The 144,179-nt window shown below is 48.1% G+C and overlaps 5 protein-coding genes across 19 annotated transcripts in view; 3 read left to right on the top strand and 2 right to left on the bottom strand.

Annotated features, from left to right (window-relative positions):
* Nucleotides 1-6,370: 6,370 nt before the first annotated feature.
* Nucleotides 6,371-10,759, top strand: TMEM11 (transmembrane protein 11). The gene is made up of 2 exons (XM_075565835.1): nt 6,371-6,526; nt 9,854-10,759. The coding sequence occupies exons 1-2, from the start codon at nt 6,387-6,389 to the stop codon at nt 10,368-10,370; spliced, it is 657 nt and encodes a 218-aa protein (XP_075421950.1). The 5' UTR covers nt 6,371-6,386; the 3' UTR covers nt 10,371-10,759.
* A 5,521-nt stretch (nt 10,760-16,280) lies between these two features.
* Nucleotides 16,281-30,988, bottom strand: DHRS7B (dehydrogenase/reductase 7B). 4 transcript variants are annotated; one of them, XM_075565837.1, is made up of 7 exons: nt 30,862-30,988; nt 22,774-22,949; nt 21,973-22,088; nt 20,330-20,540; nt 19,805-19,897; nt 18,242-18,394; nt 16,281-16,796 (listed from the first exon to the last, which is right to left on the bottom strand). In XM_075565837.1, the coding sequence occupies exons 1-7, from the start codon at nt 30,879-30,881 to the stop codon at nt 16,591-16,593; spliced, it is 975 nt and encodes a 324-aa protein (XP_075421952.1). In that variant the 5' UTR covers nt 30,882-30,988; the 3' UTR covers nt 16,281-16,590. The 4 variants fall into 4 exon arrangements, with proteins under 4 accessions (XP_075421952.1, XP_075421954.1, XP_075421953.1 ...); XM_075565839.1 differs by lacking the exon at nt 30,862-30,988 and adding an exon at nt 24,744-25,028; XM_075565838.1 differs by lacking the exon at nt 30,862-30,988 and adding an exon at nt 24,740-25,027.
* Nucleotides 30,989-52,689: 21,701 nt separating this feature from the next.
* USP22 (ubiquitin specific peptidase 22) lies at nt 52,690-101,339 on the top strand. 5 transcript variants are annotated; one of them, XM_075565842.1, is made up of 15 exons: nt 52,690-52,978; nt 55,410-55,698; nt 72,547-72,679; nt 75,125-75,238; nt 76,141-76,185; nt 80,514-80,615; nt 84,322-84,491; nt 88,774-88,921; nt 90,096-90,201; nt 91,989-92,147; nt 96,112-96,238; nt 98,772-98,863; nt 99,091-99,153; nt 99,783-99,932; nt 100,246-101,339. In XM_075565842.1, the coding sequence occupies exons 2-15, from the start codon at nt 55,579-55,581 to the stop codon at nt 100,286-100,288; spliced, it is 1,572 nt and encodes a 523-aa protein (XP_075421957.1). In that variant the 5' UTR covers nt 52,690-52,978; nt 55,410-55,578; the 3' UTR covers nt 100,289-101,339. The 5 variants fall into 5 exon arrangements, with proteins under 5 accessions (XP_075421957.1, XP_075421956.1, XP_075421955.1 ...); XM_075565841.1 differs by having other exon boundaries at nt 52,690-52,970; XM_075565840.1 differs by having other exon boundaries at nt 52,690-52,963.
* A 5,179-nt stretch (nt 101,340-106,518) lies between these two features.
* TNFRSF13B (TNF receptor superfamily member 13B) lies at nt 106,519-111,715 on the bottom strand. The gene is made up of 4 exons (XM_075565186.1): nt 111,567-111,715; nt 110,790-110,906; nt 108,223-108,429; nt 106,519-107,791 (listed from the first exon to the last, which is right to left on the bottom strand). Exons 1-4 carry the CDS (start codon nt 111,673-111,675, stop codon nt 107,505-107,507), a joined length of 720 nt encoding a protein of 239 aa, XP_075421301.1. The 5' UTR covers nt 111,676-111,715; the 3' UTR covers nt 106,519-107,504.
* Nucleotides 111,716-132,525: 20,810 nt separating this feature from the next.
* The window catches only part of MPRIP (myosin phosphatase Rho interacting protein), a 123,214-nt gene continuing 111,560 nt past the window's right edge, over nt 132,526-144,179 (top strand). For 3 of the 8 annotated variants that reach the window (XM_075565848.1, XM_075565849.1, XM_075565846.1), the window contains exon 1: nt 132,526-133,439. In XM_075565848.1, coding sequence (XP_075421963.1) covers nt 133,320-133,439 — 120 coding nt within the window. In that variant the 5' untranslated portion in view covers nt 132,526-133,319. The remainder of the gene's footprint in view (nt 133,440-144,179) is intronic. The other 5 variants (XM_075565854.1, XM_075565853.1, XM_075565850.1 and 2 more) reach the window with 4 other exon arrangements.

Below are 144,179 nucleotides of genomic sequence, written 5' to 3' on the forward strand. Positions count from 1 at the left end.
AAAATTTAAATATATGCTGGCGCGATTTCAGCCTTTTAAAGGCCTCGCCACAATACTGGTACGCCTGTTGCTTTTTAAAAAATTTTTGCAGGCCATCTTTTTAGTAGGGAAAACAAATTCCCCTGTTGCTCCCCTTGTTTTCCGTTTTGGGGGCTGTTACAGTTACAAATGGGACCATGAAGATTCTGCGGACATGTTTTAACAACTATATAGAAAACCTGTTTGCAATCCTGCACCCGGGATACACAGCTGAGCGTTTACAGTATTGGAGGGGGGGGGGGGGGGAACCTTAGGACTTCCGTCACAATAACCTCCTGATTCTTGGATACGTAACTTTTGCTGCAAAGGACGAGTTTATATGGTCTTGTTATAAGGTGCTATTCTTCCGATCCCGTTTACGATATACGATATACATTGTATCCGTGTTTTATGTCTTGTTTTATTGCTGGGCACTTCCTATCTGCACTGGAAAACTTCAACTTGGGGAGAAGCTGTTACAGTGAACTGGTGTTACACCCTTAGAACAGGGGTGGTCAACGCCAGTGCTCAAGGGCCACCAACAGGTCAGGTTTTCAGGATATCCTTGTTTCAGGAGAGGTGGCTCAATCAGTCCCTGCTTCAGCACATGAGGCTGTCTTTGACTGAGCCACTGATTAGCCACCTGTGCCGAAGCAGGGATATCCTGAAAACCTGACCTGTTGATGGCCCGTGAGGACTGGAGTTGGCCACCCGTGCCTTAGAAAATCCCATTCCTGCATTTGTCGCCCCAAACACTGATCTGTCTCCCAGGAAGAACAGAAGGTCTTTATCACCTTCCCGTTTCTGGTCTTTCATTTTTCACCCACAATCGCGTATGTATGTATGTATGTATGTATGTATGTATGTATGTATGTATGTATGTATGTATGTATGTATGTATGTATGTATGTATGTATGTATGTATGTATGTATGTATGTATGTATGTATGTAGAGTTTCAGGTCTGCTGTTCAATTTCAATAAATCAGAAGTCATTCACCATTGCATAAAATTATAGAAAATACACCCTTCTGAGGTTTTAAACCTATGTTAAATTTGAGTTGGATATGCAAGGTTCCTTTTAATGTGTGTTATACTCTTGCTCCTCCCCCCCTCTTGCTCCCTCCCCACCTCTTGCGCTGCTCCCCCCCCTCTCGCTCCCCCCCCCTCACCTCTTCTCTCGCTAGCCCCCCCTCTCTCTCGCCCGCACCCTCTCTCTCTCTCTCATACAGCGGATACGGATTGCTGGACCATTTTCCTACACACTATAAAACTCTTGGATCCCTGACTTTCTAGGACTCCCCTAATCTCGGAGACTTCCTTGTTCCAGTTGTACTTGTATGTAATTTTTCCTGTGCCTGCCCGCACACCCGCTACTGGGACGCTCTTCCAATGCTGGTTTATTTCAGATGAAGAAAGGTAATGGCACCATGCATCCTTCCAGCTCCCATGACTTGGGGTTTCTGTAGCTGATTCCCGTGCTGTTCTTCTCTGAGAGATCTCATGGTAAACATGTGCCTTTCCTACTCAGGACCTGTTACAGAAAACCTTCCCGCTTGCCCTCACTTTATTCCGTTGGACGTATGGATCTGTTGCATGAGTGCAATAAATGTGTGTGGTTTACCAACATGCCTCTGGTGACTGCTTATGTAGTTGATTGAGACAGGATGCCTCTGTGAACTTGTTTTTTTTCGGGATGCTGATATAACCGAGTCGCTGTAATCCAAGACCAGATGGTGTAATTCAGGGATAGCCAACTCCAGTCCTCAAGACTCTCCACCGGCCCCCAACAGATCAGGATATTCCTGCGTCAGCACAGGAGGCTCAATCAGTGGCTCAGTCTCTGGCTGGAAAATTCCAGTACTCAAGGCCAACCAACAAAGTCTGGTATTAGGTATATGCCTGCTTCAGCACAGGAGGCTAAATCAGTGGCTCAGTTGTTGACCGAGCCACCTGTGCTGAAGCAGGCATATCCTGAAATTGTGACCTGGGGGGGGGGGGTGAGTAGTTGGCCAGCCCTGGTCTAATCCTCCTGCCATCACTTAACCAAAAAAAGGATTCAAAAACACTGGTTTACGCAGACACTGTAGGAGTAGAATAAACTATTGCAATTAATTTCCAAACATTGCCTCTTTTGTTACCACTCCCTGTGAAATGCTCTGTGGACTGAAGTCACAGCCATTATACAGAGTGAAGACAACCGGTTATTGTGCTGAGCTGTGCCCTGGTCGGCCCTGTGTCACAGATCCCCCGGTCGGCCCTGTGTCACAGATCCCCCGGTCGGCCCTGTGTCACAGATCTCCCGGTCGGCCCTGTGTCACAGATCTCCCGGTCGGCCCTGTGTCACAGATCCCCCGGTCGACCCTGTGTCACAGATCTCCCGGTCGGCCCTGTGTCACAGATCTCCCGGTCGGCCCTGTGTCACAGATCTCCCGGTCGGCCCTGTGTCACAGATCCCCCGGTCGGCCCTGTGTCACAGATCCCCCGGTCGGCCCTGTGTCACAGATCTCCCGGTCGGCCCTGTGTCACAGATCTCCCGGTCGGCCCTGTGTCACAGATCCCCCGGTCGGCCCTGTGTCACAGATCCCCCGGTCGGCCCTGTGTCACAGATCTCCCGGTCGGCCCTGTGTCACAGATCTCCCGGTCGGCCCTGTGTCACAGATCTCCCGGTCGGCCCTGTGTCACAGATCTCCCGGTCGGCCCTGTGTCACAGATCTCCCGGTCGGCCCTGTGTCACAGATCTCCCGGTCGGCCCTGTGTCACAGATCTCCCGGTCGGCCCTGTGTCACAGATCTCCCGGTCGGCCCTGTGTCACAGATCTCCCGGTCGGCCCTGTGTCACAGATCTCCCGGTCGGCCCTGTGTCACAGATCCCCCGGTCGGCCCTGTGTCACAGATCTCCCGGTCGGCCCTGTGTCACAGATCTCCCGGTCGGCCCTGTGTCACAGATCTCCCGGTCGGCCCTGTGTCACAGATCTCCCGGTCGGCCCTGTGTCACAGATCTCCCGGTCGGCCCTGTGTCACAGATCCCCCGGTCGGCCCTGTGTCACAGATCTCCCGGTCGGCCCTGTGTCACAGATCTCCCGGTCGGCCCTGTGTCACAGATCTCCCGGTCGGCCCTGTGTCACAGATCTCCCGGTCGGCCCTGTGTCACAGATCTCCCGGTCGGCCGTGTCACAGATCCCCCGGTCGGCCCTGTGTCACAGATCTCCCGGTCGGCCCTGTGTCACAGATCTCCCGGTCGGCCCTGTGTCACAGATCCCCCGGTCGGCCCTGTGTCACAGATCTCCCGGTCGGCCCTCTGTCACAGATCCCCCGGTCGGCCCTGTGTCACAGATCCCCCGGTCGGCCCTGTGTCACAGATCTCCCGGTCGGCCCTGTGTCACAGATCTCCCGGTCGGCCCTGTGTCACAGATCTCCCGGTCGGCCGTGTCACAGATCCCCCGGTCGGCCCTGTGTCACAGATCTCCCGGTCGGCCCTGTGTCACAGATCTCCCGGTCGGCCCTGTGTCACAGATCTCCCGGTCGGCCCTGTGTCACAGATCTCCCGGTCGGCCCTGTGTCACAGATCCCCCGGTCGGCCCTGTGTCACAGATCTCCCGGTCGGCCCTGTGTCACAGATCTCCCGGTCGGCCCTGTGTCACAGATCTCCCGGTCGGCCCTGTGTCACAGATCTCCCGGTCGGCCCTGTGTCACAGATCTCCCGGTCGGCCCTGTGTCACAGATCCCCCGGTCGGCCCTGTGTCACAGATCTCCCGGTCGGCCCTGTGTCACAGATCTCCCGGTCGGCCCTGTGTCACAGATCCCCCGGTCGGCCCTGTGTCACAGATCTCCCGGTCGGCCCTGTGTCACAGATCTCCCGGTCGGCCCTGTGTCACAGATCTCCCGGTCGGCCGTGTCACAGATCCCCCGGTCGGCCCTGTGTCACAGATCTCCCGGTCGGCCCTGTGTCACAGATCTCCCGGTCGGCCCTGTGTCACAGATCCCCCGGTCGGCCCTGTGTCACAGATCTCCCGGTCGGCCCTCTGTCACAGATCCCCCGGTCGGCCCTGTGTCACAGATCCCCCGGTCGGCCCTGTGTCACAGATCTCCCGGTCGGCCCTGTGTCACAGATCTCCCGGTCGGCCCTGTGTCACAGATCTCCCGGTCGGCCGTGTCACAGATCCCCCGGTCGGCCCTGTGTCACAGATCTCCCGGTCGGCCCTGTGTCACAGATCCCCCGGTCGGCCCTGTGTCACAGATCCCCCGGTCGGCCCTGTGTCACAGATCTCCCGGTCGGCCCTGTGTCACAGATCTCCCGGTCGGCCGTGTCACAGATCCCCCGGTCGGCCCTGTGTCACAGATCCCCCGGTCGGCCCTGTGTCACAGATCTCCCGGTCGGCTCTGTGTGCGGAGTGCTCCGTTTTACATCAGTCAGTGCTGGGCTGTTAGATCCCAGTCTGTAAAGAGTCTTATTATGAATGTGAGAGGTCCACTGTGTATAGGGGGCGTCTTACCCCTCAGAGGGGCTGAGAACATAGAAATAATAATATTTCTTATACAGCGTGGGCAGTATTCGCGGTGCTGTTCATAGGATTTGGTAGGCACAGTGAGTCCCTGCCCCGTGGAACTTACAATCTGATTTTGGTGCCTGAGGCACAGGGAGATAATGTGACTTGCTCAAGGTCACAAAGAGATTACACTGCTCAAGGTCACAGAGATGACACAGAGTTTCAAACAACGTCAAAGCCAGTAACATTACCACTGAAGTGCTTATTTACAAGGACTGTGGCCCAGGCTGCTCGAGGACCAAAACAGGGTTTACTTTTGAGCAGGACCCTGACTATCTTGCCTTTATGTTGTAGGATTTTAGCAGCGCTGCAGGTCGGTGATGCTGTAACTGAAGCACTCGGAGATCTAACAGCTTTAGTCAGCGCTTCCAGCATTTCTTTCGCAGCTTCAAATACAGTTGGGAGACTTTCCGCATCACGTTTGAAAGAGAAACTACGGATGTCACTGGACGTACAACACATGCATGGGGTCCTTTGGTGTCTCTGAGGAGCTCAAACATTACAGAAGATAAAACGCTGCGCCCATGCCAAAGATGCGGGGATCAAGGCTGAGCTATGAAGCCTCTCCCTGGTGGAGGAGGTTTTTTTTTTTGGTTTTTTTAAAGGCCGGGTAAAACAGCCTTAGGCCAGTATAGTCCGATAGTGGAAAAGTGCTGCAGGATTTCGTTAGGAAAATGGGGGCAGTGATTCCAAAAGAGTTTGCAGCTCTCAAAAATGAGAGGCGTGGGCACACCGGATTTCATTTCATGGAAATGTATTTAGCCATCTGAAAAAATCGATGTTTCGTCTGCGACATTTCTCAATGATATGGCGGTGGAAGCCGGCATGTTGCAGCCGCAACGTCGGTTCTTCTGATGTATTGCGGGGGCTATCAGCTGGTATTCCCAGGAGCTTGGAGCACCGTGATCGGACACATGTTACTATACATTTAATGGGAGTGTTTCATCACATCTTTCTAGCATTTATATGTCACTGTGTCATAGGGTTGCAAGGTGTCCAGTATTGAACTGGACTGTCCGATAAAAAATGAAGAGGTAATACTGGACATGCATGTGTATACCGGTATTACCTCTCTGGGCGTGTATGTGTATACCGGTATTACCTCTCTGGGTGTGTATGTGTATACCGGTATTACCTCTCTGGGCGTGTATGTGTATATCGGTATTACCTCTCTGGACGTGTATGTGTATACCGGTATTACCTCTCTGGGCGTGTATGTGTATATCGGTATTACCTCTCTGGGCGTGTATGTGTATATCGGTATTACCTCTCTGGACGTGTATGTGAATACGGTATTATCTCTCTGGGTGTGTATGTGTTACCCAGCAGCCAATCAGGAGAGGGTGTCAGGAGCCTGAGGGTGGTGCCAAAGAGAGAAGGAAACGGCATGGAGCGGAGAGCAGTGAGAGGTGTGTGTCTCACACCTTTTACCATTGTGTCCAGTATTTTTGGAGAAGCCACCTGGCCACCCTACTGCGTCACCATGTGAAGGGACCTTCTACAATCACCAGGCTTTTGTATGCTGTCTGCAGTGATTCTCACCTTTACATGTATGCCACAGCTCGCCATGTACTAATTCTTAGCTGTACAGGCAGTGTATGAAATGGCTGCTGTTTCTTCTCCTTGCAGTTAATATGTGTGTGGTATAGTGGCTACAACACGATATTTAAATGTGCTGACATTTTCTGCTGGTAGTGACATTCACTGGCCCCCAACACAGAACTACAACTCCCATGAGGCAGCGCGCGGCACGCACTGACGGAGCCGCGGAGGACTCTGGGACTTGTTGTCTCTCCTGCCCTCCGCCCTACCTATCTCCGATGCCCCGCGTGCCCAGGACGGACTACATTTCCCAGGATTCCCTGCAAGGCGTAACTACACCGGGGGAGACATTTGCCAGCCTAGTCTCCAAGATGGCCACTTGGGGAAGGAGGCGCGCTGGGCCGGGCGGCAGAGAGAGGTGAGCCGGGAGATAGCTGGGTGCCCGGGGACCCGTGAGGGGACAGGATGGAAGCCGGGCTGACGCCGCGCCAGGGGTTGGTGTGTGTCGGGGTGGGTGGAGAGGCTGACTCGCGGTGCGACCTGAGGCCCAGGGAGGAGGCCGCGGCCCGGGCTACTCTGACAGGAGAGGCCCCGGCTTTCTGCCGCGGGGTCAGCAGCGACAGGAGGGGGGACCTGAGCCCGCGGACAGAGGCCTGTCTCCTCCTGGAGGAGAGAGGGTTGGCCATTCACTATAATATATTAGTAGGCTTTGGATCTGCCTCCCAGAGGAGGTGGTTGGGATAAATGAAGGGGGGAGAGCAAGTCTCTTTTAGCTCACTGTGAGGGAGGGACACTGCCAGCAAAATACCTCCCAGCGCTGTGTACACTGTCGGAGATATAGAATACAAATATTATTTGTATTATAGATCAGATGGGGGGGGGGGTGAGAAAGTATGAAGAATAGATGGGGGGGTTGGGGGGCAGTGCCTCACTGTAATGGGGAGAGGTAGTCACTGTGGGTGTAGGGGGCAGTTCCCATTTTTTAGTGTCAATGTGGGTGTAGGGGGCTGTTCTGGGGTTTTCCCCCACCAGGGCATATGGGTGTTACATCAGGGACATGTTTGCTGTCATAATTATGCTAGTACAGCCCTGACCAATTTAAAACCGGCACAGGTTATCCCTGCGTCAGACAGCTTACAATCTAATTTTTGTGTCCGAGTAAAGTGACTTGCCAAGGTCTCAGAGAGCTAACAATGAGATTTAAACTGAGTTCGCCCACTTCAAAGGCTGTGTCTTTAACACTATGTTCCTTCAGCCCAGCCGCTGAAGCAGCTGGAAGCAAGTCACGGTGAGATGTACAGAGGAGGAGTTGTCTGTTTTTGTGCCTGGTGCACTGAGTATTCCGTGCTCGCCGTGATTCGAACCAGGATCCCACAACCTAAACCAATGGCGTTGGCTCGGGGTCACTCCTCTTACGGTCACCTGGTGACCTTACGCCAGAGTTACAAGGCAAAGTCCATACAGGATAGTGTGACATCAGCGTGTCTATCCGTGGGGTGCTCATACAGCGTAGTTCAAAGGAAGTATTAAATATGGATATCGTATAACCTCAATCATCAGACAGGCTCACACTGGCCATGGTATCAGTCTTCTGTCTTGTTGTAGTCAGTGTCATTTTCTTATCTTTGGTACATGTTAGAGATTACTTTTTGCTTGATCGCCTCTGACTAATACTCCTACGTGAATAAGCGGTGCAGTAATCTTATGTTAAAGGCACGCGCCTCTGAAGTGGGAGATCTGAGGTGGAGACTTTCTCAACTGCATTTGGCATTGGAATACTTGCTTTCACTGCCTCGCATATAAACCGGTTTATAGTGTAATTTTTGCAGGGCAGGCATCATCATTGTCGCTTGCCTTGATATTTTGCTGAACATGCATTCGTGCCGGAGATTAGCATCTGCTTTCCATGCAGATAATTGGAACCGAAGTCTCGATTGCTCAGGAAATCTTTGCTCTGATTTTGGAGCTAGTGTTTATTTGCAAATTTATAGGCCAGTTATTTTGCAACATGACTCTGTGGAGCCTTAATGTGCTATTGGCATCGCTTTAACCTTTATGGGTACAAGTACGTTACCAGACAATGTGACCTTGAGATGATATGTACTTTACAGCAATGGCAGGTTAATATTTCAGCAGGAGATTTGAAGGCAAAAAAAAAAATCCTTTTTAAATGTGTATTTTAAAAATGACCAGTTCCTTATGAAATAAAGTTTATTTATAGAATCCCAAAGAGTTTCACATTTGACTTAGGAGTCTTTAAAAATACCCGCCATTTCTTCAAAATCATCATTGAGTTTGCTTTAGATTTTCACTGTCCTTGAATTTGGTGTGATCACAATTCTTATAGTTAGAATATTTTAACTCCATGCACAAACTCCGGGTTGTGTTTAAATAGAATTTTTTTTACATTTCAATGAATTATTTTAAGGACTTATAGGTAACAATATAATGTTTAAGGAATTCAACTAAAAATCAAGTGACTAACAAGGGTCAAACATTTTTGTAGTAAACCGTAAATATATTGCCATTCAGTATAAAGTATTATTTTAACTGGCCTTAAGAAGCCCTTTTTCTGTATTTACTGCTCGTGTAAGTAAGATGAAGTATTTGACACCTGGCACACACATTATACAATGTATACTTGCCAAGTACTTTTATTCTAAACTTTTTAGGAGAGCTTTTCCAGGTGTTGGAAGACATACTGTTTTCGGCACGGGTGCAAGCCGCAAATCTACACCCAAGTGCAGGAGGATTATCGCTGCAGGGGTTCCAATCTGGAAACATGGCTCACATGCAGCACCATCTCCGCAGCCGCGGCTTTAAGTGTTTTCAGCCGCTGCTTGGGGGACAGTAAGGGCTGTTATATACAGCATGCGGCCGTGCGTGCCTATGCGAACGCGCGTGCACGTGCCGCATGTTTTTCATGTTTATAGAGCAGGGAGGTGTGTGTGTGTCCGTCCTAGTGTCCTAGTGTCCTACTGTCCTAAGCAAGATTTTTAAAGAAAATAAAAGTTTAATAAATATTTTTTTTTATTTTGTTCCGCAATCATTGACATACGCATACATACATACATACATACATACATACACATATACACACATATACATACATTTCAGAGCCGGTAGCGGCGCAAATAGATGAATTGCTTCATCTTCGCCGCCGTCTGTCGGCTCCCCGCTCCCTGCCGTGCGCGGCCCTTCTATAGAAAGGCTGACTGACGTCGGCCAACTAAAATTCCGCGCGCGGCACTATAGAACGTGCCTAAGTCTTGCTACATCGTAAGTGGTTGAGCGGTTTATTTTCTACAACATCTACATCGGAAGTGGACAAAATGTTTGTTTTTACTCTTGCGTAAAAATGACACAACGCCACCAGCGTTTTCTTTCATAACCCGCAAACCCTTACTTTCTGTGAGCAGAAACGCCAGCCATCCCAGGTATGCAGGGGAACAGCATGGAAAGCATGCTGCAGCAAGTTCAGTGATGCAGTGATCAGCGCCAGGCCAGAGAATACAGAATGGTGCAAATATTTAATTTACAGATATTTTGCTCCAATATAAAACTACCTGTGTTGTTTTTTTTTTTTTTAATTATTATTATTTTTTATTAACACATGAAAATGTGACTAGGAAAAAAAAGAAACCGTTAAGGCAGTTTGTAAATGTGGGAGGAGGCAGTTGGGCATCAATTTGTACGTTAAATGAGATTTTGGAGGAATTAAGAATAACATGTCTCTGTTTGTCAGGGTGGCCCTTTCATCGGGCGAGTGCTACATCGTGCAAGAGATTTACACCGGGGAGAACACACAGGACCAGTTTGAGTACGAGCTGGAGCAGGCTCTGGAAGCACAGTACAAATACATAATCATCGAGCCCACACGCATCGGAGACGAGACTGCTCGCTGGATCACCGTGGGCAACTGCCTGCACAAGACAGCGGTCCTATCCGGCACGGCCTGCCTCTTCACCCCCCTGGCCCTGCCACCCGAGTATTTCCACTACGTGTGCCTGCCAGCCGGCATGCTCAGCCTGGCCTGCTCCGCCCTGTACGGAATATCCTGGCAGTTCGACCCCTGCTGCAAGTACCAGGTGGAGTACGACGCCTACAAACTGTCGCGGCTGCCGCTGCACACCCTCACGTCGTCCTCCCCCGTGGTGCTGGTAAGGAAGGACGACGTGCACAGAAAGAGACTGCACAACACGATAGCCCTCGCCGCGCTGGCGTACTGCGCCAAGAAGATCTACGAACTGTACGCCGTATGATTGGCCTAGAGAGACACCGACAAAAAGACGCGTGTTACGATCGCAACAGTAACACACTTGTTTCCCCTTTTTGAAAGAAAAGAAAGAAAAACAAATCCCCGGTGGAGACTTGAGGAGGAGTTTGGTTAAACAAAAATATTACAGTGCTGCAGCGCATTATCTTTTCAGCTCTACTTACACTTTGCTGGTGTGGACCTGCAGTGAACTCCCGTGACGCGTGGCGCAAGTTGTAAGCGAACGTTTGAATAAACGCAGAAGAAAAATGGGGTATGAGGGAGTTTAAACTTTTTTTTTTTTGAAACATTTAATTATATTATTCGTTGTACCATACTAAACCAGCCAGAATTCAGCGTGACCATTAAAACGTAAAGACATACAACAACAAAAAAGTTTTCCTTTTACTTGCTTTCCTCTTGTGAATATAAAGCCGGGGCGGCCGACTCCAGTCCTTAACAGCCACCAAGGTCAGGTTTTCAGGATATCCCTGCTTCAGCATAGCTGGCTCAATCCGTGGCTGTCGAAATCTGAGCCACGGATTGAGCCTCCTGTGCTGAGGCAGGGATATCCCTGATAGCTGACCTTATTGGTTGCCCTTGAGGACTGGAATTGGCCAATCAACGAGTGAGGCTCCTGTGATGAAGCAGAGAGATCCTGAAAACATGACCTTGTTGTTGGCCCTTGAGGGCTGGAATTGCCCTCCCCTGAGCTACACAATGTGGCCTCTCAAAGCCGCCCTGCTGCTATAGCTTCCAGTGCAATGAGTCGCTGGTTCCTCGGGCACTGAAAGGGTTAAAGAGGTATGCTGCGCCTGACCTGTCGGAATGTTTGAGACATTCAGAATACAATTCCCATTGTTTGAAGACCAGTTGTGCATGTGAATCTCTCTTCCAATCACTCGGAGCAAGCGAAATAACCAAGTGCAGAACTTTTTTTTTTCACTCCCATTAAAAATGTTTCTAGTATTCGGCTAATGCAGGGGTGGCCAACTCCAGTCCTCAAGCACTACCAACAGGCCAGGTATTGGGGAGATCCCAGCTTCAGCACAGGTGGCTCAATTGACTGATAGGGATATCCCTGCTTCAGCACAGGTGGCTCAATTGACTGATTGAGCCACCTGTGCTGAAGCAGGGATATCCCTAACACTTGGCCTGTTGGTGGCCCTTGAGGACTGGAGTTGGCCACCCCTGAGCTAATGCATTGCACTTCTTTCATCTTCTGTAGCTTTGTAGTAGAGTTGCTTAGAGCAGGTGTGCGCAAACTGGGGGGTGTGAGATTTTCCAAGGGTGGCGCGGCGATTGCAGAGGCCCCGCGCTCTTCCCCAAGGTATTTAAATGCCATGGGATTGCGCGAGGCCTCTGCAACTGGTCTTCGGGCGACGTGTCGCTGTGGCATCACATGACACCACAAGGTCACGTGATGTCGCATTGCCATGGCATTTGACACCGGTGCCAAGGTAGGGGGGGTGGGGCGCAGGCTGAGAAGTTTGCGCACCCCTGACTTAGAGCGATTGTTTCTTCTGGCCAGGCCAGTTTTTGCTCCCTTGGTATATTCGCGGTGGCGATCTTTTCTGGTTAAATAAGGCTAGTTAATATTATATGACTTTGCTTCCATTGCACTCTCCAGAATAAAGGTCTTCTATTTACGTCTTGTCAGCCTGAAACTAATAGCTCTTGCAGCAGAATTTCTTATTAGGATAACTGCCTGTAATACCGTATGTATTCCTCAGGGATTTCACACCGTGTCGCTGAGATTGCATCGGATAACATTACACACTATTATTCCTGTTGCTGTTATGAAATAGGCAGACTCGGCAAGTTTAAAAGAGAATCAGCAGAATCCAGATGTCAGGGTTCAACCAGTATCCTGTCCTGAACCACAGACATGTAGGAGTTGGGTTACCAGCAGAAAGTACTACCCTATGGCTGCGTCCGTAGTGCGAGCGACGTCGCAAACAAAATGCAGCAGCTCTATAGGGCCGGCCATGGTGAGTGCGTGCGCGATAAGTGACCGCGCGGCAGAATTTTGAGCCGGCACCACTTTTTGATTGTCGGGCGACGGCCTGGTCACACGAGTGGTTCAGCCAATGAGGGAACCAGCCTCGTGACATCGCGGCCACGCCTCCCCGTTGCGAGCGATCTGAGTCCACAGATGCGACAGGCGTGCGCGATGTTCCCTATATCCGAGGCCTAAAGGGCATGGGTGACACTGCAGTAATGGCCTTCAACAAGCCGATTTTCCTGCCAGCTGGGTGCATCCCCTATAGGTGTCTCCACTGATTGCAGCACTCTGTCCGTGCACTAATTTTCCTGTTTCAATAGTGCTGTGTTTGGAAAGTTAGGCTCAGTGGTGCTGTGTAAAATGAGTTACAGTATGAATGGGGCCCTGTGTCCTTTGTTCCTCTTAAAGCAGCAAAACCTGTGAACTCTTATGTTTTTTTTTATTATTATTATAATAGAGTTCTGTAGTATTAGAGAATATTTACTGCATTTTTTTATTTATTTTTTTGTAATTCTACTCTTAATGCCATTTTTTGTGCGTGTTCCAGCTGTTTTTATTTATATATATATTTTTTTTACATTCAATATGTGCATCAATACAATCTGCACACTGACACGTAATTAGCTAAGTTAGGCAGCGCTTATAGTGTCGGCGATGCGACCTCGCGGCAAAACAAATGTATTGCCGCTGTCGCGTGCGCTTATAGTAGAGACGGAGCGACGGCCTGGTCGCGATCGCCGCAAGTCAATTTGATTTTTCCTGTGATCACAGCGTGACGTCGCCGGCACTATAAGTGCAGCCTAAGAGAGAGGGCAAAAGGGGTGTGCCAGAGCCTGTCTCACAAGAGGAAGGGGATGTGACTTTGTAAATGGTTGCTATAGAAACAAAAATGCTTGTTACATTAGAATACATTCAAGTCTTTAAAACATTTTTTTTATATGCTACAAGTATTTTCTCATAGTACAGAACTGATTTATTTTAAAAAAAAAACCGCATGTAGAAAACTGCAGCTTTTTAAAGCATCATTTGATTTCTATAGCAGATTTTGGTGCATCTCCCAAACAGCACAACACTTTCCTGTTTGTGATATGTTGCCAATATTCCCAGCCGTTTGAGCTGCAAACTGTAACAATAGATAATGTTACCGTGGTAATATAAGAATGCATTGTAGCTGCTGGCTGACTGAAGCAGCCATTGTTAGGCGCACAATCAGGATTGTTACACATTTATAACAGGAGCACCAAACGATTGCCCGCTTAGGTAAGAACGTAGCATTATATATGTATAATAAGAACGAAAGGAATGTGGTACTGCTCCTTTAAAGCTGTGCTTGTGCCAGTGTGCTCGTTGTACAGTCCTGTAATGTGCAGCTCATAGTGTTCTGAATAGCCTATATACCAGGGGTGACCAACTCCAGTCTTCAAGGGCCACCAACAGGTCAGGTTTTAAGGATATCCCTGCTTCAGTGCAGGTGGCTGAAGAATGAGCCACTTGTGCTGAAGCAGGGATATCCTGAACCTGACCTGTTGGTGGCCCTTGAAGACTGGAGTTAGCCTCCCCGTGTACATATAGATAGTGCAACGCCTCCGTGCTGCAATGAAAGATGCTTCAAGGGCAAACTGCAGGGAGTCTGACTGCAAAACAGTCCCTAAAATAGCACCAGAGCCTACTGCAACTGCGAACAAAATGCAAGCGTTTCTATTCCTAAACAATGGAAGTGTTCCAGGGATTGGCGGCAAATGTCAGCTTACACGCCAGCTGGTTCTTGCTCTGGAAATATTTCCAGTTCCCGGTTACACACTGTCCTCTCCCCAGCCAGTGTTTCCATGTTAACGGTGTCACAGGTGGGCAACACCAACACTCCCTCCAAGCACTCAATCTGTAACACTCCCGCTGGTCCGGTCTGCGGTAACAAAATGACACTCGCTGTGTTTTTTCACCTGGTTCTGGTTTTACCGAGATCTCACTATGGAAACATTTGGTTTAGTCATTTTATGATTGCAATTTAAAGCGGCAATCCCCCACCCTGAATTTACCCCTGCCCCCCTTTTATATATTTTTTAATCTGGATTGGAACCACGGAGTCCGCAAGAGCTGACCCGCTGTTTTCAGTACCGGGACGCCCTGGTTCCTGAGATACTGGAGACGTTGCCGATATTCCTTTCTGGTTTGGAAGCTGCAACCAATTACCGCGGCATCCTATAACCAAGAGATTTGGTTTCCTCTGGAGGGAGATTTAAACCCGGGAACTTCACAGAGAAGTATCTCAGGAACTGGTGTCCGAGCTGAAAATAGTGATTCAGTTCCGGGACCCCTCCCGGTTTCCTTCCTGTAACCTTATCAATGAGGGTAGAAAAAAATTCAATAGGAAGGATAGCGGCTTTTAAATCCAGTGGAGGCAAAAAAAAAACAAGTTACTTTGACAGAATTTAAAAGTGGCAGCACTGTTAAAACCAGCAACTGAAGTGCTACTCTGGTAAAACGAGTCTCTCCACTGGTAGGGTATGCTGCTCTTGGGAAAGTATAATTTCATACAGTAAGGTTAGTCTGACCCATCAGAGGCTTGTTCTACCGATGTAACAGTAAGTGCAGCGATGCTGTGTTTCAGTGGGATATGAAGCGCCTCCTTCACTCGTAAAAAGGGAAAACTACTCGTAGAAACCTGTGGTCCGAAACTATTTGTAGTTTGCTTTATCCAACTCTCTCTGCGGCTGTTGCAGGACTAAAGTTGGCGTCACTGCCCATGTCTGATTCTCTTATCCTGGTGCTGTATCCGTATCCGCACACGTTTGGTGGCTTCTATAGGAACAGAAGGATAAAGGCCACACGTGGTAGTGCAAGAACCCAAGGCCGGAAGATGCATCATCACCATCAACAAACTACATTAAAAAAATCTGAATGTTTTGTTTTGTTTTGAGATGTATAAATGGCTGGTAGTTTTCCATCCAGAAACGGCGATCGGAATTCCATGGTATTTAACACATGTATAACCAGGTAGGTGAAAAGGATATTCACCCGGCGCTCTAATTGTGTAAGTGATCTAAAATAATATAACTATATAGTGAGTGGATAAGTAAATAGAACTTCAGTGAGAATTAAAATAGTGAGAATACGTAAAAATATTCAGTGAAAAAATCATATATGGAAAATGTATGACCAGCTATCGCTGCTGTACCCTCGTTGAACCTTCCTCTGTGGTTCTGGGAATAGTTGTTTGGCAGGAATACGGGGAGTGCGGGTAACCGGAATGATAAAAAAAAACAATGTATAGAGCAATATCGTCTGATACAGGTGACAAGTGAGTCAGCTCTCGCCAAATGCGCCCTCACAATCAGGCATCAACACCCTTAATGCTTTGAATCAATGTGAATCGCACACTGCGAGGTGGAAGGAACATTGATTCAAAGCCTTAAGGGTGTTGATGCCTGATTGTGAGGGCGCATTTGGCGAGAGCCGACTCACTTGTCACCTGTATCAGACGATATTGCTCTATACAGTTGTGTGAAAAGTACACCCTCTTTGAATTCTAAGGTTTCACATATCAGGACATAATAACAATCATCTGTTCCTTAGCAGGTCTTAAAATTAGGTAAATACAACCTCAGATGAACAACAACACATGACATATTACACTGTGCCATGATCTAACAAAAAGCTAAATAAATTAAAGTACTTTTCTTTTTCACAAAACTGTATACTGTTTATCTTTCCGGTTACCTGCACTCCCCGTATTCCTACAAATAACTGGGTAGGTACCTGGCCTGCTATCCTATGACTGGAACGTGTGTGCAGGATGATGTCATACCATATCTGTACACCTACTAATGTAAGTAGAATGTAGTGGCCAAGCTTTCTAGGGCCAGAGGACCCTGCCCTCGCACCCACCCCCGTCACTGAGCCAACAAACCAGTCTACTGTTAACCCACATTTTATTTCTGTTTTGGTATAAATTGCCTCTTCAGCCCCAAACAGAGTTGGGGCTAAATGGAACATACTAACAGTTGAGTGGGCGGGCAGTGTATCAGAACAGCTGCAGCCAATCACATCTCTAAAAATCCTTTGCATGGGACAAGTAGATGATTTTTGCTGAACACAGCATTCCGATTGGCTGATCTCCCGTCCCTCTTACTGCGCGGAACGTGTTTAATTGAAGTAACATTGTTACAGCTTCTGTCTTTTCTTCCCACGTGATCTCAGAGCAAGTGATTCACCAGGCCGGGCTCTACGAGTCCTTCACCTTCCTCTCCTTCCTGGCTCTCGCTGCCATGATGGTGAAGAAGATTTTAGGGGCAAGAGTTCTCAGGTACACTGCCAGCGTGGGAACAACCCCAGCCACCATCACCTCCTTCCTCCTCTCGCCCACTGCGTTCAGAATGATGTGCGCGACGTCTGCCGCTGTTCGGCCCTCTGCCGTGTTCTTATCCATCACTAAACACAGCAAAAGGGGGAAAGAGAGGACTCAACACACAATGCCAAAGAATGCCCATTTTAACTTTGTGTTGCTTCGCACAGTTTCAAATTCAATGGTCTGGTTACCTTTTATGCAGAGGTGCTGAACTCCAGTCCTCAAGACCCTTCCAACAGGTCTTCAGGATAGCTCAGCTTCAGCACAGGTGGCTCAATTAGAAGCCCAGTCTTTGACTGAGCCACCTGTGCTGAAGCAGGGATATCCAGAAAACCTGACCTGTTGTTTGGGAGGTGTGTGAGGGGAGGAGAAGAGAACCCCTGCCTTTATGGATTGACACTAGCAGCTTCAGTTATAAATGGGTTTAGGAAAGTCTCAGCAGGACACAGCCCCACTCGGTGTACAAGAGATGCACAAATCTTGCAGGTATGCAGCAAATACTAGGGCATAGATCCACAGGAGTGACTCTTACACTAATTACAGGGCTGCAAAGAAAACCAGCAGCTCCATTACTGTGCAGGTCAAATATATTATTTGTATATTAATTTTCAAGCTCCCATAACTTCTATTTGTCAAGCTAAGAGTACCTTTCTCACTAACTGTCCCACACCTCTGGAATGCCCCTCCCCTCAATATCCAACTAGCAGCCTCTCTATCCACCTTCAAGACCCATCTTAAAACACACCTGCTTAATGAAGCATATGAGTAGCTCCGTGGCTGATATTTTACACCTCATACATCGGCTGTGGCCCCCTGCAGATGCACTTACCCGAACACCCTCCTACTGTCTCTGTACGTTCTTCCTACCTACCAATTAGATTGTAAGCTCTTCGGGGCAGGGACTCCTTTTCCTAAATGTTACTTTTGTGTCTGAAGCGCTTATTCCCATTATGTGTTATTTATGATTGTCACGTGTATTACTGCTGTGAAGCGCTGTGTACATTAATGGCGCTATATAAAGATATACATAAATCTCGCTTATAAAAATGGTTGTCAACCTTTCTGTAGGATATCCTACAGATTACCCAGTGATCATTTCTCTAACCTCTTCGCTGGCATAGGGGCCTGCACACATTACTTGGCATATGAATTATAATGCTCAGAAATGCACTGCAGTATCTTCTGGCAGGAAAGTGGTTACGGCAATAACACCAGACAGGTCACGTAACTTACTGTAAATCCCTGGCATCCTAAGGAGGCAGCTGGGAACCAGTGTCTGTCACTGTTTAACTTCTTCTGGTTAAGGAACGCTATAATTATATTGTGAAATTCTGCAGAACCCCGACCCTCTCTAATAGCGCGTCTGAGATCGGATGCATTGTAAATTCTTCCGGATGAGCAGAAAATTGCAGGGAACCCTTTACGGGAACCCCGTCTGAAAACCACTGGTCTAAGTAAATGCTTTTCCCTCCTTTGCACGGGTTCGGGGAGACTTGTTACTGAAGCATGAGAGAAATTGGATCCCCACCGCCGTATTTGGATCCATCTTCGGTGACTGCGTTCAGCGATAGGTTTGTCTGGATGTATCCGGGGCTCACTACAGTCACGTCAATCTCGTACGGCTCTATCTCTGCTCGGAGGCAGTCGAAGAATGCCTGTGTGGCGTGTTTAGAGGCCGCATCTGCCAAAAAAACATGCGGGTTTGGTTAAAAATGGCACTTATCGGATCAAGTGCACAGAACAGATACCTTTAAAGCTGCAGACCAAGCAATATCCTACGTGTTTTTTTTTAAAATAAATTAGTTCTGTACTATGAGAAAATACTTGCAGCATTTTTTTTAATCTTATGTAAATCATTTTGTTCCCATAGCAACCATTTACAAAGTCACATCCCCCTTCCTCTTCTGAAAAAGGCTCTGGCACACCCCTTTTTGAGCCCTGCCCTCTCTAGCAGTGCACCAATTGTACCTAATGACTGCCTGGTCACATGATCTTCCCCCCAGCACTTTGCATCTTTGGTCCTCCTCTGCTGCACTGACAGCCATTTAGTAAACCCCTCAGACAAATCGATCACAGGAGAACAGATCAATTGGCAACGTAGCTAATTACTATCATTGTATTGATGCACATATAAAAAGGGGGGGGGGAATAGCACCTTGGGCCGCTCCGTTAAATGCTCAATACCAAATCCAGGCTAAATTATAAAAGGATCAGAACAGTGCCGGTCAGTGCCTGATTATCTCAGGACAGGGAAATGAACATCACCGCTATCATTATTAAAACAGGTTGAGGTGCACTAACCGCTTTGCAGCCAAAACGTGGCCTACCACGTATTGCAAAGCAGCATAACATGCAATGCGGGGGAAGGCCCCTATGGAAGGGAAGGTGTGTGTACGTACGTATGTACGTATACCTTCACTTCCACAGGGGCCATCCCCCACCTTGCGTTGCATGTTATGCTGCTTCACAATACATACAGTAAAATCTGCTTTTGGAACTAATCAATGTTTATACTTTGAGAATAAGGACGACGGATGCTTTTCAAAACTAGTCATAAAGGGCCTTGTTTCCTATGATTCAGGTTAGAAGATTTAAAAATAAAGCTGTAACACCGAGGATTTTGTTTTGGTACAGTGACTATATAATAATAATAGCATGTTCTTGTATAGCGCTGCTAGTTATACGTAGCGCTTTACAGAGACATTTTGCAGGCACAGGTCCCTGCCCCGTGGAGCTTACTATCTATGTTTTTGGTGCCTGAGGCACAGGCAGATGAAGTGACTTGCCCAAGGTCACAAGGAGCCGACACCGGGAATTGAACCAGGTTCCCCTGCTTCAAACTCTCAGTGCCAGTCAGTGTCTTTACTCACTGACCCACTCCCTATGCAGAGCCTCTTCTGCACCTTTGGAATCGCTGCAGCGAACCTTCTAATTATGCAGTCTCAAACTAACCTATCGGCTGTATTTCTGACTAATTAGGAGCCAAACAATGATTGTAGGGAAGATGTTGCATGTGAATAAAGATTGGATACATTCTGCACACTGGAAATGCGTTGTAATATCGGAGACAGCCCTGTTACGGTGTACTCACAAGCTGATCTGAAAGGGATGCTTATTTTGCCTTGAACGCTGCTGATGGCAACAATGTGTCCGCGTCTGTTCTTGATCATGGCGGGAAGGAGAGCTTGAAAATAAAAAAAGAAATAAATGCAAGGAGTGTCTATTAAACTATAATAACGGGAAGATCTAAGGCATGCATGGCCAACTCCAGTCCTCAAGAGCCACCAACAGGTCAGGTTTTCAGGATATCCCTGTTTCAACATAGGTGGCTCAGGCTTTTGCTGAGCCACTGCTTGAGCTACCTGTGGTGAAGCAGAGATATCCTTAACCTGACCTGTTAGTGGCCCTTGAGGACTGGAGTTGGCCACTCCTCATCTAAGGGATCTCAAGGAGAGAAACAACAAACACCACCCAAAAATCCCAGAGCAAAATACACACACACACACACGGAGAGGCAGGGTTGCAGACCTGTCAGACGTGCGAATGTGCTCACAAGTGGAATTTATGTGCTGTACAAATATAAAAGTAACCTTTGGGAGAAGTGTAGTGTAACCACCTTTAGTTAAAGCCACGGGTCCGAAGTAGTTGGTGTCCATTACGATCCTGTCCACGCTGACCGCAGTGTCCAGTATCGTGCCGCGGTAACTTATCCCAGCGTTGTTGATGAGAATGTCCACCCTCCCCACGAGACGTAGGATCTGCTCCCCCGCGCTGGTGACGGCATCGACGTCGGACAGGTCAAAGATCACCGTGTGAGGCTTGTGTGTCTGCGGGACGAAAGAGCGATGGGATTATCTACTCGCCAAGTACTGACGCAGGGCTGCCGTTTCCCTTCCTTACTGCCAGGGGGCGCTGTGTCTTTATAGAGCTACATTAGTATAGTACCGTATTTCCTCGATTTGTAAGACGCACCATCGATTTGGCCATTACAATCAAGGAAAATGACTTTTTCACTTAACATGTTTCAGGAGAGGTCCCATGTCAGTAGAGGATGAAGCGGGCAGCGGCGGCAGAAGAGGTCCCACGTCTGCAGATGGTTGAAGATGCACAGCGGGCGAGAGTGCGGCGGGACAGGTCCCAAGTCTGCAGGTGAATGAAGATAAGAAGACAGTGGGCGGGTGGTGGCGGTGGCGGAAGGAGATCATAATAGCAGGAGAGCTGAGCAGGAGCAGAGCGGCATAGGGGAACGGCTGGGAAGGAGCACACTAACACCGGAAGTTGACCAGTGTCGGACTTCCGGTTACAGTGTGCACCTCTCAAGCCATTCCCCTATGCTCCTGCTCAGCTCTCCTGCTATTATGATCTCCTTCCGCCCCCACCGCACGCCCGCCATCATCTTATCTTCATTCACCTGCAGACTTGACCTGTCCTGCCGTACTCCCGCCACAAACTGGGCACACTCCCGCCGCCCGCTTCATCCTCCGCTGACAAGGGACCTCTCCTGAAACATGGTAAGTGAAAAGATGGGGTTAGTACTGTAGACACTTTATAATAAAACAGTTTTTAATACATCGATTCTAAGACGCACTGCGATTTAAGACATGTGAAAATCAGAAAAAAGGTGCGTCTTAGAATTGCATTGCAGGACACACTGGCAGCAAAAGGGTTAAAATGGCAAACAATAATAATCTAACTAAATGTTATTAAAAAATAAACTTTCAGCTTCTCGTGGCATTCCCGGTTGTAGCTTTATTCCGGAAGCGAAGGTCAGTTGCAGGTGTTACTAGCTGGTTTAATTAAAAATATTCATGTTCTTCGAAGAGCAAAATTCGCTGCCTTATTCAGGGCCTACTTTTGTAAATACTTTGGCTGAATTTCTTATGTCTATGCCGTAAATATAAACGCCACTAGTGAGCACATTCACGTCTCGGACAGGACTGCAATCCTGTCATCCCCCATTATCTCTGATCATACAGTGCTTCCACTGCAGCAAAGAATTCTGGGCAATGACATGCAAATTAGCACAGTGTGTCACCCTTTTACTTCATGTAACATGTATATGCAGAATTATACATACTTTTAATGTACTCATTTATTTTAATGCAATGTAACGACATTCTCTCACATTGCTTTGTGCGGATACATTTGTGTTAATAACTTGTGAGACTCGGGAAGAGAGTGGCCGTGTGCGTGGCACCCGGGAGGCTGCTTGTTTTGCCCGTGTTCGGAAGCTCCTCTGCCAGTACACCATAAACATACCTGCGTGGATCTGCCCCGGATCCGTCCGAGCTCCCTCACCAGATCTTCCAGCCTCTCCTCGCTGCGCCCACACAACACCAGCCGGGCGCCAGCTGCGTGGAACACCTTGGCACATTCTGAACGGGACAAGATAACCAGCAGAATAATAAGGAAACGAGGGAGACGTTCCATACACAGAAAGGCACATGCAACATACTTAGATCATATGAATGGGAGTAAAGGTGTGCTGAAGCTTGTGGATCTAGGCCTTAATTTGCACCTTTTTAAAGGAAGCCTATCTGGCATACCCCTAACATTCAACACCCTCCCCCCCCACCCCCAACCCTCGGCTACCGACTGCACATTTTAACTCCTGCTCCAAGTTACCGCTCCCAGATCAGGGGTGCGCAAAGTGGGGGCGCGGCTGTTACAGAGGCCCCCGGCAGTGAAGGGTGGTGCAAGCAGGAGGGGAGAGGAAACAGGGGGGCGCATGTAGGAATCTTTGCGCACCCCTGCCCCAGATCATTATCAGATACACACAGACACAGCAGGGATTATTGTACTCACTGGCCTTTATGGTGGGACATTGTGTATCCATCCTACATAAAAATCAGAGCTATTCCGCATTATGAGCGAGCGCATTAATCCTGGCTCCCTTTCTATTTAGATGCGTTTTCTACCTTTGCTCTTCCACATACTACTAACGCTCAGTTTGATGTATAGAAGTGTGGCAGTGGGTAGTGATTATTCATGCTGTCCTGTTGCAGAACTATACTCCGGTGTGTGGGCTATAATATATGGCCGGTTCTTAGCATCGTCCACCTTTGCCCAGCCCGGATGTGGCTCCTGTAATCACCACCACAGCATCCTGGATGTAAGCTCTGCTGCGCAGCCTCTGCAGGAGCTTGTACAGACCAAAGACCCCGAAACTGCCCAGCAGGAGAGGGGCAATGACCCACGATGTCAGGTCCATCAGCTTCACTCGGGAAGGACACCTTCTGCAGGGGAGAGAAACAAGAGTACACAGACTATTTATCAGACACCGTTCCAATCCACCTGTCACAACATGCCACATGGTTTAATGACACGGATGTACCCACACTGCAGGGGTGACCAACTCCAGTCCTCAAGTGCCATCAACAGGTCAGGTTCAGGATATCGCTGCTTCAGCACAGCTGGCTCAGTCAGAATGAAAGTTACCTCCCTTACTTTTTGGTAACCATTACTTTAAAGCAGTTTTTTTGGATTGTTATTTCAATTAATTGTATATTTTGTGGGTGGATCAAGGGTGAAGGGAGCAGTCTCAATCAGAGCTGGGAGATTTCAAAGGCCAGGATTGTCTGAATCTTTCCTAGGAGACTTGGCCAGATCATGGATTGTCAGAACTCCCAAACTGATCTATAAACCAGCAAAAGCTGCTCCTTTTAATCCTGAGTCTGCCAGGGAAGCAGCAATGCTTTTATACCTGGGCTCTACAACAAATTCAGCCAGCGAAAGGGCCTCCAACTTTCTGCCCCTGTTCATTTCAATGCAGTTGCTCAGTCGCAAGGACAGAGATATATTGATCCAAACACCAGCACGACACTGGGGTAGAAAAAAACTAATGAGAGTCTATTATGTTCAACATGCAGATATTAGCCCGATGTGTCAGTCCCCTGAAGGACCTTCCAATTTGTGTTATACACACACACACACACTATTACAACTCCATTTGTTTTCTGATCTGTACCCTTTAGAATAGGAGTTAAGGAGCACAGCTTCTATACAGACTTCTCTATACACTCTCACTCCCTATAGAGATCCTTCAACTTAGACCGAATAAGTATGCCATGACTGGTCAATTGTGTGTACAGGAAATCAATGCACCCGCTGCCCTGTAACCCACACAAATAAGCAAGAGAATGGTCATTCCGTACTGCAGGGATAGACAGCAGGGGGAGGCTCAGAGTTGTATTGTTTAATCCTGTCGCCTCAGATCAGGAGTGGCCAACTCCTGTTGGTGGCCATTGAGAACTTGTCAAGTTTTAAAAGGATATCCCTGCTTCAGCACAGGTGGCTCAATCACAGACTGAGGCACCTGGGCAGAAGCAGAGATATCCCAAATACCTGACCTGTTGGTGGCCCTTGAGGACTGGAGTTGCCTGCCCCTGCCTCAGATTAACATGTCGGGTTCCCATCTAGAAACAAAGCATGGTCACTTTAGTATATTGTTGCATTCTAAAATTTCAAATAACGGAACAATAAAGGATTGACATATATTAACGGCGTCATTGTTATAGGTCATTAGTGTGCTTAATGCCAATGTAACATTTTGTAGTAATTAGATATGCCGTTTGCGTTGCAGAATTTGTAAATGAATCCCTTGCATGCCTGAGGGTTGAGCAGTGCATTGCTTTGCATGGTGTTACCACCACATACATCTTTGCACTGCATTGCAGACCCCTCTGACACAAGGATTTCTCTCCATAGTAGAACCCCAACAACTAGAACATATAATTGGGGTTTCTTGCGGAGAATAAAAGCAGAGGAAGCCTTGGGTTAGTGATTACACAGTTATGTTCCCTCGAGTATTTCTGATCCCAGCAGCATTCACTGCACATGCAGTTACAGCCTTTTCATACATTAATTAGCATGTTGATGCTTGCAACCAAATTTGACGCTGGTGTTACCTCCTCTGGCAGAGAAGGGGGTGAAATAATCCAGTTACTTCTGCTGCAGAGCACAATAGGAGTCTCACAGGCTGAGGACCAGATGCAAAGAAAACCATGCCCATCCCACACATACACACCCACACTTTGCAAACTTTCGGGGTGACACTGCAGTGGCCAGGAGGCGGTTTCCAGAAGGCACGGGGGTGCAGACTACAGGGCAAAGGCAACGGGATCCCAGGTGCGGTGAAGAGGACACCTCAAGCAGAATAATGCGTTCAAGGTCCCTTCTTCAGGGCTGAGGCAAGCTTGTTCCCCTCCTCGGAGACCAGCTGAGCAGACAGTGTCCAGGTCTGTGATCTTCCAACAAGGGCAGCCTAATTTAAACTGGAAAGTGGCTGCGTGCCAACCAGACGCTCAGTATCCCACACGCGCCTCCAACTGTACAGTACTGGGAAGGACTCCTGGCTCATATCTCTGACCTTTAGATTCCAGAGGAGGAGGAGGGTAAAGGGGGGTAATTAAACTATTTAAATAATTGGCGCTTGTCAGTGAAACTAGAGTTTTGTCTGGGAGCCCTCCCTGCTATTCCCAGTTTTATGATTACAGTTATGCGATTTGTGTTTTACTCCTCCCCAGAACTGGTGTTAATGTCACCTCTCGCTCACATGGGACCTGACGCGAACAGGGTTGAACCTTTCCTCGCTGGAATGATCTGCAATTGCTGTCCATGTCAGAGGTGGCTAACTCCAGTCCTCAAGAGCTACCAACAGGACAGGTTTTCAGGCTATCCCTGCTTCAGCACAGGTGCTGCAATCTTATTGTCTGTACCGCACCCGCTCCCTTGTAACCCCACACCAATAAGCAAGAGAACGGGTCATTCCCTACTGCAGGGATACCCGGGGGAGGGGGAAGCTCAGGGTTGTATTTTTTAACCCTGTTGCCTCAGATCAGGAGTCGCCAACTCCAAACCTCAAGGGCCACCAACAGGTCAAGTTACGGATACCCCTGCTTCAGCACAGGTGGCTCAGTCTCCTGTGCTGAAGCAGGGATATCCCGAACACCTGACCTGTGTGTAGCCATTGAGGATTGGAGTTGGCCACCCTTGATCTACAATATACTCCCTAGACATTGCATTAAAGCCGGAGGGATTCACAAGCCTCTCGAGTGACCATCTCCACTGGATCAGCAATGGGGAGAGAAGCCGTGGAATCAAGCAGTAGGAGTGGGGTTATTTCATTTGGACTAGCGTGGTCCTTCCCAGTACTGTACAGTTGGAGGCGCGTGTGGGATACTGAGCGTCTGGTTGGCACGCAGCTACTTTCCAGTTTAATAGAATAAGACTTTGGGTCTTATTTGGAGTTCCATCATGTCCGACCTTTCTCACAACAGAAATGCAACATCTCCAGCAATTCCACGTTACATACTTGAACATCTTCGAATGGCAGCTGCTGCGCACCGGATCTTCTGAGCTCACCTTTTTAGGCGCCTAGTTACAATGATGTAAATAATTACTGGATCAGATGAAGATTTAAAGTCTCTGGATCACAGGCAGCATTAGCTGGACATAAAAGTAACAGAAGTGATTCAAGTCATTCCCCCAAGACCATGTGGATTAGCAGGAAGTCACTTTGAAGCTCAGGACGACATTTACTTAAACATGTAACAACTGTGAGGTTTCAGCATCGGGCTCTGATGAGATTCCACTGTCTGACGTTCTTCTAATCATCTTCTGAACATGCTGCTTTCCAGGGTTGCAGGAAAGCTTCCCCAATGTAATTGCTTCAATTTGAAAGAAAATAATTATATTATATACACATACCACCTCAGCTGGACCCCCGACATCCAATTAGTTTTTCATCCCGGGGGTTTCGCGATTCCGCAGTTTTCACGGCCACTGGATTTATTGTACAATATTGCAGCTGAAAATCGCCATGCAGCACATGGATCATTTTAACTCCTTGCCTGCCAGAGGCGCAAGTGACGCTGTTATGTTCTTTTTCACTAGATGAGCTGCACAGCTGAGTTCCCAGGTCCCTGGTGTTCTGAATGCAGTACTCCCTCCGCTGGGCACTGTATCCAACAGCAGCACATGGACAACAGCTAATCACTATATTCTCTGCAGAGACTGGCGTCCATTCACACGATGCTGTGCTCACAGCGTTACCAGCAAGGGTCAATGTGCAAAACCACAAGTCAGAGATAAGTGTATATATCTCCTGCTTGTCCCTGGATGAGTGAAACAGGATTCCCATGAGGCAGCACACACAGAACGTCCCTCACTGGTGTGACTCTGGATTAAGGTTGATGTACTGTAGATGCTCCTGTGAAGGCAGCTTCATGTTCCCAGGTCAAAATCCTCTGTATCTCAGCAACACACAGGGATTGCTTAGCACCAGTACAATAAAAAGGAACATGAAATGTTCAACCACTTCTCTGCCAGAAACTCCTTCATCAGGACTAGGGTCAGTGACACGTAACAGGGTGTCTCACTGCCAAAGGTCCTCAATCTGTGCCCAGAGCCTTGGTTTAACCACTGCCACCAGAGCCCTTGAGGGTGGACAACCCAGTTCTAGCCCCTCAGTGCTGCACAAGACCCAGGATACAACTAGCCAGACTTTGGTGCAAATAAACGTTGGGTTAATTGTAATGGAGTAGAGCACAGGTAATACATAAATCCAAAACTCAGTGGAAGATACATAAAAGGGGCAAAACTATTCGTGGAACAGAGCTTTGCTCACAGTCTTCTGTGAGGGCTCCAATAGAGCCTAAAAACAGTCCATGAAATAGCCCCAGTCCTTGGAGACTCTCCCAGAAGTTCAACAGAACAAAGTACTGGGAAGGGCTGGTAGCCTCCAGACTACTCCTGGCCTTTAGAGAAGGGGGCCTCTATCCACCGTTCATATAACGTGGAATTGCTGGAGATGTTGGATTTCTGCGGTCAGAAAGGTTAGACATGCTGGAACTCCAAATAAGACTGAGTCTTATTCAATAAAAGTGTGACCATGCTAATTGGAAGTCCAATGGCCTTTTAGTGTAGTTGCACGGAATTGGCACTATCGGACTTTGTAAAGTAAGTCCCAATGCATGTCTGTTAGTCCAAATGAAATAACCCCAATCCTACTGCTTGATTCCACGGCTTCTCTCCCCATTGCTGATCCAGTGGAGATGGTCACCTGAGGGGCTTGTGAATCACTCAGGCTTTAACGCAATTTCTAGTAGTATGTAGACTAGGGGTGGTCAACTCCAGTCCTCAAGAACTACTAACATGTCAGGTTTTCAGGATATCCCTGCTTCAGCACAAGTGGCTCTGTCATTCTGACTGAGCCACTGATCCCAAAGAGGGTCCCTTGCAAGGACAAAAGGGCACATGGGTCTGATAGATGCTAGCCCATGGGCTACTTGCCTTGGAAGATGGGGCCTTTATCCACAGACTAGATAGGCCCCAGCACGCCCTGTATCCCTCACATAGGTCCCTGTTGCCTCCTCCTATAGGGGATCTCTCAGCAGCTCCCCACCTCCTCACCCTTCAGCTACTAGTCCTCTTCTGCTGACTCCCTGTAAGCTCCTTCTTTACAGGGGCTCCGCCAGGTCCCTGTCAGCACACACTGTTCCATCAGAACTGGCCTGCGTAAATAGCCTACGTTCTCATTCACAAAATGGGACCAGCAAGGGTGGCTATGGGTGGAGTCCGCCCTCTCTCTATTTGAGTAGCAAAATGCTTCAGCCATTAGTAAGTGTTTTCCCAGCAGGTGAGGACGTATCACCCCAACTACCATAACACCCCATCTGGCCCTCAAAAAAAAAGGCACATAATAAGTACATTGGAAACACACCTAAGGTACATAACTTTGGGCTTCCCCTCCCCAGGCATGCAATGTCTGATAATTACAGTGATTCAAAATCAAGTTTCAGGGAAATGCCAGGTTAGCCCCTAAGGTTCCACAATCTCCTGACAGTATCACTGCTTTCATATGATATTATCTACATTACAATGCAATACAAGGTACATTTGAAATATACAGACAAGCAGTACCACTACTTTAAAATGTAATAAAAAGGTCACATTTGTACATGCATTTTGGGAAACACATACATAGGCAATCTGAGTGTCTTACCATAACCCCTGGGGTCATAGACAGTGACCTTCCCGAAAAGGGACAGCAGGACCAGACTTCACCTTTTTTAGACAATGCCCATTTCGTCACTGTTAGTAATCAAGAAGGATGTACAATCAGCCAAATGTACCTCTTGCTACCGGAGAAGACTGCAATGCATTGCAGAGCAATCACACGGTCACTGTATATAGGAGGACCCCAACATGTGTGGGCAGCACTTCTCATCTTGGATTGCTTACAGAGTGGTGAAGAAAACCAGGTGCGTCTGGAGATGCTAATCACCCCCAGTATCCGGAACAAATACAGTAACAATGCATTAGATGGAATCCACAACGCTCCTTAGGTTCAAAATTACACCTTTATCACAAAAACATGTGCATGAGAACAGAGGTGACGTTTTGGGACAGTGACCCGTTGTCGCGCTGAATATGCGGCATATCAAGATACTAACTATGGTAACCAGATGTGCAAAAAGAAAAATATAGACATGTTTCCCGTGGTGGTCAACCCTGCTGCCAAGCTACCGGACACTCGTGTAGGTATCAATATACTATATACTACACTCCTATTAGGTCAGATTCAGTGTCTATTCATATGAGCAGAGATATAAAACGTATTTTTAACCTCTATGTTTAGGTGAAGGCAACAAATAATTAATAAACGAATAATATTAATACAGTAAAGGATATCGTGTATATTGCACCGACAAAAATAATTATAAAGAATTTCATCTTCAGCCCTTGTTGACCCACTGCTGGATAAAGTCCTCCCAATGGCCTTCCAGGCGCCACGGTGGTAAGCTGCTCTTCTCCACGTTGCTCCAACAAATGTCCTAATCTCATCCTCCTATCTTACTTTTGGTCGCCGTCTTGGACTTTTGATAACTCATGGAATCCAGTTGAGTACCATCCCTCTACAACAATAATTTCTTCTAGCGATATGTTCGGCCCAGCCCATCGCCATTTTAATTTCTTTACCATTGGTGATGATGTCACAGACTTTGGTTTGTATATATACACATTATATCTCCTTATATATATATATGAGAAGGAGTGGCTCAGTGAGTAAAGACACTGACAGACACTGAGATTACTGCAGGGGAGCCTGGTTCAATTCCTGGTGTTGACTCCTTGTGACCTTGGGCAAGTCACTTTATCTCCCTGTGCCTCAGGCACCAAAAACATAGATTGTAAGCGCCACGGGGCAGGGACTGTGCCTGCAAAATGTCTCTGTAACACGCCGCGTATAACTAGCAGAGCTATACAAGAACATGCTATTATATATATATACATATACACACACACAAACCAAAGTATATATTGTGAGCACATTCACATGTCTTAGGCAGGTCTGAAACCCCACCCTTCACCATTATCCCAAGCATACAGTGCTTCCACTGCAGCAAGGGATTCTGGGAAATGACATGCAAATGAGCACACAATGTGTCACCTTGTCTGAAACCATCGTTGGCGACACGGCGGGTGACGTCACCTGTCGCTACCGGTGAAAGTTATGTTTTGCCGGGCGGCGAGGTCGCGGGATTCCGGCATTTTGATTTGTTCAAGGGCCGTCACGTGACGCGACGGCCCTTGAAAAATCAAATTTTGCCAGCTTCAGGTTTTCGCGGCGTCGCTTGTCACCGTCGCGTGCACTATAATCGCACGCGGCAGCGGCAATGTATTTGTTTTTGGGCGACGTTGCGTCAACGTCGCCGGCACTATAAGCGCGGCCTTACATGGAGCCCATATAAGCTAATGCTTGCTGTTAACACAGCTTTAAAGCACAGCATGGGAATCAGATGCAAAGCCAGAGAAACCATTCACAGACATGTTTCAACCTTAATGGGTCTCATCGGTGTGAAGTTGGTTGTACTGCTGGCGTTGCATTTTCAAGGCTGTAGGGTTTACCATCACGTTTTAAGGGCACACGTTGTGTGCTCATTTGCATGTAATTTCCCAGAATCCCTTGCTGCAGTGGAAACACTGTATGCTGGGGATGATGGTGAAAGACAGGGTTGCAGACCTGCCTAAGACAAGTGATCTTTTCATTTGCTATATGCAATACGGTGGAGATTTCTTGTTGCCTTTTTCACCCACCATAAGGATATATAGCTGTATATAAGAGGCCCCAGTCCTATCACTCACCTGGTTGCCAGGGAGATCATCCCTCCATCTCCATTTACCAGCCCGGAAGCTGCCTGAGCTGACACAGACTGACATCTTTTCCATCCAATCAGCTCCGGCTATATCCTTCCCTCCGGCTATACTCATTGGATAAAATTGAGTTCAAAGTACCCAACCACGAGTCCCGAGATAACGTGACCAAAGAGGGGAGGTGGGAGGAGCGGCCATCTTTGGTAAGGGCAAAAAGGGTTCCCTGGTAAACACTCATTGGGATTTTTTTTTCCCATGAGCTATATTTCCCCGTGTCATTTCTCAGCACAGACACTGGGCAGATAGCTATCACCCCCATGTTGAGTTTCGTGATGTTAATTTGGACATTTCTTGCTCTTTCATTAAAAAAAGAATATAAACTTTTCCTGAAACAAAGATGGCCGCCGAGTACTTCCTGTTTGCGCTTTTCTGACGGAAGCGCAAATTTAGGAAGCTATCGGAATCGCCCCCCTGTTGCCTTGGAGACCGCAAAGACCCTGTTGCCGGAAGTGTCCTTTGTTTCTCCTTTGGTAGTGTAGCCGTGACGTCACTTCCTGCTTCTCAGAGGCGACCATTTGCGTTTGTAGGGGGAGGGAATCCCTATAATAACCTCACTTCCTGTATATATCTACTTGACATGGATATATCCCACAGCACAATGCGGTCATAAAGAAACAGGGAATATTCCATTATTACTATATACTGCTATAACAGGCCTGCATATTCAGAGGGTTACAATAAATCCCTCTCCCAAAGAGCTGACAGTCTAATATCTGGGGCCTTACAATATTAAAAAAAAAAAAGGTAACTTCAGCATCTTCTGACCGTGAATCAGCTTTTCCCACTTCAGAGACAGCACTGTTACAACATGGACACACCTTAGAGTGAAAAAAAACAGTGTTTGGACCTGCGCTCCTAGTGTGAACGTGAAAGTGCAAATGTGATAAAATAAGTGCAAATGAGTCAATATAAAGTGAATACGGTGCAAAATTTCATAAACATTGATACAAAGTGTGAATATAAAACGAGCAATTAAAGATATATATATATTATATTATATCTACTATATATTTGTGAAAGCACTGTATGTTTGTCTGCATGGCCTGTGTCCCTAGCGGCAATCTCATTGGTCCCTTGGGCCGCCCCCGCACACCTCATTGGCCTGAGGCGGAGTGACGGGCCAAAGGACACAGTGTCACACACACACACACACACACACACACACACACACACACACACACACACAGTGTCACACACACACACCTCACCCCCCCACCCCAAGCTCACCCCCCCCCAAGCTCACACCCCGGCGCCGCTACAGTCAGCGGGGGGACCACAACACGCTGCCTCCCATCCACGTGGGAGCGGCCGGATGGGTGAGGCAGCGGCGGATGGGTGAGGCAGCATACCCACGGGCCTCGCCGCACGCTCCTCGGCACCGCCTCACCTCTCCCACCCCCCTTACAGCAAAGCCCAGCCTACCCGGCGCCGCCTGCAACGCTCCTCGGCACCGCCTTACCTCGAGGCGGGGGGGCTCCCGCCAGCCTTGCAGGAGGGACCCCACACATGCCCCGTGCTGCTCACCCCCCCTCCACATGCCCCGTGCTGCTCACCCCCCCTCCACATGCCCGTGCTGCTCACCCCCCCTCCATATGCCCCGTGCTGCTCTCCCCCCCTCCACATGCCCCGTGCTGCTCTCCCCCCCTCCACATGCCCCGTGCTGCTCACCCCCCCTCCCCCCTCCACATGCCCTGTGCTGCTCTCCCCCCTCCCCCCTCCACATGCCCCATGCTGCTCACTCCCCCTCCACATGCCCCGTGCTGCTCACTCCCCCTCTCCCCTCCACATGCCCCGTGCTGCTCACCCCCCCACCCCCTCCACATGCCCCGTGCTGCTCTCCCCCCTCCCCCCTCCACATGGCCCGTGCTGCTCTCCCCCCTCCACATGCCCAGTGCTGCTCTCCCTGCAGCTTCCCCCCCCTCCACATGCCCTCTGTCCGGCTCCCGTCCGATCCCCGCCCCTCCATACCAGATGACTGCAGGGTCCGTCTCCCGGCCTGCACGAGGAAGATGCTGCCGACTGTAAGGTAAGCAGCTCCCCCCCCCCCCCCCACACACATTCCTTCATCTCCAGCCTGATCCCTCTGTACACACACACACACACACTATATATATCTCTATACATAAGACACACACACACACACACATGTAGACACACACACATGTAGACACACACACATGTAGGCACACACACACACACGTAGACATACACAGACACACACACGTACACAGACACACACACACGTAGACACACACACACACGTAGACACACACACACACCTATACAGACACACGTATACATACACACACACACGTATACACACGTATACACACAGACACACGTATACACACAGACACACGTATACACACAGACACACGTATACACACAGACACACGTATACACACAGACACACGTATACACACAGACACACGTATACACACAGACACACGTATACACACAGACACACGTATACACATGTATACACACACACGTATATACACACACACGTATATACACACACGTATACACACACGTATACACACGTACACACACACGTATACACACGTACACACACGTAGGCACACGTATACACACACACATATACACACACATGTAGACACACACACGTAGACACACACGTACACACGTGTACACACACGTATACACACACACGTACACACACACGTGTACACACACGTGTACACACACGTATACATACACACGTATACACACAGGCACACGTTGACACACGTATACACACAGACACATGTATACACGCAGACACCCGTATACACGCAGCCACACGTATACACGCAGGCACACGTAGACACGCAGGCACACACACGTACACACGCACACACACGTAGACACGCACACACACGTAGACACGCACACACACACACGTAGACACACACACGTAGACACACACACGCACGTAGACACACGTACACGTAGATATATCTCTATACATAAGACACACACACACACACACATGTAGACACACACACATGTAGGCACACACACACACACACGTAGACATACACAGACACACACGTACACAGACACACACACACACGTAGACACACACACACACGTAGACACACACACACACCTATACAGACACACGTATACACACAGACACACGTATACACACAGACACACGTATACACACACACACACGTATACACACACACACACACACGTATACACACAGACACACGTATACACACAGACACACGTATACACACAGACACACGTATACACACAGACACACGTATACACATGTATACACACACACGTATATACACACACACACGTATATACACACACGTATACACACACGTATACACACGTACACACACACGTATACACACGTACACACACACGTATACACACGTACACACACGTAGGCACACGTATACACACACACACGTAGGCACACGTATACACACACACGTATATACACACACATGTAGACACACACGCGTAGACACACGTATACACACACACGTATACACACACACGTACACACACGTATACATACACACGTAGACACACGTATACACACAGGCACACGTTGACACACGTATACACGCAGACACATGTATACACGCAGACACCCGTATACACGCAGGCACACGTATACACGCAGGCACACATAGACACGCAGGCACACGTAGACACGCAGGCACACGTAGACACGCACACACACGCAGACACACGTAGACATGCAGACACACGTAGACACGCAGACACACGTAGACACGCAGACACACGTAGGCACACACACGTAGACACGCACACACACGTAGACACGCACACACACGTACACACGCACACACACACGTAGACACACACACGTAGACACACACACGCACGTAGACACACGTACACGTAGACACGTACACACACACACATGTACACGTACACACACACACATGGAGTCATACACACTCACACATGTAGACATACACACACACACGTATACACACACACGTATACATACACATCATGTATACACACACATGTATACACACACACATACATGTATACACACACATGTATACACACACATGTATACACACACACAAATGTATACACACACAATGTATACACACACAATGTATACACACACATGTGTATACACACACGTGTATACACACACACACATGTATACACACACAAACATGTATACACACACATGTATACACACACAAATGTACACACACACGTAGACATACACACACACACGTACACATACACACACACACATGTATACACACACACACTTATACACACACACATACAATGTATACACACAAACATGTATACACACATGTATACACACACACACACTATCCCCAGCACCACCACATCAGCACACCGGTATCCCATGCCCCCCCAGCACACTGGCATTCTCGGCTCCCCACCATTCCCAGCCCCCATCAACACCATCAGCACCCACACATTGGCACCTTCGCACCTCCCCCATCGGCACACCCACATCCGCACCCCCACATCAGCAACAAACCCTCCCAAATCAGCACACCGATACAATCACCATCAGTACAGCCACAGCAGCAGTACCACCGCACACCGCCATGGGCCGCGTGGACCACTCCCCACCCAAATGCCACCCCCACACCACAAACATCCCGGGCAACACTGGGGCTCTCAGCTAGTATATATATATTGATGTAGAGGTATCTGTACTGTTAGCCGAGCTTAATAATAAAAAATGAATAGACGGTACCGTTCTGTGGCTAACAAAATGCTTTTATTTGTGCAAGATTTCGAGATACACTGATCTCTTCTTCCGGCGATGTTACAATGAATAAAGCAAGCAAAGGTTTTTACTTAAAAATAGTGTCTCTTGGAATGTTATTTGTGCTTATCCCTCCCTCGTGTGTAGATGTGATTTATGACTAGGTGTTAAATAGTCCCTGAATGTTAGTGATGTAAGAGTGTGTGTGTGCATATATATAAATGAATGAAGAGCCCACAGTGTATACAGCGCTTTAAAAAAGGTGTGTGGAGTGGGAGTGTATATCAATGGTGTGGGTAGGTGTGGAAATGTGAGAGTGTTGCATTACTAAAAGTGTGTGCAGATACTATGTGGTCCCTATTGGTATATAGGGATGGAATTACATAGAGTATATGTATGTGTAAGATATAGCTGTGTGCATATATATAGGGGGGCTGCTACTACATAGGTGAGACGGGACAGGGGCTAAACAAGAGAATTAATCTACATCGCCACAGCATCACACGCGGAACAAGAGACAGTCCCGTCGGCGAACATTTCTCGGACTCTGGCCATAATATGAACGATCTGAAGGTGGCCATACTCAAAGGTAATCTTAGAACACCGAAAGAGAGACGGTTGCATGAATACAAATTTGTGCAACTGTTCGGGACACTTAGCAGTGGCCTAAATCGAGACAGAAGGTTTATGAATCATTATTGACACAAGTGAACTCTCTTTTCATGAGTGCTAAAGGCCATGTCTATACATACTGTGCTATATGTATGCCCCCTCCCCCCCCCCCCCAGGAAGATGATCCCTCTGGGGATCGAAACGTCAGATTTTTGTGTCTGTTTCAATACATTATTTTGCTGACTTACCTCTGAGTGCTGTCTCTCTTTGCTGTTCTGCTATCCTGCTGGATGGTAACGTACTATATATATATATATATATATATACACAGTGGAAGTGCTGTGTGCTGGGTGATAATGGTGAAAGGCGGGGTTGCAGACCTGCCTAAGACATGCAGATGAGCATACCGTTGTATTTACATTTGTATATATATATATATATATATACACACACACACACATATGACCTCCACTCAACCCCCTAAGTTAGGGACAGTTTCCCAAGTCCATTGATGCATTAAGGGGTCTTCCAAAGTCAAAGGAGTGAAGGGCAGCTTTGGCACAGAGGGAGGCCTCCGCTCAGCTAATATGGTAGTATAAATAACAACGTACAAGAGGAGTGCTCCAGGGAATGTGCACTATTTTCCCATTGAAAAGGAAATAGTTGTGGGTCAAGACATATTGTAGGAGATCTATGACAAATTCATTATGGTTACTAAGGTCAACGCTTCTAGCCCTTAAGAAATGTCTGATGTTATCCCTGTCTTATGTTGTATACTCGTATACAAAGACTCAACATCTAATGATACTAGTAGAGTGGTTGGTGACACATATATTCCAACTAATTTTTTGAGAATATCGGTAGAGTCCTTTATATATGAGGGGAGATTAGTCACAAATGGTCTAAGTATTGAGTCCAAGTAAGTGCTAGCATGCTCACTGAGTGACCCAATACCAGACACTATAGGTCTACCAGGTGGTTGTTTTAGGATTTTTGTGTCATTTTGGTATTGAATAGAACGTTGCTACCTTAGGGTGTTTGACCATAATATATTCATATTCTTTTTGTGACATCACTTTATTATTAAGGCCTTGTTGTAATATTGACCGAAAGATTTTGCAATATGCAATAGTGGGGTCAGTTGGTAATACCTCATAACAATCTTTGTCCCCTAGGAGTCTTAAATTTTTTTGTACATGCGTTTTTTCATCAAGGGTTTTATTATCACTCCCTGTAAATCTGATAATTCCCTTAGCGCCTGTCTTTCCCATAAGTCATGTTGCTACAACCACCTCTATTAGGAAGGGACTCGAGATCTTTAGTGACCAGTTTAAGAAACATAGCAATATTGGCACTAGAGCCCATGTATGGGGTAAAGTTACTCTTTGGCCGAAGGGAAGAGAAGGGGCCATGTCCTGGTTCTCTTTTGCTGTCTTCCAACAGTGAGATAAGATCTTGGAGGTTTTCTAGATCTAAATCACTAGCAGAGGGCGACTAGGAGGAGATAATAGTATCTCTTTACGTTTATACAGGGCTAGTTTGCGTCCGAAAAGGTTTATGTCCTTTATCCATTCGAATAAATTCAAACCACATGACGGTGTAAAGGACAAACCCTTCTTGAGAACGCTTAACTGATTAGATGTTAAAATCTTTGTGGTTAAATTAACCACTTGTAATGTATTGGTGGTAGTTAATATTGATTCCACCTCCTGCCTCTGCGTCTCTCTCTGTACCCCCATATCTCTCTGTCTCTTAGTTTTGGCCAGGGCCCCTTCTTGTCATATGTCTCTTTCCCTGGGGTTTTCCCCTCTTCCAATCCTGGGTAATTCTAAAAAAAGGAGAGGAGCGATTGTCTTGAGAATGGGTAGGAACCCCCTCGCTGCCACGTCGCTCTCCCCCACCTCTTTCTGTGTCTGAATTTTCCCATTCGGGGGAGGAATCGGGTGGTTCATGATAACTACGTTTAGTGTTAGTTCTATCAATCTTAGCTATTTTATAATCGTTCGCATCCCTACGAAATTTCTTTTGTTTCCTCTCTTTTATTTAGTTTGTAAACTTATCAATATTCCTTTTTAACTTAGCTTCAAATTCCTGAAACTCTGAGTTCTCTTCCCATTGTTCTGTTTGTTTTAGTTCTGTGTCCAAATCAGTTGTTGCTGACTCTAATTTCCTGGACTCATGTTCTATCAGAAGTACCATCAATTCCTTGGAACAATTTGATCAAATATCTTCCCACTTCTGAGTAAATGCCTCGTTATCTATCCCATCCGAGGGGAAGGTATTAATCCTTAACCCTCTGGGTAAAAGGCTAATTTTACATAGTTTTTGAAGCCGGACGTCTCCCACCACAGCTTTATTTTTATTTATTTTTTGTAACTTTTTTCTATATTGAGAAAAAAAGAGTTTTCATGTCAGTGGGAGGGACCAGTGGTCCTACAGTGGGGTATATAGAGAACAATAACTCCGCTTCTTGTACTCTTACGTTGAGAATCAACTTTACTAGACAGGTAACCTGCCATGTTAGCAAAAAGGTGTGAGCTGGAGGGGAGGGCATGCTTCAACTCCCCATTGAGTTCAATATGGTAACGATATACAATCGCAGCTCATAACATGTTTATTATATCAGTGTTTATTCATTGTAGATATCCCTAGCCTAACCCCCAGGCAATTTGTAGGTAGCCTTACTTAATTGCACTATTTGCACACACCTTATTCTGAGGTGTGTTGTATATATGTTATATAGCATAAGGACTATGCAGTCTCTTACACACTTGGGTTTGCTTTTGTTTCCCTTATTCTTGCACCTTTAATACTGGCGCCTATTTGCTAGTGTAGCTACCTACTATCAATTTACACGTCAAGTGTACGATTCGACTGACTATATAGAGCATAGCCCTTCCATATATAGTAATATTTATGTATCACCATTACCAATACAGACACATTTCTGAGAATTAGAAATCTGTCTCGCATATAGGGACCACCATTGGGACCCAGTCCGGTACTTAACGTCCTCTAGATTTTTTTAATTAGTATATTTCTTATATGATTTTTCTCTGTGTGGATAAATATTTGATTAATAAACTTGATATTATTATTTAATTAGTAGGGGTTGAGTGCTCACATTAGGGCTTCTTTTCTCAGTTGTAAATACTCAGAGCGAAGGACGGCTTCATAGAAAAAAAGAAGAACATACACAAAAATAGTGCAAAATTGTATGGAACCGTGGTTTGAGTAATTCAGCAGCTCGCAGAGTGCCTACTCCCAAGTTCCAAATCATATACAGGCGTATAGAATCAGGATTTCTTCATGATAGCATATCCCAATGAACAGAGGTAATCTCAGAGACGAAAAAGGCACAATACTGTAGGGATACACATTTCTTTTTATAAAACCCTTAGATTTTGTGCTTACAAGATGCACATTCTTTACGCGCATAGATAAAACGAGTTTAATCTCCTTCATGATCAGACTCTCGCAAGCCTCGGCATCACGCACTCTGGTTCCTTGCGTCACTTCTGGTTTCTACTGCCCGGGAACACGAAACTCGCGTCTTTGCGTTCCCCGCTCTCTGGACTCCAGGACTCTACGCGTTTCGCTGGTGATCAGCTTCCTCGGGAGTCAGTCCACAGAAGCCAAGACTGTCAGTGAGTGAGACTCGCTGCCAGTGAGGGAGACCTTGCCTGGAAATGGGATATATCTGATTACCCTAAACCAGGGTTTCAGGATATCCCTGCTTCAGCACAGGTGGCTCAAACAGTGGCTGTCGAAGACTGTACCCACCTGTGCTGAAGCAGGGATATCCTGAAAAACCTGGCCTGTTGGTAGCCCTTGAGGACAGGAGTTGGCCACCCCTGCCCTAAAAACCTGACACAGGACGCACAATAATTAAATATGGTGAACGCAATGATGCCGTTTGTTATATTTCATAACATTAAATTAGGAAAGATTCTACATTATTTATCGTAAATGAGGAATATGTTATTGGGGCATTGTTATACAAATAGGAAGAACTGTAGGTTCAATAGCACCCAAAACTGACAGCCCGTGTGACGAGCAGGAGAAGGAATTCTAATTAGATGGGATTTATTAGGCAAATGTAACATTTAGCTCACAGAAATACCTCACTTCTGCCTGTGACAGGTGGTGTGCTGTAGGACTGTATCTTTGGAATTGGGAGATAATATTGAAACATACTGTTTAGTTTCTGGTGTTTTGTTTGTCACTTGTGGTGCAGAGATACATTGGATCACTTCACCAATCATTGTATCTAAAAAAACAACTATCCAGTTCCTAAACCTTCTGGAAAACTGGGAATCACCGACTTGTGTGCCTGGCAGGCCTCAGCATGCCTGGCAGGCCTCAGCCCCTCACACTCATCCTGTGCGAGGGGAAAGCACCTAAAGTTCAAACTTTGTTTGAAATATGATTGCAAAACATTGTCATTCGTATCATTGGCCTTCTTGCTATGATTTAAAGGGGCCGCCCAACCTAGGACGAAAGTGGCCCCAGGACAGTGACAAGTTAGGCTGCGCTTAGAGTGACGGCGGCAGTGACGTCAGGCGACGGTCGCTGGAAATATCAAATTGAGATGACTTCCAGCGATCGCGACCAAGCCGTCGCTCCGTCGCGCCGTGGCGTCACGCTTACTATATGCGCACGCGACCGCGGAAATGCATTTGCTTTGACGCGATGTCGCCGGCACTATAAGCGCAGCCTTAAATAGAGCTAAAACCTTAAAAATAAAAAATTAAATAACGGACAAGTATTTTTTCTTTAAATAATAGTAAAACGTTTAATATTTCCATTGTGATCATGGTTTTATGATGTTTTGCAAAGCGGATTGGTTTTGATATCAGTGTTCCCGACAAGAAGTGATCCATACAAATTTTACTCACGGTAGAAATATGTCACACAGTTACTTTAAGGGGATTGAATCTTTCTAATGACGCTAATTGCACTGATTAGTTATTTAAAAAAAAATGTTTGAGCAGTTAGCTTGAACTGGCCCTTTAAATGAAAAACAATGGTCACCTATAGAAAGCTTCTTCTCTGGCCGTGCAGATGCAGCGCACAGGTCCGTCACTAGAGAGCGCTCAAGCACAAAGGTTCTCACTGAGCAGCCCTTTGTGCTATTCTGCCTCGTGCGGCCCTGCTGCAGGAAGCAGGATGGAGGCTGAGCCTGTGGCAGCCCATGTGCTTCTGTGGGAGATGCGTGCTGCACGGTGCAGGGCGCACATCCAGGACCAGGGGTCACCTATCAATAGTTGCTACTATGTCTGTAAATGTGTTACAAGAGGGGGGGGGGGGGAATAGCATGAATGGCTCCTGGGCTCTCCCCCTTCATACAGTCTGCGGCCCAATGAGCTGCCAATGAAGTATAAGGACATGTAAGGAGACCTGGTCGGTTTGCTGTAATTGAAACATGTATGTAACTGAGCAGCCTGCAATGTGTCCCCTTCACGGGATTATTGCGCGTGGAGCCGGGACTGTTAGTCCGTGGAATAAAAACATTAACCCTTGCCTGACTCTGAAATCTTCCTATTTTTTTTTGTAACATCCATTACTTATTAAACAGTGTTTTCTTTTTTTTTTTTATGAGTAAATACAAATCCCACGTGAGCGCATTCACATGTCAGGTCTGCAACACCGCCTTTCTCCATTATCTGTGATCATACAGTGCTTCCAGTGCAGCCAAGGATTCTGGGTAATGACATGCAAATGAGCACTCAGTGTCACCTTTTGCTTCTTGTCCACCTTCACATGGATCCCTATATATATATATGTATGTATGTATGTATGTATGTATGTATGTATGTATGTATGTGTGTGTATATATATGAGCATACAGCTATATTTGCATATTTGCTTTCCTGTGGAGGGTTTTTGTCACTTTTTTTACTCACCATAACTTAACTCAGTTTTATATATATATATATATATATATATATATATATATATATATATATTCCCGCTGCTCATTGCAAAGTGAAATTAAAGCCTTCCCCTGTCGTTTGATATAGATGAATGTGGGTAATTCGAGGAGCATCTTAACTGAAGCAGTGTTTGCGCAGAAGGGGGTAAGTAGGAAGAAGAAAAGACGAGGAGAGAGGAATGTGATAAACCCTCAAATAGCTCAATGGTGCAAAGAAGGGACAGGAAGAGAGGGGTTTCCATCCCGCAACTTATTTACTACAGCTAAACAATGGGGATGGGGGGTGGAGTGGTAACAGGAAAAACTCTTCCCTGAAAAAGTATTGGATGCATGGAAGGGCTTCCCAGGAGAGTGAGGTAGGGATAGGACAACGTTTTAGATCCTCTAGTATGGGGGGAGGGGGGGGACAACTCCAGTCCTCAAGGGCCACCAACAGATCAAGTATTTAGGACATCCCTGCTTCAGCCCAAGTGGCTCAGTCATTATGATGCACCACCTGTACTGAAGCAGGCAGATCCTGAAAACCTGATCTCATTGGTGGCCCTTGAGGACTGGAGTTTGCCGCCCCGGGGTAGAAGATACGTTGAGATTTGCATGCGGATTTCCAGCAGGAGCTGTTCCCAGAAATACTGCAAGAAGCAAATGAAGTGTGAGGCTGCGCGTATAGTGCTCCCGACGGGTGACGTCACAGCGAAAGTTATGTTGCGCTTTGCGGCGGCGGCGGCACCGCGGGCTTCCGGGCATTTGATTTGTTCAGGGGCTGTCACATGAGGCGACATCCCTTGAAAAATCAAATATTCCCGGCTTCCAAAGTCCGCGACGCGCCGTCGCTCCGTCGCATTGCCGCCGTCGCGCTTACTATAAGCGCACGCGGCGGCGGCAATGTATTTGTTTTTGGGCGGCGTCGCGTCGCCCGTCGCGGGCACTATACGCACGGCCTATGCATTCAAAGTTGACGGACAGAGGGGCCAGCAACGCATTGCAAGGCATCGTCTCCCAGCACTTAAAGGGACACGTTCCCTGCTGTGTTCACATGCGCAGATTATTTGCTCAAATATATATATATATATATATATATATATACATATATACACACACACTAATGTATATATCTGACATTGATCTGGGGAGCTGTAACTTGGAGCAGGAGTTAAATGTGCAGTTAGTAGCAGATCGTTACAGCTATATTAAGGCTATATTAAGGCAGGGGTTCTCAACTCCAGTCCTCAAGCCAACCCCCGACAACCGGTCAAGTTTTCAGGATATCCCTGCTTCAGCACAGGTGGCGCAATCAGTCCCTGCTGCAGCTGGCTCAATCAGAGCTCAGTTTTAGGCCTGGGATATAGCGACGAAACGCATGGCCGGCCGAGCGATCTGTGGATTGAGATCCACGGCGACAGGGAGGCGCGGCCGTGACGGCACGAGGCTGGTTCGCCCTCATTGGCTGAACCGCTCCCGTGACCCGCCCGTCGCGCGACAAACACAAATTCTCTTGTCTGCTGAAAACGGCGTCGCGCTTCATCGCCTGCCTCATAGAGCTGTGGCCTGTTGTTCGCGCGTGCGTGGTCGCTCGCACTATGGGCGTGGCCGCTCGCACTATGGGCGTGGCCGCTCGCACTATGGGCGTGGCCTTAGACTGAGCCTCTGATTGAGCCACCTGGGCTGAAGCTGAGAAATCCTGAAACCCTGACCTGTTTGGGGGGGGGGAGGGGGCTTGAGGACTGGAGATGAGCCCCCCTGTATTAAGGAATAAAAGAAATCGGAGCCGGAACAATGGGCGGGTATCAAAAGGTTTAATTAATGAGAAATAAAACATGCATGTGACTTTGAACGAGGCGTGTTTATTAGAGGCTGGAGTCAGATGCATGCATACAAGGCTCGGGAGTACATTCCTCCTGTGTGTTCAGTATGTGCCTCCGTGACATTTGACCCTGCAGCACACAATGCAGCCTGGCTGGGTTTAAGTGAACCACTTAAATTCACCCCATCACTTTCCTTTGTACTGTACAATTAATAAGATGCTAAGCACTGAAGCAATCACATATGTGTCTTCCCATTTGCAGTTCGTGATCAAGAACAATAGGGTCAGCTCAGACCAGCCTTGCGATGGGGCGTCGGAGGCTGCTGAGAAGGGCTCCCCGCCGCTCGGGTTTTTATTCTCCTAATGAACCCTACTGGCATTCCGTTTTTGGGGGAGCATCTTGCGTCTGTAAACACAGCCTTCGGTTGCAGGGGAAGAGCAGATGGGCCATTTCACTCTGCCCGTTTTCGCTTCTCACGCTGAAGATGCTAGAGAAGGGGGTGCCCGCTCCCGTCCTCAAGGGCCACCACCCGGTCTGCTTTTGAGGATAGCCCTGCTTCAGCACAGGTGGCCCAATCAGAGGCTCAGTCACAGACTGCTTCAGCACAGGTGGCTCAATCAGAGGCTCAGTCTTTGACCTGAAGCAGGGACTGATTAAGCCACCTGTGCTGAAGCTGGGATATCCTGAAAACCTAACTTGTTGGGGGGGTTAGGGGGGGTCTTGAAGACGGGAGTGGGCCACTCCTGTTTAACACAAACAAATAGGTATCAGAGAGCACCAGACCCCTCCCCACACACACAAAGATTATGCACCCCCAACATATAAACAAAGCAAGTGGCATGGTGTAACCACAGGGCCCAGGGGCTCAATCTCCCTCCTCCTGTCGCCATCCAAGCCCCTTATTGTTCCCGATATCCCACTCTCCCTGGGGCCCAGAGCTGCTTTGTGCCTTGATTTCAAAGTGCACATTAGCCAGCTCCCTAATAGGCCCGATTGTGGAGCTCAGTGTCTGTTATTACAGCCTGAAATGTGTTGTTTGCAGACATTTGTGCAGCTAATTATTTCAAACGCGGGCGTCGGTACCAGAAACAGATTATTACCGCCCCCCACCCCTTTCTCCCTAAGGGTGTCACAGGTGAGAATTAAATAATGAAATAAAAACGTAGCACCTTTTAGTGAATCTGGGCCTTTGTGCTTGAAGTCTTTGAAGTGGGAGACCTCAATTTGGGGCAGTGACAGCTTTGTGTGACCAGTCAAGTTATTTGTGCCCCGTTAGATCGTAAGCTCTTCAGGGCAGGTTTTTGTCGCCCGTATTTTTCATGTGGCATAGTGCATTGTACACGATCAGTGCTATAAAGGAGCAAATTGTTATTTATACCACCCCCTGCCCTGTGCGCTGTGGAATATATTGACATCTTCTGAATAAGTGCTCATTACGTATAAACCTTTTACTTTACTTTAAAGTTTTACTTTCATAACAGTTATCTTCATATAGCGCTTGAACGTCAACATTACTGACATCAAATTAAAACCAACGGTCCTACGTTGATGAGGAAAGGTGACGTTTTGGGGACCCAGGGACTAAACAATGTTAAAAAAATATATTGTAATAATTCAGATTTTGGTGAATATATTATTTTTACGAGGCTCCTGGTGCTGTGAAATAGTGGTGCGACCCTCTGCTAAGTGAGTTTTCAAATGAATGGAAATGCCTGAAATTTATTAAAGCAATGATTCCTGCCAGTAAGATGAGACGACACGGCAGTCTTCATACTTTAGCTGTATACCAGGGGTGGGCAGGGATATCCTTAAAACCTGACATGCTGGTAGGTGGCCTTTGAGGATGGGAGTTGGTCAGCACTGCTGTATATGGAAACTTGTATCAAATATGCACCCAAATAGAACATACTGTACTGCTTTTGCCAGAGACTCAATTTATACAAATTTAAATATTTTTTTTGGAAAACCTGCCAATTCCTTTTTACTTAGACGTCCTGTCTTATAGTAGAGACTGACCGCCAGCGAAGACCTCACCTTTCACCTAAGGTGTCCTCTGCCACCGTACACTCACATTCACCTATGGATTGCACTCACTTTTTCCCAAACGCCCCCTCCCCCCAATATTTTGGGGGAATGCTTTTATTATATTTGCCCCCCTGTTCTGGGGGTTTTGCCCCGTGTATCAGCCACTGAAGGACAACGGCGTTCCCGAGTCGTCCGCAGCATATGAGCAACAATCACAGTTTCCAAGGAGACGCAGATTTGAACCAGAGGACCTATTGATCTGCATTGAAATACTACTCTACCACTGGTCCCTCGTCCGTGTAGTATATCAAGGAAGAACAGAGAGAAATACCTGAAAGATGTTGTTAAAGCACCATTGGGGACCCGAGAAGTGACCTGAATTCTGGGGGAAACTTCTTTAGATGTCTAATGAAGCAAGATGTGTCTGAGAGAAAGTCTGAAATACAATTATTTGTTCACGTTGGCTTCATATCAAGGAACATATCTGAAGAGTTTACAATGAGTGTCTCCATGGCAAAGCCAGCAGTAAGTGTTCTACAGGGTTTTATTTATTTATTTATTTATAAAATATTTTACCAGGAAGTAATACATTGAGAGTTACCTCTCGTTTTCAAGTATGTCCTGGGCACAGAGTTAGGACAAATAATACATGGTTACAAATACAGTTACATAAATGAAAAGGGTATACATTATATACAAGACATTGCATGCACAGTTAAAGAAAATATATATTATGGGCGAATGAAACAGTTACAGACCAGATTAAAATGTGAGACAGCATTAGATTTGAAAGAACTTAAACTGGTGGTGGATGTGAGAGTCTCTGGTAGGTTGTTCCAGTTTTGGGGTGCACAGTAAGAGAAGGAGGAGCGGCCGGATACTTTGTTGAGCCTTGGGACCATGAACAGTCTTTTGGAGTCTGATCTCAGGTGATAGGTGCTGCATGTGGTAGGGGTGAGGAGCTTGTTCAGATAGCTGGGTAGCTTTGGCCTAGAGCGGCGGAGAGCTGTGTTGGTCCTTTCTTCCAAGCAGTAACACAGGAGGGAGAGGGAGTAGGGGGTATGATACCTTTTATTGGACCAACAAGTAGTTGATATGTTACATTCTTTCCAATCTCTCAGGGTTCATCGGTCTATACGGAAGGTTTGGGATTCATGGTTCTTCAATGAAAACATGAATAAGCAAATAGATCATAAATAAATAACGGGAAACCAGCGAGGATGTTCAAAAATACAAAAATGTATTTAATCTAAATAACACATTGTATGTATGTATGTATGTATGTATGTATGTATGTATGTATGTATAAACTCCAACAATGTAAGCAGCACTTATCAAATTGACAATAATGCTGCGTCCATGGTCGGGCAGACCGTGCGGAGACGTGCGCACGCTGACCAATCAAACTGCCCAAGGCAGTGATCGCTTCCGTGCGGTGGGCGGAAGCGGGAGGGGGCGCGCGTTGCCCAAGAAATCAGTTCAAACTGATTTCACGGCGCGATGGGCCAGTCACGTGAGCGGTTCGCCCAATGAGGGCGAACCAGCTCTGTGATGTCACTGGCCCGCCCCCAGACATGCCCACAGACGGGCACGTACCATGGCCAGGGAAAGCACCCGCTTTCCCTCAGCCTCCGTAGGCTCAAATTACTATGGACGCAGCCCAAGGGGAAAATAGAGTTAAATCAATGAGAATAAGAACAGCACGTAAATTATAACATTAGGAAAAGGAGATCCTGCCATGAAGAGTTTACACTCTAGGTGTAGAAGTAGATTGGAAAATCAATTTATCAACAAAACATTATATAAAAAAATATCTGCACTATGTATACACATAATAGTATATGTTAAGGTATATGTTAAAGTACTTTTAAATATAAATTAAGAGTTTGGCTACATTATGCCAAATGTGTGTGTGTGTGTGTGTGTGTGTGTGTGTGTGTATGTATGTATACATATTTATTTCTAAAACCTGTTGCTTTTTCCTCTGCAATATAACAAAGATACGCCCTTTCCTCTGTTGCTCGACTGCTAAAACTCTGACTCAGGCCCTCATTCTCTCCCGTCTTGATTACTGTAACCTCCTGCTGTCCGGCCTTCCTGCCTCTCACCTGTCTCCCCTACAATCTATCCTTAACGCTGCTGCCAGAATCACTCTACTCTTTCCTAGATCTGTCTCAGCATCTCCCCTCATGAAATCCCTCTCCTGGCTTCCGATCAAATCCCGCATCTCACACTCCATTCTTCTCCTCACTTTTAAAGCTTTACACTCTTCTGCCCCTCCTTACATCTCAGCCCTAATTTCTCGTTATGCACCATCCAGACTCTTGCGTTCTTCTCAAGGATGTCTTCTTTCTACCCCCTTTGTATCTAAAGCCCTCTCCCGCCTTAAACCTTTTTCATTGACTGCCCCTCTCCTCTGGAATGCCCTTCCCCTCAGTACCCGACTAGCACCCTCTCTATCCACCTTTAAGACCCACCTTAAGACACACTTGCTTAAAGCATATGAATAGCACTGTGGCTATCTGAACACATGGCACATAAAGCTTGGCCCCCTGCAGATGCACTTACCAGAACTCCCTCCTACTGTCTCTGTACGTTCTCCCTACCTACCAATTAGACTGTAAGCTCCTCGGAGCAGGGACTCCTCTTCCTTAATGTCTAAAGCATTTATTCCCATGATCTGTTATTTATATTATCTGTTATTTATTGGATTACCACATGTATTACTGCTGTGAAGCGCTATGTACATTAATGGCGCTATATAAATAAAGACATACAATACAATACAATGTGTATATATATATATATATGTATATATATATATATATATATGTAGAGGTATCAGTACCGTGTTAGCCGAGCTTCAATAATCAAAAAATAAATAGATGATACCGTTCTGTGGCTAACGAAATGCTATATATATGCTATATATATATATATATAGCATACTACAACACACATCACTGCGAAATGCTCAAAGAACTAGATTGGTCATCACTAGAGTCTAGGCGCAAAGTTCACCTTTCCTGTCTCACCCTCAAATACTTTCTGGGCAAGCTACCCAGCTACCTGAACAAGCTCCTCACCCCTACCACATGCAGTACCTATCACCTGAGATCAGACTCCAAAAGACTATTCATGGTCCCAAGACTCAACAAAGTATCCGGACGTTCCTCCTTCTCCTTCCGTGCACCCCAAAACTGGAACAACCTACCAGAGACTCTCATATCCACCACCAGCTTAAGTTCTTTCAAATCTAAGGCTGTCTCACACTTTAATCTGGTCTGTAACTGTTTCATACGCTCATAATATATATTTTCTTTAACTGTGCATGCAATGTCTTGTATATAAATGTATACCTTGTTCATTTATGTAACTGTATTTGTAACCATGTATTATTTGTTTTACTCTGTGCCCAGGACATACTTGAAAACGAGAGGTAACTCTCAATGTATTACTTCCTGGTAAAATATTTTATAAATAAATAAATAAATAAATAAATAAATAAATATATATATATATATATATATATATATATATATATATATATATATCTGCCTTAGATCCTGTGATTGAATGGCAAAGTGTGAAAAGTTGTGGTAACAATAAATTAATGTTCCAAATGAAATGAAAGCTTCAAATAAGGGGGGTTCTGCTCAGCATGACTGTGACTCAGACAATGAGTCTCTGATACAAAGGCAGCTCCTGATGGATGCTGAGGATGGAAGGATACAATGAGCTGATACAATCACTTGCTTTGATTGTGGTTTCCTGTTCTTTAACACTTAGAGAGGATTGCATCATATTGCAGAGCAGTAGTGTGAATATATATATATATATATATATATATATATATATATATATATTTATATATATAATTCTTGGACATACGTAATAATATACACATTTATTCACATTTCAAGATCGTTTCGGATCTGTTATTATTTTTGTAAATAATGATTACATTCTCATTGTTTTATAAAACATCTAAAAGTTTTTTTTTAGGGTATCACAATAATGCTATAAAATGTACCACATGGGCTATGAAAAAAGGTACAGAAACTATGTTCTCCCTGAAAAAAAAATGTGCGTGTGCCTTAAGGCAGTCTGTACGCTCAGCGTCCGCATGGTCTGCGGCACCATGTCCGAGGTCTTAGACAGGTCTTCAACCATTATCACCTAGCATACAGTGCTCCCACTGCAGCAAAGGATTCTGGGAAATGACTTGCAAATGAGCACACAATGTGTCACCTTTTGCCTGGAATATCCATTCACATGGAGTATATATATATATATACAGTGTTCGACAAACCTATACATTTGCTCGCCCCGGGCGAGTGGATTTAACCCCCGGGCGAGTAAATATTGGCCCAAGCAGCACACGTTTGGTACTAGGTGGCGAGTAGATTTTTTGGTGTGGCGAGTAGATTTTTTGGTGATTTGTCAACCACTGTATATATATATTGTGACATAGTCGCAGGATAATGGGCAGCTTTCTGTCTAAGTTTATAGAAGAAAGTGCAGATTTAGGCCTCGGACATGGTCAAAAAGACCTTGCTGAGGCACGCTGAGGGGAAACATTATCCCTATCAGCGCGGCTTTAGACGGCGCTTCCGCACGCTTCCGCAGCCACAGAACGGTATCATCTATTTATTTTTTGATTATTGAAGCTCGGCTAACACGGTACTGATACCTCTACATATATATATATATATATACATATATATATATATATATATATATATACACATTGTATTGTATTGTATGTCTTTATTTATATAGCGCCATTAATGTACATAGCGCTTCACAGCAGTAATACATGTGGTAATCCAATAAATAACAGATAATATAAATAACAGATCATGGGAATAAATGATTTAGACATTAAGGAAGAGGAGTCCCTGCTCCGAGGAGCTTACAGTCTAATTGGTAGGTAGGCAAGTTTAAATTTTGTCGCTCATGCAAGCGCAGGGCCGGTCACGTGACTGCCAGAAGCCAATGGCAGTCCGTGAAGTCGGCGCCTTGACGTGGCGCGCTAGACCCGCCTCCCGAAAGCCTCCCACCCGGCACACAAGCGTGCTCGCTGACGCTCATGCAGGGACAAGAAAAATCTCCTGCTTGAGCAGGAGAGCATTAGCGTCAGCGCTGCTCCCTGCACCATGTCCCAGGCCTTAGTATGGAAGTGATCCATTCCAGTTTCTGAGACTGTGGGATAGAAACCCCAGGAAAGAGATTGGTGGTTCTGGCTTTTCTCTCACCGCTCTCCCAATCACTAGAACAGGTATTTAGAGCAGAGAGGATTACTTTTTCAGTCTCTCACCTAGAGCCTGGGGCACGCTGCTCCCCTGTATCCAGTTCGGGGAGGATGCCCCCTTCATGACCTGCGGAGTCCGGAAGCATTGCCTGGACTCTGGGGACGCTGTCCCGCATCCATCAGTTAAACTGTGTCTAAAAACTGTGGATATTATTATGCTGTATCTAGTGACCCTAAATGAGAGGGTATTGTTTAAACTGGGGAACCAGGTTAGTTGGCCCAGCAACAGTTAGAGAGGCATATTCTGCGGTGCAGTTAGATCCCTGAAAGGGATAGGATTTATTTATATGATTTCTTTGGTTTCTAAATATATGATATGAGTAAACCGCTGAAGGTTAATAACGGAGTGCCTCCTGCTATAACCTGTTAAAGCTGCAGTCCCTTAGTGGGATACAAATAAAGCAGACAGAAGCCTGAGTTAAGCAACATAATGCTTTGTGTTATCCTGTTATTTCTCTAATTAACCCTATAGAAGACTGTGTCGTGAAGAGCCCAGACAGACGTCAGCGCTACAAAAGAGGAGCGTTTGTCACCCCACACACTCTGGCTTTGCATCTGATTCCCATGTTGTGCTTTAAAGCTGTGTTAACAGCGAGCATTAGTATATGGTTTTTCAGGCAAAAGGTGACATGGTGTGCTCATTTGCATGTCACTTCCCAGAATCCCTTGCTGCAGTGGAAACACTGTATGACTTAAGGTGTTAAATGGTGTGAGTGGAAATATAAATTTATAATGCAGCTGGAACAGACTGTAGGTAAGGAGGTGCAGGTGTGTGAGGTGGTTTAGAGGGGCAGATGTTGGGGGTGGGTCAGTTAGAGGGGCAGATGGGGGTGGTGGTAGGGCAAATTTTGGGGGTGGGGCAGACGGGAGTGTAGATGTTGGTGGTGGGGTAAGAGGGGCTGATGGGGTGGAGCAGATGGTTGCCCCTCACATGCAGGAACTCACTGGGGTAACTGAGACAAGCTGCTTTGAGAAGCGGATGTGACAGGCCATGCTGGGGGCAGCACACGGCAGCCCCCACCGCTGCAGCCGATTGGCTGCCCATCTCTGCCAATCACCCCGGGCCCCTCCCTCTCACTCAGGTATGCAGGCGGGCTGGAGCCACGGCCCCTCCCCCCCCGAATGACGTCTGTATCCACCAACCACGAGGCAGGGGCGGCCGTTGGCCTTTTTCAAATGTGGGTGGGGCCTGCTTCCTGCGCGCTTTGATTGACGGGGCAGCCCCTCCCTCTCAGTGCGCAAAGAAAGGAATGGAAGTAGCGGCGAAGGGGCGGGGCCAGGGCGCTGAGTGGCAGCGGGTTCAGCCAATCAGATCCCAGGCTCGGCTCGCAGGCCGCCCCCGCCTCGTCGTGTGGCGCGGCCGGCGGGATAGGTGGGTTTCCCGGACAGCATCTCCTCCGGAGCCCGCGGGTAAGAGGGACAACCGGAGCCAGGGGCGGCATCACAGGGCCAGAGGAGGATCCCCCGGAGCGCCCGGGCCCAAGCCAGGGGAGCGGAGCCGCCTTCTCCCGCTGCGCAGCGCGGACCTGCACGGCGCTTTGTGTGTAGCCCGGAGACAGGAGGCGGCGAGGAGGACAGAGGTGCGGGGTACGGAGGTGCGGTGTACGGGGGGGGGTCAGAGGGAGAGCGCAGTAGCCGTGTGCGCCTATATACATACATGCGCCTATATACATACATACATTACATGCACACAGCGGGGTATATACCTCCTCTATAAATCACTTTGCAGATACACGGGAGTATATTCACCTCCACTATATATCACTCTGCAGATACACGGGGGTATGTACACCTCCACTATGTATCACTCTGCAGATATACGGGAGTATATACACCTCCACTATATATCACTCTGCAGATACACGGGAGTATATACACCGCCACTATATATCACTCTGCAGATACACGGGGGTATATACACTTCCACTATATATCACTCTGCAGATACACGGGGGTATATACACCTCCACTATATATCACTCTGCAGATACACGGGAGTACATACACCTCCACTATATATCACTCTGCAGATACACGGGGGTACATACACCTCCACTATATATCACTCTGCAGATACACGGGGGTATATACACCTCCACTATATATCACTCTGCAGATACACGGGGGTATACACACCTCCACTATATATCACTGCAGATACACGGGGGTATATACACCTCCACTATATATCATTCTCCAGATACACGGGGGTATATACACCTCCACTATATATCACTCTGCAGATACACAGGGTTATATACCTCCCCTATCTATCACACTGCAGATACACGGGGTTATATACCTCCCCTATCAATCACACTGCAGGTACAGTGGGGTATATACCTCCCCTATTTATCACACTGCAGGTACAGCGGGGTATATACCTCACTATATATCACACTGCAGATACAGAGGGGGTATATACCTCACCATTATATATCACACTGCAGATTCAGCGGGGGTCTATACCTAACCTAGATATCACACTGCAGATACAGCGGGGGTATATACACCTCACCGTTATATATCACACAGCAGATACAAGGGGTATATACCTCCCCTGTATATCACACTGCAGATACAGGGGTGTATATACCTCCCATGTATGTCACACTGTAGATACAGGGGGTGTATATACCTCACTATATAGACTATAGCCTACTGCAGTTACACAGGGTATATACCTCCCCTATATATTACACTGCTGATACATGAGCTATATACTTCAATATATATCTATATAGATATAGATATATATCTCACACTGCAGATACAGGGGGTATATACCTCCCCAATATATCACACTCCAGATATACGGGTTATAGCCCTCACTATCTCTAGCTATATCACACTGCAGATGCAGGGGGTACATACCTCACTATATAACACGCACACGCACACGCACACGCACACACACACACACACACACACACACACACACACACACACACACACACACACACACACACACACACACACACACACACACACACACACACACTGGCTATATAATGCACTATAACATCACACACAGGATATGGGTAGGTACATACCTCACTATATACATCACACACATGACTGGTATATACTCCTCTATATACACCGCACAGCAGATATAGGTGTGTATATATCTTGCAATTTACATTGCACAGCAGATATTGGGAGGTGTACTGTATAGAGCTTGCATTATATGCTGCATAGCAGATACAGGGTGGAATATATAGCCCGCTATATACCTCACAGATCTAGTACACAGTGCGTGTTAGAGAAAGTGAGGAGGGGAATCGGTGTTATGCAAGTATAAATATACATGTTCTTATTTTGTGTACCTGGGCCAGACATGGAAAGTACTGACATACACCCCTGCTTGATCATCAGAAAAAACAAGTTGTTTTTATATCTCAAGAGGAGTTATCCCACTTCTAGGCTCCCAGCACCTTGAATACGTGGGATGCAGCCCATTAAACGCCTTATGGGTACATGGGTGTGAAAAAGGGACAGAGATACACCCCATTATTTATCAAATGTGTGCAGTGGTGGCTACCTATACAAAAATACACCCATGTAGTTTACCTTCAGTACTAAGGGGGGTTTCATAGAGGGCGCAGTTCTCCTGTATAATGATGGGTTAGGGAGAACACAAAATATAAATAAACACCCTGTTTATTCAATGTATGGCTTTCTCTGCCCCAGTGACTGAATTGCTTCACTAACTGTTCCCTCAGACAGGAACGAGGGCTGATATAGGACCACAGAAGTGTGTAAGAGTAGAAATGTCCCCATTTCTTGGCTATTCCCACGAGTGGGGTGTTTAAAAGAGGCACACAAACTAAGTAACCACAAGACTTGGGGGTACAGATAGCAATGTCATTAGTTCACCATAGAAGTAAACCCAGACACAGACCTGCCCATCAACCCCCCTGGCTGGACAGTATTGTGAATGTATTGGATACCACCTTCTGTAGCACATGGCGGAGGTACTTTGTAAAGAGGACACCCAGACATCTCCTCATTCTCCTCCCTCAGGCCTGCAAGATAGCACTTGGGTCCATGTCTCAGCCCTGGGCCCTTCCGGAGCAGGTTTGAAGAGACCAAGCAGGGAGGGGGAGGCTCCCAGCCCTGTCCTCCTCCTCCCCGGGGAGCGGCCCCTTGTGTCCCCGGACCCCCGGACCCGGAGAGTGGATGTGGGTTTGTCATGAGTCCGGCCGGCTGCTCCCATGTGAACAGCTTTAAGGTGGACAACTGGAAACAGAACCTGCGAGTCATTTATCAGTGCTTTGTGTGGAGCGGGACGCCTGAGACGAGAAAGAGAAAGGTGCGTGTATATCGTCTGTAGATCAGGAGACGTGTGCGTTATTGAAATCTTCCCTCTGAAGGAATACTGTAGGTGTCTCACGGATATAGCTGCAGTACTAATCACCAATTATATCTTGGCCTGCTCTAGAATACTTTATCTGGTTCTAAGCCACAGGTGGGCAAAGTGAGTCCCCAAAGGCCACCAACAGGTCACGTTTTCAGGATATGCCTGCTTCAGCACAGTTGGCTCAGTAGAAGACAGACACTGATTGAGCTACCTGTGCTGAAGCAGAGGGATCCTGAAAACGTGACCTATTGATGGCCCTTGTGGACTGGAGTTGCTCACACCTGTTCTAATCTCACGAATCTGAGATGTTATAAAGTATCCATTTGAATCATAAGTTATATTATTTAGTCTTTTTTTAGCAATAAACTCGTAAGGGGACAGCGTTTATAATTCAGAGGCCTATTAATCTACAACTCTAGACTTTACTAATATAGGCCAGGGATCTGTGACCTTGCTTATCATAATGAACGACTTTTTTAATTCTACAAATGAGAAAGAAGCCAAAAAGTCTGTTTCTGCAGAAGCAAATTGGGCGCCTATTGAAATCCCATAATAGCTTTATATTCCAATGGAATGGTGATCCTGTGGTCACATTTGCTATAGTCTTTGCGTGTGTGATGCTGTCTCTTCCATCCTCTCCTATAATGGTGCAGTCCAATTCTCCCTGGAATCCCGAAGGCCTGGAGATGAGATATTCTATATGCGCGCACACACTTGTCGATCTTCACTAATTACCCCCTCCCATGTCTCTACCTCTCATCCAGTGATGACGTGCGGACACCTCACGTTCTCCGCAGGCATCCCACTTCTAAATATACACGTTCGTTTGTCCTCCTGCGTTCCGACTCCCCTGCAGCTCTTTGCATGTACCTGCTCTTTGTATATAGAGGCTTCTCTCCCCAGATACGCCCAACAGTATTTTCCTTTTCATCATCTCCATTTATCCCTCAATCCTATAATGTTCCATATATACCTTCGTGTGTAATATTTCTCACTAGAATTATATAATAATTCTTTATAGGCCTGAGCTATACAGTACATAGAAGTTTAGGGGTGCAGGGGGATAAAGTGACTGAATACCCAGGTTCACCTGCTTTATAGGCACAGAGATTACCACTGCACTGGTCTCTGTCTGATATGTATAGACAAACTGTGTGTTTCTGTATATCCCCACCTCATTCAGATATTCCTGTTCCAGATACTGTCACAGTTCTGTGGACCTGCTAATAAATGCAGAATCTAGTTATACATCTGATCACCAATAAGTGCTCAGTGGCTCATTCCCTGTGATTATGGGTTAATCTGTTTGTGAATAGCCCCATTTGTTCTCTTCCGTTGCTGCATAGTTGGTGGGGACAGGAGAAGTTGCCAATCCCCAAAACGCTGGGCAGCGCCCCCCCCATCCCTTCTTTCCTTGAATGGGAAGAGATCAGGTGTGTCTGGTAGTCCTGGAGGAAGAATGGCTGAGGTCACCCTCCCCCTACTGCAGAGCCTCAGGGCCCCAGAGATGTACACCATAGGAAAGAAATGGCTATGGGAAGGAAGCGAATCTATTCAAGAGTGGACGAAGCACCCAGCTAACCAGGCAAAAAGGGAAGGACCAGCCAAGGCTGGAGATGAATGGCTGTTAGAATAAGGAAGTCACAAAGGGAAAATGTGTCCATCCCTAAACAGAGAAGGAAGCAGCCGGCCCTTTCATTACCATGCAGAGTGTGATTCTGGAGGCTGCAGAAGGTGACGCTTCTCTGCCCTGTGCTAATAGCTAGAGCTTTGCAGTAAGGAGCGAAATCAGATCAGTGCATACAGGATGCAAGGGAGGATCTCTGCGGCTGCGTAGTGAGGGGCCACCAGGTTCCACTTTTAGTGACTGGGTGCATTTTTAACCCCTTAAGGCAGGGGGGCGCAACTCCAGTCCTCAACAACCTCCCCCCCTCCCCAACAGGTCAGGTTTTCAGGATATCCCAGCTTCAGCACAGCTGGCTCAGAGGCACAGTCTGAAGCAGGGACTGCAGGAGTATCCTGAAAACCTGACCGGTTGGGGGGAGGAGGGGCACTGCAGTCATGGTGACCAGCCATACATTGCTTTTCAACGTGTTTGACACCATCCTGACAGCACAGGGGTTAATAGACTGGATTGGTGACCTTTGTTTATCAGCTTGTGTGTAGTTAAGGTATTATACATGGTTGTATAGCACAAGACATTTGCGATTCTAGTGTCCAGTCAGCGCGTGCTCCCACCTGCAGGGAGGTGGTGCCTTCTGATCTCCTCCATTCTGTTTATGCAGCAAAGGCTAAAGATGCAGCTGACACGGACCCTCCTAATGCAGTCCGCAGTGTAAATGGTTGGTTCACGGATAGCGAGAGGCGAGAGCTGAAGTGTTTCTGGAAACTGAGCATCCACCACTCTTGAGTGCAACTGAATGGTGGGGACAGAGGAGATGGGTTGGGCTTGATGCCTTGCAGCTCACATGGGTCACAGAGTGTAGTGCTGGCACTGCGTGTCTGTATTGCCTAGATGTCTAGCTCGATGAAAATGGGACGGCTGAAGAGTAGTTATTCCTTTGTGTGCAAAATCATCCCCGCTAATGACCTTTTATCAGAACGCGTATACTATCTTCACCGAGCACTTGCCTCTCTGCTAGCAGAATATTGCATCGGTTTCATGCGGTGGCAGAAGCAGACGCTTCCATTTTCCGGAAGCTCACAGACTACCTCATTGAGGCTGATGGTTTTTTTTTTCCCCTTCTGACATCTTGCTTCATTTCTATTGTTTTTGTCTTCGGCCTCATCTGGTAAATTTAAACTGCAGAGCCCTATATTCTAAAGACCAGAAATGCTTTTTTTTGTTCATTTGATAAGTTGCCGTCAGTGATATTTTGCTACCTGATTGCATTCAGCTTCCAATATTAGATGTGCGGCAGTGTATTTGTAACAATGTTCAATGCTTTTCCACCCACTATTATTCCATTGAATATCACAATAGACTCAACTCTAAAGGGGTCTCTGACTGTTCCTAAAGCATCATTGTATCCATCGTTCTGACGCACCTCGCCCATTACAGCCCTGCATATATTTGTGAGAGTACCTCTGCATTTTATTTTGTGCTTGAACTCCCCTTTAAATTTATTTTCACTCAATTGGAATAAACTTGTTCTACATGTAGCAAATAATCCCGATCTATTTAGGGCTTGGTCTGTATCCGACAAAGCACAGGTCGAGCTGTTTTCAGACACTTTTTTTTTTCCCCATTGAAGTCAATGGGGTATGTCACCCGAACATGGCTCGATCGCTGCTTCAGAGGATATGGAATTTGTGCTGGAAACACAGAATTCTTTCGCTTAACAAATGTATATAGTTTAATGACCTGCAAAGCTTCCATGTCATATTAAAATGTGTGGATGTATGTTTCCTTTTGGAATCTAACTCCAGTTTCCTGCGTCGTCTCCTCCCCTCTAATCCACGCCTGTCTTGTGCTTACATTTAAAGTGTTATTGTCTAGCCTGGGTGATCTGTTATCAGCCATTGAATGGGTAAACTACTATAGCACCATGGCTTCACACACAGATTTTCAGCTGTATATGTACCATGGTGTTGGCGGGATGAGTCAAGTGAGCAATGATGGGTTATATATCTTTCTCCTCTACTTTCACACTTTCTCCTCCCTTCACACGTGGTTATTCATGATCTCCATTTGCTGCACCCTCTTCTCATTCCATGCACTGCCATTCATCCTCTGTCAAGGGTGCTCAACTCCTGTCGTCAAGCCCCCCCCCCCATCAGGATATCCCTGCTTCACCACGGCTCCATCAGTCCCTGCTTCAGCACAGGTGCCTCCATTAGTGGCTCTGTCTTTTACTGAGCCTCTGACCCACCTGTGTTGAAGCTGGGATATATTCTGAGATGTTGTGGGGGGGCCGGGGACTTGAGGACTGGAATTGAGCACCTCTGCCTAAGTTCATGCAACTGGTCTTCCTCTTCTTTCATCTCCCCTCCCTTTTGTGCCCCATTTCCCCCCTGCCTTTCCATTCCATTTGTGGCGAGCATGTCTCTGCGGACTGTTGGGTGCACCGTTTTTCTGAAATTAGCAATGAATTGGCTACAGCCGCCCGCGGTGGAACTAGACTCCCTCTTTCTACCTGCCTCCCCATTCCCTCAGGGCCCTACCTGTGCAGTGATTGTTGTGACAGTGGAAGCCCGCCCGGGCAGTGATTATGGAAGTTGGTTCCGACTTCCAGTGGAGCCTAACTTCCATGTTGGGACCTCCTAGATATGCTCCCGGGAGCCCACCCAGTTAGGCTCCACAGCACAGGTGAGGAGGGGGCCATGCAGAGAGGGGGGGGGGCTTTAGAAGTGCCGGAACACTGTTAAAATAAGTGCAGGAACAGTCTTCCAGCATGTGGAGGATGAGCCCCTAAAGGTGGTAGGCCTTGGGCTGCGCTTATAGTCGGCAATGCAACGTTGAGTCAAAACAAATGTATTGCCGCCGTCGCGTGCGCTTATAGTAGAAGCGACGCGACAGCTTGGTCGCGATCGGTGGAAGTCAAGTAAATTTGATTGTTCCAGCAATTTACAGCGTGACGTCGCTGTTGCCGGCGACGGCATTATGGCAGCGTTAAGTTGCACATATTGCAGTTCCGCCACTGGCAGCTGCCATGTTTGGTGCTAGAAAGCACCTCACATATCTACATAGTATTTATTGTACTCTTTATCACACTGGGCCCAGTAACCCATGGGTGACCAACACTGCCTCCTTTTTTTAATTTTTATTACACTCTTGTCACCTTTACCGTGCCGATGATTCATTTTGTTATAATTGCGTATGTCACAGTCCTCGCCCGCAGTACATTGTCGATCATGGCTCATAAACGCGACACATGTTTACACCTTTTCATCCAAGATTATAACACATTTGCAGCGTAGTTACATTGTAACGAAGACAGACTGATGCCCACCAAGCTAAGGTGCATTTTATCATATTGGTCAAGGACCAGCACATCATACGCAGCCAGTATCTGAATAATATGTAACCCCGGTCAGAGGCAAGGCACACGAAAGTTCAGTTTGACAGTTGTCCCTGGAGCATAGCTTGGCTTAAATTAGTTAGCGGTGTTAAATATCATCATGGCTGAAGCTCAAACGAAGATTGCCCCCAAACACTGCCTGCTAACCTTCTGCAAAAGGAAGCCCCCACATTTCTCCGTATCTGGAAATGTATATACACACACTTGTCGTGTGTTTTTATTTTAATTTTTTTAATTCCACACCTTGAAATACTAATTGGGCGCCACTTCTGAAAATGTTGTTTAGGGATGGCTGGAAGAAGAGATCAGTATCTCGAAAGCACGCACAAAAAAGATTTTGTTAGTGTGTGTGTCCATTTATTATGATAAACGGGGTACAAATATAAATTCCCATTTGATTTGTGACGAATTATACTGGCTAATTGTTTAGCGTGAACCTAACTGGGCTGTTTTAAATGTGCCTGCGTTCTAAAACAATAATTAATAAACAACCATAAATGTTGGCTGTTTGTGCAGGGGGCAAACTAGGAGTAAAAAAAGCCATATGAAAATTGTTCATACACAATAAGTTGTAGAGTTTTATAACGTTGTTGTCTTTCAGGGTGACAGATGGTTATGCAAATCAAACGGTTCTTCCCTGTAACTGTTTCCAGATATTTATTATTAACATCCAATTTGATGGACATGTTTGTTTTTCAGCCACCTTCACTTGAGCATACGTGTAACGTACCTGATCAACTTTGTTCCTCCAGCTCCCAGGAATTCGTGGCAAAGGGAAATGGAACATTTTATTTGTTGGACCAGGGCAGGGGACGCCAACTCCAGTCCTCAAGGGCCACCAACAGGTCAGGTTTTCAGGATAACCCTGCTTTAGCACAGGTGGCTCAATCAGTGGCTCAGACTTTGACTGAGCCACTGATTGAGCAATCTGTGCTGAAGCAGGGTTATGCTGAACCCCTGACTTGTTGGTGGCTTTTGAGTGTTTGAGTTGGTCACCCTTGGACTAAGGCTTCCTACTACAAAAAAGTGTAAGTAGCTAGAAATATAGAACATGTGCAAACTACTGGATTGTCTGTCACACATTACATGAGTGGTCATGTCTGCTAACAGTATATGGATTTGATTGCCTATTCCTCTAGTCATCTCTTGTTTCAGGTCATTATATGGCTTCTTATTGTGATGCTCTGAGCAAATCCTGTGTTTTTCCAGCCAGCGGGCACCACTTTACCTGCTGTGCCATATCTTCTTGTTAATATGTTGCTACCACGGGTTACTCCAGCTGTGGTCCTGTAATCATTCGTACATTATTCTGACCTGGTACGTGGTTGCAATACTTTTTGTACGACAGGAGATATTGGAGACCATTGGTGCATACAATGTAATTAAAAACCAATTACCCACCTGTGCAGTTACCATTTCTAATGGCCCTGCAAATACGCTGCTACTGCTGTTGCTTATTGGACCCCTTGATTGCCATTTAACTGAACGTGCGATATGGACGCTTGTAATTAGGTGATTAGGTCGTTAGATACAAACATTTGTTTTTAATTTCTGTACACAGTCACAAACCTGTGAGACTTTGTTTGGCTGATCAGTGTAGACCTGGTAAGGAGTATTTCCTAATAGAAGCCAGTATAACCAGCACTGATGAGACCCAAAATCTCGAAACAGCTGTCTGTTAGTAGGGTAAGGCAGCGGCCAGGCAGGGAGCTGGCGCTCGTGTGCTGCGCCTTGCTCGGCTGGGCGATTTTGTGGCTGGCTAGGTGCGTGTTCACTTGGGGGCGTGGCCACGACGTCACAAAGCTGGTTCGCCCTCATTGGGCGAACCACTCATGTGACATGCTTGCGAGCGGCAAATTCAAATGTGCTTGCTCTGCAAGCATCTTAGTGCCGCGCTTGCTCACGCTAGCCACACACATTGCCGCAATGTGTTTCATCGCAGCCAGCGTGAGCCCACCCGCTCAGCGCCACCCTGGACGAGGCCTTACTGGCTATGCACTTTAAGGCTGTGCTGAAAAAGCGGTGTAATGCGGCAGGCATAAGCTTATAGGGGTCCATGTCAAAATGGATTTGAATCAAAAGGTGACGGTTGCCTCCTTCATGTAATTTCCCAAGATCCCTTGCTGCAGTGGAAGAACTGTGCTAGGAGATAATGGTGAAAAGCAGGGTTGGAGACATGTTTTGAGACCTGTGAATGCTCACAACTTATATTTTCAATTGCTATCTAGTATTCTTAGTGAGGTTTCCGATACCTGATGAGCAGCATTCAGTAAAATCTCGTTTATATTAATGTTCTGTGCCTGTAATAAGCAGATGGGCCTCTGTCTGTTTTGTGTGTTCTCTAAGGATTGAATCCACACAGTCCTCTCTTTATATGTATTCCTCTGCTGTCCTTCAATATGTTGAAGGAAACCAAAAAGAGAAGTGCTATTTGGTTTTTACATACTTTGTTCATCAATCATGGGGCAAAAAGCACAACCTCAGCGCTATACCCCTAAAATGTGCTACAAATGTGCAAATAATATAATAGTGGTATTAAATAGACCCATATATAAATGTCAATGTTATCTATGATCACCTCTTGGATTTGGAAATACTGCAGCCAGGAGGTAACGAGGATTGTCCAGATCCTATGTTGGTCCTAAAGAAAAAAACACGTGGATCCAGTATTTGATTTCTTTAAGCAGCTTTGCGCCAGTTTCTGTTTCAAATTTTGGAGCTCTCCTAAAAATGATCTGTGGGTGCACTGGTAAGATAGTTGTAATTTGTCATCCCTCATGAGAATATTCCAATGTTTAACAATCCCTTTTTTTTAAATTTTTTTTATTTCTGGGGCCATGAGATTAAAGTCCGTAATAAGTGGAATTTTGGCGTTCAAATTTTCAATATCATTAGTTCCCCTTTCTGTTTGTTTTTGTCTATTGACTTTTTCTACTTTTTCACGTACACTAGATAGAAGTTCTTTCTTTTACTTCCTATCCATAAATGTAGTTGATAATTAGTTTGCCAGTTCTTGAAATACCTCTTTTTGTGACCAGTTCCTCTTAATACGCAGAAATTGCCCTTGCGGTATGTTGTGACTCCAACTAGGGTCGCGGTGGCTTGTTGCCGAGAGATAGTTGTTCGCATCAATATCTTTACAGTATGTTTTCGTAGGAACAACATTTCCTTCTATAAAGATATTAAGATCTAGAAAATTGTCTGATCTAGCATCACTCAGGTGAACTGTAAATGTAGGGGATTCAAATTTTATATACTCAATGAACCTCGATAGATCCTCTGTCGTGCCATCCCAGATGAATAACACATCGACTATGAAACGGCGCCAGAGCACCAGGCTCGCAACAAAGGGATTGCGGGACCAGATAATATCTTCCCCCCCCCCCCCCCTACAATCCAATAAAGATGTTGGCATAACTTGGTGCGAACCTGGTTCCCATTGCCGTTCCACAGACCTGTAGGAAATAGCTTCCTTCAAAACAAAAATAATTGTGCTCCAAGATGTAGAGGATGGCATCTAGAAGGAAGTCTATCAATTCCCTTGGTAAATCCTGCTCTTGATCCAGCATTCTCTGGATGGCTGCACGACCACGGCTGCATTGGTGTTCAATGACCGTATATAAGAATGTTACATCACAAGTCCCCCAGATGTATTGGGGTTGCCATTGGATGTCTTTGATAATTTCTAGCTCATGAGTTGTATCTCCAAGATATGATGGTATCCTAGTGTCCTACTTTTTAAAATAAGTGTCTATATATTGCAAGAGATTTGAAGTAAATGATTTAATCCCTGAAACTATGGGTGTACCCGGAGGATGTGTAATGTTTCTATGGACCTTTTGCTATAAAGTAGAATATTGGCACTATAGGGTCTCTAGAATCCAAAAACTCATATTCCCTATCTGTCAATACTCCTGTCCAGACCCCTTTTCAAAAGATTTCTTAACTCTACCAGGAAATCACCTGTAGGATTCTTTCTCCATTTACAGTAAGTTCTTTCATCTCCCCAAAGTCTCTCTGCTTCTGTGATGTAATAGGAACGGTCCATCACGACATTTCCTCCCCCTTGTCTGCTGACTTAATTACAATTTCTTTGTTGAACGCTGCATTAGGAAATTAATCTTTTTCTTGTTTCAAAATGTTACTCATTTTATCTATTATTCACACTAAAGGTGATTTTCCCTGAAATCGTATACTCTATATGCTTCTCTCCTGTTTGGTGCCTTTTTAAAGAATTGTGGTTTAAGATATATGGTATCTGTCTACCGTTGCTTTCAAGTACAATTTGGTGGGGTATTTACCCAAGGCAATACTGATTAAGTACACAGTCTACTACTATACACTGTTTTTTTTTTTTTTCTCTCCTGTTTTTTCCCCTCTTGTTTAAAACACAGAGCACAGATTGAGGAAGAACAGCGCAGAGGAGGACACATTCCGCCCCCCCCCCCCATCAATCATGTTGACTTTAGTGGTGGTTTTGGTGATGTTAATATGGTGCTGTACATGTTAATTACTGTGTTATAGCTTGGCATTTTTGGACGACTAAAGTGTGAATTGTATTATGTTACACTCAAAGGGCAATACGTTTTGGTGAATAGGTAAACACCAATCACAATCGACATGTAAACTTTATTTTGTATCCCTTCCTGTTTAACTGATGCTCATGAGTTTGAACACCCAAAAAGGAAATGCAAAGATCCAATATACTTGGTCACATATGTGCCAGCCATGTAGTTCTTTTGAGACTTGGTTGGGCAATAAGGGCCCCAGCTCCAGTCCTGGCAGCCACTATGCTGCTTCAAATCTCTGTGCAATGGAGATCTTCATTTTACAAAAACATTAAATATCTACTCAGTGAATCGGAAATACATCAATCGGGCTGGAAAGAAAGTGACAGTTGAGTACAAGTGCTATTTACTCCCGATAGGATATATTGCGATACCATCACTGTCTCTGTCCTCTGGGCTTGGTGTTAATCTTAACCCATTGGTGGCCAACTCCCTGTCGACAAGGGCCACCTACAGGTCCGGTATTGGGGATATCCCTGCTTCAGCTCAGTCATTATTTTGTGTTCTTCGCCTGCGGTAGATTGTGAATGATGGATCTAAAGCGCGGGATGTGATTTCCACGCATGTTGACGAGGATCACTTCTTAGGGTTGGAAAGAAACAATTTCTGGGGAGTGAGATGCTACACGCCAAATTCTGAGTTCTCCACACTGGTTTTTGATGTGGATATAATTTAAGTCAGCAATATGATAATGCTGCTTTGACCTTGGATAGGTTTTGGGCCTAAAGGTTTTTCTGCTCCAATCCTGCTAGACATACACAAGTGAATCATGATCTTTTCAGGCTCCTTGTTCATGTTTTCATGCACCTTATTTATATGTTGGTCTTAAATACATTAAAGCATGGTATTGATCCAATGATTTTACTAGATATCAGGATAAAATGATACTCCTAGTGGAAGCACTTGGCAATGTGCAACATGGTGGACTGTAATAAAAGAATAAACCTAATTTTCCCATGGGTGCTGTGTAGAACAAAAGACAAAGTCCCAATGATACATCAGATATGACAAATTCTTAAGTTAAATACGGTCTGTTTTTCTTCTTGTAAGTAAGGGTAATTTAGTTGAATCCTTTGGCCGAAGCATTACAGACCTGCAACCTCGTCAAGGTAAAGCCTTTACTGCAGGCCTTGTACTACCTGTAAATGTTCTCTTCACCGCTCTCCTGGAGGAAGCAATAGACTGGTCATTCACAAGTCTATACCAGGACCTGCTACTTAAACATGGGCTGGGTGAGCTTAAAACCAAGGAAACCTCCCAGCAATTGTTACCAATTGAGTGTGTTCGACAAATCCATTAAAATACTGGCCCGTGGCGACTGGATTTTACCCCGTGGCGACCTCCTCATGGCCGACACCAAGCAGGGCGGGATTGGAAGCGGGACTAGGTGACGAGTAGATTTTTTTTGGTTCGGCGAGTAGATTTTTGGGTGATTTGTCAACCACTGCCAATTGACATTTTAAAATACATTCCCAGCGAGCTCCAAACCCCACTGCATATATACAGTATATTTGTGTTAATAGGAGTGCTGCGGGGGAGTGACCACATGTTTACAACAAAAGACCAAAAAGCCCCAATGCTACATCCAGTATGACAAATTCTTAAGTTAAATACGATCTGTTTTTTTTCCCCCTCATAAGTAAGGGTCGTTTAGTTCTTTAGCCAAAGCATTAGTTTATCCTCTTTGCTCACCGGTTGCCTCTGACCAGCGGCTCAAGTGAGTTGTACCCAACCTGTGAAGCAGCGTCCCAAGGCTGGAGAAGAGACCGGTTCTATTCAGATGAGTAGGATTTCAATCTTCCCTGGCACTGGGAAGCGGATTTACAGTATATTGAGCACGGGCCTGGGTCGTTGCGACACAGATGCATTTGCTAAATGACAGACCTAGTATTCCTACCCGATTAGCAGCTCAAGATGTCCAAAACCAAACCTTTGCAGAGAGACCACTGATGTTACTATGCTTCCTGGCCAGGATAATCATGGTCTCGTTTTTCTGAAGTGCTACCCTGATTTTTGGCTGTGTTACGCTGACTTGCGCCGCCTCATCTACTGATATGTTTTAAAATTGGCACAATGTTAGTTTTTAAGCTAATATTATAAAATGAATTTTATTTGTTTTTAACCCAGAATTGAAGTGGGTGCTCTCCAGGGCTGAACCCCATTAATCAGCTCTCTATACTGGTGTGTGTGCCTAGTGTGCAATCTGTACATAAGCACATGCATATATACTGGTGTGTGTGCCTAGTGTGCAATCTGTACGTAAGCACATGCACGTGCATATTGTACGTAAGCACATGCACGTGCATATATACTGGTGGGGGTCTTGTGTGTCATGTGAGCATATGAGTTAAATACAACAAAAGACAGGGGTGCCCAATGCTACATCAAATGACAAAACGTATAAAGTTTAAGTACTTCAATAATAATATTTATTTGGTTATTTAGTTAAACCCTTTGGCCAAAGCGTCATAAGCCTGCATACCACGTCAAGGTATAACCAAAATTAACGCAGGTCTTACACTACGCTGTGAACCCTTTGCAACCATAGTAGATCCTATTCAGGATCTACTATGGTTCTTTCCCCTCATACAGAGGTAAAGGGAAGGGTTCACAGTGTAGTGTAGAACCTGCATTAATTTTGGTTATACCTTGATGTGGTATGCAGGCTTATGACGCTTTGGCCAAAGAGTTTAACTAAATAACCAAGTTATTATTAAAGATTTTAAACTTTATACTTATTACTTTATGTTTTGTCAATTGGATGTAGCATTGGGTGCCCCTGTCTTTTGTTGTATACATTTGCCACGCCCAGTAGCACTCTTATTGACATAAATATATATTCATGATGTGGTGGGTGTGGGAGTTTGAGCTTGCTGGGAATGTGTAAGAAAATGAGTTAAATATAACAAAATAAAATCTTCTGTGGTGTTTTGAGCAGTTGAAAGTGTTAATTTCGGATATGTTACAAAACATGTTTACAGCAGGGCTTGGTTCTGGGAAAATGGGATGTTACTGTCCAGTAGGAGAGGCTTTAATCACTGTTCTGGTTTCTTATCAGTTCTGAGACATTTCGCGTGGGTACAGAAACTGCCGGGATGACTTATTATTTTTCTCTGTACTGTTGTAGGGGTTGGTTAACACGTGGTTTATTTTTCTTGGTGTTATGTCTTTCAGTAACTCTTCATTTGGCACTGTAAATAATTTTTTAATCTCAACTAAATGTTCAAAAAATCCTTCCAATTTGTATTTATTTTTGGTTGACACCATTTCACATTTAGACGTCCTGTACTTGTTTTTAGAGCGGGTCAGGGCAGTTGATGCATTTGACGCTCTTAATGCAGAGGATTTATCTTTCATATTACAACCCTGTCCGACTCCGCTAATAACCCAGGTGTCTGGGATACTGTTAGTGCTGAGCTTGCTTCAGTCATTGATATTGCATCATTTTGATTCTTGCAAAGATGTTTTTTCAAAGACAATAACACACCTCCAGTGGCTGCCATCTTCTGATCTACAGCTGCAAGTGTCCAGGTTTATTGGCACATGCTTTCGTTTTTAGTTATATATTCTAGATATAATATAGGTGTCGCACGCTTATCACGCTCACTCTCAGCATGTTGAATTTGTAGCACCAACGTTCTGAATAGTGTTCCATTTAATGGTATAGTGGCACTTAAACTGAAGGAGGGTTTGTTCTTGTGGATCTCGCGTTTGGAAAGCCTGAATGCCCACTGAGGATATAACAATCTGTTGGGCCCTATTCACTGCATCTTTGCAATTGCTCCTACTCTCTACCCTCAGAACAGACGTGGACCATTAACAAGAGCGGTATATGTAGTGTATTCTGTGATATGTATTGCACTTTTTGTAGTGGAGGTTTCAGGCCTAAATTCAAGTCTGTTCATACTTGACATTTTTAAACAAATGTTACAAGTGATGGGGGATGTTACATGGCAGGACGCTGTGACTTTTAAACCCCAATGTACAGCATATTACACCATTGGCTGGATTTACCTATCCAAAGTATACTTTCTGCTGAAGACTACATATTTGTGCTGTTGTAAGACTATAGACCTTTATCCTTCTTATACATTGTAACCAGCAGAGCATTTCACTTCCGATGCTATGAAATTGCAGTGTTCCTACAGCAGGGGTGCACAAACTTTCTGCACTGCACCCCTGTGCCTGCTCTCCCCCAGTGTCATGCCCCCCTTACCTTTAATGCAGTGTCAGTTGACACTACTAGATCATGTGACACCGCAACGTCATTTGATGCTGTGTTGCCATGGTGACATGTCACCCGAAGCCGACAGAATTCGGGTGTTGGAGGCCTCGTGCTGAAGAGGTCGGGGCCTCTGTAATTGCCGTGCTCCCCCCAAAACAATCACGTGCATACAGGACTATAATAATATTTCTATACAAGCATACCCCGCATTAACACAATGGGTCCAGAGCATGTATGTGAAGCGAAAATGTACTTAAAGTGAAGCACTACCCTTTCCCCACCTATCGATGCTTCGGTACAGGTAGGGAGCCGTTCTTGCTGTTCAGGACGTGCTGACAGGCGCATGCGCGAGCTGCCGTTTGTCTATTGGCCGAGGGGAATCAGCGCGTCACTACTACTGCTGTCTGTAGGGCAGAATAAGTGTAAGTACTCGTGAACGCGAGCGTATGGACACAGGGGTATGGGGCTATTGAAAATATGTCCTTACTCGCGAGTGTAGTTAAAGTGAGTGTCCTTAAACCGGGGTATGCCTGTATTGTGCTAGCACCAGGATTGGTGACCAACTCCTGGACCTAGAGACCTGACACAGCATTTGGAATGGCCAGCATGATGATACTCTGGGTATATGCCACATCAGGGGGCGGGAGCTCCACTCTCTGTCTCTCTCTGTCTCTCTCTGTCTCTGTCTCTCTCTGTCTCTCTCTCTCTCTCTCTCTGTCTGTCTCTCTGTCTGTCTCTCTGTCTGTCTCTCTCTCTCTGTCTCTCTCTGTCTGTCTGTCTCTGTCTCTGTCTCTCTCTCTCTCTCTCTCTCTCTCTCTGTCTCTCTCTCTGTCTCTCTCTCTCTCTGTCTCTCTCTCCCTCTCTCCCTCTCTCCCTCTCTCCCTCTCTCCCTCTCTCTCCCTCTTCCTCTTCAGGGTCTCTGTAAACTGCGGGGCCCCAGCTCTCAGCTGTGCGTCCCTCTCACCCCCCTCCCACCCCGTCAGGCCCAACTTCCGCGCATCTGCCCACAAGGCCCCAGCTCTCATCTGTGTGACCGGAGCCCCCCCCCCCCTCACCCCCCAAGGTAACATTCTTAGAAGTGGGATCAAGTGAGTGGAGGGGGTGGGAATTCAGATATGGGTGGGGGGGAGGGGGGGTTGCAGTAGGACAGTGGGCTACCAAAAAGTGTGCCCAGTTATTGGCACTCCTGCGGAAAAAAGTTGGCCAACCCTGTGCTAGCATTTGCTCATTTTGATTGAACCATGTATCCTTGCATGAAGAATAAAATCGAATGTCCTGAGATATTGAAACAACCGGGGGAGAGGTCATCTCTCTCACCGTCATGGAGAACGTTTGTCTGCCTCGCTTGCCTGCAGTATTCCTTCCAAGTCATGTGTTGAGATCAATACATTACCTAATAGGACATTAAAAACATTTGCACGATTTGCTGACACGGGGGAATGGGGAGGTATAAGGTAATAGATTTTATACTCGATCTTAGAACACTGCTGCGGAATTGGCAATCACGATGTTTCTCATGGAATTGGCTGCTGCAGTGGTGCATTGCAGGAAATGGCTTGTGTATATGTGCTCGGGATAGATCTGCATGGATAGATATAGGTATATTACACACACACGCAGTGATTTCTGTTATTACTTTACCAGTGTAAATTTTATTAGCAACATGACAACTAAATACTTTGCTGTTCATTGTTGTCAAAATTTCCCACCTGGCGTAACCCCCTTTTTTTTTTTTTTTTTTTTTTTTTTTTTTGATGGTTGGTGTACTGCTTCAAGCAGTTTCCTTTTCCTCTATACTCTGTTTTATTTGCAGGGGTCACTAGTAGATTTACATTTATTGGTAACCTGCTAGCCCATGTCTTTTTGATGTGGTTTGGGGGCAGGGCCCAGTAGGCTCACTGTTCACTGTATGGCAAGCAATATAGTCTCGGGATATTCCAAGCTAACGTTTTCTTTTTTTCTGTTGGTCTATTCTTTCTCCTGCTTTTGTGGGGCATTTCCATCAGTCGGCGTGACGCTGGTCTCGGCGGAGGGCACTGCGGCTGTGGGATGTAATAATGCCTAATGATTTCCACCTCCATGAATACATAAGTTGAAGCTGCAGGAGAACTTTTGTAGGCGCTCTGACGGACACATTACAAGCTTCAGCAGCAGATGTGAGCAGCACTTTCTAATACAAAATAAATCATGAACAATCCCCCCCCCACCTCTTTCTGTTTGGAAGTACAAACATTTGGAAGAAGGGTGGCTGCATATTTTGGGTATATATATATTTTTCTTCTCTAAGCAGATGCTTCGTTTTGGCGTTGGTCATTCTCGTGATATTTTTGGTTTCCTAACGTGATACGTATATGTTTGACTCTCGCTGTCCGTGTCTGGCAGGTGCTGGGAAGAAGTATAGATGAATGAAAAGTGGTGATGTCTGTTTCTTGCACAATGTGGCCAACTTCCTGCGGCTCTGTACGCACAGCGGCACCCTGCAAAGATCATGAGCAAATTAGCATGCCTTACCCATCCCTTCGTTTTAATTAACGTCAGGCAACTGCATCTAATTGGTGTATTAGTAGTGTGCACTTTATTTGTATTATACAGATGGTTAGGATGGCTTCTCGTCAGACGTGAGCCTGGTTGTCAGATGTCATTGCCAATGCTTTCCTTTGTGTCTGTAGTATTTAGGTTGGAACAGGGGGTAGCCAACTTTATTCCTCGAGCTACCCACAGGTCAGTTATTCAGGATACCCCTGCTTCAGCACAGGTGGGTCAGTCTTCAACTGAGCCACTGATTGAGCAGGGATATCCTGAATACCTGACCTGTGGGAAGCTCTTTACTGGAGTTGGCAACCCCGGGGTTGGAACTGGGATGAGTATTTGTTTTATACCGTTCACATTAATTCCTGCAAAAACGCTGTCCGGCACAAGCCTTTAGCACACAACAATCGAAGGAAATAACATGTTGCTGTAATGCTCTTTATCTGTTTACTTTCAGGCTAAGTCTTGTATCTGCCACATGTGCGGTGCCCACCTGAACAGACTCCACTCTTGCCTCTACTGTGTGTTCTTTGGCTGTTTTACGAAGAAGCACATTCACGAGCACGCAAAGAGTAAAAGACACAACCTAGGTAAGCTGGTTACCCAAGGTGTTAGTGAGGGGGTCAAGACCAGGTTATATTGGTAACCAAGATGTGATACTAGTCATTAGTCTGGATACAGAACTGTGACATTCCCACAAGTTTGCTTCTAAATGTAATACTTACATTGTTGAGTGGTTTAAATGTACTGGTACCATTCGGTTTGCTGTCTTCATGACTGAAGGAAGATGGTGGTTGCAGCTGACACAATGTTGCGGTTTCCACTGTTCTGTGAGAACGCCCAGGGTAGTAAGTGTGTGTGGTACCTTCCTCCCATCTTTACCCACCCACCACCAGCCCTGTTTTGGGTGGAAGACCAGGAGAATGCTTGCAGCTCACCCCTAATACACTGTGTGCTCAGGGACAACATTTGTCCATTTTTTCCAAAGCCACCAGCTTTTTGGAGTTGGAACTTTGTGATGCAGCTGAAGTCTTTAATACCAACACACGGTGCAGTCTGCGGGATATTCCTGAGCACAGGTTATTGGCGCAGTCTGCGGGATATTGCTGAGCGCAGGTTTTTGGCGCAGTCTGAAGAATATTCCTGAGCACAGGTTATTGGCGCAGTCTGAAGAATATTCCTGAGCACAGGTTATTGGCGCAGTCTGAAGAATATTCCTGAGCACAGGTTATTGGCGCAGTCTGCGGGATATTGCTGAGTGCAGGTTATTGGCGCAGTCTGCTCTTTTTCTGATGCAGGGACTTGGTCTTGAATATAACAAACGGATCGATGCTGGCACATCTGTTTATGGAACAGTTACTCCTGGAAAAAGAGCAATACGTGCTTTTACCAACCCCTTTCACACAGAACTAGATCAATTAGTAATTTAAATAAAGCAAATAAATCGCTAAACGTAAGAGCAGAGCTGGTACAGAAACCAAAGGAGTTTTCAGAAAAATGCTTTGAACACCATGATTTAGGCTTCTTCTTCTTTGTAGCAAACGCAGAAATACAATGGCAAGTACTGCCTTGAACTTAAAATAAACCTGACCTTCATCAGTAGTGGGTCAGTGCTACCGACAGCTGGAAAATCATAATGACACACTGCCTCCCATTAGACTGCGTTCTACCTTGCATGTGTCTGCTTTTTCTTTACCCGCAGATAAAAATGTACATTTGCACAGAATATTACAGCTTTCTCTGAATTGTTTTTGTAGCTGCTTGTTGATGTGTATAAAATTGACACACACACACACACACACACACACACACACACACACACACACACACACACACACACACACACACACACACACACACACACACACACACACACACACACACACACACACACACACACACTTTCTCTTTACGGGCCCTTTAAGACGGCTGAAGTGCATGCCGCTGCTGGTGCTGAGGCAGAACTGAGCGTTGCCATGGCAATTATGAGTGGGAGTTTCTCTGCAGCCAGAGAAACCCATGTAGAAGATTTTTAGCTGGTTCTGATTTATGATGGTGAATAGATTTTGTTTATTCACTGAAATAAAAAAAAAAGCTGTATGCTGGCAGCCCCAAAGTGATTTCCATAAGCTGTACTATTATTGCACAGTGACGTGTCTCAATGAAGGGATACCTAAACGGGTCACAATTTCTGTGGATGAATAAATCCTGCGATGCTCTTTATTTGAAATGGTCACCAACGTGAATGTCGCACTAAACTCAAGCATCTGTTTAGTTTCAGGGCTTAAACTAAGAATATGCCCCCATGATATTACCTGGGGCGTGGTGTGGTGGGTTACCAGGGTATGTTGTGCTTGGAGCGTAAACATTTCGATCTGATAAAGCTTTGAATCGACGTAGAAATATGCCTCTGAAGTGCAATGAATCGGGAGCCCGTGTTTCTATTGTGGCCTCATAGTTTTAAGATTTGTAAAATGTCAAAAAGCACAATAACCAATATATCACAACGGCAAAAAAGAATACAAACTGCTATGGCGCATACCTGAGGGGAGACTGTGCATACAAATAACATTTACACCCATCTTCGTCGGTTGTGCTGGGTTTTGGCTAAAGTAAGAGAATAATTCATGTTGAGAACTGTTGCATCCAGTGAAGGGATTAAGACGCGCATTCTCAACTCCAGTCCTCAAGAACCAACGGTGGGTTTTCAGGATATCCCTGCTTCAGCACAGTTGGCTCAGTCAAAGACTGCTCCTCTGAGCCTCCAGGTGCTGAACCAGGGACTGATTGAGCCATCTGTGCTGAAGCAAGGATAGCCTAAAACATGACCCTTTTTTGGGGGGAGGGGAGGCCTTGAGGTCTGGAGTCGAACCCCTGGATGAAGACATCTGTGTCCTGTGACAAATTGGTAGGACAATATTGTCCCTGTAGTTGGAAAAGGCCATGCTCTTAAAGTACTAGGTTTTTATTTATTTTTTACCTAACATGATATTTCTATTTGTGTAACCTTGGTTTAATACTATCTTTCTATCCAGCCATAGATCTCTTGTATGGGGGTATATACTGCTTTATGTGTCAAGATTACATATACGACAAAGATATCGAGCAAATTGCCAAAGAAGAACAAAGGAAGACTTGGAAATTGCAAGGTTTGGTCTCACTTTTATCTCTGGGAAGAAATTAGTTCAAATTTATAATTGTTTTTTTTTTTTTTCTTAAATAGTTTTTCATCCATCAAGTAACCAAAGCTAAAGCGTCTGTATGGGCCTTAAAATAAAAGATCACTGTGCGTTCCATACAGGTCGCTATTTATTGCAAGTAATTTAGGTCCTTGTGTTTATTTTTATTTTATTTTTATGTAACATTTTAGTACAGAATTGAAGGCCTCAAAAAAAAAAAGGACTTTTTTTGTTTTTTAAAGAACATTGCATATAGCATGTTTCCTGTCACTTTAGAGATTTGATGTGTATTTCAGACTGAGTTGTGCCATTTTTTCCAACCAATGGGGAAGAGGGCAAACAAATCATATATGGAAAAACCATAATGCTGCTTTTCTACCCTCCATGTGAATGAGAAAGCTAATTAGTAGTGAGATTGGTATCTCCTTTTTGAGAGCTGTTTGTCCTTTTTGTAATCTGCTGCTGCGGCGTAAATTCAGATGGAAGTTGTACACGAGCTGTACCGTTTATATCTGGAAAGGCACTGCAGTAGTGTGGTTACCATCGGATAACCTCTTTAGCAAGCAGCGGAATGTTCCCCAAGAGACTCCTAACTGACCTCGTCCAGAGGACTCGGCAATGCAGTCCCCACTGACAGCGAGAGGGTTAATGTAGTAGGCCGTAAAATGACCCCATTGGGAGGAAGTTGTAAGGGGAGTAACCAGATTCTCCGTGGGGTGTGGGGTGTGTGGTGTGTGGGGTGTGTGTGTGTGTGTGGTGTGTGTGTGGTGTGTTTCGCCTCTTGCACACATGTAGGTAGAATCTTGATATATGCACACGTGGTGTTCAGTTTAATTTTTCATAATTTTCTTTCTTTCTTTTTTTTTTTTTAGCTTTCACCCCAAACATGGTTTCTCCTTACCAGTATACAATGACAGGTAAGAGGCCTGCGCTGGGACCGCTGCTCACATACACACCTGCCCGCAGTAATGTCTCGTCAGTGTTAAGCAACATGAATGGTTAGGGATTTTAAGCTCTGTGTTAAGAAAAAAAATATATAAATGTTTAATACATGTCAAGGATTCGGATGCGCGTTAAAAAAAGTTATGATGGGTAAAAAAGTGACACCCATCACCGTACAGTGTACAGCACATACAAATATCACGTGTGAGCACATCGACATGTCAGACAGGTCTGTATCCCTGTGTCTCCCCATTATCTCTTGGCATACAATGCTTCCACTGCAGCCAGGGATTCTGGGAAATGACATGCCACCTATCCCAGCTTCAAATTGCGAGGCTAGTGCACTGAGACCCCTCAGCTCACGCTGAGACCCAAAAGGTTGAAACGGCTGTCTGTGAATAGCCAGTAAAGCTATGCACTTCTCTAACCCAGGATGCTGAAAAGCTGTGTAATGCGGCAGGCATAAGTTTATAGGGCTCCATGTTAAAATGGATTTGAAGCAATAGGTGACACTGCTCATTTGCATGTCATTACCCAGAATCCCTGGCTGCAGTGGAAGTACTGTATGTCAAGGATGTTATGAATTCTTTTTTTATCCCCCATCCCCTGCTCATGTGGGTGAGGGGTGTGGGAGGGGGTTAGGGAATGGGATAAAATCCCCAGGAACTACAATAGGATCAGATGACAATTGGGGTCGTGATGATGAAATCACGAGTTTGAGGGTTCAATGGTTTCCTCCGCTATCGGTAACCTTCAGCCTGTTACTGGGATTGGTTTAATGTTGGTAGAAAACTAAAAGCTTGGGACCCAGAGTATTTCCCAATAAATGGTGGCTGCATAAATCCTAAAGAAGCCAATAGTCAAGCAAACCAAAAAGAAAGTCAATTGAAAGTAATTTTAATGACTTGAAGTGCTGGCCGCATCCTGATGGATGTCCACATGCTTTTATTAATACTTCTGACTGTATCAAGGCTGGAGAGTTGCATTACGTGTGCTGGCCTTCCCAACGCACCCTATTTCATGAAGCACTAACGTGATCTACAATCAGTTGCCCCTCTTAACCCCGCCACTGCCATTGATGCATGCTAGATTGCTGAGCAATGTGTTGGCTGCCTCTCTCGGTGAAGGAGTAGATGAGGCCCTATGGAAATCTAAGATGGCGTAAGCGAGCTGTGCATGTCTGCGCTTCCTGGTTTACGGTGGCTGCGTGTAATGCCAGCATGCACCTCCTCTTCTGGATGAAGGAGCACATTTCTGTTTTGCACCCTCCTGACATCCGCTGCAGGCTGTTCTCTCGAGTTGGCATGGGGCAAGGTTTGTGGGCCTCAGAATCTGCACTGACCCAAATGGCTTCATGAGATGATCTGCATGACCAAGTCCTGCGTTCCTGACCATGCTATTTGGTGATCCACTATTTCTAACAATGGTTCTATGCACATGTGGCTTCAGTTTGCATTATTTTCTCCTTTTAGCCAATTTTGAGTTTTTTCTCTCTAGCTGAAGACTTGGGGGCAAAGTATAAGAGCGTGTTTAAGCCAGACCCGGCTGTTGTAGGTATAGAGTAGTGCAATTTAGTAATGTCACAGAATAATAGTTTTTTTTTTATTCTGGGACATGCTGCTACTACTCCAATAAAGATGATTTTAGTTCATTTCCTGTAGCCTCTTCACTTTTTTTTGCTGCTGTGTTCTGTTCTCTTCGCCCTTTGATGTCACAGAACAAGTTCCAAATGGCAGAGAACACATGAGCAGTATTTAATCTGTAACCTATTCTTTCCATCAAATCTGCTTTTTTAAATCAGTTCTGTACTGTGAGAATACTTGTAGCCTTTTTTTGTTCATTTTTAAAGACATTTGCAATGTATTCTAATGTAGCAAGCATTTTTGTTTCTATAGAAACCATTTACAAAGTCACATCCCCTCCCTCTTCTGAGACGGGGTAGGGCTCAAGAGCCAGAGCCTCTCTAGCTGTACTACACCAATTGTATCTAGTGACTGCCTGGTCACATGATCTTCCACACACAACTTTGCATCGTGGGTACTGTTTTGCAGCAATAATGGAATTAAATAACAGAGCAAAGTGATTACAGGAGAACGGATCGAGCTGCAAGTTAGCGAATCACTTGTTAGTGTGAAGATTGTATTGATGCACATAGTGAATGGGGGAAAAAAATTATGTATTATATTTATTTTATATTTATATAAATAGGAGATATATCAGCAGCTTGAGCTGCAGCTTTAATATAGAAGTAAGCATTTGCATTTCCATTTAACAAACGCTTCACTACCACAGGCCTATTTACAGTTTTGGTATGGATAGTTGCAGACCTGTTTCAACACATTTTGCAATATGTTAGAAATAAGTGTGTGTTTGCTCAAGGTGCAGTCTTCAGTAGTGACTAGCTGTGCAGTGTGATATACAGATCTATATAGTATATGTATCCTTGACACAACTCTGCAGTTGCTTTCGATGTGCTTGACACCTAAACCGTGTCGGTGGCAATGCGGACAGATGGCTTGTGCAATACAGAACCCAAAGGGGAAATACAGCACGGCCGCTTGCGGGGCGTTAACTGCCATTCAGGTTCATGGCAGTAATCGCCAGATCAGGTGTGTTACCCTCGCAACAGGCCTCCCTGAATCTCCCCCCCGCTAACTCTAGAGGTTATTTAGTCAGTTTGCATATGTATTTTCTTCTGCTCTATACCCCATGAAATATAAATGATGCCTCAAGGATGCTGCCGCCCACGCCTCTATCTCCTCTTAACCACGCTCCACACCAGAGCCACGCTCTGCAGAAGTGTAGGATAATGCAGTTTTGCCTAGATGTCCACTTTTATAACCATCAAATGTGTAATCATTTCTTGGAACTGGTGACTGTGACACTGCTTCTCCCCCCCATCCCTTCCCATGAGCCAGTATTCAGGATTATTCTGTTTCTGGGAATCTGTTGGGCTCGTAGCTGTGAATTATTTAGTTTGGGGGACTTCCTAGCAGAGGCCTTTCTTAAAAATGAAGATCAAAGGCCTATTAAAATGTAACTTGTGGTATGCAGAATGCGTATAAACCCTACGGCAATACAGTTTGTATTCCCCCTTTTTCACTGCGTATGTATAATTTATTTTTCTCCAGCACAATGCTATTTCTGCGCTGTATACACCCAGCACCGAGGAAGTCTGAGCTCTGTTTAATCCTTTCCACATTACGATACAGGCAATCTGTTCTAAGGAATTAAAAGGCTTTTCTAAGATACTACAACTGTTTCGTGGTACCTGTCCCCTTGCATCTGCCCATAATCCTGCAGCAAAGACCTGTGTTTCAGACTATACCAGAGGTGGCCAACTCCAGTCCTCAAGGGCCACCAACGGATCAGGTGTTGCGGATATCCTTGCTCCAGCACAAGTGGCTCAGTCAGTGGCGGTCATTCTGATTGAGAACCTGTGCTGAAGCAGGGATATCATTAACCTGACCTGTTGGTGGCCCTTGAGGACACGAGTTGGCCACTCCTGTAGTAGGGGTTACCTGATCCTGATAATGCAGCTTCCTAAATGCATTTGATACCTCTGTGCTCCGTGTAAGCATGAGTCTTGTAGTTGTTACCTGCATGTATATAGAGGACTGCTCACATTGTAGACCTGCAGTCCAATCTAACCGCAGTAGAATGGTCTGGTCGAGCCAGGCCTGACGATAGTTGTTCTCCGCATCCTTCTGTGTGCAAACCGGTGACCTTTTTCTTTTTTGTTTACCTGCTGCTTTCAGTGCTCTTTGCAAACAGCATGGCAATACAAGAGGGTGCTTTAAACAAATGAGTGGGTGCTTATTATTAATATGGCAAAGGGAGAAAGAAAATGGTCTCTTGCTAATCCTTCTGTGAAGTAAATGTCTGCCCATGAAACCGGATTCAGTTGCTGCTTCAATATATTCATGCAGGGAGGTTATTCGTAGCCGGTGCGCAATCTGCTGTATCTGGGTATTTAGCTGGAGCAGCACTGTAACTGCTTCCACCTCTGGAACACCACTTGCAAGTAAGCAGTGTACGCCCGAGTCTTATCAGTTATTCCAATCTCCGCATTCAGGTTTCCTAGTAACAGGCGAGCTCTGAAGCTGCCTTCTCCTAGCAGTGTTTATGCGACAGATTGTCAAGGTCAGCGGGCGCTGTTCTGAACAACAATAAAAACAATGTATTCGCACATCCAAAACCTGAATCCAAGTTGATGGACAGAACATGTTGATACCAACTTAGCTGCAATGAAATGACAATTAAGTGTTTGCCGCACCCAAATTCTGTTGTCTAACCTGTTCAGGAGTCGGAGAGAAGTATTCAACGTGGGAGCCAACAAAACGAGAGCTGGAGCTGCTACGGCACAACCCCAAGCGGAGGAAAATAACCACAAACTGCACCATAGGTAAGGAGGGATAAGTAACACACTGATTCACCCAGGTGAGACACTGATCCTTCTCTCTCTCCAGTGCAGTCTGTGATCTGGTGCCAAGCGCAAACCCCTCACCTCCCTCCCCATTCTAAACCCCTCACCTCCCTCCCCATTCTAAACCCCTCACCTCCTCTCCCATTCCAAACCCCTCCCCCATTCCAAACCCCTCCCCTCCCCCATTCCAAACCCTTCACCACCCTTCCCCCATTCCAAACCCCTCACCTCCCCTTCCCTCCCCCATTCCATTTCTAGTTGGTGCAGTGGGGGGAATGTCTGTATTTGCATTCACAACTGATTTACTGACTCCTTGCCCATTCAGTGGAAATCTTGCATGTTTTGCGGCTTAGGGTTTGGAGCAGGGGGGTTATTGTATTTAACTAGTAAGTAATAATTTTTGGTTGTGTCTAAGATTAAGTACACAACCATGAATTGAACTAGGCCCTCTTAACCATTCTGCTGCCAGAAGTACATGCAATGTACTGCTTTGCAATGTGTTGCAGATCTCTGGCAGTGAACTGGTTAAAAACAAAGGTTTTCATTTTTACTGTTCTAATTTTACCCAAATGAGTTGCGTGTGTTCCCTGGCACTCCCTTCTCACCATTGCACAACCAGCCATTGAATGTGTTCTTAAAACGATTTCATCGGAGGTGACGTCACGCTGCCCTCACTGATTCGTCCTGCGAGTCTGTGCTGCGCGCTCGTGCAGTGGGAGAATACTGCAGTCTCTCTGCGTCCTTCCCCCTCTGCTCCGTGCTGAGACGCCAGGTCTCGCCATCGATCCGGCCATAAACCTCCAGACAAAAGCACATCTGCTCAGCCTTCAGAACAGATGAATGATATAGTGGGTGTTGGTCAGTTGGCTTCGCTTAATTTTGTTTAACTCCTGAGGTCATCCGTTCAGGACACAGACTTGCAGTGTTATTTACAATATGGTATATTCAGGACACCTGCATTTTTGCAGTTATGAAGCCCTGCTTAATCCCTTCAGTGCAGTGTAAAAGGTCCCCAATTTTAACCCGTTCAATCTGAGGGTCGGCACCGTGCTGAATCACTAAGCCTTGATCATTGTCTGTTTCTATTATTGTCACTTTGCGCATATTGTGATATTTTATTTTTAATGGGCTCATGACAACCTCGCACGCAGTAATTGACATAGCAGCTTTTGACATTTTAAACTGGGATACTACCTTGTTTTAGTTGGAAAGTGTTAGGCCCGTAATATAGTGCGCGTGCCTGTGCCAACGCGCGTGCATGTGACGCACGCTTTTTGTGTGTATGCTGTGAGCGACAGTCTTGGAAGGAATTGTATGTGTCACTGGGTAACTGTGTGTGTTTTTTTACTTTATCAAACCTTTCTAAACACAATACATGCATTACTGCGGCGGTAGCGGGGCGAAACTTTTATTTTCCCAATCTCCCCCCCTCCACCGCCCTGTCGGCCGGTTCCATGCTCACTGCCGTGTGTGCGCGGTCCTATTCTAGAAAGGCTGACTAACCACAGCCAACTATTACTGCCGCGCGCACACGCACTATAGAACAGCCCTAAGTGATTTCTGCTCTAAGCTGATTAGCTATTCCTAATGGCCTTTCGTGGAATGCATATAGAGTCACCAGTAAGTCAGAGATGCTCAGAGCGAACCTTATGGAAGCCGACAACACACATACTCCGCACCAAGGTTGCAAATGGCTCTAAGTGCATGCAGAAACCAGTGCCTTAGTATTTTCATTGTTCTTTCTTGGCAGTATAGATTTGATGGTGTACATGATGGAGAATAACTCCTGCATGAGAAGCAGGTTACTGCGCAATGTTTGTGTAGCACACAAATCGTACACCACCATGTCAAGTAAAGCAGAAACAGTCGGTGTATAATCCTACTGGAGAGGTCGTCTTGAATCCAGTACAGGAACTAACAGTGTCGCATAGCCATATTTCCATACTTCTGCGCTACACTCTTCTGATGGAGGATTCCACCCCTTTATATTAGGTTCAATGGCTGTTTTCTTAGAGCTAGTTTAGCTTCACTGACTGTGTTTAGGGTAAAGGGTCACATCTCATGCTTTGTTGCTTGCTGTAGGAAGCTGTCTTTGAATGTGTTTTGCAGTGCATTTCCCTGTAAGCTGCAGTGAATAGCAGAGCTGCGTTGATGGGCTATTTCTGTCTTGCTCAGGCACAGTAATGCTGATTACATTTCCTTCAGATCACTTTATGCCCCTTCCTCAGAATAAACATTTTTGGGGTTTGAGTTGCCACAGACAGGGCTTCCGTGTGTCTACGTGAAGCATACATCAATCTGTGCCGAGATCTGTGCGCAGCATTAGCCATGGATCAGCCTGCCACTGATTAGCATTTGAAGTGACTTTGTGACTGAGCCCTCTGCTGGCTTAGCGGCTGTAAACAATGGGAATTTTCAATGCATCTGGATAATTAGCCCGTGCGGCCTGGGGATTCCCATTCGGGGCACAGCAAAGATGAGAGGAGGAGGCGAGTGAAGCTTTTGGAACAAAGATGGGCAAATCCTTCCTAGAAAGAAAGGATGACGTTGGGGGAGGGGCATGACCAAAACAGGATTACACAGCTGCAGAAGCCACCTGCCACCGTGCTGTGGTGTGGGGCGGGGAATACATTCAGAGCTGTGCTTTAGGGGATGAGTGAGCTAGGAAGAAACCTAAACACACACCACACACCACACATACACACACACCACACACACACACACACACTTTGAAAAGATTGTAGACTAAAGGCTGTTACGGACCAGTCTGTGGCAAATACAGGATTCAGCTGTCAAAAATACAACCTTGTTTGCTTGAAACACTTTTCTCCCTAGTGTTCTTGTATGTTGTGACTTCACTGGATCCACAAGATAGTACAGTTTTACAATTAAATCTCTGAAGAGCTCTCACGGTCCATAAAAATGTATCTCAACCGATGGCGAATCTACACTTCTCCAGTAAGGCTACTGGAATGGTAAGGGTGCTTGGGGGTGTAACAGCCCAATGAGGACACTGCTTGAAAGGCTCCGCTTGCTCAGTTCCTCTCCCCTGTTTCCATGCACTTCGTGTAGCTTTGCAGTCTGTCCATTTCTGTTTTGATCCGTTGGACTTTATATTAAGCCGGACTCTGCATCTGTTGGGAAGAAATGCAAACGGCGTTCCATGGTTTAGACTTGGAGGCTGACGTGTGATCCTGTTTGGTTGCACTGAGTATTAACCTTGTTTACCAAACTGTATAAGCTATTCTAACTTGGGCTTTCTACCTTAAACCAGCGGTGCTCAACTCCAGCCCTCATGCCCCCCCCCCCTCCAACAGGTCAGTTTTTAAGGATATCTGTGCTTCAGCACAGGTGGCTCAATCTGTCCCTGCTTCAGCACAGGTGGCTCAGTCTTCGACTGTGCCACTGATTGAGCCACCTGTGCTGAAGCTGGGCTATCCTGAAAACCTTACCTGTTGGAGAGGGGTGGGGGGGGGTCTTGATTGACTGACTGGAGTTGAGTGCCCCTGGTTTAAACAATAGTATTCAAATAACTTGGCTTCCATTTTGAAATGCTTGTTCTCCAGCCCTGTTTGGGTAAAATCCGAGACACCGTCCGGAGAGAACCCTTCTCCATTATTCCTACTGTGTACTGTGTATAAAGGTAAGGAAAGATTAACACACTGCTCCTCTTGTTTTCCCCCAGGTCTACGAGGGTTAATCAATCTCGGGAACACATGTTTTATGAACTGTATTGTCCAGGCACTTACCCACACTCCACTACTGCGAGATTTCTTCCTCTCCGACAGACACAAATGTGAGATGCAAAGCCCCAGCTCCTGCCTGGTCTGTGAAATGTCTACTCTCTTTCAGGAGGTCAGTCTCTTCTAGTCAAGCTCTGCCGTCTCTTCATTTTCAGTATAATGGTGACACGCAGCACCCACACATTCTGTCACCGGGTATGTTTTTGTGTTCTATTGAATCAGGGGTGCTAAACTCCAGTCCCCTTCAAACACACCTTCTCCCCCCACACCTTCTTTCTCCCCCCCCCCTCCCCACACCTTCTTTCCCCCCCCCTCCCCACACCTTCTTTCCCCCCCCTCCCCACACCTTCTTTCCCCCCCTCCCCACACCTTCTTTCCCCCCCTCCCCACACCTTCTTTCCCCCCCTCCCCACACCTTCCCCCCCCCCTCCCCACACCTTCCCCCCCCCCCTCCCCACACCTTCCCCCCCCCCTCCCCACACCTTCCCCCCCACACCTATTACACCTCCCCAACAGGGCAGGTTTTCAGGATATCCCAGTTTCAGCACAGGTGGCTCAATCGGAGGCTCAGTCGAATCTGATTGAGCCACCTGTGCTAAAGCAGGGGCTGATTGAGCCACCTGTGCTGAAGCTGGGATATCCTTAAAACCTGACCTGTTGGGGGTGGATGGGTGTGTCATGAGGATTGGAGTTGAGCCCCCCTGTATTAACTAAACTGCATGGGAATGCTCCTTCAGGGAATCTTTGAGGGGGGCGTCAAGTTAAATTAATGGGATATATCTTTAAAATAAGATACATGTATTGGGAACAATGATGGTAGCAGGTCTTGATATTTAAATATGTGATGGTCCTCCCATTCATAGAGCTGTATCATGTATGTTTTGCTTGACACAATCGTTCATACTGATTTTACTTGTAATAAGGCACACACTTCTGCAGTATACGCTGTACTTGGATACCCTGTCTCTTAGAATAGGGGCGCTCCACTCCAATCCTCAAGGCCTCTTTAATAGATCAGGTTTTAAGGCTATCCCAGCTTCAGCACAGGTGGCTCAGTCTGTCTGAGCCACCTGTGCTGAAGCTGGGACAGACTGAACCACTTTTGCTGAAGTTGAATTATCCTTTAAAACCTGCCCTGTTGGGGGGATGTGGGGGGGGGGAGGGTTGAGGACTAGAATTGAGCCCCCCTGCTTTAGAACACAAAATCAATTAACTTTGGTGTTCGAGGCACCGTGGGACTTGGCTAAAATGGCGAAGTTGGCATTGGGATTCCAACAGGCTTTCCCCACAGAGGACTAGCAGAATTTCCTGTAGGTTGCTCCATCTCCCCTGTTGCCCACATGGCTTGTGTATGGCGCACTGTTTGTGGTTTATATAGCGACAGCTGAGAGGTGGGGAAGATTCCATCCCATGGTACATCCTGGTATACGAGGCTACAGTCTCACAACATGGCTGTTTGCATTAATAAACGGAGCCGGAGGGTCGGCATATTTCTCATTCAGAAGATGAAGATGGCTATTTATTATTTTCTCGCGTTGAGCCCCGGTCTTCATCTCCTTGCCCTTTTTATTGTAAGTGAGCGATTCTTCGTTCTGTGATAGAAGGGCGCAGAATTACCAGGGATGTCCTACTTGTAACCAGAAGTGAAGCCCATAACGCGTCCATCCGCTTTCTCATTACATGCGTAATTAATTTCTACAACCTCGTCTAATGTTCTGAGATGTTTGAGATGTAATCATAATTCAGAGCACTGTTGATTTATGGAAGCCGTTAAATACAGGTTGTTGGCTCACTTTCATGCTGCTCACTACTATGCCTTCTGGCCCCTCCCCTTGCGTTCTTTTAACCTGTAGCTGAATCTCTCTTAAAGCGGTAATCTATGCATGGTTTTTTTTTTTTTCTCTCTCATTGGATTGAAGCAGGGGGTCTCTGTAGCTGAACCCCATTAATTTCAGCTCCGGGGACCCCGTGCTTCCCGAGTTACCTCTGTAAGGGGTGCCCGTAGCCGCTCCGCTACCAGCGTTCACGTACTGGCGGAGTTTCAAAGCGCCCGCGCCCTGCGGGCCAATAGGAAGCTGTGAGGTCATCGGGTTCAGCTTCCTATGGTCTCGCGTGATGCGGGAGCTTTACATTTTAAACCCCTGCTAGCTCAGCCGGAGCGGCTACCGGCACCTACCACGGAGGTAAGTGTCTCCGGAAGCAGGGGGTCCCCCGAGCTGAAATTAACGGGGTTCCGCTTCGGAGACCCCCTGCTTCAATCCTGTTAAATTACAACATTTAAAATTGCATGAATTGCTCCTTTATGTTGCCATTTTTTTCAAATATATTTTTCTCTTCCTGTGGGAAATGTAATGAGCCTGGTTTATTAAAATGATGAAGCCTTTCCCTTTTGTGGCATAAAGATTTATATCCTTGTTGGTGCTCACAACCTGCAACACATTGCAGGGGGATGTACACAGGAGGGGTCCCGAGCTTCGCTGTGATTGGGAGTCTCTCTCGTCTCCGGCACCAAATGTTAAATATTTGTACCTATTAAATTTGGCGCAATGGTATAAGATTACAAGAAAACCAGACGAGCACAGTCTGTATAAATGTGTATTAAACACCAATATAAAATAATCACTACTCGCTTGCATGCTGCGAAGCAGCATACCGTCCGGGCTCCACCAATTGAGTCTTACTCGCATGTAAGTGAGCAGTGATTGTTTTATGTTGGTGTTTAATACACATACTTATACACACTGCTTGTCTGTTTTTTTTCTTTTCATTTCCTAAGCTTCCCCCATGGCTGGGGGTTACTGGACATTGGGCTGCGATACCCTAGTAGATTAACACTACATATAAGAAGCACAATGTAGACAATCAACTGATGTTGACATAATAACAGTGACCTCAATGTATTTAATAAGTACCAGATGCACTGCAGTAGGTTCATGTTCATTAAACAAGAGTTTTTCCTTCGTGGCTCATAAATGTGTTAAACTGTTGTAATCTAATCTGAAACACTAAGATTATTATAAAATTTGAGTTGAAAGTATGGTTCAAAATGTCCTGCTGCTGTAACGCGCGGCCAGAGACGATAACGCCACTGGCTGATTGCATAATCAATAACCACATTGATCCAGCTGCTCCCACTCTTGGACGATACGAATGATCTTTTTCAGTCTTCCTGGCGACCATCCTTTATCAGGAAACCTTTAATGTGAGCGTTTTGGACCGTAATTCTTGCTCTCTCTCGCACGTTATAACGTGCTTAACTTCGCTAAACACCATTTTGGAACTCTGCACTTGATGAGGTCATCACGCCAATTCCAAAGAATATATATTAGATTATCAAATAATTAAATGTAGTAATCTCCCAATCAGTTCCCGGGGGGCAAAAACACTAGATTGTAAACTATGGTACAGGAATTAATTGTGCCACTAAAATTGTGTATTTAAGAAAATATAATTGTATAAAATGACACTATTTGTGAAATAGACTTTTTAATGTTTCTTTTTGGAGTAGGAGGCCCTGAATGGTCGGCAAGACTTGCATGTGTTTTTGGAAAGCCATCCCTGCCCCACTCGTGGTTTTCATTTGTCTTTAGTACATGCCTTTCTTCCAAGACGGTATACATCTGTAATATTGTGTGACAGGTTTAGTGCTAAAGTAAGTGTGTGATGATAGTATAAATAAACTATACTGTTCAGATTTCTCTCTGAAAATTGTAATACTGGTTAGTGGATGCGAAGCACAGACAGGTAAGTGCATAACCACGATTAAAAAACTCTGTACCAGGCACTCTGCGCTCTCAGCAGTGTACAGGATGAGACGCCAGGGTTGGGAATTGCTGACACGGCAGTGAACACTTGTGCTCAGTGGGAGCTGCACGGTGATAATGAGTAACATTTTGCAATGCTTTTATTAGGTGAAATCCTGAATGGAGTGTGTTACTGCTATATTTTGTATTCATATCTGGAGGGAGCATTAAAGGAAAAGGTTTTAGATGAGCGAGAGCAGGGAAACCGTGAGAAGGGCAGCCAGGCCCTTGTGCGCTGACGGGAGGCAGAGTTGAAAATCAGATGCACAGGTGGGACAGGTTTAATCCAGTCCCTGCTCTGCATTATGGCAATGAGGGGTGTTTCAGCTTGGCATGGGGAGGTTATAGGGTGTTGTATACAGACTGCATAACATAGGAAGGACAGGATGGGAGGTGATGCCCAAGAGGGGTGATTCCTTCTTGAAGTGTCCTTGAGCTGTGTCCAGCAGCCGGGCAGCCCGAATCCCTGCACTGTGCTCCTCTGCATTGGCTCCCAGTAAACGGCTCTGTATTTTAGACTCCGGTTATTTACAGAAGAACACTAGTTTCTGAGATTGTGCTTTTGTCTTTTCCCCTCTGTGCGGTTTCCAGTTTTACTCCGGACACCGATCTCCTCACATTCCGTATAGGTTATTGCACCTTGTATGGACGCATGCACGGCATTTAGCAGGGTACGAGCAACAGGACGCACACGAGTTCCTCATTGCTGCATTAGATGTTCTACACAGACACTGCAAAGGTGAGTAACTGGGACCTTAACCGTGCCCAGAACACAGGCCCGGTTACATCTAACACTTGGCTAGTCACGTCCTACTTTGGGGCAAGAAGCTAATACTTCAGTAGTAACGAGTATGTTTAGTTGAACAGAATGGATTTTGAGTGTATACTCTGCTAGCCCAAATTAAAAGGCATCCCCTATTCTTCGGGTGTACTTGCTGATATTTACCCATGTTAACATGGTTACCACAATGGTCCACATTTGGCAAATTGTATTTATTCTTCCTTTTATTTGCCCCTCTGCCTTGCAATTAGTTTTTTTTTTTTTTCCCTATTGACAGAAAAAGGGGTTACACTTGTCTCACCCACATTTTATAGGCTAGAACCATTTACATTGTTCCCCCGGCCTCTTGGCATAGGAAGAGCTTTGCAGTCCGTGTTCCCTGCAACTCTTCCGACACGGTGAATGGAGCTTTATTTTAATTGTCGCGTGCGGATTAGGGAAGGGGGGTCTGTGGGCTTTACATTAAAAAAATTTCACTTCTGTTTAATGCAAGGCTGGCAAACTGGAGTCCTCAAGGGCCACCAACAGGTCAGGTTTTCAGGATATCCCTACATCGGCACAAGTGGCTGTCGTTGATTGAGCCATCTGTGCTGAAGCAGGGATATCCTGACAACCTGACGTGTTGGTGGCTCTTGTTGACTGGCATTGGTCACCCCTGGTTTAATGCTTCGTCTTCACAGGTATGCTTTTCTCTTAACCCAAAGAGCCCTGTGCTCTGCCAGGTTGTCCCTTACATTTGCAGTAGCTGCTCTCACAAAGCATTAAGCTTGGGTTATCCGGGGGGGTGATAGAAATGTGTACGTTTTTATAACGAGCGCAAGACCTGATCAGGGCAGAAGCCAATGAAAGAGAGTAGCAATCATCCATCTTTCTGCATTAATATTTCAAAGTCGCAGAGTTCTTTTGGACACGTTTTCACTCGGCTGAGCTTTTGCGCACTGATGCAGAACTGGGCCTTGTAATTTCTAAACCTTTCCACTGCTAACACGAGCAAGACTAGTCCCTGGGAGCTCGGGGAATAAGCCTGTTTCTATTGGCAACAGGAAGCAGCACACGCGAGGGAGGGGGGGCGGGAATGCAGGGGTGCACCTCGTCTGATTTGCTCTGTCTTGTCATCTCTGTTCTTTGCTAGGTGATGATAATGGGAAGAAGGCCAACAATCCCAACCACTGTAACTGCATCATAGACCAAATCTTCACAGGAGGCCTGCAGTCCGACGTCACCTGTCAAGTCTGCCAGTGAGTTCCCACCGCCTCCTGCGCTCTGCGCGTATCGCATGACGAGGGAGCGCGCTGGTAACCCTGCGAAGCACCACCAGGCGGGTCCGAAAATAAAAGGGCAGGTTCGGGAGGTTTCACACGCGGCAGATGTGGAATGAGGCGCCATCTACCAAACCTGCCTGGCAACAATCCAGAAATTATAAAGGGATTAAACCACAAAATGCTAAATTCTGCCTGCGTTCCCCTAAATTATCAACAATTTACTAACTAAAATTTGAGGGTCTTAATAGAGAAGTAGCCCCCATGCATTTCTCGCCCTCTCCTGCCAGCGACTCATTGGAATGTTACTTTGCGCTTTCTGCCGTTGGGGTGGTATAGGTTAGGCCTGGTGCCCTGTAAGCTTGGCCTCTCCCCAGCCATCAGCAAAAGGCTTTGGAAGCCTCTTCCACCAGTCATAGCCCCCCGGGCCGGAGTGTAAGTAGGAGAGTTACCTCCTTGTTGCTGCAATGGATTACTCCGTATGAGCAGTGAGACGGGCAGAGCCATTATATCACTCCTGGTCCATTAGCTGCAGACGGCTTCGAAATCTGTTCAGCACGTTTGTGCGAATATGCGGTTACCGTCTGTATTCTGAAAGCAACATTTGGCTGAGATTTGATTTTCTCAAGACTCATAAATCACAAAGCTCTCTGCTTTGCACACCCTGCGTGTGACTGCCCTCTAGTGGATACATGTGGGAATATTTCCTGCATTACTCGCACAAACCATCAATTTTACACTATGGATGTCGTTTTCAATTAAAAAATAAATACATTTTAAAAATGAAATGAGATTATTTTATTGAAGATTTCAGTGTTCACACACAACATTGACATTTAAATGTGGTGTTAATAGTGCATCTTTTTTCCCCGTTCTGCCGTTGTCCTGTTGTGGTGTTTGTCGTGCATGTGGCTGGGCTGCTACAATGGGTCTAATTCCATAGAAAATTATGCGTAATTTCCGGTTAAAACAGATAAAAACCCGGACGTGCGAGATCAGTTGGTGCTTTTCTGATTAAAGCCAGATTCCCTATCTAATTCACCAGTGTGTCTGTCTACTCCAGGGGTGGGCAACTCCAGTCCTCAAAGGCCACCAACAGGTCAGGTTTTCAGGATATCCCTGCTTCAGCACAGTTGGCTCAATCAGACGCTTCGTCAAAGACTGAGCCACCTGTACTGAAGCTGGGACTCATTGAGCCAGCTGACCTGTTGAGGGCCCTTGAGGACTGGAGTTGGCCTTCTCCATCTCCTACAACCTCTTTGCTCCGGGCTCATGTTACAATCGATTGAAGCGGCCTAGGAAAGTAAAACCGTTTTTGAATTTCCTCAATTTTGACAAAAAACCTTGCAGCCTCCCATCGCTGCCTGCTAATTCCCCTTCTCCTGCCCATCGCTGCCTGCTCATTCCCCTTCTCCTGCCCATCGCTGCCTGCTCATTCCCCTTCTCCTGCCCATCGCTGCCTGCTCATTCCCCTTCTCCTGCCCATCGCTGCCTGCTCATTCCCCTTCTCCTGCCCATCGCTGCCTGCTCATTCCCCTTCTCCTGCCCATCGCTGCCTGCTCATTCCCCTTCTCCTGCCCATCGCTGCCTGCTCATTCCCCTTCTCCTGCCCATCGCTGCCTGCTCATTCCCCTTCTCCTGCCCATCACAAGTCTTGGAGCGGACCTGGCACACCTTGCTGCTTTGCGTTACGTCCCGTGCATGTGACCCTGACCGTGCTGCTGTGATGTTAATGTCTCTCTGTTGTACGTTTCCTCCCCATCCAGCGGCGTCTCAACGACGATAGACCCGTTCTGGGACATCAGTTTGGACCTGCCGGGCTCCTCCACCCCGTTCTGGCCGCTGAGCCCCGGGAGCGACGGCGGGGTGGTGAACGGAGAAAGCCACGTGTCGGGAACGACCACACTCACAGACTGTCTGCGAAGGTAGCGTTCGGTCACAGGAGAGCTGGAGTCCCAGCCACGGCCAGATGAACTAATGCCAGAGACATGTTTAAAGGGTTCAATCTAGGTGGTTGGTGTCCATTAACGTAGAGGTGGCCAACTCCAGCCTACAGGGGCCACCAACCCATCAGGTTTTCAGGATATCCCTGCTTCAGCACAGGTGCCTCAGTCTTTGACTGAGCCACCTGTGTTGAAGTAGTCATATTCTGAAAACCTGACTGGTGGTTGCACCTGTAAACTGGAGTTGCCCCCCCCCTGTGTTAACCCCTTTGCTGCCGGAAGTGCCTGCAACGTGTTGCTGGGCGGGTTAGGTCCCTCTGGTAACGAAGGATTTGGAAAACTAAGACCTGTGTAAATGTGCTTTTTGTTTTCTTTTCTCTCAAAATGAAAAGTGGCACAAATAAAATAAGTGGAGTAAATATACCATCTACATCAAAACAACCATAGTCTCAGATTAATTACATTTATAATAGTAATAACTGATTCGATATGCATGCACAAACATACCAAGAACACATCTGTTTACTGGCTCTGCGCTTCTTTAACCCTAGCTGTGTTGTAGAGCTGCGATGTGCGGCAGGCATATATTTATAGGGTTCCATGTTAAAATGGATTAGAACCAAAATGTGACACTGCTCATTTGCATGACAATACCCAGAATCCCTGGCTGCAGCAGAAGCACTGTATGCTACGGGATAATGGGGAAAGGTAGGGGTTGTAGACCTGTCTGAGACATGAATGTGCTCACGTGGGATTTTTATTTGGTGTAAGATATAGTAAATGTTATTTATTTTTTACCTTGATTTCCTGGCACTGAATTGCTTTGAAGGTTTTTTGATTTTTTTACTTTATCCACCTCCTTTCTCTCGTGTGGAACGTGTCCGCTGCTAAGCGTCAGCACTTCTCATCGCCTGCAGATTCCCTGTTTTTGTTTTGCTAATGAGCATTCTAATCATATTGAGCAGTTTAGCTAATGAAAGGCAGCAAGTGTCTGATTTTGATGCAATTGATGATTAGATAGGAGCTGGGACTATTGCAGGCGTGTGCAAGCTTTCTGCACTGCGCCCCCCTGCCTTCTCAGCCTGGGGACAGGGACTGTTGCAGATCACCCCAGGAGACAGAGACGCCTATTACAGCAGAGGATTTGTATACTGCAGTTTTTCTTCATTTTGCCTATCTCTAGCTGCCTGATGCCTGGGCTCTCACTACCTCTAGCTGCCTGATGCTTGGGCTCTCACTACCTCTAGCTGCCTGATGCTTGGGCTCCCACTATCTCTAGCTGTCTGGTGCTTGGGCTCTCACTACCTCTAGCTGCCTGATGCTTGGGCTCTCACTATCTCTAGCTGTCTGGTGCTTGGGCTCTCACTACCTCTAGCTGCCTGATGCTTGGGCTCTCACTACCTCTAGCTGCCTGATGCTTGGGCTCTCACTATCTCTAGCTGTCTGATGCTTGGGCTCTCACTACCTCTAGCTGCCTGATGCCTGGGCTCTCACTACCTCTAGCTGCCTGATGCCTGGGCTCTCACTACCTCTAGCTGTCTGATGCTTGGGCTTTCACTACCTCTAGCTGTCTGATGCTTGGGCTCTCACTACCTCTAGCTGTCTGATGCTTGGGCTCTCACTACCTCTAGCTGTCTGATGCTTGGGCTCTCACTACCTCTAGCTGCCTGATGCTTGGGCTCTCACTACCTCTAGCTGCCTGATGCTTGGGCTCTCACTACCTCTAGCTGCCTGATGCCTGGGCTCTCACTACCTCTAGCTGCCTGATGCCTGGGCTCTCACTACCTCTAGCTGTCTGGTGCTTGGGCTCTCACTACCTCTAGCTGCCTGGTGCTTGGGCTCTCACTACCTCTAGCTGCCTGATGCTTGGGCTCTCACTACCTCTAGCTGCCTGATGCTTGGCTCTCACTACCTCTAGCTGTCTGATGCTTGGGCTCTCACTACCTCTAGCTGTCTGATGCTTGGGCTCTCACTACGTTTGTCTGATGCTTGGGCTCTCACTACCTCTAGCTGCCTGATGCCTGGGCTCTCACTAACTCTAGCTGTCTGATGCTTGGGCTCTCACTACCTCTAGCTGCCTGATGCTTGGGCTCTCACTACCTCTAGCTGCCTGATGCCTGGGCTCTCACTACCTCTAGCTGTCTGATGCTTGGGCTCTCACTACCTCTAGCTGTCTGATGCTTGGGCTCTCACTACGTCTGTCTGATGCTTGGGCTGTCACTACCTCTAGCTGCCTGATGCCTGGGCTCTCACTACCTCTAGCTGTCTGATGCTTGGGCTCTCACTACCTCTAGCTGTCTGATGCTTGGGCTCTCACTACCTCTAGCTGTCTGATGCTTGGGCTCTCACTACCTCTAGCTGCCTGATGCTTGGGCTCTCACTACCTCTAGCTGCCTGATGCTTGGGCTCTCACTACCTCTAGCAGCCTGATGCCTGGGCTCTCACTACCTCTAGCTGCCTGATGCTTGGGCTCTCACTACCTCTAGCTGCCTGATGCTTGGGCTCTCACTACCTCTAGCTGCCTGATGCTTGGGCTTTCACTACCTCTAGCTGTCTGATGCTTGGGCTCTCACTACCTCTAGCTGCCTGATGCTTGGGCTCTCACTACCTCTAGCTGCCTGATGCTTGGGCTCTCACTACCTCTAGCTGCCTGATGCTTGGGCTCTCACTACCTCTAGCTGCCTGATGCTTGGGCTTTCACTACCTCTAGCTGTCTGATGCTTGGGCTCTCACTACCTCTAGCTGTCTGATGCTTGGGCTCTCACTATCTCTAGCTGTCTGATGCTTGGGCTTTCACTACCTCTAGCTGTCTGATGCTTGGGCTCTCACTACCTCTAGCTGCCTGATGCTTGGGCTCTCACTACCTCTAGCTGCCTGATGCTTGGGCTCTCACTACCTCTAGCTGCCTGATGCTTGGGCTCTCACTATCTCTAGCTGTCTGATGCTTGGGCTCTCACTATCTCTAGTTGTTTGATGCTTGGGCTCTCACTACCTCTAGCTGTCTGATGCTTGGGCTCTCACTACCTCTAGCTGCCTGATGCTTGGGCTCTCACTATCTCTAGCTGTCTGATGCTTGGGCTTTCACTACCTCTAGCTGTCTGATGCTTGGGCTCTCACTACCTCTAGCTGCCTGATGCTTGGGCTCTCACTACCTCTAGCTGCCTGATGCTTGGGCTCTCACTACCTCTAGCTGCCTGATGCTTGGGCTGTCACTACCTCTAGCTGCCTGATGCCTGGGCTCTCACTACGTCTATCTGCCTGATGCCTGGGCTCTCACTACCTTTAGCTGCCTGTTGCCAGGGCTCTCACTACCTCTATCTGCCTGATGCCAGGGCTGTCACTAGCTATAGTTTGGGTTATGCTAATAGGTGGCTTGCCGGTGATCTCTAAGAAAGGGCTGGCTTTAGGTGCTTAGAACCATTCTCTCTCTTGTATTAGCATAGTGTGCTCTTCCTGGGCTGTTTCCATTGAGATATATTTGAGGGGAGGGAAGTACCACAGAAATATTACATCTGTGGGAACGGGCTTGAAGAAGGGGTGTCTATGCCCCCGAAACATTAATGTTGCCCCCCTATTATTTTATTACCCCCATCCATTACGTGTTTTGTACGTATATATTGTTTTCTCCCCCTTTTTGTGTTTTTATTCTTTTCCCCTTGTTTCCCCCCCCCCCCCCTCTCTCTCTCCTTGGTGGGGTTGTCTCCATACCCTGCTATTGGGTTCCATGTATAGCTACTTAAATAATTTTTCAAATACACTTTTGACTTATGCCAATTGATTATTGTTCATTGCTTCTATGTTGCGTGCTGGGGCCATATGTATATATCGCGCTGCTTTTTTCACCATTTGCTTTGTCTCTACTTCCCCCTTTAGGAGACTGCAGCTTGACCTGTTCTATGGCTAAACATACACGTTATTTCCTGTGTTTCTTTGTCTTTGCCCTCAGGTTTACGAGGCCGGAGCATTTAGGAAGCGGTGCCAAAATCAAATGCAGTGGCTGCCACAGCTACCAGGAATCCACCAAACAGCTCACTATGAAGAAGTTGCCTATCGTGGCCTGTTTTCATCTCAAAGTAAGGCAGCGCGGCTGCAGTTAGGCCGTCACTAGCGGGCGAGCTGCTCATGCCTTGAATTCCATGTGAATAGAACGTGGGTTGTCGTAAGTGCAGGGGCTCTCCAGTCCAGTCCTCAAGGACCCCCCCCCCCTCAAACAGGTCAGGTTTTCAGGGTATCCCTGCTTCAGGACAGGTGGCTCAAACAGAGGCTCAGTCGAAGACCAAGCCTCTGAGTCCGCTGTGCTGAAGCAGGGACCGATTGAGCCACCTGTGCTGAAGCGGGGATATCATGAAAATCTGACTTGTTGGAGCTTGTGGACTGGACTTGAGCACCGCTGTTGTAAATCCCACCTTATACTAAATCCCACCAGGTTCTGATGTAAACTCAGGCAGGCAGGTACCCTGCAGCCCTTTGCATTGCATCTTACACCAGTTTATTGCATTACTATTACTCCCCAGTGCATTGTATAATGATGCAGAGTATCTTTATACACCTTAGTTAAAAAACATTCAAATAGGCCACACTCTGCAGAGCCTGAAGCGGCATGATGATGACGTGTGTTTGCCTTATTCCCCTCATTGGGTTTCCTTGGTAATTGACCCCCTTGCAGCCTTGTGTGTTTCAGAGGAGCAGGATGTCTGGGTGGAACCTGCTTTGTGCGTCTCATATTGTTTATAAAATACGGGCCCAGCATTTCTCTGTGCCACAGGAGTGGCCGAGCCCCCTTTGTGTTAGACTGCTTTACATTGTCTTTCAGACCCCCTGGCACTATAGGAGTCAGGGCATCAGCCTGCAAGTTACTTGCTAGCCATTAATGACCCCACCTCTCTCTCTTCCCCCTCCCCCCCCTCCACCTCTCTTCTCTTCCCCCCCCCTCCACCTCTCTCTTCCGTCCCCACTGCACCTCTCTCTTCCGTCCCCACTCCACCTCTCTCTTCCGTCCCCACTCCACCTCTCTCTTCTCCCCCCCCCACTCCACCTCTCTCTTCTCCCCCCCCCCCACTCAACCTCTCTTCTCCCCCACCCACTCCACCTCTCTTCTCCCCCCCCACTCCACCTCTCTTCTCCCCCACCCACTCCACCTCTCTTCTCCCCCCCCCACTCCACCTCTCTTCTCCCCCCCACTCCACCTCTCTTCTCCCCCCCACTCCACCTCTCTTCTCCCCCCCACTCCACCTCTCTTCTCCCCCCCACTCCACCTCTCTTCCCCCCCCCCACTCCACCTCTCTTCCCCCCCCCCCCCACTCCACCTCTCTTCCCCCCCCCCCCCACTCCACCTCTCTTCCCCCCCCCCCACTCCACCTCTCTTCCCCCCCCACTCCACCTCTCTTCCCCCCCCCACTCCACCTCTCTTCCCCCCCCCACTCCACCTCTCTTCCCCCCCCACTCCACCTCTCTTCCCCCCCCCACTCCACCTCTCTTCCCCCCCCACTCCACCTCTCTTCCCCCCCCACTCCACCTCTCTTCCCCCCCCACTCCACCTCTCTTCCCCCCCCACTCCACCTCTCTTCCCCCCCCACTCCACCTCTCTTCCCCCCCCACTCCACCTCTCTTCCCCCCCCCACTCCACCTCTCTTCCCCCCCCCCCACTCCACCTCTCTTCCCCCCCCCACTCCACCTCTCTTCCCCCCCCACTCCACCTCTCCCCGCCCCCACTCCACCTCTCTCCCCGCCCCCACTCCACCTCTCTCTCCCCGCCCCCACTCCAGTCCACCTCTCTCTTCCCGCCCCCACTCCAGTCCACCTCTCTCCCCGCCCCCCACTCCACTCCACCACTCTCTCTTCCTGTCCCCACTCTTCTCCACCTCTCTCTCTCTTCCCGCCCCACTCCACCTCTCTCTCTCTTCCCGCCCCACTCCACCTCTCTCTCTCTTCCCGCCCCACTCCACTCCACCTCTCTCTTCCCGCCCCACTCCACTCCACCTCTCTCTCTCTTCCCGCCCCCACTCCACTCCACCTCTCTCTCTTCCCGCCCCCACTCCACTCCACCTCTCTCTCTTCCCGCCCCCACTCCACTCCACCTCTCTCTCTCTTCCCGCCCCCACTCCACTCCACCTCTCTCTCTCTTCCCGCCCCCACTCCACTCCACCTCTCTCTCTCTTCCCGCCCCCACTCCACTCCACCTCTCTCTCTTCCCGCCCCCACTCCACTCCACCTCTCTCTCTTCCCGCCCCCACTCCACTCCACCTCTCTCTCTCTTCCCGCCCCCACTCCACTCCACCTCTCTCTCTTCCCGCCCCCACTCCACTCCACCTCTCTCTCTCTTCCCGCCCCCACTCCACTCCACCTCTCTCTCTCTTCCCGCCCCCACTCCACTCCACCTCTCTCTCTCTTCCCGCCCCCACTCCACTCCACCTCTCTCTCTCTCTCTCTCTTCCCGCCCCCACTCCACTCCACCTCTCTCTCTCTCTCTCTTCCCGCCCCCACTCCACTCCACCTCTCTCTCTCTCTCTCTCTCTCTCTCTCTCTCTCTCTTCCCCCCCTTCCCCCCCCCCTCTGTGTTGCAGAAATTCACCGCCATGTGATTACAATTTATTTTTCTACCTTCAGCGGTTTGAACATTCGGCAAAACTGAGGCGAAAGATCACGACGTATGTGTCTTTCCCCTTGGAGTTGGACATGACGCCATTCATGGCCTCCAGGTAAGGCGCACAGACGAGGCAAAAAATACGTCTCCATTTTCTATAGTGTGGGGGGGAAGAGGAACTACAAATATGCAGCAAAAGCTCGTGTGCGCGTGTTCTGCAATGTGCAGCCTGCCCCCAGTAATACCTGTGGGGAGTGTAGGAGAGGACAGAGCCCCACTGCTGTATTACTGTGTACAGCGCACATGCAAAGTGTTTCTAATCTCCTGTCACTTCTGTTGCAGTAAAGAGAGCCGAATGAATGGGCAGTATCCGCAGCCGACAGATAGTTTAAACAATGACAATAAGTAAGTATCTCGTGACCCCCGCCTGGTCCCTGCCGTGTGTGTAATCTTCTTCCTTTTTTTCCCCCCTTTTGATAGTGAAATCTGCATCACTGGTTCAGGACTCCGCAAGGTCCCCAGTTCCAGAAATTGTATTTGTTAATCTCTGCCGTGTCCGCCTGGCAACGTTATTGCTTGTGAGCACTGAGAAACCCTTTAACGCAGGGGTGGCCAACTCCAGTCCTCAAGAGCCACCAACAGGTCAGGTATTGTGGATATCCCTGCTTCAGCACAGGTGGCTTTTGAAGACTGAGCCACCTGTGCTGAAGCTTGGATATCCCCAATACCTGGCCTGTTGGCACTTGAGGACTGGAGTTGGCCACTCCTGCTTTAAGGGCAGTGTGTGTGTGTGGGCGTCCTTCCCAGCACAGGCCAATACTGTAATGGAATTTAAGAAACAAGCGATTTCACTGCCAGAGAGGAAGGAAGCTTACTGCGTGATAATGTTTTAGGCCACTTAAAGAACCAAATGAGTAGACCGCATGGGATGAGTATGAGACACTTGTGCATGTAAGGGTTGGGGAAGGCCTGGGTTCAGGAGGTGGGTGGGGGGGATGTTAGCCCCCTGTTTAACTCCGCTCTCCCCCCGGCAGGTATTCCTTGTTCGCAGTAGTTAATCACCAGGGAACCTTGGAGAGTGGGCATTACACAAGCTTCATCCGGCAACACAAGGACCAGTGGTTCAAATGTGACGATGCCATCATCACCAAGGCTAGCATTAAAGATGTACTAGACAGCGAAGGGTGAGTTGGGTTAGGCAAGACCCGCTGCATGTGCCCGAGCTTCAGCTTCTTCTCCAGTGATCGGCTTTAACCTCTTTATTGCCAGGGTAATGCATTGATGGAGGTTATACCTCCTACCTGACCCTCCTTTGCTACCGCGGTCAGGCTGCAGCTGTGAGGTTTGACTTCACAACCAGCTTTTCTTATCCAAAAATGATCCTGTTCAGTTTGTCAGAGCTGCGTTCGTTTTGTTTGCACCATTCCTTGCTGTGTTCTGCCTCCTGGTCTGCGTACGTTTTTGTGTATTTTTACTGATCGGTTTCCTCTCTTTCAGGTATTTGCTTTTCTATCACAAGCAGTTCCTGGAGTACGAGTAAGCCTTATCCACGTATGTCTGAAAATGTGTAACACAAACAAAACAAAAAAAGCCTTCTGAGACGACACACAAACCTACCTGAAATGTACACACACAGCAGACATTGGATCACCGAGCGCTGAGCTGATATCACACCTGCCTGATGTCAGCTCTCGGCCTGGCGAAGGAATCGTTCGTGTCACGGCGCAGGAAAGTGAGCGGCGCAAAGTGAAGAGGGATTGAGCGAACAAAACAGGTGGGGCAGAGGGGAACCGCCGTAACTCCAGCAGTAAACCTCTCCCATTGTGCTCCCGGGGAACGTGCGAGAAGCCGGAGAGGGGCAGGATCAGATCTTCAAAACCGATTTTAAAAACAAAATAAAAAGCATCTTCTCCGTTGGCCAGTCGCCTAACTGTTCTAATTATGATCAAGGAATCCCTCGGCCTCCCCTTTCCCCGCACGGATCTGACTGCTGTTTGCGAGGCGGAGTTGGTATTGCCAATCAAGGATTAAAAAGATAAAGGAGAGAGAAAAAACGAGGACTTTGCAAGTATCTCTTTATTTGTGATTTTTAGTTATGAAATAAATACAGTATGAAACAATTGAGCTATCTGTGTTTCTCGGCCAGCGTTAAAGGAGTCCTGGATCGTGGAACCGAAGCTGCGAAAATACTGAGACGGGTTTTCAGTATAAACGTTAATTGGACTGTCCTGATACCCAGGGCTTTTATAGTTTTTTTTGTTTTTGTTTTTTGTATTTTTTTCAGAGACTTTTTTTTGTTTTTGTTTTTTTTGTCTGTCGATGGATAGCCATTTCTTCTTTTTTCATGAAAAAAATGAGTTTCATTTAATGCAGTCATGAGTTAAAAAAAAAAAAAAGACAAATGAATTGGCATGATATACTGTGCACTTGGTCTGGTTATTTTTTATTTTCTTTCTCCCCCCCCCCCCTACCACCCCCCCTGTCTGCGATCGTCTTCTGAAAATCACAGGTTTTCCGTGACACATAAGTTATTTTTATTACAACCTCCGCTGTGGAGATTATATACTATTAAAGCCCTGATTGTGTATTCAGCAGTTTACAGGTGTGTGTGTGTGTGTGTGTGTGTGTGTGTGTGTGCATGCGTGTGCGCGTGTGTGTGTCAGTAATATGTTCGTGGGTTTCATCCTGGTGACGGATACCCTTTTAAAGCAGACCGTATCCACCCCAATTAAGCTGGGAACGCTGCGGTTCCTGGTGAAATCTACTTCTAGGTGTGGAGGGAAATCAAAATTGCCAGCAAGCCAATCTGGGACAGGGATTTTGCTGACACACTTTCTCCTCCCTTATTGGCTGACCCTTCCCATCACTGGAGATGTGAGGCTAAAAAGGGTGCATCAGTTCTGCCGATGGGAACATTGGGTTAGTTAAAGGGGCAGACGGGTGGCTCTGGTCTGTCAAATTCTGTTTCTGTGGTTGATTTAAGATTTAAAAAAATAAATATATACACACACACTTTTCATTCAGCATGACACTGCCATTAGTTCACTAGTCTTACATACCCCTGTCCATACACTCTCAGGCTGCTTTTTATTTTGTGGGGCGGTTGGCACCGTGGCTATATGCTGGCATATCCCTTCCCCGTGTTGGGGGGACCATGCTTAGGCCTTCAGTGTGGTATCCTCTTGATATGTTGGCATTGGGGGATGACGACACAATGCATAAACAAACAAAGTTGGTACTAAGCTTGTGCCCACCCACACGCACAGACCTGTAATCGCTGGTATAGGTTCTTATTTATGCAACAGGACTGGTACCAATGAGGAAGCTTAATCTGGTCCCGTTCTGTACCGATCACAAACCTACCATTTAATACTCAGCAATGTGGAATGCAGTCGGTGAAACCCTGCTCTGAAGATTGCATTGGCTGTTCTATAAAATAAATAGTGTGTGTGTGTGTGTGTGTCACAATGCAACACTTGCTTTCTGTACATATTGGTCTGAGCGATGCAGAAGTATTGCTGCAAATGTAACGCCTTTTCTATCTGATGTGCAGGGACCGAGAAATGGGAGATTTCCCTTTTCTGCTGTAAGCGAATCAGAAACCAATATAATCTGTTTCTGCTAACTGCACATGCTGCGGTTACCCCTGAAATGACATGGAACGCATTAATGTACTGCCCTTGTGAAAGACCCGTAAGTATGCTTCTTCCTTCTGTTTCTGGCAGCACCCTCGCCCCCATATTCTGGGTTTCACAATGAAACGATAACGCGGCACGTGCCGTGAACCTGTGCCGCCAATGAATACTTTGCGTATCGCAGGCTATTTGCTGTACGGATGTGGAGCGTAAATATACAAAGTTATTGATTTCTCGGCTATGACTCTCGTGGTGGGGAAAGCGTCACCTGGCTGACGTTTCTGTATACGGTAGCTAAGCAAGCATCAGGGAATATCGGGGGGAGGGGGGTTGCTGGTCTTTTATGATTATTATTGGGGGGGGGGGGGGTGAAGATCAAGGCAGCGATGCTGTATTTCAGGTTATGGTATGTTTTGTAGCTGTGTGTGTGTGTGTGTGTGTGTGTGTGTGTGTGTGTGTGTGTGTGTGTGTGTGTGTGTGTGTGTGTGTGTGCGCCACAAAATAACCCCAGAGGAGTTGGGTTACCTAACATAAGACCCAGTAACTCTGTTTTAGTGAGCAAGATGTGTGGGTCACATTTCATGTAACTTCTTTCTGTCAACATCTGTCACAAAGTGGAACCTCTGGGAAGGTGACAACTGAAATGTATGGGGTTAATCCTGTTGAACGTAGCAAGCTCTTGTGCCCAGTGGAGCGCATGCTAATTGTTCTGGACATCTCCGCGTACACGTGGTGTTATTCGGCTGGAGTCATTCGGTAACATTTGTTGAAATGTGTCTTTTTTTGTTGTTGTTGTGTGTGACGAGTAGCCTGTGATTAAATATAAGCTTTTCACACCTTCAGTTCACGGAGACAGGGAAGCAGATCTGAGCGCACTGCGGGCTTAGTATTCCCAAGCTCAGAACTGAGCCATTTGCGTTCTGCTTCGTTGTGTAATTCCTGAATGTGAAGGATGCTCCCATTGGAACTGGAGGACATTTGCCCAAATCGCAAGCACCTGTCACCATGCGTGCTTCAGTAGCCTCAAACCCTTGAATAATGTATAGAGAGTCTCTAGGCTGCCAAGATTAGGTATAGTTTGTCCTCGTACTTCCTGCAGTTCTAGTAACCGTAGTGAGAGTCCTATATGCCTCGGGTACCATTCAGTTAATTCTTAACCTATTCTGTGGCCTGCAGCGCCAATTCATACAAGATACGGGCAGCGCTGCTGCACTGGTTGCTTAGCAACAGGATGGAGACCGAGCAGAGAGCGAGGGATGACTTTAATGAAAACGCCAGCCTTGGATTCACACGTCCTTTCTCTGATCACTTCCCTCTGCTCTCAGCTGGCAAGAACATGTCCCTGTGCCCCCTTAGCTCATGCTGCTGTCACTCACAGCGAGAGGATCATCTTGGCCTCCTTGACACCCAGAGAAATTGAAAAACCTTTCATTTTCAACCCTTCCCATCGCTGCCTGAACAGCTGCTAATCTCAGTGTGACGCATCTCTGCAGGGGGAGTGAGGGATGCAGAGTGCTTGGTACACAGGCAGGTGTATGTACGTACATACTGCACAATATAGGGAGTCTTTTCTATAGTGCCACACTGGAGCACAGGGAAGGAGAGTGCAGATATCAGAGATGCTTCACCCTGACGTGTATAAACATCCTATCAATCAGTGTTCCCTCTCTGTCCATGCTCCTTTTCACAGAGACATCTCCTTCCTGCTCCAAAAGTGAGGCATCAACGCTACATTTTTCTAAGTGCCCCGTCTACATAAGAAGAGCTCTGTGAGGTTTGGAAAGCTCTGTAAACATGAAGAGAAGACCTGTGAGGTTTGGAAAGCTCTGTAAACACGAAGAGAAGACCTGTGAGGTTTGGAAAGCTCTGAAAAACATGAAGAGAAGACCCGTGAGGTTTGGAAAGCTTAGAAAACTATAATTTCATCTCCAAAATACTTTGTGTGCAGGTGCATCGAAAGGTATTAAACTATAACAATTCCATAAAGCAGAGTAATTTTGTTAAGAGGCCATTGCTAAAAAGATTTCTTATGTTATTACACACATTATAATTCACTAAACCTTGGAACAAAGATCCATTTATCGCTATCCCCTACCGCAGTGGTTTTCAACTTTTTTTTTTTTTGGTTGGTTGGTTGTTTGGGGAACCCCAGAATTTGATTTTGAAACCCCCTCACTCTCCCCCTTACGCACACGCATACACACACTCCCACTTACACTCTTCCACTTACACATACTCTCCCGCTTATTCATACACTCTCTCCCGCTTACACACACACACACACTCTCCCGCTTACACACACACACACTCTCCCGCTTACACACACACACACTCTCCCACTTACACACACACTCTCCCGCTAACACACACACTCACCCGCTTACACACACACTCCTCCCCCTCTCTCTTCCCCCTCCCCTCCTCTGCCCCCTCTTTTTTCCTCCCCCTCTTTTGTCCCTCCCCCCCCTCTTCCTCCACCATCTTTTCTTTTTTTTTTTTTTTCCTTTTCTCCTCTCCCCCCTTTTTTCCCTTTTTTTTTCCCTCTTTTTTTTTTTTTTCCTCCTGCTTTTTTCCTATTTATTTATTTTCCTTCCCCCCCCCCCCTATTTTTATTTTTTTTATATTTAAATATTAAAAAAAAATCCCCCCCCCCCCCCCACTGTCCTCTCTTTGTTCTGAGCATCTACCAGTGGGGATTAGCAGGACAGACTTTTAGGGATCAACAGCTGTTCTGTGCAGCACCTCCATTCCAGCAGGACCCATCATAGATAGGTGCAGTCCCAGGCAGGAGTATACCAACATGTACACTCTCTTGGTTCCCTGCACTCTAAGGCTTGAGGCCCCAAAAGTTTATCCTTTGTTGCTCATGCCCCTTGGTTGAGTATGGGATAGTTTTTCCACTTTCTGCTGAAGAGAAGGCTTGGCACCAGGTCCCTGGCCCAGGGAAGAATGCATCCCACTTCCCCCTCAGGTGTAATGTTCAGTATGGGTAAAAATACATTTGTATGGGAGACAGAGTGGCTACTCCGCCCTCTAAGCTTCAAAGGCAATCCAGGATATGGAGGTGTTAAACCATTTGTTTAGCAAGGAGGGTTATAGGAAGAAAAATAAGCCATCCTGGCAAGATGTCACCCAGCCCAGACTGAGCAGCACCAGGTAAGAGGGGCAGGGTCTCCTATGCTAAGCAGCAAAGGTGCAAAGTTCGCACGTGCACATAGCAGAATGAGAACCCCCTCTGCCAGGTTTGCAAAGTATTGGCAACTCCGCAATAGGGGGACGAAAATATTCCCACAGAGAGAGAGGCTGCACTAGTTAGGTATATGACTTAACCCTATAAGAACCCGTGCAGCCCATCAGGAAAGAGTCATCATGCTGTAAGAGATTCGTAACATCGTAACAAAGATTCAGCTAAGCTTCATGAGTTCGTAAGAACTAGGGTTCCAAGATCCAGTACTATGGGAACAGAACAAAAGAAGTAGCTCTGGCGGAGTAAATAGCAGTGGCAAGTTGCGCTACTGACCGAGGACTGTTTCAGGCTCTTTTCGCGAGCAACTCCCGCTCCTGGGGAATTGCTCCTGGAAACTTTGTTTTGCACCTTCTTGTTTTGGAAACAAGATATTTCGTTTTACCCCGTTCCAGGAAGTGTATTTTCGTTGTAATTGTAAACCAAGCTATGTGTGTTCATTCTGTAAATAAATCACAATTTATTTTTTCTCTTGCTTTGCTCAATTAAAGGATCCGGGTATTTTGGTGTTGAAAGTTCTGGTCTACCGTGACCATCTCAATTTGATTTTTCCAGGAACCGCAGCCTGACGTCACCATCACTATAAGCGTAGCCTTAGGCTGGGGCCATGGTAACTTTTATGCGGAGGCTGAGGGAAAGCGGGGCCATGGGAGGGGGGGCGTTCCTGGGGATGTCACGGAGCTGGTTCGCCCTCATAGGGTGAACTGCTCACGTCACCTGTCTGTCGTGCTGAGAAATCAATTTAACTGATCTCACGCAACGCTCGCCCCCTCCTGCCTCCGCGCGCCGCATGGACGCGAACATGCCTTAAGGCAGTCTGTTCACTCAGCGTGCGGACGCCTATGCACGGTCTGCAGTACCATGGCCCCAGCCTTAGAAGGGAGAGGCAGAAGACACACTAAATTTGGCAACAACTCCCTTTTTGTGAGCCGGGGTGGGTCCCAGATCGCTGTCCCTATTATGGGCAGTACCTCGGCCTTGGACCACCCCCCTCTCACTTCTAGGGAGTTGTTTACTGCAAGATGGCCGAGATTAACCCTAACACGGCCTGCGCTGGTTCCAGGGCTTGTGTTAGGCAGGGAAGTTTAGTAGCCCGGGGGGGTACCTGGCTATATAGATCTAGATTTATATCTCCCCATGCAAGAGACAACACCATGTGGGAGAAGGTTCCCATGGAAGTGGTTTTAATGAAGAATCTATGCTGCACAGGTGCTGATATTCAAGGGTCAGCAGTAACATCACCAGTCCTAGGTGCAAGAAGCGGTGCAACCATTCGATAAAACAGAAGTCCAGCTAGGGCCCCTTGCAGGCTCATTCCCATCTGTCAGGTTTCCAGGGACATAGGGTACATGTCCGGAGGCCACAAGGGGCCCTCCCCCCCCCCCCCAGCTCTGTGCACCATGGGCATGTTCCTACTTTTCTTTTCTTTTTTCCTGGGACAGAATTGGGAGCTTCTCTCCCTGTGGCTCGTCATAAGATTGGGGAGGAGGCCTCTGTCATGTTATGCTGCGTGTCCTTTTGTGTCACCGTATGTATACTGGATGCATATGTTGTGTAAGAGTTTGTGTTGTCTGCTTCATGTGGAATAAAAGTATTTGAGACCGCTTGTTCTGGACCTGTTCACATCAGAGGGGCGCGTGCCTTGCTGTTTTCTCATCGGGTTGTGATGTTAACTTTGACGATGTCGGAAGTATGGGAAGGATCCGAGTGTCTACACCCCCAGCCCCATTTGCCCACCAGTGATATGTATGGAAGTGGAGGGGTTCCACTTTGTTTCAGTAGAGTTCACCGCTTTACCCCATGAAAATGAGTAACAATAGCATGATATTCCCGGCACTGCACAGAGTCCATGTTGTGTCTGTGCCGTACCGGGAATATCATAGAGGCAGGGAAAAGGTTAACGTTTTCTCCTGTGAGGGGGAGCATATCATCTTGAAGGGTCTGTCCTCCTGTTCCATGGCTGGCAGTGTCCCGGGGCCGCGGGAGCTATACGGTCCAGTGGGTACAGCGGTGGCAGTGTATGAATGGGCCGAGTTCTGATACACTGCAGACTCCACCTCCAAGGTGGGTTGTTGCGGAAAGCAGAATCTGCAGGTCTCCACGGGCTCTGGGGTTTGACTTTCTAGGGATCCCCGTCCGACATTCCCAGCATCCACCAAGTCATCTGTAACCAGAGAGAAAGCACAGAAGTTCAGACTGAAAGGGCCTGAATTATAGTCTCTGATCTATCCGGAGTCTCCTTGTAAAGGGGCGCTCGTGCAGGATGCACATCTGTTTGAGTCAAAACAGTATAAATTAAGACCTGTAAGGTCTGGAAAGCGCTGTATAGGTGAAGAAGAGACCTGTGAGGTTTGGAAAAGCGCTATACACTTGGAAAACTATACGTGGTTATTTAATCTATGAATGTTACACTTCTCCAGGACCAATACAGCAACTAGAACTTTGAACTACTTCAAAGATCAATTCAGCTTGTCACCCACCCACATTGTCAAGGAAAATGACAGTGCGACACGCAAGTTGTTACATCTCAGTAACACAACACAAGACATTCCTCAGCTAGCTCCTAGCATTTTGTAAAACCACTTTCTAACTCACCTTTGGACGAGTCCTGGTTGCTGAGCCCGTGTGTGTGGGGTTTACAGGACAGGCGCTGCTCCCGTCTCCTGCTGATATGCCACAAGATGAGCACAGAGACACTGAGGGCGGTGAATAAGCAGAGACCCAGCAGGGAGTAGATCAGTAGCACGTGGTCCGCGGGCATCCTCAGCTTGCTCCCGCTGGCATCACTCGGCTTCCAGGCGTCTAACACCAAACAGGGAGGACACGGAGATCAGACCGGGCTGCCACAGGGTGCCCACGTGGGGAGCACCCCCTCCCATAACAGAGGAAGCCCCTTTACAGAGAAACGCCTGCTTATTTTGTTCATATTGTTTCTGGTTCTCATTCAGTTAACCCCTTGAATCCCTTTGACTGCAGAGATGTTATTTTGTACGAAAGTGCTTTTTATTTACACGTCGATAATTCCTTTCTGTGATATTTCTCGCTGGGACGTTACAGCAGAAAAGAAATTGTAGGAATCCCTAAAAAAAAGGCTTGTTTACATAGATATAACAAAAAGGCATTTTTCGGGGGCGTTTTAGCGACTGCCCCATTCTATAAATATTTTGGAGCCTTTTTGTAATATGGTTTTAATTTTTTCATGTTTACTAGGGGCCTGCGAAGTATTTGCCGACTTCGCTGCCGATGTGGCGGTCCCAGGCAGGAGCGGATATTCGCGACTGATCGGCACAGTCACCAATAATTGTAAAACCTTTTTGCGAGTGTCTGCACGTGCGCAAACGAAATGAATATTTGCTTCGGGAGGAGGATAAATCAGGGTGTAGCCTCAGGGCTAAGCTGTTGGGTTTGGCTTGGTGTAAGCAGTGCCGTCTTAACGCATGGGCACGCTGGGCAGTTGCCCGGGGGGCCCACGAGCATAGGGGCCCCCATGCTAATCTATGCACAGACCAGAATGTAACACTCATTTTCCGATCACCCACCTCAACATTCAAATCTCCCGCTAACTCGGTAGAAGGAGAAAAATGACGACTTGTAGCGGAGAGTTGGCGGGGCCCAGTGCACTGCTTTGCCCGGGGGCCTATAATGCTGTTAAGACGGCCCTGGGTGTAAGGGGCAGGGTGGCTACTGTCCGCTCAAATATTTACAGGCTGGCTAGCAGTGGGGTCCTGGGGCACGGACACAAGTACAGGGGGTGTAGCCACAGTGCTACTCTACTGCTGCCCTTACAGTTCCACCTGCACTGCTAGCTGAACCTGCTGACAAACCCCTCCCCCGTCCCACAGGAGGGGCACCTGCAGACCCGTGCCCCCTGCCACCACCCGCCATAACTAATCGGAAATGTAAACGAAAACGTCCCTGTCCCGCCGGAGTGAAACCATTGTATAAACATCCGTTGGCGGCAAAGCGAAAATTATAAGGGTGGTTTTAGGAGCATTCGTCCTGGATTTTTTTTTCACTCTCGCCTCCGCCTGGTAAGACGAGGGCCACAAATCGATTGTTGTGCAAAACACAGCGCAGAATTTGGGGCTCGAATTTTTGACACGCTCGCTCAAATCCTAATTTTGACCCATATAATTTTTGTTCTGTTTAATGCATTAAATCCACCACAGGGGGGCGCTGGAGTAACAGTTACTCTGTATCCTGCAGAGACACTTCTGCCAATAACAGAACAGAGGGAGGAGGGAGCAGGATAGCTTATATTGGACTAATAAGTAGTGGATATGTTGCAGGCTTTCCAACCTCGCGGGGTCCTTCATCGGGTTACCCTGAGAGGTTGGAAAGCTTGTAACATATCCACTACTTGTTGGTCCAATGAAAGGCATCTCATCCCCCCTTCTCCCTCTCCCTCCTGTGTTAGTGCATGGAAGAAAGGACCAACACAGCTGCCCCCCCCAAAAAAATTCTTTGCCTAATAAGGCTATGTCCATAGTGCAGGATACGGAGTGAGAAACAAACTATAGGACGCCAATTAATTTGTGTATAGTGCGTGCGCACATGCGCTACGGGGAGACCGGCGCTTTGCGCTACACAGTTTGTATTTCCCGTGCGACGGCCTGGTCGGTCACGTGAGCCCCAATTAGGGCGAACCAGCTCCGTGATGTCACAGCCGGACCCCCGCCACGCCGCCCTGTCGCAGACTAAGGGAACGGGAAATGCACAGCGAAGATTTCTATAAAAGGCTGTGGAGTCGCACGAAAATCTTTCTCGAGCTGGATTTTAATATAGGAGAGGAGAGGTGGGATCAGGCACAGATCCTATTCGGAAAAACATGCTCTGGCAAAGGGTTAAAGGAAAAGCAGAATGAATGTCAAACGTGTGCTTTATGGGAGAGGTGGGCACATTTCCTGCCCAACTCAGTGCAGGGGAAGCAGACCCCTCCCAATCTTTAGTTTGCCAAGTGTAGAAATTATTGGAAATAGTCATCGGTGTCAGATTTGTTTAAAGGAATCAAACCCCCAGATTTAACCCTACAAACAAGCCCCTGGCCGCTGTATGCCGTGAATCCCCTCACTAATCACGTAGATAGAACTCATAGCAGACTTATACTTGGCATTGGTGAGCCTGAGCACAGCTGCGGTGATGAGGAGGGCACAGACCCTTACCCTGGCAGTAGTGGGCACACTGAAGGGGGTGCTGCCCGCACACATCCTGGCACAACACACATCGCTGCAGGAGCTTGTCATAGTAAAATCCTGGCTGCTGGATGCACCGCTGAGCATCTGAGGGAGGAAGAGAGGGGGGAAGAGTGTGTGTGTGAGAGGTGGGGGGGGAGGAGGGGATGTGGGTGTGAGGAGGGGGGAGAGTGGGTGTGAGGAGGAGAGGGAGGGAGTGTGAGGAGGGGGGCAGAGTGAGAGAGGAGGGTGGTGGGGGGGTTATATGTGGGGAGAGTGGGTGTGAGGAGGAGGGGGGAGGGGAGAGTGGGTGAGGAGGGGGGGAGGGTGTGAGGAGAAGGGACGGAGAGTGGGTGTGAAGAGGAGGGGGGTAGAGTGAGTGTGAGTCAGAGGAGGGGGGAGGGTGTGTGAGAGGAGGTGTGTGTGTGTGTGTGTGTGTGTAGAGTGAGTGTGTAGAGTGAGTGTGTGTGTAGAGTGAGTGTTGTGAGGTAGCACACCTTTTTAAAAATGCCCAAAGCAGATATGGGCAGGTACACGGATCATATATAGAACATATACTCCACCAGAATCCTTAGGGGCCCTTACTAATTATACATATTTTTATGCCTTCCCTGATGAAGGGGTCCTGAGTTGACTCCTAAACATTGGATCTCTTTACGTTAAAGTGTGTTACAGTATCTAACGGTATTTCTGTATCTGTGCGTGTGTGCACATATGTAGAGGTATATCTTTGTATATTCCTGTGCCCACGCATGTGTGGTCACTCACCGCAGACTGCGGTACATTTCAGGTGCACACGTTGACTGCATATATCACTGCACGGGACACATTTGTCTAGCAGGCTGTCCCGGTAATATTCCTCTGAGCAGATTCTCATGATTCAGCTCTGCAGGAGACACAAACCGCACACAGTAGATTGTCAGCTCTGCAGAACACACAGAAAGAAGAAAAAATTGGGGGCGCGAATTAAGAAATTAACTTTATATAGCAAGTACGTAATCAATAAAAAGTGCAATGACACTGAACAAAAAGTAATTGTGCACTCACACAAACAATAAAAAGGATATATTCGCCTGTAAGGCACTCCCAAGCTTCTCTCCTGCTGCATTCACTGTCAGAACACAAACCGCACCTGTTAGATTGTCAGCTCTGCGGAACACAAACCGCATCCACTTGACTAGATTGTCAGCTCTGCAGAACACAAACCGCCTCATTAGATTGTCAGCTCTGCAGAACACAAACCGCACCTATTAGACTGTGAGCTCTGCAGATTATTTTTCATACATTTTAATATTCATTTATTTTTTTCATGTATATTTTATCTCCATGACTTTGGGGCAGAATTTCTCTCTAGGTTTATATTTGCTGCTCTCATATTATTTAACGTGTAAAGTCATATTTTGCAGACACCACGTGGGTATCCTTTGTATCCCACTTCAGAGGACAACGCCTTAGCGGCAAGGGCTGCCCTCCTCCCTTTACTACCCCAACAGAAATCCTTCCCACTTCTACAGGAGCTCCTTGGAGATTACAATCGCGTAAAGAGCTGTGCGCATGGTCAGCAAAATGTAACCATCAGACACTGCTGCATTTACCGTTGCTGGAGATGTCGTTTCTGACGCGTGATTATGGCAGTGGCGCTGTCACAGGCTTTGCACAGCGTTCCTGTATCTGCGTGAGAGATAGAGAGACGTGTTTCAGTCTGATCTCTCCGTGGCGAGAACCAAACCCCCCCCCCGCAAAGTTTCTAACATTTTGAATTGCATAAAGATGCAAGCGAATAATTGTTAGGGAGGGTAACATGATTTCCTTCTCACGGCAAACTGAGGCCATGTTTGAAGCTTCCCCCCTAAAAATAACAAGTGGGGGATCTCCTAAAGAGCAAGAAAAAAGAAAGCTTAGGATCACTGCGGACAGCATAAAAAGTTTGGTACAAGGCCGAAGGTTTTCATAAATGAAGTCCACAAAAGCAAAAGGGAAGCGGCTTCTGTAAGGTCAATCGCAGATCATTTTGATATTTATATTTCATTGGATATACTCACATTGGCAGGAGCTCAAGGGATCGTTATCCAGGTGGAAAGCGAAGGAAGGAATCACTGTAGAAAGGATAAAAAGGTCAAGTAACGAGTGAATCCCAAGATCCAGGTGGACAGTGAGCTCTGCAGTGCGCTGGTTGTTCGCCGGAGCGCACCCCGTGTGACACAGCCTAGCTGCTATTACTCAGTATGTTTATAATTAGACGTTGATTTGATTAGTGTCACCGCTGGGAGGTTCCTGGGGGTTTCCCCCCCTATACCTAAATGCATACTAAGTCTTCTCCTCTCGGGGGCCCTGACACCTAATGTACTGCGGGCATCTCCAGCTCTGGAGACTCGAAGCCCCCTTACTGACCCAACGACCAGGGTGCTGCTGGCTGATCTGGCAGCCAAGGAGTTAATATAATCTACGTTAGCGGCTACATTTCAGGAGATCTTTCCACCAAGCTCAGGACCCCTGACCCGTGCCCACTTTATACAGCATGTAAATGTTTAAATGGGCCGTTTATCTGTCGCTCTGCTCTGACCGGGAGGATTTCAGCTGAACCTGATAAATAAAACGGTCTCCTGAGCTGCTCATAATTCTTCCTCTTGGTCCTTGGAGTCGCCCCCCAAATCTCTCTTGTTGAACGGACGTTGACCCGGTGGGATTATCGCTGAATGGGAACAGATGGAGGCACCGCGTGTATTCTGTACAGATGTAGCCAGACTCGGTCTCCGCCGTCGCGATCGAAGAAGCAAAAGTCTGCGACACTGGGGGAAGTGTATGCGGCGATCACGCTGCAGGGGGAGGGGGGCTCTATGCTTCCGAATGGGGCGCTATTCCTCCGGTGCGGGAACCACCGCGGTTGCGTTACCGCTGGTGGCATTGAAGACCGCTTTGCTACATCTGTATGTGTGGGGTCTTCTGTAGGTCGGAGCCACGTTACTGAGAGACGCCCGGGCTGCACGCCCCATGGGGTGTGTTCTTGCGCCGTTGTGCAGTTTCACTTTGGTGCCTGCGTCTGTAAATCTACTAAATGAGATCGTACATTATGTAACAAATGTGAAACATCGACAGGACGGCGTTGTGTGACCAAGAGAGTTAGGGCAACATTTCCATTTATGAAGAAACCCTAATGTTGGCCCCATAGAAGGTCCCAGTACCTTCAGCAAATCGGCACCTTTTCCAGAAATATAGCAATTATTAATATTATAAGTATATGAGAAAACAAAAAAACCAATAACACATTAGGAGTTTGAGTGTTTTGTCCCATCAGTGGCAGCGGCGGGGCAGAGAGTCGGCTTGTCTGGCTTGTTTATTAGTTGGTGAGTATGTCCCTGGCTGCAGGAGTGAGAGGTGTGAATTCAGAGAGCAGGATGGAGGCTCCCAGGGGGGTAACCAGAGAATCAGCCTGCTAGGGTGACACAGAGAGAGAGAGAGAGGGGTGCTCAGTGGAGTGTGACTCAACTAGTGGAATTTATCAGAAAATAACAGGGGGGTGGGGAATGGTTTCCATGATAGAACGGGGTGGGGTGGGGGGGGTTGATGAGTTCCATGATAGAACGGGCTGGTGTGTGTGTGTGGGGGAGGGGGGGGAGGAGGGTATGGGTTCAATGATAGAACGGACTGGTTTGGGGGGTGGGGGAGGAGGGTTGATGACTTCCATGATAGAACGGGCTGGTTTGGGGGGGGGGATGGGTTCAATGAAAGAACGGGCTGGTTTGGGGGGCTGGGGTTGATGACTTCCATGATAGAACAGGCTGGTTGGGGGGTGGGGGGAATGTGCTGGTTTGAGGGAGGGGATGGGTTCAATGATAGAACGGGCTGGTTTTGGGGGGGGAGGGGGGTTGATGAGTTCCATGATAGAACGAGCTGGTTTGGGGGGTGGGGAATGGGTTCAATGATAGAACGGGCTGGTTTGGGGGGGGGGGGGAAATGGGCTGGTTTGGGGGAGGGGATAGGTTGAATGATAGAATGGGCTGGTGTTGGGAGGTTGATGAGGGGGGCTGAGTTCAATGATAGAACAGGCTGGTTGGGGGAGGGGGGGGATTCAATGATAGAGCGGCTGTTGTAGGGGTGGGGGTGGGGAATGGGTTCCATGATAGAGCGGGCTGTTTTTTTTGGGGGGGGTGGGTTCCATGATAGAGCGGGCTGTTTTGGCAGGGAGGGGGGGAATAGGCTGTTTTTTACATCTTGTTGTTTCTCTGAAGACAGAATTATAATGAGGTGACGTCCGCAGGGCAATGAATCATCATGATCTGGGAAAAGCGTTAATGCCGGGTTTTGTTTCATATTATAGGCTAAAGCTGGTAAATTCCGGACATTATTGAAATCCCTGCTCACTGATTGGTTAAAATTCTGGGCATTATCCAATCAATAATGGCCTGTAATTTTTGGCACCCTGCCAAGTTTTTCAGTCAATCAGCTTTCAGTTCCCATTCACAAACAGTGAGATTAGCTCTCAGACAGGGGAGGTGATTGGACAGGAGGCAGCAGCAAGGCACTGACTCCTCCCCCACACTGCCTGCAGCCAGGCACTGACTCCTCCCCCACACTGCCTGCAGCCAGGCACTGACTCCTCCCTCACACTGCCTGCAGCCAGGCACTGACTCCTCCCCCACCCTGCCTGCAGCCAGGCACTGACTCCTCCCCCACCCTGCCTGCAGCCAGACACTGTCTCCTCCCCCTCCTTGCCTGCAGCCAGGCACTGACTCTTCCCCCTCCTTGCCTGCAGCCAGACACTGACTCCTCACCCACCCTGCCTGCAGCCAGGCACTAACTCCTCCCCCACCCTGCCTGCAGCCAGGCACTGAATCCGACTCCTCCCCCTCCCTGCCTTCAGCCAGGCACTGACTCCTCCCCCTCCTTGCCTGCAGCCAGGTACTGACTCCTCCCCCTCCCTGCATCCAGCCAAGCACTGACTCCTCCCCCACCCTGCCTGCAGAGAGCTCCGCCTCGGGCCTTCAACTCTTTCAGCCAGGGCATTATTGGCCAGTAATGCCCTGTTCTTCGGGGATTATTACTTAAGTAACATTAGCAGTAACCTCATGCCCCAGACGAAGTGACTTAGCGTCACGAAACGCGTAGGGTGGTTCTCTCCTTGGCTACTGACATTTATCATCCATCCCTGGCTGCACGCTGTTCCTGTCAGACCTGCCTTCTAGCTTCCCGAGCTCTGCTGCCTGTCTGGGAGCTCCCCCTGCCCTCGCGCCGCATTGTGACGTCACCGGCACATCACGCGACCTGTTGGTCTGTGTGCACGGTGTCGGCGTCTCTCCGAGCGGCGTGGAGTTCTGGTTCCTCTTAGTGACACCTTCACCTACCTCGAGGGTCTGAGTGTTGGCAGTGGCGATCACCCTGGCAGTGTGGATCTTCTGAGTTCGTGTGGTTCAATCTCCTGCAGAGGCTTCAGTCTGACTTTCAGGACAGTTGTTCTAAAAGGTCGTTTTTAATCAGCTTTGCTGTAAGTAGGTTTTTAATTTTACCCCTACCGGATGATTCAGCTTCATTAGCGTCTCTAGCCCAATGGACATTTGTTTATTGTTATATTTTAGTTAATTGCATTAAATTTGTAATTTATCCTTTTGCCCATCTTTTCAGTGATTTTTTAGTTTTGTATTTTTTAGATTTTAGTCTTGTTTTATGAGTTGCACTATGATCTTTTTCTTTTGTCTCTTTTTTTGTTTTTGTCTTACATGTTTGTGTGTCTATCTGTGAGGCTTCATTGAAGATTCCACTCAGGATTTCCTGCCACCCACATTGGACTATAATATTGGTTGGCTTTATTATTATTTTTATTGGAGGCGCCGGTTATCTGTTTTCTTTGTCCTTTTTGGTCTGTGTATACCATATTTTCCTCAGGCAGCCCCTACTTTAAGTTTAGTTTATTGTAATCACCTCTGTCACTTATATTGTCACAGTTCTTTATCTTAGCATTAGCGCTTATTCACTGCTCTCCACCTTAATCTATTAGCAGTAACTGAGCATTATGACATACATAGGGGGCTATTAATAACGTCTCCCGGCTGCAAAAGTGGGCACACGACCTAGTGCTGTTTTCTGCACTGGTTATCAAAGAACGGGAACTCCACGCAAACCAGCTGGAAATGTTCAACATGGGGTAATTATTTTGCACTGGTTTTGACGCCGGGAGACTTTAGGATATAACCAACACTAAACCCTGTGGTGTAGTGCAGGGTAAGGTACTTCTATTATTATTATATTTTAATATTCATCCAAAGAGAACGTTAACAGAGTGCAAAGTTGGTCCGTTGAAGGTGTTTCTTTTTCTGTATGTATATTGGTGACATATAGTGATTCATGCTCATATTCCCTCTGTAACTTAATCTGAGACACGGTGCTCTGTCATCAAAATATCTCCACACTACGGGGCACTGTCCTTGTGTCTGTAACGGGTTAGGTGTGGGGCACCTTTGGGGGAGATTGGGTCCAAAGTGTCCCACACAGAGGCGCAGAGACATTTCCTTTTGTACATTCAGCCCATACATTCCTTGCTCTTCTATCCCTGGGAAAACGGGTCAGTACCGGTGCCGGGATCAGCAGTGGCTCAGAACAGGGCCAGGCAGGTCTTTGGAATAAACACACAGATACCCAGCAAGCTCTAAGAAACCCCCCAAAATTACCACAAAATATATATGTGTATATATGTCAAAAGGAGTGCTACTGTGCGTGGCTAAATGTATATAACAAGAAACAAAGTCCAGCGCAACGTCCAATGTGACAAAAATACACAGTCAAATACCTATATATCTACTGAAAAAGGGTAATTTAGTTAACCCTTTGGCCAAAGCGTGTAAGCCTGCGAGCCACTTCAAGGCATGACCATAATATCGCAGGTCCTAACACTAACTGGTTAAAATCCTTATTTACCTCTATAATTAGAGGAAGGATGGTCCTTGCATTGAACCTGTCACAACCAGCGGCATGAAAAGAGGTCTTTGGAATACCCTTGCCAGGTGGGGCTCCGAATGATTATGGCCGCACCGCACGGCTCGAGTTTCGGAGAAGAAACGACTCTACAAATAGCAGGTGGGAATTCTCGGCTCTCGTTTTGAGGGGGGAAATGAAAAATCGCTCGTGTGGAGCCGTGACTTTCTGTTTCCTGCTAACAAGCAAACAACTGTGAATCACACAAAACCTTTGTCATGTTAATCAGTGAGCAACACATCGCAGAGGAAAATGACTTCTAAATTACCCGTTAATTTCCCAACTCCATTGGGTCTCTTCAGCTAACTTTACTCCACCAGGAAACCCAGTTCGCAGGACCCACTTTCCTGTTGCATTAAATAAAGTTCCTATAAATTTTTTTTTAATTGATCAATTTTATTTATAAAATGTGTTACCAGGAAGCAATACATTGAGTTACCTCACGTTTTCACGTATGTCCTGGGCATACAGAGGACAGATACATGGTTACATTAAGTGAGCAGGGTTATACATTATATACAAGACATTGCATGCACAGTAAGAGATAAAATATGTTATAGGCGCATGTAACAGTTACAGACCAGGTTAAAATGTGAGACTGCTTTAGTTTTGAAAGAACTTAGAACACAATGATTAGAAACACTGAGTGTATTATTGACCTGTTTCTAATCATTTTTTCTAAGTTCTTTAAAAAAATCATTCATCTCTGCATTTATAATGATAGGAGTGTTCTCAGAATGACACTGTTAATGTGCTTGTACAATCTCATCTTGTTATCAGAATGTTTCACGGTACATTAATATCACATCATTGTCCTGGATCAGGATTGTGTTATTTCTCTGTCTTCAGGCTGCCAGTACTGCTCCTCAGCCTAGCTGTTGCAACAATGTTGCGACCTCTTGTGGGTTTCTTGTCTTCAGCCAGTTGCCTTGGCAACCCCCCCTGCCTTTTACCAGAATGGACTTCTCCCCCTCCCCTTGCCAAGTGGTATTGTCCTAGTAAATTTCCCATCAGCCTAGACCAGCATGCTGTCTCTTAGCAGCCACCCTGAGCTGTCATCTCTCCTATCCTGGTAAAGTGACTGATTTTTACCTATCCCTATATCCTGCATTTAGCCCACTTCCCCCATTGCTCCCCTGCCCCTCCATTACTCTCATGTCCCAGTGTTCCCTCAGTACTTTTCCCCCCTTTATATGTATGTTGTTGCCCCAAATAAACACTTCAGCAAGTAAGAAGGTTCCCTTGCCTGATATATGTGATTGAGTTAACCTGCCTGTCCCTACGCATGTCAGGATGTGCTTGGGCCAGAACAGTCATCATTTAGCGTGTGTGTGTCGCATGGGTGATACAAAATTCTAGTGACCTCTCTGAGCTTGCTGTCTTAAAACCCAAAGCCCACTGACCCTAATGTATTGAATTGGCAGTAAAAGTGAAGGCACTCAGCAATGTAACACTTAAATGAGTATTTTAAAGCAGCCGTCCAAGCTGCTTTTTTTCATTGTATTTCTCCCCCCTTTAATATGCGCATCGATACAATCGACACACAATAAGTAATTGGCTAAGCTGCCGATCGATCCGTTCTCCTGTGATCGATCGGCGAAGATTCGGGTCGGGGGGTTCACTAAATGGCTGTCAGTGCAGCAGAAGAGGACCAAAGATGCAAAGTTCTGTGGGGAAGGTCATGTGACCAGGCAGTCACTAGATAGAATTGGTGCACTGCTAGAGAGAGGGCAGGGCTCAAAAAGGGGTGTGCCAGAGCCTGTTTCAGAAGAGGAAGGGGATGTGACTTTGTAAACGGTTGCTAAAGAAACAAAAAAAATGCTTGTTACATTATAATAAATTAAAAACCTCATTCGGAGTTGTTTAAAAAAATGCAACAAGTATTTTCTCATAGTACAGAACTGATTTATTAAAAATAAAACACATGTAGGATATTGCTTGGTCTGCAGCTTTACATGTGTATTTCATAGATCAAGACATTCTTAATCACCTTTCAAGTCCATTCAGAAATCTGTGTACAGCAACAAGCACACCCTCCTCTGAGACCAGAACTTCACTGCATTACACTGTGACACGAAAGTGAGCGCGTCTGGTACAGTTATGGGCGGGGGAGGGGCAGAACTAACATGCTGTTATTGGGGGGCTTCCGGAAGGCGTCCCTGGGAAGAGAGCTGCTCCAATGTGCAGCTCTGGTTCGGGAACGATGCCAGGGGGGACCAAGATCTCCAGACTGCGGGGTGTCGCATTGCCCTTCGTCTCCCTGGAAAGGTCCACAGTGCTCTAGACGCGTCGGGGAGGTCAATGTGTAGCTGTACATGCGAGAACCACCCCAAACGTTGGGCTTCCTGGGGCCAGCGCTGACCATGGTCCTCTCCAGCCATCACTTTATTTGGTATCTTCCACCTGGACTGGTTCCACGGGCTACATAATTAAACCTACAGTATTATTATTATTATCATTGTTATTAATATTATAGCTGTTGCCATTTTTAAACTGGTTTGGGAGAGTAAATGACCTGGGGGCGGCTGAGGTTTCAGTTGTAAAGTCGGACGAGAATCCAAAGTGAGCTCCAAACATTTCCAGTCTTAGACATCCCACCTGCCCATGGGATATGGAAAAAGTACCTGCTGGTGACCGTCATCAGAAAAATAACATGTGGAATCCCCCTCCCCCCCTTCTCATGATACAGTTTCACCTCCCCCACCCCCCAAGAAATTCCTCAGACTTTAATCACATGAGGAACAAGAGACCACGCTCTGGAGAGACATGAGAGAGGCCGTAGTCACAGGGTATGTAGGTGCATAGAGCTGCCTTCCAGAGGAGGTGCTGTGTTCTACTGGTGTAACCCTCCTTACCCGGCTCTAAAGGAGTTTACATGGAGTTGGATATATACATGTGGCAGTGCTCAGTCTCTCATACCTGCTCAGGGTGCTGGGTCAGTGCAGGCTGGGCTCAGTCTCTCATACCTGCTCAGGGTGCTGGGTTAGTGCAGGCTGGGCTCAGTCTCTCACACCAGCTCAGGGTGCTGGGTTAGTGCAGGCTGGGCTCAGTCTCTCACACCAGCTCAGGGTGCTGGGTCAGTGCAGGCTGGGCTCGGGCTCATACCTGCTCAGGGTGCTGGGTTAGTGCAGGCTGGGCTCAGGCTCATACCTGCTCAGGGTGCTGGGTCCGTGCAGGCTGGGCTCAGTCTCTCACACCAGCTCAGGGTGCTGGGTCAGTGCAGGCTGGGCTCAGTCTCACACCAGCTCAGGGTGCTGGGTTAGTGCAGGCTGGGCTCAGTCTCTCACACCAGCTCAGGGTGCTGGGTCAGTGCAGGCTGGGCTCGGTCTCATACCTTGTCAGGGTGCTGGGTCAGTGCAGGCTGGGCTCAGTCTCTCAAACCTGCTCAGGGTGCTGGGTCAGTGCAGGTTGGGCTCAGTCCCTCATACCTGCTCAGGGTGCTGGGTCAGCGCAGGCTGGGCTCAGTCTCATACCTTGTCAGGGTCAGTGCAGGCTGGGTTCAGTCTCTCAGACCTACTCAGGGTGCTGGGTCAGTGCAGGCTGGGCTCAGTCTCTCACACCTGCTCAGGGTGCTGGGTCCGTGCAGGCTGGGCTCAGTCTCTCACACCTGCTCAGGGTGCTGGGTCCGTGCAGGCTGGGCTCGGGCTCATACCTGCTCAGGGTGCTGGGTCCGTGCAGGCTGGGCTCAGTCTCTCACACCTGCTCAGGGTGCTGGGTTAGTGCAGGCTGGGCTCAGGCTCTCATACCTGCTCAGGGTGCTGGGTCAGTGCAGGCTGGGAGTGGATATGCAGATAGAATAATGATGGGCACCAGGAGCTTTTATAGTACAAACAAGAACTTTATTCACAGCCGTTGACAATACTCGCCGTAGAACGGACTTCACTTCAGACATTAACTGGTGGGAAACAATATGTTACTTTGTGCTACTTCCCCTGGTAGCTCTCGCTCCTTTGCTGGGGAGGTACTTATGCTTGTTTCCCTTAGTTTTGATTAGATTGGCAATCTCCTGCATAGTGTTAATAGTGCCCCATCTCAGGTGGACCATTTTTGGGGGGACACAGTATTCTGGTGATCACTATCCTGTTACTGTTTATGGCATTCTTAATCTACTTGCAGGATCGGGAGTTTATGTAGGGCCGATCCGGATCTTCTACCCCGAGACCTCCCTGCTGAGCACACGCTTACTCCTCTTCCTGCATGAGAACAACCTTGGGCCATTTCTATGGGTACTAACGATATAGGGCACGTTCCTTAACTGAAGACAATAAATGGTGACAGGACATCCTTAGTACACACAACAATACACACAAACCTATTTACGGGATTCACTCTGAGGCTCTCTAACTGTACTCCGAGGAACCAGCTTCTAGAACATTGGGTGGAGCTATATATCCTATCTCCCTATAGCGACATCACTGGTCACAAGAAATACAAAGGAGGGGCTATCCCTTTCTGCATCACATAAGGGGAAGGGGAGTAACCCGAGTGATCCCCCAGTTAACCCATTAAGGCTGTTTATACTAACTAGTAGTCCCCAAAGAAGGACTACACAGTCATGACAATTGAGATAAGAACAAAGGGACAACAAACAAAGAATTTACCGCTGGAGACCAAATATATGCTGGGGTATTAGTGTCGGCAGTGAAATAAAAGGTAACCCCCAGTCCTGCATTACATGTGAAAAACACACCTGTGAACATTGAAAAGCTTTGTACAGGTGAAGAAGAGACCTGTGAGGTTAGGAAAGCTATGTGCATGTGAAGAAGAGACCTGTGAGGTTTGGGAAGCTGTGTACACAAGACGAAGAGACCTGTGAGGATTGGAAAGCTCTGTACACAGTTACATCCATGGAGAACACTTTTATTTGTCCATTAAAAGGCATCAAGGCCAGTAGTGAATCTGTACTTCTCCAGGATAAATACAGTGGTTACATTACAAATTGATGCAGAAATTAAAGTGCTTTGAATAAGCACAACACAAGGGGAAATGCAGCGATTGCATGAAGCCTGACGTTTTACAACAAGAAGGAAGATGGGCAGGTTGGTTGGAAGAAGGTTTATCTGCCGAGTTTTAGTATTAAACCAAACCCAGTGTAATTCCTCCAACCTGCAGCAGGCGGCGCCAGAGACTGATCGTAATATCTCAATGTGTACGTACGGGCGGCCCCCAGTTATCTAACGGAATCCGTTCTGTGAGTAGCGTTGGATAGTGAAACCGCTGTAAAGTGAGTCCCATGTTAATCAGTGGCGGGGAGCATTGGATAACGCATTCGGGCGTCGGATAACGCATTCCGGCGTCGAACAACGGCCCATAGGGTTGCATTGTAAAGCGTTGGATATGCCATTCGTTGTAAAGTGAAACGTTGGATAGCGAGGACTACCTGTAGATGTATGTATATATTTATATTAAACGCAGCTTAGATCCCATACTCAACCCCAGTCCTCAGGCCCCCTCCACCCCCCCAACAGGTCAAGTTTTCAGGACATCTCAGGTGGCTCAATCAGTCCCTGCTTCAGCACAGGTAGCTCAGTCAATGATTGAGCCACTGATTGAGCCACCTATGCTGAAGCTGAGATATCCTGAAAACCTGACCTGTTGGGGAGGGGGGGGGGGGGGGGGCTTGACGACTGGAGTTGCGCCCCCCTGCCTTACATTATTAAACACGTTTCTAAAAGTGGCAGTGCAGTTACAGCAGTTACAGCAGTTACAGCAGTGAGTGCTTTTCCTTTCTGAGGCCACGCTGATAGTACCGCGATGTCGCCCGAAAACAAATGCATTGCCGCCGCTGTGTGCGCTTATAGTGCGCACGACCGCGACAAAGCCACGGAGCGACGTCACCGTCGCGAAAACCGGTAGCTGGCAAAATTTGATTTTTCAAGGGCTGTCGTGTCACGTGACGGCCCTTGAACCAATCAAATGCCAGGAAACCAGCGCCGCCGCCTGGCGAAATATAACTTACGGCGACGGGTGACGTCACCCGTCGTGTCGCCGTCGCCATCGCCGGCACTATAGGCGCGGCCTTATGTAGAGGAACTCTGTAAATTGGGTGACAAGGTTTCACAGCTCCGTCTTTGGGTAAGAGAGGGAATCGCGCGTCGCATTATCGGGGTCTCAAAACGAAAACACCCAATTTATCTCAGAAATATCGCTTATTAATAACCGGGAATCTAATATGTTTATGACAAGATTCTTCTTATGTTGCAAAAATCGAGGCGCGAGCGCTAAGCTTCCGTTTAAATACATTTTTGTGCGTCCAAATTGTAGTGCTAAAAAGTAATACAAACCTTCAACAAATGTGCGCCGTGTGCACGAAGACTTCCTACACATGACGCCTCGGTGCAAGCGGCCCCTGAGCCCCCTGTGCTGAAGCTGGGATATCCTGAGAACCTGACCTGTTGGGGAGGGGGAGGCTTGAGGACTGGAGTTGAGCCCCTGATCTAGATGATGGAATCTGTGCTGCATGAAATGTGTGGGTGATAAATAGCAACTTCATTCTGCGCTAATACTATGAAGTCTCTTTAGGGTTTACTTGAACTTGATGCACTTTTAATAGATTGGGGGGGTGCACGGAAATATCGCTTTTTTTAATTACATGCATAGTCGCCAAGCGTGGCCCGTTTCTGCGCTCCGAAACAAATGGAAAAAAATACATTTTTGACGCAGCTGCAGAAACATGAGGTTAGTACGTAGGCGCACACATGCGCAATTAAAGGAGCATTCCCCCCTAAAATGGAAACTGGGAGGGGGTAGGGGGGAGTCCTCCATAGCTGGACCGCACTATTTTCAGCTTTGGTTCCCGAGATGCTTACTGGTGAAGTTGCTGGCATTACTTCCTGGTTTTTAACGGGGATTTAAATGGCCGTCCAATTGGAAGCCACGACCAATAGTGTTGCAGCTTCCTATTGGACCAAAATTTGGCAGCCGTGTTGTATCCCCGGAGGGGGATTTAAATCCAGTAATTTCACTGCTTAGTATCTGGGGAACAGGGAAGGGGGGTCTCCGGGGCTGGAAATGGTGGCGTTTTGCTCACGAGAACCCCAGATTCCCACCCTGTAAAATAAATGGGGGCTAAAATGTATAAAACAGGTTGGAGGAGGAACTGCTCCTTTAAAAGGGAGTTTGACGTGCTAATTTGGTGACACTAATGCCCTCACCCGTCTCAGAGTCCTGATTCTTAGTGATTCCTCCCCGAATCACTCACAAGCACAGCACCCTGACGCATGGTTACAAGACTCGAGCTGCACCGCTACCCACTTTCTATTAATACCCTGATGTAAATAAACTCCAATGCCAGTGTCCAGCTCCTCGTGACCCTGGACACATCACTCACTCTCCCAGTGTCCAGCTCCTCGTGACCTTGGACACGTCACTCACTCTCCCAGTGTCCAGCTCCTCGTGACCTTGGACCCGTCACTCACTCTCCCAGTGTCCAGCTCCTCGTGACCTTGGACACGTCACTCACTCTCCCAGTGTCCAGCTCCTCGTGACCCTGAACACGTCACTCACTCTCCCAGTGTCCAGCTCCTCGTGACCTTGGACACGTCACTCACTCTCCCAGTGTCCAGCTCCTCGTGACCCTGAACACGTCACTCACTCTCCCAGTATCCAGCTCCTCGTGACCTTGGACACGTCACTCACTCTCCCAGTGTCCAGCTCCTCGTGACCCTGAACACGTCACTCACTCTCCCAGTATCCAGCTCCTCGTGACCTTGGACACGTCACTCACTCTCCCAGTGTCCAGCTCCTCGTGACCTTGGACACGTCACTCACTCTCCCAGTGTCCAGCTCCTCGTGACCTTGGACACGTCACTCACTCTCCCAGTGTCCAGCTCCTCGTGACCTGACCAGTGATGCTCCCCTGCACATGTCAGCTGACTTTACGAGGAAGCAGTGACCACGCTTCTCTCTTGTACAGCTGCCGTGTTAACGGCCCGGACTTCTTTATGGGCGGGGTTTGCAATGTTTATGTAAAGCTAATCTTTGAGGCCACACAAAATGTCAATTTATTTCTGTTTTAACCCCGTCACAGCCAGGAAAGCCTGCCGTGCACTGGGGTTAAAATGCGCAGCGACCGCCGACCTGGCCACTTTGGGATACGTGGTGATCCGCCTACGAACCAGAACTAGGGTTTTGTTGTTTAACCTTTTCACTGCCGACCAGGAGTGGGGGACAAACATGGCTAGTGCAGGGGTAGCTCTATGATTCTCTAGGCGGGGGAATAAGTCTAGAGCCCCAGCGTCCGGCTGAGCACAGGGCCCAACCCCTGGCTACACTGGGGACCATGCGAGATGAGTCGGTGCTGGGTGTTCTAAAGACCCTGCAGCAGGGAAAGGAAGCCAGAAGCATGGAGACCACCCGCTGCGTTGCCTAATGAAAGTGCCACCCCCGTGTGAATGTGCTCACACCGTGGGATTTCTATTTGCTGACGACTAAGAGAACCCAGATAGTGGGACGGGTGGTTTGATTGAAAGGATAAGTTAGACATACAAGTGAGCTACAGCAAGTAGTAAAGGCGCCCACAAGGAAACAAGAGACACAATCAATGTCAGTAGGCACACAGAGTTGGACCCATTAGGAATATTTTAACGACACAACAGGGACAGCAGGCTCTGCATTGAACGGGGTTTCCGTGCCAGCACACCCCATCGCTCTGACACCGAAGAGTATCGCTCCATGTACTGGGCGAGGCGGCAGCTACCAGGGTGAAGTTGAGATGCTTGTGCCAGGTATCCCCTTCCCGATGGTGCTGTTGGGTCACTCCATAGGACGGGCACAGGACTGTTTGGAGCGAGTTATGTGGGATCACAGCGTACCTCTCACATCGTTATAGGATATCTCCATAAAAATAGGCGGCAATCCCAAGTCACAACGTGGGAATACACACCGGTTTAGATAGCACCACATGTGTAAAGTGAAAACCAAGCAGCTCCACCCATGACATACACATATCCAAAAGGACTTCTGTTGAGGAGGGACCTGGATTTTATCCTGAAAAGGAAGCACGCAGCTTACGCCTCTGACTCTGGGAGGGGGGACATTTATCCAAAATTCAGCTGCTAGAATAATTTCACTTTCTCCCAAAACAGTCTCGGCTCATCTCCTCCTTAAATCCCTCTCCTGGCTTCCTATCGTTTTGGATCACCTACAAAGTTCTCCTCCTTACCTTTAAGGCTCTTCCCTAATCTGCTCCTCCCTACACATCAGCTTTGATCTCTCTATGCCTCTGTTCGTCTCCAGCGCTCTGCCCATAACTGCCTCCTCTCCATCCCTTTCACCTCTACTGCTCTCTCTCGCCTTAAACCTTTTTTCCCTCCCTTCCCCACTTACCTGTGGAAGGCCCTCACACTCGGTATACACCAAGCACCTTCTCTCCCCTCCTTTAAATGAAACCTTACATCCCACCTCTTACATGAAGCATCCCAATAGCCCAGATACATGGCTCCTGTCCCACACCCACCGTCACTCCTACCGGGATACTTTCTGGCCACCTGAGGTCTCCGGGACACTTCCTGGCCACCTGAGGTCTCTGGGACACTTCCTGGCCACCTGAGGTCTCCGGGACTCTTCCTGGCCACCTGAGGTCTCCGGGACACTTCCTGGCCAGAGGTCTCCGGGACACTTCCTGGCTACCTGAGGTCTCCGAGACCTTTCCTGGCCACCTGAGGTCTCCGGGACACTTCTTGGCCACCTGAAGTCTCCGGGACACTTCCTGGCCACCAGAAGTCTCCGGGACACTTCCTGGCCACCAGAGGTCTCCGGGACACTTCCTGGCCACCTGAGGTCTCCGGGACACTTCCTGGCCACCTGAAGTCTCCGGGATACTTCCTGGCCACCAAAGGTCTCCGGGACACTTCCTGGCCACCTGAGGTCTCCGGGACACTTCCTGGCCACCTGAGGTCTCAGGGACACTTCCTGGCCACCTGAGGTCTCCCTGCGCACCTACGAACCTGGTGCGCGTCTTACACCAAATTCCTTTATTTACAAAATTAAGGTTCAACCTTTCTGACGTTAGACCAGGGGGAAGCCAACTCCAGTCCTCAAGGCCCACCAACAAGTCGAGTTTTTGGGATATTGAAGACCGATCCATTGATTGAGCCACCTGTGCTGAAGCTGGGACTTATTGAGCCACCTGTGCAGTAGCAGCGATAGCCTTAAAACCTAACCTGGTGGTGAATCTTGAGTAATGGCGTTGAGCACCCCTGCAATATATGTATCTCAGTACAACAACTTTTTGAAGTCACTTGGAACAGTGCGTGGCGGGAGACTTTTGTAGTGGGGAGATGTGGCAATGCCAGGGGGAGTCCGTGCTTGTTATGAGAGGTTGGTACATCCAGTAACCCAGCATTTACAGAAATGCTTCTGCACCTTTTATCCCAGGAAATCCCTTGGGATGTGATTCAATTACTGAGAAACTCATCCAGTTTATCAATATCAATCAAATCTCCAATAAACTGATTAGGAGCGGACGCTGAGATACTTCAGTACTACGTTTTACTTCTATAATTACAGTTATAGTAATGTCTGCAAATGTAAAATGTATATTTTTAATAATAGACTTGAAGATGAAACCTACAAGGATTGGAAAGATTTGCAGGATATAGATATATATATATCACTGTCCATATTATATATTATTCTGCACGTTGCTCTGCACATTACACACACAGCACTGCCCCATCTCACCCCAACACTGCCCTCCTCCCCCCAGCGCTGCCCTCCTCCCCCCAGCGCTGACCTCCTCACCCCAACACTGCCCACCCTCCCCCCAACACTGCCCACCCTCCCCCCAACACTGCCCATCCTCCCCCCAACACTGCCCATCCTCCCCCCAGCGCTGCCCTCCTCCCCCCAGCACTGCCCTCACCCCAACACTGCCCATCCTCACCCCAACACTGCCCATCCTCCCCCAGCACTGCCCTCCTCCCCCACCACTGCCCATCCTCCCCCCAGCACTGCCCATCCTCCCCCCAGCGCTGACCTCACCCCAACACTGCCCATCCTCACCCCAACACTGCCCATCCTCCCCCAGCACTGCCCTCCTCCCCCAGCACTGCCCATCCTCCCCCCAGCACTGCCCATCCTCCCCCCAGCACTGCCCATCCTCCCCCCAGCACTGCCCATCCTCCCCCCAGCACTGCCCATCCTCCCCCCAGCGCTGACCTCACCCCAACACTGCCCATCCTCCCCCCAGCACTGCCCATCCTAACCCCAACACTGCCCATCCTCCCCCCAGCACTGCCCATCCTAACCCCAACACTGCCCATCCCCCCCCAGCACTGCCCATCCTAACCCCAACACTGCCCATCCCCCCCCAGCACTGCCCATCCTCCCCATCCTCACCCCAACACTGCCCACCCCCCCAGCACTGCCCATCCTCCCCCCAGCACTGCCCATCCTCCCCCCAGCACTGCCCATCCTCCCAACACTGCCCATCCTCCCAACACTGCCCATCCTCCCTCCAACACTGCCCATCCACCCCCCAGCGCTGTCCATCCTCCCCCCAGCGCTGTCCACCCTCCCCCCAGCGCTGCCCTCCTCCCCCCAGCACTGCGCTCCTCCCCCCAGCACTGCCCATCCTCCCCCCAGCACTGCCCATCCTCCCCCCAGCACTGCCCATCCTCCCCCAGCACTGCCCATCCTCCCCCAGCACTGCCCATCCTCACCCCAGCACTGCCCATCCTCCCCCCAGCACTGCCCATCCTCCCCCCAGCACTGCCCATCCTCCCCCCAGCGCTGACCTCACCCCAACACTGCCCATCCCCCCCCCCAGCACTGCCCATCCTCCCCCCAGCACTGCCCATCCTCCCCCCAACACTGCCCATCCCCCCCCCCAGCGCTGACCTCACCCCAACACTGCCCATCCCCCCCCCAGCACTGCCCATCCTCCCCCCAACACTGCCCATCCCCCCCCCAGCACTGCCCATCCTCCCCCCAGCACTGCCCATCCTCCCCCCAGCACTGCCCATCCTCCCCCCAGCACTGCCCATCCTCACCCCAACACTGCCCACCCCCCCCCAGCACTGCCCATCCTCCCCCCAACACTGCCCACTCCCCCCCCCAGCACTGCCCATCCTCCCCCCCCCAGCACTGCCCATCCTCCCCCCCCCAGCACTGCCCATCCTCCCCCCAGCACTGCCCATCCTCCCCCCAGCACTGCCCACCCTCCCCCCAGCACTGCCCACCCTCCCCCCAGCACTGCCCACCCTCCCCCCAGCGCTGCCCATCCTCCCTCCAACGCTGCCCATCCTCCCCCCAGCGCTGCCCATCCTCCCCCCAGCGCTGTCCATCCTCCCCCCAGCGCTGCCCATCCTCCCCCCAGCGCTGCCCATCCTCCCCCCAGCACTGCCCATCCTCCCCCAGCGCTGCCCATCCTCCCCCAGCGCTGCCCATCCTCCCCCAGCGCTGCCCATCCTCCCCCCAGCGCTGCCCATCCTCCCCCAGCGCTGCCCATCCTCCCCCCAGCGCTGCCCATCCTCCCCCCAGCGCTGCCCATCCTCCCCCCAGCGCTGCCCATCCTCCCCCCAACGCTGCCCATCCTCCCCCCAGCGCTGCCCTCCTCCCCCCAGCACTGCCCAGCCTCTCCCCAGCACTGCCCAGCCTCTCCCCAGCACTGCTCTCCTCCCCCAGCCCTGCCCATCCTCCCCCCAGCACTGCCCTCCTCCCCCCAGCATTGCCCTCCTCCCTCAGCACTGCCCTCCTCCCTCAGCACTGCCCTCTTCCCCCCAGCACTGCCCACCCTCCCCCCAGCACTGCCCTCTTCCCCCCAGCACTGCCCTCTTCCCCCAGCACTGCCCATCCTCCCCCCAGCAATGCCCATCCTCACCCAAGCACTGCCCATCCTCCCCCCAGCACAGCCCATCCTCCCCCCAGCACTGCCCATCCTCCCCCCAGCACTGCCCATCCTCTCCCCAGCACTGCCCATCCTCCCCCCAGCACTGCCCTCTTCCCCCCAGCACTGCCCATCCTCCCCCCAGCACTGCCCATCCTCTCCCCAGCAATGCCCATCCTCCCCCAACACTGCCCATCCTCACCCCAGCACTGCCCATCCTCCCCCCAGCACTGCCCATCCTCCCCCCAGCAATGCCCATCCTCACCCAAGCACTGCCCATCCTCCCCCCAGCACAGCCCATCCTCCCCCCAGCACTGCCCATCCTCCCCCCAGCACTGCCCATCCTCTCCCCAGCACTGCCCATCCTCCCCCCAGCACTGCCCTCTTCCCCCCAGCACTGCCCATCCTCCCCCCAGCACTGCCCATCCTCTCCCCAGCAATGCCCATCCTCCCCCAACACTGCCCATCCTCACCCCAGCACTGCCCGTCCTCCCCCCAGCACTGCCCATCCTCCCCCCAGCACTGCCCATCCTCCCCCCAGCACTGCCCATCCTCTCCCCAGCACTGCCCATCCTCCCCCCAGCACTGCCCATCCTCTCCCCAGCACTGCCCATCCTCCCCCCAGCACTGCCCATCCTCCCCCCAGCACTGCCCATCCTCCCCCCAGCACTGCCCATCCTCCCCCCAGCACTGCGCTCCTCCCCCCAGCACTGCCCATCCTCCCCCCAGCACTGCCCATCCTCCCCCAGCACTGCCCATCCTCTCCCCAGCACTGCCCATCCTCCCCCCAGCACTGCCCATCCTCCCCCCAGCACTGCCCATCCTCCCCCCAGCGCTGACCTCACCCCAACACTGCCCATCCTCCCCCCAGCACTGCCCATCCTCTCCCCAGCACTGCCCATCCTCCCCCCAGCACTGCCCATCCTCTCCCCAGCACTGCCCATCCTCCCCCCAGCACTGCCCATCCTCCCCCCAGCACTGCCCATCCTCCCCCCAGCACTGCCCATCCTCCCCCCAGCACTGCCCTCCTCCCCCCAGCACTGCCCTCCTCCCCCCAGCACTGCCCATCCTCCCCCCAGAACTGCCCTCCTCACCCCAACACTGCGCTCCTCCCCCCAGCACTGCCCATCCTCACCCCAACACTGCGCTCCTCCCCCCAGCACTGCCCATCCTCACCCCAACACTGCGCTCCTCCCCCCAGCACTGCCCATCCTCCCCCCAGCGCTGACCACCCCAACACTGCCCATCCTCCCCCAGCACTGCCCATCCTCCCCCAGCACTGCCCATCCTCCCCCAGCACTGCCCTCTTCCCCCCAGCACTGCCCATCCTCCCCCCAGCACTGCCCTCCTCCCCCCAGCACTGCCCATCCTCCCCCCAGCACTGCCCATCCTCCCCCCAGCACTGCCCTCCTCACCCCAACACTGCGCTCCTCCCCCCAGCACTGCCCATCCTCCCCCCAGCACTGCCCTCCTCACCCCAGCACTGCCCTCTTCCCCCCAGCACTGCCCATCCTCTCCCCAACACTGCTCTCCTCACCCCAACACTGCCCTCCTCACCCCAGCACCCATCACTGCCCACGACCCCCAGCACTGCCCTCCTGCCCCCAGCACTGCCCTCCTGCCCCCAGCACTGCCCTCCTGCCCCCAGCACTTTCCATCTCACCCCAGCACTGCCCTCCTGCCCCAGCACTGCCCTTCTGCCCCCAGCACTGCCCTCCTGACCCCAGCCCTGCCCATCTCACCCCAGCACCGCCCTCCTGCCCCTCCCATCCTCCCCAGCACCGCCCTCCTCCCCCCAGCACCACCCTCCTGCCCCTCCCCTCTTCCCCAGCACTGTCCTCCTGCCCCCAGCCCCTCCCCTATTCCCCAGCAGCTGTCAGTGGATCCCTGGGGAATGCTGCGAGTCTACCTAACTATGCAGCCCAGGACCCGCCCTCTGGAGACAGCCTAACTTGTCCAATCACAGAGCCTCCGCTTTCTTTTGTTATCCTGCGGGAGGAGAGGCTGGGGGGAGGGGGTTCGGCGGTCTGATTGGCTGCCAGCGCTGTCACTCATAACCCCACTGGCCCCGCCCAGCAGCTCCCCGCCGGGCTCGGTACAATCTATCAGTAACTGCGGAATCTGCCAGGAGGAGGCGGGGACACCGGGGGATAACCAGAGCCCGACACCCGGGATAGCCAAGGACCGACACCGGGGGATAACCGGGGACCGACACCGGGGGATACCCGGGCCCAGCCAGATAACCCCCCGCCCTGCACACAGAGAGGGACCCCAGCACCGGATCCGGGATGTGACATTTACACCGAATTGTGGGGATCCTGCTCCGGGGCCACGAGATATGGGGGAAACTCACCTGCCCCCCTCCCCCGGGCCCCTGACCGGCCCCCCGCCCTCGGGCCACTGACCGGCCCTCCACCGGACTACTGCCCCTCGCCGGACCAGTGCCCCTCCTACCCCCTGACCACTGACTGGCCCCCCACCGGACCACTGCCCCTCGCCAGACCACTGCCACCCCCCCGCCCTCGGGCCACTGACCTGCCCCCCGGCCACTGACCGCCCCCCCGCCATACTACTGCCCCCTCGCCGGACTACTCCCCCTCCTTCCCCCGGGCCACTAACCGCCCTCCACACTTCCAGGTCACTGCCCCCCCCTCCCCCCTCCTCGACTACCTTTCAACCCCCTCACTCCTGGCCCACTCACCTGACCCCCCCCCCCCCCTGTGATTATGTCTGCCAAGGATAACCCGTGCAGGAAGTTCCAGGCCAATATCTTCAATAAAAGCAAATGTCAGAACTGCTTCAAACCCCGGGAGTCCCATCTACTGTCTGACGAGGACCTTAACCAGGTGAGATCCCCCAAATCCTCATGTCACTGCTCAGAACACACACTACCGACTTTGTATACCCCCTCTCCCCCCTTTGTATACCACCTCTCCCCCTTTGTATACCACCTCTCCGCCTTTTGTATACCACCTCTCCCCCCTTTGTATACCACCTCTCCCCCCTTTGTATACCACCTCTCCCCCCTTTGTATACCACCTCTCCCCCCTTTGTATACCACCTCTCCCCCCTTTGTATACCACCTCTCCCCCCTTTGTATACCACCTCTCCCCCCTTTGTATACCACCTCTCCCCCTTTGTATACCACCTCTCCCCTCTTTGTATACCACCTCTCCCCCCCTCTTTGTATACCACCTCTCCCCCCCCTCTTTGTATACCACCTCTCCCCCCCCTCTTTGTATATCCCCCCTCCCCCTCTTTGTATATCCCCCCTCCCCCTCTTTGTATATCCCCCCTCCCCCTCTTTGTATATCCCCCCTCCCCCTCTTTGTGTATATCCCCCCTCCCCCTCTTTGAGTATATCCCCCCTCCCCCTCTTTGTGTATATCCCCCCTCCCCCTCTTTGTGTATATCCCCCCCTCCCCCTCTTTGTGTATATCCCCCCCTCCCCCTCTTTGTGTATATCCCCCCCTCCCCCTCTTTGTGTATATCCCCCCCTCCCCCTCTTTGTGTATATCCCCCCCTCCCCCTCTTTGTGTATATCCCCCCCTCCCCCTCTTTGTGTATATCCCCCCCTCCCCCTCTTTGTGTATATCCCCCCCTCCCCCTCTTTGTGTATATCCCCCCCTCCCCCTCTTTGTGTATATCCCCCCCTCCCCCTCTTTGTGTATATCCCCCCCTCCCCCTCTTTGTGTATATCCCCCCCTCCCCCTCTTTGTGTATATCCCCCCCTCCCCCTCTTTGTGTATATCCCCCCCTCCCCCTCTTTGTGTATATCCCCCCCTCCCCCTCTTTGTGTATATCCCCCCCTCCCCCTCTTTGTGTATATCCCCCCCTCCCCCTCTTTGTGTATATCCCCCACCTCCCCCTCTTTGTGTATATCCCCCCCCCTCTACTCCTCCCACCCTTCCCCCCCATGTAAATGTTGGTCTGGGTCTGTCCTCTGACTTGTTACTGTGTGTCGGGAGACCCCAGGTCCCCTCCTGATTTGGGGGGGGGGGGGGGTGCAGTTTGTGAGTAGTGCAGATGAATAGTTAATGCTCTGAGCTGTGTGATGGAGTCGTATAAATAAACAGATATTGTAGGTGTTGAAGTGGATGTTTTTAGCTGATGTCCCTGACACTTTGTGTCACTCCTCTGTCCTCATGGTGTCAGATTGTCATTGTTTCTGTTGGGAGGAGAGGTTATAACTGCCCTCAGTGTGTACAATGGGGATATCTACCCTACTGGCCGGCAGCCTTCGTATAGTACATGGCCTCACCGCCATATATACTGTGTATATATATTTCTCCTGCAGTCTGCTGTTCCTGCTCTCCAATCTGATGCATCTAAAAACATAATTAGACCCAGTGGACTATTGACTAGAGCAGGATGGGCCAACTCCAGTCCTCAAGGGCCAACAACAGGCTAGGTATTCGGAATATCCCTGCTTCAGCACAAGTGGTGCAGTCTTCAACTGCGCCACCTGTGCTGAAGCAGGGATATCCTGAAACCCTGGCCAGTTGGTGGCCCTTGGGGACTGGAATTGGCCGGCTAGAGGCTGAGCCCCTCTGATCAAAATCAAGCCCCTTCCTGAAATGTGTATTCTTTAATTTGATATGTTGGGTGTCGTGGTTTAGTGTGATGTTATGTAAAATAGTCTGCCCAATGTCCTGCCTGGAGTGCAATGAAGCTGTTTAATTGATGGTCATGTGGTGGTTTAGGAGTACAAGTGTGCAGATAGCATAGCGGAATCATAGCTGGGGTTCGCATAGCATTTCATGCAGGCCCATTTCAAAGGGAACATTTATAAGGGGACTGATGGTTATACAGGAGTTAGACAAGATGTGGACAATCTGTAGACTCGTATTACTGGACAGCTTTGGGTGAGCTTACTATTCTACACACCTGTATCCATGCTGCATTTATGCCCCATTCTCCCCCCCCCCCTTAACTACTGCATTCTTCCCCAAACTTCTCCTCGTTCACTCATACATTCATCCCATGAGCACTCAATCCATGTAAGCACCAAGTCTCCTGCAGACAGCCGCAGAACAAGACTTGTAGCAAGTCTCTAGGGTGCTGCCTGTAGTCCTTGCTTGTTTGGGATTGATAGACAAGGCTGGGGCACCCAGCTATTGTCTAATATGTGTATCGAGGACTATTGCCTGTTTTAAGTTATCACTCATATCTCCTTTTAACCATCGTCCTCTGTTTTTGGACAACTGTTTGTCTTGTCTGGGACATGGGTGTGTAAGAGGTCCTGCTGCCAGTGTGTCGTATGGGGTATTTGGCAGCTGACCTGGCTGTGTGCCTCCCTCTTCTTGGATCCTGGTATGGGGTGGGCTAGGGGGTAGAGGAACGCTGCCGGGAACTAGGTATTTGGGCCAAGCGAGGATTGGTATATCCATCCCCTTCCCTCATTCAGAGGATTGAGACCGCTCATTGCCCTCGCCGGTACCCCAGGCAGAGGTTGTCGGGAACTAAGGCCGGCGACCTGGGGTCTTGAAATCAATCCCCCGCCACCAGGGAACCGGAATTCAGATAAGTTGTCAAACTACAGGAGCCTGCTCTGGATATCATGCTTATAAATGCCCCACTGGTGCGTGAGACTATTGTCTTGGGTCAATCACATTTAGTATTTATCACAGAGACCTGCCTAACTGCTGGGATTGACATTCCTTTGTGTGACCTAGTCACTGATGGGTACTCTGGGTTGCATGTTCATAGGCAGGGTAAGGAGGGGGAGGAAGGGGTGGAGGGGGTAGCCGTGATATTCAGTCCAATCTTATCTGCACCTCCCACTCTGGGCCCAGGCTCAAGTCTTTTGAGTATATGACTGTTCGCTGTGCCATGCATGACAACCCAAGCTTTGTATTTCAGCCTGATGTATAGGCCGCCTGGACACAGGGGTGATTTTGCGGTGTAGGATGTTTCGCTGCGACCAAAATGTCGCCGGGACATTTCACAGCGGAACACTTCGTTGTGATGTCCGCTCCTGCACCTGACCCGACCTGTCAGGTCTGCTGCGCCCGACCACCCACTTCGATAACTGGATGTGTAAATGTCCCGCCCGGGACCGCTACACTGCCTAGACAGGACGCTACGACGTGCCATCTTTAAATGCCCCGCATGGGACATTTAAACATGCAGTTGTTGGAGTGGCAGACCTGGCTTGGCTTGTTGGGTGCGCAGTGAGCTACTATGCAGCAAAGTGTCCTGGTGGCATTTTGGTCGTGACAAATAGCCGCGGAAAAACGCCCCATTCCGGTGATTTTACGTCTTTTGTCGGATGTGGTCACTCCCATATTACTGGAGTTCCCTCACTCTGTAGTGCTTGGGGACCTCAACATGTGGGCTGATGACCCATACAATGCTGAGGCCAGGGATCTTTTTGAAACGATGGGATTTTGTCAATTTGTGCATGGCCCGACACACGATCACAGTCATACACTCAACTTAATCTTCACGCTGGGGTTATCAGTTTGGGATGTGAAATTTTCTTCCTCTCCCCTATGGACAGATCATAGGGTGATCTTTGACAGCACAACGTTTGCACGCCCCTGTTCTAGCATATGAAAATGTCCTCTTGGCACAAAGCTGTCCTTGTATTTACCTTTGCTTCTATACAGTGTGTTATTCCAGCGTTTTTCCTTTACTTAATGTAATCCCGCCGTTGCCTGTCTGGCGCGTGTGCTTCACAGCTTGCCCGGTCTAACGTAGGTTATATTTGTGGGTCGGGGATAGGTGCTAATGAGGGAAAATGGAGGGTAACTGTGCTATGCTGGCAAAGGGGATTCTCTCACCACGGTATCCGCGTTGCAGCTGGAACCTAGTGCACCAGTTCTCACCTCCCCGGTCTGCCGCTGTGATCGTCCGTCCTTGTCCGCGCACATGCGACTTGCGTGATTATGCTTTCTCTAGGGGACAAACACTGCTGTGGGAAGCCAAACATATGTATAGAGGACGTTCCTCCTCTGGATTCTTCACTCCGGTAATTCTGCAATGCGGTGCAGCGAGAACCGCTGTTCATTGTGTCTGTCCGCCTTCGTCCATCCGGGTTACTCTTCCTCCAGCTCTGTGTCTACAGGTGATGTCCGTCAGGATTCATAGTTTGGTGCCAAGACAGGGGATGCGTATCTGATTAGGACTTGAGCTCAGTGGTTCAGGATCTTCACCCTATGCGTTTCACCTGTATGCAGGCTTCCTCAGGGGGTTCAGGGGACCCCGTGGTCTGCCTCACTCCACAGGCAAAGCTGGACTTGGGAGAGTTCAGCATCATCTCAATCCTTTATTTTCTCTGTCATGACTGGGATGAACTGGACCATTTGTTTCCTGGATCCCTGTCCATCATAGCTCCTGAAAGAAACCATTGATGCAGTAGCTCCGTGGTTGGTGGAAATGATCAATAGATCCCTCACTGTGGGGGAAGGTACCAGTGGCCTTGAAAAAGGTGCTGGTCCGCCCCCTGTTGAAGAAAGGGGGTCTAGAGGCTGATGTTCTCGTCAACTATCGTCCAATCTCCAACCTTCCCATGGTAGGGAAGGTGTTGGAGAGGGTAGTTTTCACCCAGTTGAAAGATTCTGTCTGGAAAGGGACAGCTTCTTCGACCCCATGCAGTCTGGCTTTAGAACCGGTCATGGAACTGAGTTAGCCCTGATCTGTGTGGCAGATGACTTATTGATGGTCATGGACTATATTTCTGCAATGGTCATGTTAGACATCTCAGTGGCCTTCGACCCAATTGATTATGGGGTGCTGCTGCACCGCTTGAGGGACCTAGCTGGTTATCAGTGGGACCACATTACAATGGGTTGCCTCGTTCCTGTAGGGCCGGACTTAAAGTCGCTGAGGAATACTGGCTATGTGCTCGGGTCCTGGAGCAGTCCGCCTCTCCGTGCCAAGGTTACTGCACCCGACGCTGGGTGGGGGGGGCCTTCTCGTGTGCAGCTTCAGAGGTCTGGAACTCGCTACTGCCAAAGCTCGGGTGTATATATCTACCTTACCACTGTTTGGGGCTCGGTGTAAGACGTGCCTCTCTTCCTCCTGGCTTTTCCTGTCTAACCAAACAATTGCTTATCATTTTAATTTGTTTAACTATAAAGTATTGCGAGCCCCCTTAAATGGAGGCGCGTTTTTACTCCAAAAATTGATGATGATGATGATGATCACCCTTGTATGTTCTATGGACACTTTTTGATGCCACTTTTTGCGGAGTGTGTGTATTTCTCCTTGTTGCGTCCTGTTGTTGCAGCAGAGGGTTAATCTGAGAGCACTTTCTCCTTATGGGTAACACTTAGCAGTGGAAATGGCATATTTCCTGACTCTGCTCACTGCAAAATTCCAGAGCTGTGAAGCTGCTGTGGAGACTGTGAGTGTAAGGGAGTATATCTAAATATTTCCACTTGTCCGTCCCAGGGGGCAGTCAGCTGCCCCCGCTGAAACATGAGGGGCAAGCGGTCCTTTCATCAGAAATCCTGGGCATGTTCCGGGGGGGAGGGGCTGACCACAGTTCGGATTTTGGGGGTTTCGGGACAGAGGTATTTCGGGACATTCTTGTATGTGTGTGTTTCATATAATGGTAGGGAGTATGTTACCCAGCGGGTTTCTCACGCGGATGTCTCAGGGGCAGTGTTCTCACATGTCTCTTCTGCCTTCCCAAACCTGAACAAGATGCTGGCGTGGTCCTGTAATATACCGCACTAACTACACAAACGATGCCCCCATACTGTGTGCGAGGAAAATACTTTTCTGTTAGTCACCTTTTAAATGTGCTGCTGATGCTCTGCACAGCGACTCTTCACTTTTATGTTGTAGCATTCGTGTGTGTATACCCCTCCCTGGGGAGGCTATATCAGTGTAGTGGTGTATTAGACCACAGCATACGCTTAAGGCCGCGGGCATGGTCAGCGCTTAGTCGCTGACCCGCACTGACGCTTGTCAGTGAGCCCCTGCAGCCGCAATGAGAGCGGCTTTAGCAGGGGCGTGCGGAAGTGTAGCCGACAATCCAATTTAAATTTGCGCGCAGAGGGGCCAATCACGTGAGCGGTTCGCCCAATGAGGGCGAACCAGCTCCGTGACGTCATTGGCCCGACGGACTAAGGCCAGGGAAAGCAGCCTCCGCACGGCTGAAGTCCCTATGGACTCAGCCGTCCGTATCTTGTCTCGGGGGGTTGTCTGTGTCGGCTGGCCAAAGGAAAAGATGGGCGCCAGGAGTTTTATAGTACCACCTCCATCTTTATTTATGTTCCCATGCTTAGGAACACCGAAGGTGCAGGTAGATTTGCATTGTTCTACCTCATTTAATCCATTCTCCTATCACTGTTAATATGGGTCTTCCCGGAGTGTCCACTCTTAACACCCATGGGAGGTGCATTTACTTGTACGTTACCGACGATCATCTGGTGGACCGGGCCGACCTCCTTATTAATATTGTTATTGTCCCTTTTTTATTGTGGGCTCGCGCTGAGATCCTGTTCTGTGCAACGTTGGTTGCTTTCCAACCCCTGCTTTGGAACTGCCACTTCCTCAGGGGGTACTGAATACTGTGTGTGGGGATCCGCGGGTACGGCTGATTCCCAGACATCCTGGGTGCACTTCTCCTTGGCCTTCTGAGGTATGTCTGCATTACTGGGACATGCTCTTCTCTCCTATCTGAAGGGACACTGTGTCTATCTGAAACACAGTAAAAGGGGGGCCTGATCTATGCTATACTTTGCGGAACCCTAACTCTACTGCCTGAAGCTTCTCGTTCTTCCATGGTGGAACTCTGTCCCAGAATCCTCTACTCCTATCCTTTATACCTTCTGTGACTCTGAGTGGAGCTTAACACATACACTCACTGTTAACTCCTAGTTTTAGTACCAACACCAGGAAAGGGGGGAGGGGGGGAATTGCATATCTATAACTCATGAGTTTTATTATAGAAGATATTAAATGGGATAAAAGGCCCAAAATGTTTTTCCCAAGTGCTTTGCAGCTCTGTGTCTTCCTGAATAACGTTATAAGAATAGTATTCCCTGTATACTTATTCCTTTTAATACCGAGAATAACTGCAGCTAAAAGCAAAAAAAAAAACCAAGATCAATGCACATCCAAATTCACGGAAACCCAGCATTTCCTCAATATTAACCCTTCCTTATTTCTATTCTGCTGCATAAAAAAACCTGCACATCTTCAGCTTGTGCTAATGAAATATAGTGATGTTCCCAGGATCGTTCGTTCCCATGAAAGCAGCGCCGACAAACATCAGTATAAACACATTATTTCTACCTGCGGAATCCGTTTTCCACCCTTGGATGTAATTGCCTAGTAGATTGTGAGTTCCTTGGTTCAGCGGGTGACTTACTAGGTCTGCATGTGAGAGGATATTTTAATGTGTGACATTGTGCTTCCCTTTGTACTTCTCTATAAGGTATGTTGGAGCCATTTAGAACACCATTGTAATGTGTGTGCTGGCGGTGTGCGTTTGTTGACACACTAAGGTTCTGTAGCTGATGTGTGTGCTGGAGGATTAGGCGGTTACAATAGAAGCTCCAGCCAGCTTGTACATTCCATTAGTAACATATCCCACTCTGTACATAGAGCGCTGCCAGTGCCTGGAACACTATACAGAGAAGCAGGATGGATCCCTCACCTGACCTAGGGCTTTTCTTTAATAATACAACTGTTCTGAAACTGTTAATGTCCTCTGAAGTAGAGGGGGTATCACTGGTGGTCTCGGGTGCTTTTCACCATAAAAACAATACAAGAACACATTGGATGGTGGTTTATGTAGAACAGGGGTGGCCAACTCCAGTCCTGAAAAGCTACCAACAGGCCAGGTTTTCAGGCTATCCCTCCTTCGACTGAGCCACCTGTGCTGAAGCAGCGATAGCCTGACAAGTTGACCTGTTGGTAGCTCTTCAGGACTGGAGTTGGCTACCCCTGATGTAGAAGTACGTGTACCATAGAAGAGGTCAGCCCCTCTACGCTCCCCATGCCCAGATTCCCGTAGCTCTGCGGCTGTGGTCAAGAAGAAGCTTTTAGGGCAGGAAACGGGAATAATAAGGGCGCAGGGCTGCTGTTCAACATAACATATACCCACTGACGGGACGGGATTAGAAGGCTGGGCGGTGTAGTTGTTTTGCTGCCTGTGTGGTTCTGGCCTGTGACACAGCCTCAGTAATCCACACTAATGATGTAACCAGTTAAACGCATTCCTCACAAGTCTCTCTGTCAAGCGAGTCAGAGAACGGGAACTCGTAGCGCTGGGAGGTTTGCAGGAAGCGGCCGTGTCCTGGCACAAAAGGGTTAAATCTGCTTGCTGATTAAGGGGCCAGGCCCGCAAAAGAATCAAGACTGAACCGGTGACCTGTTTTATTAGGTTCTAATCTGGTCAATTAAAATCAGACCAGTATTTTGTACAGCAAATAGAAATTCCACAGTGTGGGCTCATTCACACGTCTCAGACAGGTCTGCAACCCTGCCCTTCCCCATTATCTCTTAGTATGTGATGCTTCCACTGCAGTCAGGGATTCTGGGTAATGACATGAACTGTCACCTTTTTGCTCCTTATCCATTTTAACATGGGACCCCTTTAAGCTTCTGCCTGCCGCGTAACACAGCTTTTCAGCACAACCTGGATTACAGAAGTGCACGGCCTGTAGCCCTACTCACAGACAGCTTTTTCAACCTTTTTGGTTTGCACCAGTACTTGGAAATGTTTTGTGGACGTCTCCTCCTGGTATTCTTCTATTTGTCAGCATTCGAGTCTTCTACATCCAGCCTGCTGCATCTGATTGTGTTTCATTTCCTCGGGGGAGTTTAGCTGGCAGCATTGTTTATTTTATGATTTCTGGAGCCCTCCTCCAGGTCAGGTTTTGAGGATATCCAATTCAGGGACTGATTGAGCCACCTGTGCTGAAGCTGGGGACAGATTGAGCCACCTGTGCTGAAGCAGGGACTGATTGAACCACCTGTGCTGTAGCAGTGATATCCTGAAAACCTGACCTGTTGGGGCGGGGGTGCTTGATTACTGTCATTGAGCCCCCCCATGATGTAAAGGCACATGTTGCTTGTATCTGATTCCTCATGTCAGAGAGGGAAGATTAACACTTGAAGTGCCGGGAGAGCAGCAGTTCCATAGTGAAGCATTCTGTGTTCATTCCTTCCAGCAGCGCATGAGTTTTAAAGCACCAGGTGTTCCACTGGCATAACATGTACAAATGGTCTCGCGTCGCCCTATTAAAACAGATGCTGCCGTCCATTCTTTCTGTGGTATATTCACTCAGGCGTAGTAGTCACGGGGTAAACTTACCTTGAGCTTCAAAAGGTCAAGTCCCTCCTCGAATGAATTAAGGACCTAAGAACCGTGCCATGTTTAAAAGGCTAAATAGAGCTGATTGATTGCAATGTTTACAAAGGACTTGTAACATTTTCCTGGTAAACAAAAGCTTTGTGTTTTTGTTTGTTTTTTGTTTTTTTACAATCTTTATCAAATGTTTGGTGATCAGACTGTTTGTCAGTCCTCAAAGCTTGTGTTTTTTTTGTTGGCATCGTAATTATATCATCCTTACCAAAGTAGCAGATGAGTAGGAATTTGGCAAAAATCCCAAGATTCAAAGTAAAATGGTGACTTTTAAGGGTCATCGTATGTTTGTAAGGAAGCTGATTATATGGAGAAGTCTTTCACAAAAATAATAGTGTTCGTTTCTACATGGGACTGCACCTTCAAGTCCCCTCCGTGCAATGAAAACCCCATAGGCTGGGCCCTATAGAATGGGTCAGGGGTGCTCAACTCCAGAGCTCAAGACCCCCCCCCTTCCCCTCCAACAGGTCAGGCTTTCAGGATATCTCCGCTTCAGCACAGGGGGCTCTGAGGCTCAAATACTGAGCCTTTCAGCCCCCTGTGCTGAAGCTGGGACTGATTGAGTCACCTGTGCTGAAGCAGGGATATCCTGGAAACCTGACCTGTTGAGGGGGGGGTGGGTTTGTGGACTGGAGTTGAGCACCGCTGGAATGGGTTATTCAGGCGAGCTGTGTTGCTCTGCTTTATACAGAACTCCATAACTGGCTGGGGAGCTGTAAAGACGTCACAGCCCCAGGATGAGACTGGTGCTCAGTAGAGATGAATTGTACAATCGCTGCACATTGTAACCCTGACTCCCAATGGCTATAAACCTCTCCTGCAGGACATGCCTGCAACGTCTTACTCTCGCCATAATTCTGCCCGGCGCGTCCGCTCCACGTACCCAATGATTCAAAGCGAGCGGTTAATAATGTAACAGTTTCACTTCTGTTTATCCAGGAGAGAGACATTGAGATGAATATCTTGTTACCCAGGGTTTCTGGGATATGTTACAGCTCGGAATCGCGAGCAGGATCCCGCCTTGGCGCCCGCCCGTGTCTCCTGCACGTGTGCGAGGAGTCGGGGCCGCGTCCTGCGTGTGATCCTGTCCTCGCCGTGCCCACGGGTGGGAAGCTTCCTCTTGCTGTTTGTTTTGCTAAACGTTTCACCTTCCTAATGGCGGATCCGGGCATCCGCCTGCGTCTGTGTTGTCCGGGATGTCGGTATCTTTTTAAAAGTTGCATTTTTGTTGCCGAACCAGAAACAAATCCTGAAGATC

Source organism: Ascaphus truei, chromosome 11 (genome assembly GCF_040206685.1).
Source record: "Ascaphus truei isolate aAscTru1 chromosome 11, aAscTru1.hap1, whole genome shotgun sequence".
NCBI classification, from domain to species: domain Eukaryota; kingdom Metazoa; phylum Chordata; class Amphibia; order Anura; family Ascaphidae; genus Ascaphus; species Ascaphus truei.

Bases quoted from the DNA above. Each gene is read 5' to 3' on its own strand.
- TNFRSF13B (XM_075565186.1), bottom strand. From the start codon at position 111,675: ATGAGAATCTGCTCAGAGGAATATTACCGGGACAGCCTGCTAGACAAA. The intron at 110,907-111,566 runs GTGAGTGACCAC...TTCCTCCCTCAG, and splicing joins GAAATGTACCGCAGTCTGCG to ATGCTCAGCGGTGCATCCAG. The intron at 108,430-110,789 runs GTAAGGGTCTGT...GTTTGGTGTTAG, and splicing joins GTGTGCCCACTACTGCCAGG to ACGCCTGGAAGCCGAGTGAT.
- USP22 (XM_075565842.1), top strand. From the start codon at position 55,579: ATGAGTCCGGCCGGCTGCTCCCATGTGAACAGCTTTAAGGTGGACAAC. The intron at 55,699-72,546 runs GTGCGTGTATAT...GTTTACTTTCAG, and splicing joins CTGAGACGAGAAAGAGAAAG to GCTAAGTCTTGTATCTGCCA. The intron at 92,148-96,111 runs GTAGCGTTCGGT...CTTTGCCCTCAG, and splicing joins CTCACAGACTGTCTGCGAAG to GTTTACGAGGCCGGAGCATT.
- TMEM11 (XM_075565835.1), top strand. From the start codon at position 6,387: ATGCCCCGCGTGCCCAGGACGGACTACATTTCCCAGGATTCCCTGCAA. The intron at 6,527-9,853 runs GTGAGCCGGGAG...TCTGTTTGTCAG, and splicing joins GGGCCGGGCGGCAGAGAGAG to GGTGGCCCTTTCATCGGGCG.
- DHRS7B (XM_075565837.1), bottom strand. From the start codon at position 30,881: ATGATCTCCCTGGCAACCAG. The intron at 20,541-21,972 runs GTATGTTTATGG...TTCGTCCCGCAG, and splicing joins TCCGGGGCAGATCCACGCAG to ACACACAAGCCTCACACGGT. The intron at 18,395-19,804 runs GTGAGTACACCG...TTTTTTTGGCAG, and splicing joins CATCCCTTTCAGATCAGCTT to ATGCGGCCTCTAAACACGCC.